This window comes from Anolis carolinensis, chromosome 2 (assembly GCF_035594765.1).
Source record: "Anolis carolinensis isolate JA03-04 chromosome 2, rAnoCar3.1.pri, whole genome shotgun sequence".
Lineage (NCBI taxonomy): Eukaryota > Metazoa > Chordata > Lepidosauria > Squamata > Dactyloidae > Anolis > Anolis carolinensis.
Window position 1 is genome coordinate 276754218 of NC_085842.1, and position 144179 is coordinate 276898396.

The following is a 144179-nucleotide window of genomic DNA, read 5'->3' on the forward strand; positions in this document are numbered from 1 at the left end:
TATGAGTCTACGCTGCCATATAATCTATTTCAAAGCAAATAATCTGGATTTTACATGGCAGTATAGAAGGGGCCTCAGAAACCCTTTGACTGAGGTGGTGCCTGGCTGAAAAGACAGATACTGGGGTTGCATTCATTTGTAGCTACTGTAAACATGAATCCACAAAGTTACGACATCATAGGTTCAGTCTTCAAATCATGTAAATATTAAACAGGATGCCAGCCTATGTTTCCCTAACTCATGCCAGAAGAGACTAATAATCAAGCAAGGGTTCCTTCATTTAAAAAAATTAACTCCAGCTCTAGGGATGCCAAAGAGAAGACGCTTAGCAGCTTTACCAATAGTTCCCTTACTCATAGACTTAGATCCTACATCAAATTACACACAGCACACGGAATCACGTATTCTTGCACTACACAGGCCCAGTACTGGGTGGCAATGTGGTGTGACTAAATGTACATCCAGATGTGGATGCACATCAATGTGTGGGTGCATCTGCATGAGTACCTCTTTGCACATCACAACTGCATGCATGATGGCACAGCATGCACAACTCCAGCACAATTCAAAGCGCTGGTTATGACTCTGTATAGCTTAGACCTAGATTATCTGAAGCTCTATATATCTTAGATCTAGATTATCCAAAGGCCTGTGTCTCCTCGTATACTCAAGTCCTACATTCTTCAAGGAAAGTCTTTCTTTTCACCTGACTACGCTTACTGGCTTGTTTTTTAAATACATGATATATATTTAATGAAAGCCAGTGTGATGTAGTGATTTGCGTGCTAGAATAGGACTTTGAAGACCATGGTTTGACTCCCCACTTTGCCAAAGAAACCTATTGGGTGACCTTAGGCAAGTCACACTCTCTCAGCCTCAGAAGAAGGCAAAGGAACACCTCACCCCAAACAGTTCTTGGCAAGGAAATTTGTGGGTTGCCACAAATTAAAAAAAGGTCTTGAAGGCACATAAAAACAAACCTCGTGTTATTTTAGCTGTTTATTGCAAACTGGTCCCATATTGGAAGAAAGTCGAGATACAGATAAAATAAATAATATGAATTGCATGTTCTCCAACTAAACTGAATGGGGGTGTTCCACACTGGAAAAAATGACCAACTGCTTCAATAGGGAATATAACCATCTGTAAGAAACCAAAAGGATTCCAGCCTTAAAGAGGATCTTTGATTTATATTCTGCTTTAAGACACAAAATGTCTTGGCTTGGCATATTCTCCCCAGTTCTTTCACATACTCAAGACCACTGTGATTACAATAGTTAACAGTTTCACAAAAAAAAAACTTTTGGAGGAAGTTCAAAGCACTTTGAAGTACTTCCACATATGGCTTTTATCATGTCATTGCTCTTCCTCATTCATTGGATTTTATGGAGAGACTCAGATGTCATCATCCTGAACCCATAACCCTCCTTTTGTATTCTCTTCCATGTTTTCATCACAGCAGAAAACTTTCTACCCTCCAAAATTTCACAGATGGCATCTTGGATACATAGAAGTGAACACCATCAGAGTACGGTCAGGACAAAAGAGGGCAAATGATTTGTGAAGACGAACACACAAAGCGACTGTGTTAAGTAGAAATACGTTATAATACATATACTGCACTTGAGAAAGCCTAGGGAAGAAACGGCCAAATCATTCTGTATATTTGTGTGTCCACAAACTGCAATAAGCATAGTAAAAGTACGCATGTTAATGAAGTAGATGTGATCCTGGGCACGCAAAAAAAAAAAAAAAAAAAAGGAAAACATGCACATCTGAATGGAAACAACCAGGTCAGCTAAACCTTCCTTAAGTAGATAAAAAAATATTTGGAACCCTTAGAGATAACTTTAAAGCTTCCCACAACATGTGTTCAGGGGTGATTTTTCTTTTACCATACTACATTTGATAAATGCTTTTAATTTATTAATAATAATAATAATAATAGTAATAATATGTTTGTTTCTTTCTTATTGTAAACCTGGTTTTATAGGTTACTGTTATTTATATGTATGTTGACTTGTCTTTTATACTATTGTGAGCCACTTTGGATCCCGTTTAGGAGAAAAGTGGGATACAAATAAAGATTTATTATTACCTTATTACATGTTTCTTAAGATTTCAATTTTAATGAATACACACACACACACACACACACACACATGTTGGGAGCAGTTGGTGAAGCAGACTAATCTGCTTTATATATTTTTTTGTTCATACATGGTCATTTAGGATGCATTTACACCAGGCATGGGCAAACTTCAGGTCTCCGGGTATTTTGGACTTCAACTCCCATAACTGTGATCCCAGAAATGATGATGATGATGATGATGATGATGATGATGATGATGCATAGAACAGCTATGATGGAAACACAAAACATTATCATGTTTAAAAACATATCACTGAATACCAAAGTCAGAATCATCCAAAGCTGGGCAGTAAAGAAAGCTGACAGGATTAAAATAATTTCATTTGAAATGTGGTGCCAGAGGAGAGATCTCCAGATACCATTGACTGCCAAAAAGACAAAAAGGCCCTTGAGCAAATGAAGCCAGAATTCTCACCAAGGTGATTAAACGGAGGCTGTTATATTTTGGAGATGAGATGACGTGATTGATTAGAAAGGATCATGCAATAGAAAGAAATAGAAGAAAGAGGAAGACTGCACTACAGGTGCATTGATTCACTCAAGAAAGCGACTGTCGTGTTTGCAAGACCAGAGCCGGCCCTAGGTATTTTTCAAGTGTAGGCGAACAGAATTTTGGTGCCCCCCCCCAAACCAATCACTGAAAAATAAAAGTGTTGGATAAGTGAAAATGTTTGGTAATTAGGAGGGATTAAGGAAAATCCTATTAAACATCAAATTACATTAAGATTTTACAAATTAAGCACTAAAACATCATGTTTTACAACAAATCAACAGAAAAAGCAGTTCAATACCTTGCGGAGGCAGGCCGCAGGAGACAGGAGTTGCCTCGATGGCGCCCCCAACAAGATGGCACCACAGGCAACTGCCTCGTTGGCCTGGTGGTTGAACCGCCTCTGTGCAAGACCTGAGCCTGGCAGCTGATGACAACAGCTTCCTTTGTCAAATGATCACCCTGAGTTAAAATCAACTTGATAACAAAACAAAAAAAAAAGTCCTACTCATTGGGGCAGAGGAGCCCCCGGTGGCACAGTGGATTAAACCCTTGTGTTGGCAGGACTGGGTTGCTGACCTAAAGGTTGCCGGTTCAAATCCAACCCAGGAAGAACACAGATGAGCTCCCTCTATCAGCTCCAGCTCCATGCGGAGAAGCCTCCCACAAGGACAGTAAAAACATAAAGACATCCGGGCATCCCCTGAGCAACATCCTTGCAGATGGTCAATTCTCTCACACCAGAAACGACTTGAAGCTTCTCAAGTCGCTCCTGACATGGAAAAAAAACCTCATTGGGGCTTATGTCTGAGTACAAATGCATGGTTAATGCATTGCTTGGGGACAAAGAATTTCAAATTAAAAATGTATTCTACATCATTTATCACATTTTAGAAAAATCAAAAGGAAAATTGAAATCCAGGTAAATAAGGAGAGGAATCTGTGTGTTTAGGGATGCATCTACACTGTAGAATTAATGCAGTTTGACACCACTTCACCTTGTGTCTGGGGGGGAGAGAGTGGCGGGGAGCTAAGACAAAAGCTGGTTTATAGTTCTGGGGTTATTTCAATTCTAATTAGCAAAGAGGGGATTTTTTTCCATGCAAGGCCCCTATTTGCTAACCAAATAAAACCTAATTCTGCTCACACAGCACTTCCAGAAGTAAAAAAAAAAAAAAAAAAAACCACCATATTTGCTCCCTAATCCTCTCTGCCAGAACAGTAATGCAAGCTGCCCCCTGCCGGGCTGATTGAATGCCTAATAAAGAGAAGCTTTTGGTAATTCTGTAAAAAGAAAGAAAACATAGTGACTGACACAAACTCCAGGACTTTTGAAAACAAATGAAAAATCCAGGAATGCAAAAGAGTAACCCAGGCCATCTCAGCTGATCCGTGGCTATTATACAAAGTATGGAAATTGTTCAAAAGAAAAACAAGATGGAACCGCTGCCTGGTTCTTTCCATCTGCCATCCATCAGAAAACAAAAGAGCTGTAAAAACATTATTTGAGCTTATGCAAATTGTTGTCATAATGAAGAACAAAATTTCAAGTTGTTAATCAAAATATACCCTTTGGTTCCCTGGCTCTTTTCACAGCGATGTTTACTTTGGATGGGAACAGAGGTCTCATAAGTGAAGCGGGGAAATTCCCTTTCTCCAAGAGTTAATAAAGAATCCCACACCCCAAAGGTACTTAGAATGGCATCCCTCTATCATCGCCCCCCATCCGTTAGATATGCGTCATATCTTCCCTTAGGTTTTGCAAGATTCCCCTCTATTGAAATTCCTGGGTCCCTGAGGACATCCAATTACGTCAGAATGAATAATTCCTTTGACCAGAAAATGCTAACTTCCAAGGCAGTTGTTGCACAAATGCTGTGAAAAGCAAATGTTCCACTGATGAAAAATATTTATGGTTGGTGGAGGTGGGAAAGCAAATTTGTTTTCCAAATGGGCAGATAGATATAGGTTCCCATTCCTGATTTTGATACTATGGAATGACATGCCATAAGAGAGCTGACAGATAAATGAGCAGTCAGAATTCAATACAAAATTGGAGACCTATTTCTTCTGGGAGGCCTTTCCAGTCAATTTTAAACTGTGAATTATAACTTTACATTGTTATGTGGATTTTAATATAGTAGAGTCTCACTTATGCAACATAAATGGGCCGGCAGAATGTTGGATAAGCGAATATGTTGGATAATAAGGAGGGATTAAGGAAAAGCCTATTAAACATCAAATTAGGTTATGATTTTACAAATTAAGCACCAAAACAACATGTTATACAACAAATTTGATAGAAAAAGTAGTTCAATATGCAGTAATGCTATGTAGTAATTACTGTATTTACTAATTTAGCACCAAAATATCACGATGTGTTGAAAACATTGACTACAAAAATGTGTTGGATAATCCAGAACGTTGGATAAGTGAGTGTTGGATAAGTGAGACTCTACTGTACATGCATTTTAATAGCATTATGGTTGGTTGCATGCTGCAAGTGTACACTGCTTGAATATCAAGCAAAACATGGGTGCTAGAAATAATATTGTACTAAAGCTGACTGGCACAACCTGGAGATCACAACCAGATCTAGTAAAGACATCTGCCCTTGCGTTTTGCTACTCTGCTGCTGAGTATGCATGCCCAGTGTGGAATATATCTCACCACATTAAAACAGTGGATGTGGCTCTTAATGAGACATGCCACATTATCACAGGATGTCTACGCCACACACCGCTGAAGAAATTATACCACTTATACAGTATTGCATCGCCCAACATTCGAAGTAGCAGCCTGTAATGAAAGGACCAAGGCATTGACATCTCCGGCCCATCCTCTGTTCGGATATCAGCCAGCAAGCAAATTCCTTAAATCAAGAAATAGCTTCCTAAGACCTACAGAGATACTCGCAGGAACATCTCAGCAAGCAAGAGTCCCAAAGTGGCAGGCTAGACCCCGGAACTTCAATCAGTGGCTGATACCAGATGAGATACTACCTCCTGGGCACACAGAAGACTAGGTGACTTGGAAGGCGCTGAACAGGCTGCGCTCTGGCACCATGAGATGCAAGAGCCAACCTTAAGAAATGAGATAAAAGTGGTATCTACAACATGCAAGTGAAGAGAAGAGCAAACCACAGACCCCTTGCTATAATGCAGTCTGAATCCTACCACATGCTCAATGGAGGACCTTCTCATTGCGACACCAGAGGCACTCCAAGTGGCCAGCTTCTGGTCAAAGGACATTTAGTATAATGCCAAGTTTAACATTGTGTTTTTAAATACATTATAACTGTACTTTCAATTTGCTTCTGACATGATCAATAAATAAATAGTATTATATTTTATCTGTGTGTTTTAACCATATTGTATTCTGCCTTGAGCTATGAGGAGAGAGGTGAGTAACACATTATTTTATTGTATGACACAGCAAACAAGATAGATATGCTGGATTCCGTATCACAAAATCACAAGTCGAACACTTCCCAAGTGTCTAGGACTGTGTGATGTATTTTCAGATGATGCGTGCAGATCCCAGTAGGGTGGCCTTTTGCAGTTGGCAGATCGAAATTTTGTCAATGTCTATTGTTTTCAAATGCCGGCTGAGATTTTTTGGCACGGTACCCAATGTGCCAATCACCACCGGGACCACCTGCACTGGTTCCTGCCAGAGTCTTTGAAGTTGAGGTCCTGAGTTTTTCCTGTTGTTTTTCATCAATGCAACTGTCACCTAGGATGGCGACATCAATGATCCAAACCTTTTTCTTTTCCACAACTGTGATGTCTGGTGAGTAACACATTATTACATATTATTATATATACAATGCCAGAAAACCGTACAGTAACACATTATTATTATTATTATTATTATTATTCTTATTATTATTATTATTATTATTATTATTATTATCAACACAACAACGTTGTATGGCACAGCAAACAAGATAGATATGCTGGATTTCGTTTCGCAAAACCACAAGTCGAACACTTCCCAAGTGTCTAGGACTGTGTGATGTATTTTCTGATGATGTGTGCAGATCCCAGTAGGGTGGCCTTTTGCAGTTGGCAGATGGTGATTTTGTCAATGTCTATTGTTTCCAAATGCCGGCTGAGATCTTTTGGCACGGCACCCAGTGTACCCATCACCACCGGGACCACCTGGACTGGTTTCTGCCAGAGTCTTTGAAGTTCAATCTTGAGGTCCTGATAGCGGCTGAGTTTTTCCTGTTGTTTTTCATCTATGCGACTGTCACCTGGGATGGCAACATCAATGATCCAAACCTTGTTCTTTTCCACAACTGTGATGTCTGGTGTGTTGTGTTCCAGAACTTTGTCAGTCTGGATTCGGAAGTCCCACAGTATCTTTGCGTGCTCATTTTCCAATACTTTTGCAGGTTTGTGATCCCACCAGTTCTTTGCTGCTGGCAGGTGGTACTTGAGGCATAAATTCCAATGAATCATTTGGGCCACATAGTTGTGCCTCTGTTTGTAGTCTGTCTGTGCGATTTTCTTACAGCAGCTGAGGATATGATCAATGGTTTCGTTGGTTTCCTTGCACAGTCTGCATTTTGGGTCATCAGCTGATTTTTCAATCTTGGCCTTAATTGCATTTGTTCTGATGGCTTGCTCCTGGGCTGCAAGGATCAGGCCTTCTGTCTCCTTCTTCAGGGTCCCATTCATGAGCCAGAGCCAGGTCTTCTCCTTATCAGCTTTTCCTTCAATTTTGTCAAGGAACTTTCCATGCAGTGTTTTGTTGTGCCAGCTGTCAGCTCTAGTTTGTAGTGCGGTTTTCTTGTACTGGTTTTTTGTCTGCTGTGTTTTGAGGAGTTTCTGATTTTTGACTTCAATCAAAGCAGGTTCTTCACTTTGCTTGACATATTCTGCCAGGGCATGTTCTTCTTCTTTGACTGCTTGTTTTACTTGTAAGAGTCCTCTGCCCCCTGATCTTCTAGGCAGATATAGCCGGTCAACATCACTGCGAGGGTGCAGTGAATGGTGAATGGTCATGAGTTTTCTTGTTTTTCTGTCCAAATTGTCCAGTTCCACCTGTGTCCAATTTATAATGTCAGCAGTATATCTTATGACAGGTATGGCCCAGGTGTTTATGGCCTTGATGGTGTTGCCTCCATTGAGCTTGCTTTTGAGAATTTTTCTGACCCTTTGTGTGTATTCTTTGCTGACCACAGTTTTCACATGTTCATGCTTGATGTTGTCCAGCTGTAATATGCCTAGATATTTATAGGCCTCTGGCTGGTGACACTTTATTGTTTGGCCATTGGGCATATTTATGCCCTCACTTTCAATGATTTTTCCCTTCTTCAATGCCACTGTCGAACATTTGTCCAATTATTATTATTATTATTATTATTATTATTATTATTATTATTATTATTGTTACTATTATCCATTATCAGAAAGAAAGGAATCTATTCAAACCATTTTTAACTCACTATAACTGATCAAAGGTATCCTATATGACCATTGCGTATCATGTAGCACCATAATGATGCTTTTACATAGTGAATTGTGGTCTGACCCTCCCAAATGCTATTTCTAATGCAGTATGCCATGGTGACCCAATGGGTTAAACCCTTGTGCCAGCTAGACTGCTGACCTGAAGGTTGGGTTGCTGACCTGAAGGTTGCCAGTTCGAAGAATACTTCCTCTTTAAGGGCAGGGACTGTGTTGTTATGTGATGTACAAATGAGATGATGATTCATGGGTGAAGGCTAGGCTTTGACTAACATTGTGTCCTCAGATGTGGCAAGAGCTGTTTTCCTCAGAAGTCCATTCTTAGTAGTTGTCAATGTTGTGAGCGTGGTGGTGCAATGGGTTAAACCCTTGTGTTGGCTGAACTGCTGACCTGAACGTTGGTGGTTGGAATCTGTGAGACTGGGTGAGCTCCCATCTGTCAGCTCTAGCTTGCATGGACATGAGAGAAGGTTCCCAGCAGGATGATAACACATCCGGGCGTCCCCTGGGCAACATCTCTGTAGACGGCCAATTTTCTCACACCAGAAGCGACTTGCAGTATGTGCTCAAGTCGCTTCTGATACGATAAAAAAAAAAATCCAGTACGCCTCTGAATTTTTTAAAAGAACAGAGTTGGAAATAAATGTTGCAGCTGTTGGAAATTACTAGCAGATAGTCCAGGATAACAAAAATGTCATTTGATTTCTTTAAAAAATGAATAAAACAAAAACTAGAACTTCAAATATTGTAACTTCCAGCAATATTTGCACCATCTGTTTTCTTGTTCAATCTCCTGTTTTTGAAACTTGCTGCCAGAAATGGAGCAATAAGATAGAGCAGAGCAACTAAAGCATGTGGATTTCTACAGTCTCTTTCAAAATAGGCACAGATTTTTTTAAAATTTGATAAATGACCAGAGACACCACTATATCTTAATCTATGGCTTTTTCGAGTGCTTTACTTCTACATCCATATTTCCTTTTTAAAAAATGAAACCTGATGCAAACATTCATGGGAGCAGATGCAATCCTCTTTTCTTGTTTTTCTCTTGGTGGTGCTTCTGGCTCACAATTCACTATCTCCAGCTTTTCTGCTTTACTTATCTTTCCAGGGATGTATAAAGAGAAGAAATGAATGGTTGGCCCCCGATGGGAGCTGGAAGTAGCGAGTATATCATTCAGAGTTTTGCTAGGAGTTCTTCAATATTGTGTAGCATTCACACAGCCTCCCTAAACCATATAAAATGAGCAAATAAACTGCACAAGATGAAACAGGACTTTATTTTCCACAATAGCCCTTGAGGAGTGTAATATTGCCTTGGGTGTTTTTAATTTTCTTCATTGTGGTAAGAGCTTTGGTTGCAGTATGTTATGAGAAAACTGCATTCCCATGAGCAGACGGTGATCTAGCAGGATGCCAAAAGCCTTGTTTTGATACTGACTCATAGATGGAGAGAACCACAGTTTTAGCAAAACATCCTGCATCTGGGATTTCTTGCCCAATTTCTTCTACAGGAGTCATTTCTACACTGATATACTTAGGTAATTTTAGAACATAGACATCATCGTTTTACCAGGAAATAACTCTTTAGATGGCACAGTACGCTCTGTCATTGATGTCGAAAGGTGGAAGGCAGCCTTGGAGTTACTGTGGAGCTTCTGCTCATTTGATGGAGGTAAACTCTGGAGTTCAGTCCTCAGGTCATGCCAGAAGTACACCAAAAGATAGAATGGCCCAGAATTTGGGGGGGGGGAAATCCCTTTTGTACTCCATCTTCCAGAATCCCAACCCAAGCTATGCTCTAAAACAGGCCTACACAATGTGTGGCCCACCAAGAGAAATTATTATTATTATTATTATTATTATTATTATTATTATTAATTCATTTATTTCCTGCTTTTTTCCCCATGGATGGGATTCAAAGTGGCGTACAACATATAAAATTCATACAAATACATCTGACCACAATACATTATTTATTTATTTATTTATTTCCATCATTTCTATCCTGCCCTTCTCACCTGAAGGAACTCAGGGCGGCTCATAATCAGTTAAAACATCATATCCCGATATAAAAACCCAATTAACATATCAAATAAAACAATTTAAAACTTACAGCAAGCACCATTTAAAGATATCCATAACATCCGGCCACTGAAGTTATTTGTCAAATATTATCAAAATATTTATCAGACTGGCAGTGCCTATTATCATTTGTTTGGGAAGTTCTGGCTACACAGAAAGGTTTTAATTTGCGAACGAAAGGCCAGTAAGGAGGGGGCCAATGGTGCCTCGTTAGGGAGGGAGTTCCAGAGTCGCGGGGCCACCACCAAAAGCCCTCTCTTTCCTACAAAACATGCCTGCAATGGTGGTGGGACTGAGAGAAGGGCTTCTCCTGAAGATTTCAGGGCTTCAAGTGGTTGTTAGGAGGAGATACGGTCCATCAAGTAAGCTGGGCCCGAACTGTATAGGACTTTGTAGGCAAAAGCCAGCACCTTGAATTGCGCCCGGAAACAAACGGGAAGCCAGTGTAGCTGCTTCAGGAGCTGAGTAGTTCTTTCTCTATATCCCACTCCCATAAGCAGTCTAGCAACTGACCTTTGAAGCAGTTGAAGTTTCTGAACGCTCTTCTGGGGCAGCCCCTCATAGAGTGTGTTACAGTAATCTAGTCTGGATGTGACTAAGGCATATACTACCATGGCCAGATCAGGCTTTTCAAGGTATGGGTGCAGCTGGCACAAGGGTTTTAACTGTGCGAAGGCCCTCCTGGCCACCACCAGCACCTGGGCCGCCGGGGTCAGAGCTGAGCCCAGGAAGACCCCCAGACTGCGAACCTGTGCCTTCAGGGGGAGCGTGACCCTATCCACCACAGGTTGCAACCCAATAGCTACAGCTGACCAGGAGTACTTCCATCTTCTCTGGATTCAATTTAAACCTGTTCAACCACATCCAGTCCATCACAGCTGATAGGCGCCGTTTCAAGGTCAGGACAGCCTTGATCTGCTAATACATAGAGGACCACAATAATATGCCTCCTTGCCTATAACCATCACCTTGGAACTGTGGAGAACACGGGCACTTGGCAAGTCAAGATATACAGGTGCCGATGATTTGTACTTTTCTCAAAGGCGCAGAGGTTATACAAATATTAATGAAGGCCATAAGAAAAGCCCTGCTAGAATAAACCAACGGGCTATGTAGTCCGATTGTCTATGGAAAATCTATCAACAGGATGTACATTCACATTATCAAATTCTTGCTTATGTTCCCAGTGACTGCTATTCAGAGACGAAGTAGGTGCATCGATACTACATGGTGATAACATTGGATATCACTTTAATTGCTATTAGCTTTACCCTACATAACCTGGGACTATGTCATTTGGTGACATACTTAGACTTCTGTAGTGCATTCCCCTGAAGTATGACATCTAAATGCCTCGCAGAATTACAGATCCCAGAAGTCCATTGTATAAAGGCATAGAAATTAAATTAGTATCAAAATGCTATACTATGTGGTGGGGACGCCATAACCTTAAGTAGTCTTTATCATCCATGAATCTATAGGAAAGTAGTTCTCAACCTGTAGGTCCCCAGATGTTTTGGCCTTCAACTCCCAGAAATCCAAACAGCTGGTAAACTGACTAGGACTTCTGGGAGTTGTAGGCACAAACACCTGGGGACCCACAGGTTGAGACCCACTGCTATAGGGAATGTTACAAGGAAGACCCTTGTCACATCATTCACCCTGGCTATAGATCCATTTCCAGACACAAGTGCAGATCTTGATCTGTAACGCCCAATACAGTCTTCATCCAGACCAGGGGTCCCCAAACTAAGGCCCGGGGGCCGGATGCGGCCCTCCAAGGTCATTTACCTGGCCCCCGCCCTCATTTATAATATAATATAATATTTTTATATCCGTTTTAATAATATAATATATTGTATATACATATGATACTGATAATAATATTATTATTTTATACAATATAATACTAATAAAAATACCATATAATATTAATTATATGTTATATATTACATATAATATTACAGTATAGTGATATAGTTCAATATAGTAATATATAATGCTAATAGTGTGCTATGCTAATAATATAATCTATTGTATGTACATACAGCTGCTCTGAGTCCCCTTCGGGTGATTAGGGTGGGATATAAATGTGGTAAATAAATGTAGTAAATGAATAAATAAATAATTTTGGACTTAAGCTCGCCCAAAGTCTGAAATGACTTGAAGACAGACAACAACAACAATCCTAATTAACCTGACTATCTCATTGGCCAGAAGCAGGCCCACACTTCCTATTGAAATCCTGATAGGTTTATGTTGGTTAAAATTATTTTCATTTTTAAATATTGTATTGTTCTTTCATTGTTATTGTCGTTGTTTTGCACTGCAAATAAGATATGTGCAGTGTCATAGGAATTTGTTTGGGTTTTTTTCCCAAATGATAATTCGGCCCCTCAACAGTCTGAAGGATTGTGGACCGGCCCTTTGCTTTAAAAGTTTGAGGACCCCTGATCCAGACTATCTGAAAGACAGTATCTTTGCTTGAAAAGCTATATACTCTTTCACACACACACATACATAGTTAAACTAAACTATAGTTAAAACACCATATTAAACACTTCACTAAAACACTAAGCTGAAACGATGCCAAACTATTACTCCAAACACTAAATAGAATGAAAATATGATATGACTCTGATCCTCCATTCCACGCTCTATTGAAAAACAAAAAACAAAAGAATATATTGTTCTACCATTACAAATTCAGCCAAACAGACTTATTAAGGTTACTAATAATTATTACATTCTTAGGATTCTTGTTGTCCAAAATCCATAATGGTTTCCAGTCTTACAAAAAATCTTTAATTGGTCTATCTATTGAAAGAGAATTTAGCAATTTGGACTTATTCAGCAAACGTGACTATTCTTCTGCCTTCAGTGAGGACTGGAAGCCTCTTCTGAAGAATACTTCCCCTTTAAGGGCAGGGACTGTGTTGTTATGTGACGTACAAATGAGATGATGATTCATGGGTGAAGGCTAGGCTTTAACTAACATTGTGTCCTCAGATGTGGCAAGAGCTCTTTTCCTCAGAAGTACAGTCTTAGTAGTTCGCAATGTTGTGAGCAAGGCCCTTGTGCTGGCTGAACTGCTGACCTGAAGGTTGTGTTGCTGACCTGAAGGTTGGCGATTGGAATCCATGAGACGGGGTGAGCTCCCATCTGTCAGCTCTAACTTGCGGGGACATGAGAGAAGCCTCCCAGCAGGATGGTAACACATCCAAGTGTCCCTTGGGCCACTTCTCTGTAGACGGCCAATTCTCTCACACCAGAAGTGAGTTGCTTCTGACACAATTTTTTAAATGTTGTCAGTGATAGTCCCAAAATGAAATGTATAGGTTAATGAGTGTTCCTGTGCAAAACATGTTTCCACCCTAAACAGCATCTGGAACATATCAGTAAGATATTGCAAGTACAGTATGTGCTGGGTTCTGACATGTTCTAGAGCAGAGGTGGGCAAAGTACAGCTCATGATATATAGCCTCCAGGGCCAGTTTTGTGACTCTCATGCCTCCCAGTGGTCAAAAATATTTTTTCTTGCCAATCCCCTCCACATTTTTTAAAATATATATTTGCTTGAAAATGCCCACTGGCTTTACTGTATACCCTTCCCAATAGAGAGCCAGTAGGATGTAGTGATTTGAGTGTTGGATTGTGACACCTAGAGATCATGGCTCTGCCATGGAAACGCCCTGGATGACATTGGGCAAGTCACCTTCTCTCAGAACGTCATCCCATGTAGTATTTTCTCTGTTTCTCTTTGTGGCTTAAACAGAGTCCCATGGAGGCCATCACATGTCACAAGGCCACTTCTGGTGGTTGTCCATGGGACTCCATTGCAGCATCCCAGGGAAATGGAGGAAAGACTCAATTTCCAGGAGTTGGGTGTTACCTGACTCCCAACTACAGAAGCTGGAGAGAAGCTGGACGGAAGTGGGAAAAGGACGTGAGATGGCTACCTTCCCTGAAGATGGAAAGACATAGTAGGGAACTAAAGAAGACGGGTCCCTCCCCTTTCCCCCCATTTTCATGTGATTAGGTCCTCAGACAAGGGCAAAGACATACCTCCTCTACACAAATCTTGCTAAAAAGATCCTGTGGTAGGGTTGCTTTAAGCCCACCGTAAATCAGAAGCAATTGAAAGCACACAACAACAACATTTCCCAGGAATTATTATTTGTTGTTATCAATGGCTGGCATTTGTTGGGGACTTAAGTTGACATAAGTAGCCTTACGTCTGTCAGGAGTGCTTGGATTGTGTTTTCCAGCATGGCAGGAGTTTGAACTGGATAGTCCTTGTGATCTCTTCCAACTCTATGATTCTATATATAAATAGCTGCAGAACATTCATATTTACAATGGGGCTGCCATGATGGTAGCATATAATGGTGCCGATTGCACATGGGCACCTACTAGAGTGACTGATGCCCATCATCCACCAAGCCGTATTGATGCCCCTTACTCATTGGGGCTCCCTTTCTGGAGCCCTCTTATGTATCTGTGCAAGTCACTAACAGATTTTACACATAATTGACTGCAGTGTAAAATCCTGGTCATTAATCCCTCCTTCTCCTCTGAGGAAGGTGCGTGCAGTGTGAAGGAGAAGGAGAGAAAGGCCTTTCCCTCCTTCTCCTTCATGCCACATGTGCCTTCCTCGGTGATGACGGCTCCCTCCTTCTAGGTCTTACTTTTGGGGGATGTCTTATATTTGGCAATTCAGCAAAACCTCTATTAGGTCTTATTTTCAGGGGATTTCTTAATTTCTGGGAAACACGGTAGCTGTGAATATACATATACTGTAGTCTCTAGGGCTAACGCTACACTATGGTTTGACTGCCTTAAAAGCTTTGGCTTAATGCCATGGAATCATGGAAGTTGTCATTTCACAACGTTTTTCACTTCTCTGCCAAAGAGTGCTGGTGCTTCACAACTTCCAGGAATCCATAACATTGAGTCATGGCAGTTAAAGTGGTGTCAAACTGCAGTAATTTTGCAATGTAGGTGCACCTCAAATCTCAATACCATATTCTCGAGATTCTGAAAACAGGGGACAAACTAATGGGTGGTTGTCCTCACTGTATGCTGCTTGTAAACTAAGGGCCTTATCATACGATTTCTTTATGCAGCATTATGCCATTTGAAATCAGTTCCAGTTAGTATCATAAAAGTAGCTGATTACTGACGCTCTCTATCACACCCTTCTCATATTTGTGTTTTAAGAGCCTGTCTTCATTAATGACATCATTACTGGCTCCTGTATGTCATCTCTCACCTTGTCATGGGTTCCTCTAATGATTTCTTAAAATGTAGCCATAATGACAGCATGACAGTAAAATGTGTTACAATGTTATGACAATATAACAGCAAACCAAAAAATCCAAGGAAGGTGTTAAGAAGAGTTTAAATACACTAGGCTAGTAATCTTCTCCACCTAAGCATCAGAAGTGGTTAGGGGGTTCTCAGCCATTGATTTTCTACTGAATCCTTTAGGACAGATAACCTGGAGACACTCACGCAACACCCACTAATAGATAATTCCTAGAAAACACTATGGATATGGCTACGAAATAACCACATCCAAACTGGTTACAGAATTATTGTGTGAAAGGGGGAGGTTATTAACAAATTAGTTCCAGTGTAGAGGGGATACATTTTCTATAAAATTACAATGCAGCAGTATCTGGGGAGTAACAGTGTTGCATGATAAGACTGAGGGCTCTTCCACACATACCTAAAACCCGCATAGAAACAGGTTAAAGTAATCTGCTTTGGCACAGTTTCTAGTCCCCACCTCCTCCCACAATTCCAGGAGTTCCCTCCTGGGGTGAATACATGCTATCTCAATTGAAATGCTGGGCCTGTGGAGATTGATTCCCAGGACATGTCACACATTCCCGAGGATCAGTCTCCACAGCCGTTCCCCATCTTTGGGCTCCTGGAGTCCAAAGGTGCAGGAGGGTCCCCAACTCCTCCCCACCAGCCCCCAATTTACCTCCTAAAACTTACTGAAAAGGTCCCTGGCCACCATGGAGCCTCTACTTGTGTCCTCGTGGCATGAGACAATAATGTCTGAGGAGATGGGGGGGGGGGGGCGAGGAGAAAAATCCCTCCCCCGCCCATCTCCTCAGGTGTCATTTTGTCACGCCACAAGGATGCAGGGAGAGGCTCTATAGTAGCCAGGAACATTTCAGCAAGTTTTAGGGGGTAAATCAGGGGCTGATGGGGAGGGAATGGGTGCCCCCCCCCCCCACACACACACCTTTAGACTCCAGTAGGCCAAAGGTGTGGAAAGCTGTGGAGACTGACCCTCGGGAAACATATAACGCATCCCAGGAGTCAGACTCCACATGCCCAGCACCTCCTTAGACCTGGATCTTTCATAAAGATCTGGATCTAATGAAGTAGTTAATTAATGTGGAATAAACCAGGGAAACCTTGTTTTACTCCTCATAAATTCACTTTTACCGGAGACATCGTTTAGACCCCTCCAGTAAAACCGAGACAGGTCCCGCATTTTGGGCCTGTTTACTGTATATGGGTCCTGAGGAAAAAAGGGGGGACCAATGCACCACTGTGGCAGTATACCCCTCGATGGATTGTCACCTTGACATGGTGAGGGGGCTTGCGTGTTCCAATGAACCTGCGGGCACAACCACAGGAGTCACACACTCCCAGGAGTGGCCACAGGGGAGGATCCAGACCAAGAACAGTCCGAAGACCCAAAGACTTCAATGGCGGAGCAGGCGGAGGATAACACGGTACATGTTACAACGGCTGTGAAGGCGGAAGAAGGCTGCAACAGACTGAGAAGCCACTCTCGTTGTGTTAATCACACCACTGCTGGGACCTCAATCTGTGAAGACTGTGTGTTGACCGTGCACCAACCTCTACACATTAAAAAAATCACGCACAGGCATCTTCCAAGAAATTGGAGGACCACCATCCTCGAACTACGAGGGATCGCCTAATGTGTGAAATGTGGCAGTATAATAGCCTAGTTAACACCCTGAGGCTTTGGCCAGAATTGCAGATAGAATCTTTGATTTCATCCATCAAGATACAGGGTGTGTATTGATCAGAATCTACACTCCAGCCTCCTGACCAGAACTCAGGAAATCCAAGTTCTAGTCTCCACTGAGACAAATAACTCATGGTCAATTATTCTCTTTCAGCCTCTGGTCTACCTCACTTTAATGTTGTTGTCATGGTAAAAGATAGGAAAGCCATGTTCAGCTCCCTTGAGGAAAGGTGGGTGCAAATATAAGTAATCGAACAGTGAAAAGAAGTTGGGCACACATTCATACCCAAAGTAGTCTTTCATTAAAGGAGCCTTCCTGCGAAAGACTTGGGAGATTTGTTTTAAAATTTAACTTTCAAAAACTAAGGACTGGGATGGAAAAGGGACAAAATGTTGATTAAGCTCTTCACCAACGCAGAGCAATCAGAGTTATAAAGTACTCATAGCAGTGTGGCAATCTGGATTTAAAAGGCACACCCATGTTTGCTGTGTTGCCAACATTCTAAATCAATCTAGATCAACATGGGTATTCTGTTTTATTTCCATTCACCCAACCCCTTTTAGTGTGCTTGGGAGAAGAGAAAAACCAAATAAATCTTCATTTACATTTCCTTGCTTCACTTCTTGCCAGCCACTCACCCACCTTCATAGAAAAAGTAAGTGATGCTGTTTATCACTGTAGCCATGCAAAAGAAATCTGACTCAGCTGTTTAACCAGAAGGTGTTTGAAGCCAAAATTGCTCAACCGAGCCAGGAGGACAAGTGCTTCTTTGTAAGTGATATACCCAGGTGCACCCATGCGTAACAGCGGTGATAAACCCTTTTGTTTTATGGAAGAGAAGAAAGGAGAGTGTCCATGTGCTTTCATGACTGGCTGGCTACCAATTAAAAATATACCTGCAAGATTCAGGTGTGGTCCTATTCCTTCCAGATATTTTTTATTGTGTCAAAAGCAACTTGCAAGTCACTTCTGATGTGCGAGAATTGGCTGACTACATAGACGTTTCCCAGGGGACACCAGATGTGTTACTGGAAGACCTCTCTCATGTCCCGCAAGCTAAAGATGATAGACGGAAGCTCACTCCGTCTCGTGGATTCGAACGGGCAACCTTCTATTCAGCAATCCAACCTTCAGGTCAGCGGTTTGCAAGGGTTTAACCCATTGCACCACCATGGCTCCAGATGTTATTAACACATCCATTTACAAGTCATAGAATCATAGAATCATAGAATGATAGAATAGTAAAGTTGGAAGAGAACTCATGGGCCATCCAGTCCAACCCCCTGCCAAGTACAGTAGAATCATAGAATCATAGAATCATAGAATAGTAGAGTTGGAAGAGACCTCAAGGGCCATCTAGTCCAACCCCCCGCTAAGAAGCAGGAAATCGCATTCAAAGCACCCCCGACAGATGGCCATCCAGCCTCTGCTTAAAAGCCTCCATAGAAGGAGCCTCCACCACGGCCCGGGGGAGAGAGTTCCACTGCCGAACAGCCCTCACAGTGAGGAAGTTCTTCCTGATGTTCAGGTGGAATCTCCTTTCCTGTAGTTTGAAGCCATTGTTCCGTGTCCTAGTCTGCAGGGCAGCAGAAAATAAGCTTGCTCCCTCCTCCCTATGACTTCCCCTCACATATTTGTACATGGCTATCATGTCTCCTCTCAGCCTTCTCTTCTGCAGGCTAAACATGCCCAGCTCTTTAAGCCTCTCCTCATAGGGCTTGTTCTCCAGACCCTTAATCATTTTAGTTGCCCTCCTCTGGACGCTTTCCAGCTTGTCAGCATCTCCCTTCATCTGCGGTGCCCAAAACTGGACACAGTATTCCAGGTGTGGTCTGACCAAGGCAGAATAGAGGGGGAGCATGACTTCCCTGGATCTAGACGTTATTCCCCTATTGATGCAGGCCAAAATCCCATTGGCTTTTTTAGCTGCCGCATCACATTGTAGGCTCATGTTTAACTTGTTGTCCACGAGGACTCCAAGATCTTTTTCGCACACACTGCTGTCAAGCCAGGCGTCCCCCATTCTGTATCTTTGATTTCCATTTTTTCTGCCGAAGTGAAGTATCTTGCATTTGTCCCTGTTGAACTTCATTTTGTTAGTTTCGGCCCATCTCTCTAGTCTGTCAAGATCGTTTTGAATTCTGCTCCTGTCTTCTGGAGTGTTAGCTATCCCTCCGAGTTTGGTGTCATCTGCAAACTTGATGATCGTGCTTTCTAACCCTTCGTCTAAGTCGTTAATAAAGATGTTGAACAGAACCGGGCCCAGGACGGAGCCCTGCGGCACTCCACTTGTCACTTCTTTCCATGATGAAGACGACGCATTGGTGAGCACCCTTTGGGTTCGTTCGCTTAGCCAATTACAGATCCACCTAACCGTAGTTTTGTCTAGCCCACATTTTACTAGTTTGTTTGCCAGAAGGTCGTGGGGGACTTTGTCGAAGGCCTTACTGAAATCTAGATATGCTACATCCACGGCATTCCCTGTATCGACCCAACTCGTAACTCTATCGAAAAAAGAGATCAGATTAGTCTGGCATGACTTGTTTTTGGTAAATCCGTGTTGACTATTAGCAATGACCGCATTTGTTTCTAAGTGTTTGCAGACCACTTCCTTAATGATCTTTTCCAGAATCTTGCCTGGTATTGATGTGAGGCTGACCGGACGGTAATTGTTTGGGTCGTTCTTTTTTCCCTTCTTGAAGATAGGGACCACATTCGCCCTCCTCCAATCTGCTGGGACTTCTCCTGTTCTCCAAGAACTCTCGAAGATGATTGCCAGTGGTTCTGAAATAACTTCCGCTAGTTCCTTCAATACTCTTGGATGTAGCTGATCTGGCCCTGGGGACTTGAATTCGTTTAGAGTGGCCAAGTGTTCCTGGACAACTTGTTTCCCTATTTGGGGTTGGATTTCCCCCAATCCTTCGTCCATTCCATGTTGCTGAGGTTGAAGATGGCTTTCTTTTTGTGAGAAGACCGAGGCAAAGAAGGCATTAAGCAGTTCTGCCTTTTCCCTATCCCCTGTCACCATCACCCCATCTACTCCTTGCAGTGGCCCTATCGCCTCCTTTTTCTTCCTTTTTCTACCAACATAAGCAAAAAAACCTTTTTTGTTGTTTTTTATGTCCCTGGCAAGCCTGAGCTCATTTTGCGCTTTAGCCTTGCGAACCTTTTCCCTACAGGAGTTGGCTATACGTTTGAATTCTTCTTTGGTGATTTCTCCCCTTTTCCACTTCTTGTGCATGTCACTTTTGAGCTTTAGCTCAGTTAGAAGTTCTTTGGACATCCATTCTGGCTTCTTTGCACTTGTCTTATTTTTCTTCTTTGTTGGCACTGTTTGCATTTGCGCCTTGAGTATTTCACTTTTGAAAAACTCCCATCCATCCTTAACTCCCTTGTTTTTTAATATCGGCGTCCATGGAATGCCGCTCAGTAATTCCTTCATTTTTTGGAAGTCAGCTCTCTTAAAGTCCAGAATGCGTGTTTGACTTGTCTTAGTTTCAGCATTCCTTTGTATTGCAAACTGCAGGAGCACATGGTCACTTGCCCCTAAGGATCCAACCACTTCAACTGTATTGATCAGGTCTTCCACATTTGTTAAGATTAGATCAAGAGTTGCTGATCCCCTTGTTGCCTCTTCTACCTTCTGGACCATAAAATTATCTGCAAGGCAAGTGAGGAATTTGTTGGACTTTGTACTCTTGGCTGAGTTTGTTTTCCAGCAGATATCGGGATAATTGAAATCGCCCATGACTACTATATCTCTTCTTTGTGCCTGTTTGGTCAGCTGTTGACAGAAGGCTTCATCAAGTCCTAGAGTCTCACTTATCCAAGCCCCGCTTATCCAAGCTTCTGGATAATCCAAGCCATTTTTGTAGTCAATGTTTCCAATATATCATGATATTTTGGTGCTAAATTTGTAAATACAATAATTACAACATAACATTACTGCGTATTGAACTACTTTTTCTGTCAATTTTGTTGTATAACATGATGTTTTGGCGCTTGATTTGTAAAATCATAGCCTAATTTGATGTTTAATAGGCTTTTCTTTAATCCCTCCTTATTATCCAAGATATTCGCTTATCCAAACTTCTGCCGGCCCGTTTAGCTTGGATAAGTGAGACTCTACTGTAGCAGGAAATCGCATTCAAAGCACCCTTGACAGATGGCCATCCAGCCTCTGCTTTAAAGCCTCCAAAGAAGGAGCCCCCACCACACTCCGGGGGAGAGAGTTCCACTGCCGAGCAGCCCTCACAGTGAGGAAGTTCTTCCTGATGTTCAGGTGGAATCTCCTTTCCTGTAGTTTGAAGCCATTGTTCCGTGTCCTAGTCTGCAGGGCAGCAGAAGACAAGCTTGTTCCCTCCTCCCTATGACTTCCCTTCATGTATTAGTACATGGCTATCATGTCTCCTCTCAGCCTTCTCTTCTGCAGGCTAAACATGCCCAGTTCTTTAAGCCGTTCGTCATAGGGCTTGTTCTCCAGACACTTGATCATTTTAGTCACTCTGATAGAAAAGTGCATTCTGCAAAATGCCAATGGCTCTTTTAAATTGGAATTTGGCAAACAGCATAATTTCAGGAGGTTAACTACAAACTACTGCAGCTTGAAAGAACAGAGTAGAGATTATTTAAGTTGCTATTTACCACCACCCCTCAAAAAAAAGTCTGCTGATCTGTAGACTTTGGCAAGGGGAGGATGACAAGGGAAATGGCTGCTACTCTAATCCCACCCCGCTAAAATGTGTCCTGGTCCATAGGCTTGGGAGAAGGGGGTTGGCAAGCTCTTTGCTACTTCCTTGAAGCCGTGGGAAGAGAGGAAACAGCTAAGGGCTTGCCAACATCCCCACCAATATCTACACAGTGGCAAACTTCAAGAGCCCTTTGCTGTCTCCCACCTCTTTCTGAGGCTTTAGGGAGAGCAGGGAAGCAGCAAAGGGCTTTGGGGAGAGGGAGGAAACAGCAAAAGGCTTACCAGCCATGACTTGAAGTTTGCCACTGTGTAGGCTTTGGTGGGGCTGTTGGCAAGTCCTTTACTGTCTCCCCCTCTCCCCAAATACCATGGAGAAAGCAGGAATACAGTGATAGACCTGCCAATGACCCCCAAAGCCTACATACCTGGAGGCTTCTGAGGAGCAGCAACCCTGCAAATAATCAAATTTACGAATGCTGAACCCATGAACTGTACTACTGAATTGGAAGTTGGGATTGATGGAAATTCTACATCTGCATAATGATGTCTCACATCCAGAATATGCATGCTTAGACTTCAGTGTATTTACATCTACAGCAGTGGTTCTTAGTCTGTGGGTCCCCATATGTTTTGGCCTTCAACTCCCAGAAATCCTAACAGCTGGTAAACTGACTGGGATTTCTGGGAGTTGGAGGCCAAAACACCTGGGGACCCACAGGTTGAGAACCACTGATCTACAGGAATACCACATCTAATGTTTTATCTTACTAAAGCAAGAAACCATGTTCTTAGATTAGCATTCAAAATGCAATATAAAAATGGTTATTTAATGCACACCTTAACAGCTGTATCAACCAGCAGAAAGGAATGTTGCGCGTTTTCTAGGCCCTTCAAATTTCACAGGGACCATCATACAAATGTTGTTTTAGCACATGGCACAGTGCACTGATCAGATATGAAAAATAAAAGCCAACTAGACATGAATGCAGATACACACATCACTATCAAGCTGAAGATTAGGTTTGATAAAAAAATATATTTAGATAGATAGATAGATATTTCTCTTAATTTTGAATAAGTTTGTGAAAGTAGCATATCTGGTTTCAGGGAGATGTTCTTTTCTTTCTGGCACTTGAGCAACTTCAGTTTTTCATTAGGCCACATTGTTAAAAGTTCCGAAAAAATTGCAATAATAGAGGCAACAAATTTGCAGTGTTATCAATATCTCTGGAATAAACTGACAAAATGAGGCGTTTGTCTGATTTTCCCAGTATGATGAATAAAGCTGCTGGAGAAAAGACTGGAAGATCAATTTACTGAAGAAATTGTTTGGCCCATCATCTTATCTTGGACACAACTCCCATCATGCTTGACAGATCACATGATCCCATCTGTTTGAAACCAAAGGTATACATTTATGATGAATACAATATTAGATCTGACAACATCTGGAAGATCACAAGTGGCCATTTTTAAATCAAACACATCAGATCGATTGGTTAGGGGAAACAGGCATGTAAACAATTCATTCTTTCTTGTGGTTGTGTACCTGCAAGTCATTTCTGACTTATGTCAACCCTATCACAAGGTTTTATTCACAAAAATTTGTTCAGAGAGGGTTTCCCTTTTCCTCCAAAGCTGAGAGAATGTGATTTGATCAAAATCACTCAGCGTTCTTCCATGGCTGAGCGGGGATTTGAACCCTGGTTTCCGGAGACCAATACTCAAACCACTGTGTTTAGAATTGCGACATTTATTGTATTAAGTAGAGACTTCATTCTTATTTGGTACAATAAAGGTAAATATAAACGTATTTACTGAAGAGTAATCTTATTGTGTTTTTGTTATGTGTTTTCCTCAAGCCTACCCCAGCCAACCAACAAGGGAAATCTTTGCAAGCTGCTGATGTTCTTCAGCATCTTTGCACTTATTCAAGACCAACTCTGCTAATATAGAGCATTCAGCAACCCCTTCAGGGTCTCATGGCAAAACAGCAACTTGTTAGGGCTGGGCTTTAGCATAGAAGGTTAAACCACCAGCTGCAGTAAATCCTGTCAGTCGAAAGGTTGACAAGTTCGAAGCCTGGTCCAGGGTGAGCTCCTAGATTTTGGCCCAGCTTCCACCTACCTAGCGGTTCAAAAGCAAAATGTGAATAGATAAATATGTACCACTTAAAACAGGGAGGTATTTTAAGGCACCCATAAGGAAGTGACAGAAAAATGCCTGTGATTTAATCAAAGGAGGAAGATTATGAACAAAGCTTTTTGGCAGGGAGCTGGAGCAACAGCACACACACACACCCCGGTGGCCAGAACCAAGCACAAGTCTTCAAAATGCCAAAGATGGGGAAAGCTTATATAGACCTTTATCTATGTACAATTGTCTGTCTTGTCAGTGTATAAAAACAGAATTGAATGTTTGCTGTATATGTATGTTCTGTGATCCGCCCTGAGTCTCCTTCAGGGTGAGAAGGACGGAATATAAATACTTTAAATAAATAAATAGTTATTTATATTTGTTTTGTTATTGTTTTTTGTTTTTTTGCAAATATGCGATAATTTACTGTTTTGTTATGTAACATTTCATTAATAAACTGTTTACCCACAAAAAAAAAAAAGAATCTTAGGTCAGCTACTTAGATAAAGAGCCCTGGTAAACGAACATCTCATAGCTGTGCTTTAGCACAGCTGGTAAATCACCAACAGTAATAAGATTTACCAACCGAAAGGTGACCAGTTCGAATCCCGGTCAGGGTGAGCACGCGACTGTCAAGCCCAGCTCACTGTTTACCTAAGCAGTTTGAAAACAGCTTAGAGCTGTAAATAGAGAAATTAGGTACTGCTAATTTAGTGGGGGCGGTATTTTGCAACACCATAAAAGAAAAAGACCAGAAATGCTGATGACCGAAAGGAAGGAGGAAGTCTTCGTAATAGAGAATGGAGCAAGAGCACACCCATGACTGAATCTGAGCACAACCTCCAAGGTACCGATGCTGGACCTCGACACAACATACCTCCTTTCTGTCTATTCTGTCTGTCCTGTCTGTCTGTCCAAATAGCATTGAATGTTTGCTGTGTATGTGCACTGTGATCTGCCCTGAATCCCCTTGGGGAGATAGAACGGAATATAAATAAATAAATAAATAAATAAATAAATAAATATTATTATTAGCTACCTGATCCCAGATTATCTGCTTTGAACTGGATTATATGAGTCTACACTACCAGATAATCTGGGATACTCAGAAAATCTCAGATCAGATCCTGGGGTATAGGGCAGTGTAGATCCAGCAAAGTACAGTGAGAACAAACTGTTAAGCCAGTGGTTTTCAGCTGTGGGTCCCCAGGTGTTTTGGCCTACAACTCCCAGAAATCCCAGCCAGTTTACCAACTGTTGGGATTTTTGGGAGTTGAAGGCCAAAACATCTGGGGACCCACAAGTTGAGAACCACTGTTAAGCCCATGTAGATGAGCCCTAAATTGCACAGAATCAATGACAGTTATAGCTGGATCTCTATAACTGAGCTGTTATTTATAAATTACCATGATGACAGAATTTACAAGTTTTGAAAGCCATTATATTTCTAGGCGCGAAGATCACTGCAGATGCAGACTGCAGCCAGGAAATCAGAAGATGTCTACTTCTTGGGAGAAGAGCAATGGCCAACCTCTATAAAATAGTGAAGAGCAGAGACATCACACTGGCAACGAAGGTCCGCATAGTCAAAGCAATGGTATTCCCCATAGTAACCTATGGCTGCGAGAGCTGGACCATGAGGAAGGCTGAGCGAAGGAAGATAGACGTTTTTGAACTTTAGTGCTGGAGGAAAATCCCGAGAGTGCCTTGGACCACAAGAAGATCCAACCAGTCCATCCTCCAAGAAATAATGCCCGGCTGCTCACTGGAGGGAAGGATATTAGAGGCAAAGCTGAAGTATTTTGGCCAAATCATGAGAAGACAGGAAAGCTTGGAAAAGATTATGATGCTGGGGAAAATGGAAGGAAAAAGGAAGAGAGTCCGATCAAGGGCAAGATGGATGGATGGTTTCCTTGAAGTGACTGGCTTGACCTTGAAGGAACTGGGGGCGGTGACAGCCGACAGGAAGCTCTGGCGAGGGCTGGTCCATGAGGTCACGAAGCGTTGAAAACGACTGAATGAATAAACAACATAATGTATTTCCTATGTGAAACTGTGGTCAAAATATTTACCCCGCCTTGATTAAAATTTGGAATGCCTGCTTAAGGTCTCCCAATGAATCTCAAATATGTGTGCAAGCAGCCCCAGTTTCCATTATTTAAACAAAATTTAAATGTTTTAGTGATACAATGCTTCCACCTACTGGATAGATTGTATAATGCCTGCATGCTGTTATGTAACACAAAATTGGAAAATACCTTGTTGCACAAATTCACCTGATAGCCATAAGGCCAATTTCCAGATTCTATGATTTTGTTATTCCATAAAGATCATCAAGAGGATTCTAACTACTGTTTGGCAGGTTTCTCTTTGAAACTAATTAGTTGTCATTTCAAAGGCCCCAAAATGTAATTGGGTTACAGCATAGCATTACTCTTTAGCTGTTTTAAAAAATAATTTTGATTAGGTTTTCTACATATCATTAAAAACACAATAAAAATATGAAAGTGAGAAAAAGAGAGAGAGAGAAAACTACAACTACTTTGTGGTCTTCCAATCCACAGCCTTGCCATCCAATACGAGGAAAAAATCAATTTCCCTTAGTACATTTTTTTAACTGTTATCCAGCTTCCCTATATTATAATACTCTTTATGTTTGTGCTTGTATTATTAAAGTTTTTTTCCTCTTTTTTGATATAATCCAAAAAAGATTGCCAGTTGATGCTTCTCTTCAATAATCTTTGTTGTTTTGCTAGTAAATACGTTAGTCTGTCCATATTCCTTGTTTCCATTACTTTAATCAGCCAGTGATCTATGTCAGGAATTTCTTCTTGTCTCCAATTTTTTGCATATGTGACCAGATAATTGAATAATAGCATTAAAATCTAATTTCATGTCAGTTATTCCCAAAAGGAAGTGTTCTCAATTCATCTAAAATTTGATATTTAGGATTTTCTGGGTTATGTCATGGATTTCCTTCCAAAACAATTTCGCCTTTTCACATGGCCACATGTGGAAAAAGGACACCTCCTGATTTATACATTTCCAGCAAGTTTTTAATGTTTTAATTTAAATTATTTTTCTTTCAAAAGCGCTAAATGCCACACATGGTTACAGTGTGCCAGAGAACATTCTCCCATGTTGACCTCATCTCAACACACAAAAAGCACAAAGCAACACTACAAGGCATTGCACAAGCCAGCATTTGAACCCTGTGATATTCCTCCACCACCATCTTTGGCATCTTGGAGACTTGTGCTTGGTTCCAGCCACAGTGGGATGCTGTCACTCCATCTCCCTGCCAAAGAGCTTTCTTCGTAAACATCTTCCTTTGGATCGAATCGCTGGCATTTTCCTGGCATTGCCTTAATACCTCCTCGCTTTTAAGTGATCCCTATTTATCTCCTCGCATTTTGCTTTTGAATGGCTAGGTAGGTGGAAACTAGGCTAAAAGTCAGGAGGAGCTCACCTTGAAAAAAAACAAGAACGAATTCCTACACATACTGCACATGTTTGATTTGTAGTGCAAAAAATGAAAGAAAAATACAATATTTAAAATGAAGAACAATTTTAACTAACATAAACTTACCATTATTTCAATAGGAAGTGTGGACTTGTTTTTGGCTGATGATATAGACAAGTTAATTAGAATTTTTGTTTTTGTTGTGTGCCTTCAAGTCATTTCAAACATAAGGCAACCCTAAGTCTAAAGTTTAGAGCGGGGGCTAGGTAAATGACCTTGGAGGGCCACATCCGGCCTTCAGACCTCAGTTTGGGGATTCCTGGAATAGTGGTTTGAATGTTGGATGAAGACTCCAGGAAACCTGAACTTGAAGGCCTACTCAGCTACAGAAAACCACTTGGTGACTTTTGACAAATTACATTCTCTTAGTCTGACGAAGACAGTGGAAAAACACTTCTTAATACATCTTGCCTAGAAGACCCTGGAAAGGGGTTACCATAAATCTGGGTCACCTTAAAGACACATTATAACATACCAGCAAGTCAGCAACAGGATACCATAATAATAATAATGTACTTGTCTTTACAGTATTTATATTCCGCTCTATCTCCCCGAGGGACTCAGAATGGATTACAGGTACATATATGGCAAACATTCAATGCCGTTATACAATTGACAAAGACAGACAGTACATAAACAGAGGCATGGCTTCCCTCTTTTCATCTCAGGCATCTGGCTATACTCAACTCAACCATGGGGAGGTGCTGTTGTTTCATTTTCCACACCGAGGAGCCTGTTGTCCATGGACGCCTTTCCTGGTTGGATTTTTGCCAGCATATTTTTTCAGGGTACCTTTTACCTCCCCACCAAAGAGGTACTTATTTGTCTACTTATATTGTTGTTTTCGAACTGCTAGGTGAGCAGAAACTGGGCTAGTCCAGCCCTACCATCTATTTCCCAGAACCCTAAGATGCTAGACAGTTTCCATTTCCCAGAAATGAACTGAGCTCTTCCTGTCTCAACTGTTCCGTATTCCGTATTTTTTCTGTGGCTGACATTTCAAAGCCAGCATTTAACATAATTCATTTTATATTGTAGAAATTATAATTTTGCTGCTTCTGCCCTTCATTAATAATATCTGTAATTAGCAAAGTTTGGTGGTGAATATTAGAAAAAGAGGGGAATGTCAGATCCAAAGAAAGCATGTACTTCTACTTTAGTAACAAATAGATTTATTAGAAAAAAATAATTTATTGGAAAAAAGTCTGTTCTGATTCATTAGCCGAAAGACTGTACAATGCTTTATGCATTCATAGGACCTTAGTTCTAAGTAAATGAATTAAGGATTGCACTAAATTCCTTCTAAAATACATAAATAAATGGTGAGATCTGCCATTTCCATCTTCAAATTATATATATTATGCATTCAGCCAGGAGAGGTTGCTATAGCTACAATACAGATGTTTACCTACTGTTACCCCAGCAGTGAGACAGAGCAGCAGAGTTATTTATAGCTGCTGTAATTCCTCATGGGATGTCAGTCACTGAAAATATAGGAAGCTCAAGTTGCACCATTGATAGATTGACATCTTAATTTATAGTCTCTGCTCATGGAGATCTTCCACCCTTCCTACTCAGTCCACATTATTGATTCCTCCAAAATGAGGTAAGGTGACATGGCTAGGTGTGTCCAAAAGGAAGGGATTGTTTTTGTACTTATCCTGGTCCAGCTGAACATTAAAAACAACACCACGATCTTATTGTAATACAGGTTCTATATTCACTTAAAATGTTCTTGAAATCATAATCACTAGGATATTCATTTGATGTCATAAGCCTTCAACATCTCCTAAACAGTGGTGGGTGTTGTTTTGTTTTATTCTGTTTGCTAGATACCCAAGTCACCTCTTTGTGCTGTCATCTCTCCCACTGCAGGAAGCTTACAAACTAATTAGCAAAGCAGTTGATCACTATCAGAACTTGAGAAAGCTACCCACCCACCCCACTTTTAAACACAACTCCCAGAATGTTCTAGTCATAATCCTAGATGGGAAATTCTGTGAGCTGTATTCCAGAAAGGGGGGACTTTCTGGTACACTGTGGGATGTTCACTGGCAAAACACCTCTGAATAAACCTTGCCTAGAAAGCCCTGGGATGGGATCACCATAAATCAGGGTCAACTTGAAAACACAGAATAACACACCAGCATGTCAACTGATCATAGAGTAAAGCAGGTCTCCATCCCTGCTAGCAGAAAACAAATCTATGAGTGGAAATAAATAATAGTAGTAGTAGTAGCAGCAGCATTAGTAATATATAATATAATAATAATACTTTATTTGCAGCCCACCTTATCTTCCCGAGGGGACTCAGGATGACTTCCAACATAATAAAGGCAAACATTCAATGCCTACATAAAACAGAAGTAAAAATATAAACAAGAAACAATAAAATATATTACAAGAACTAAAACAAGTAATTTAAGTAATAACAATTATATAATCAACATTTAAACCATTAAAGGCCAGGTAAGATAGCATATCAAATCTGTTTCCTATTCCTATATAATAAATGGGGTTTACGTAACAACAACAACAACAACAACAATAAATTTATTACTTATTTCTTCCTGTGGTTCAAGGAGGGGTACAAAAGCAATAAAACAAGATAAAATACTATTAAAACACATAAAACAAGATATGTTGAGTTAAAATACAAGTTAAAATCTACTGATGAAATGCAGATTAAAATTCACAGCTTAAAATTGACTTGATAGGCCTTTCGGAAGAGATGGGTCTTCAATTGCATTTTAAATTTTGACAGCTGATTTAGGTCATTCCACAGCCTTGAGACGACTGATGAAAAAGTCCTCTGGGTGATGGCTGCCAGTTGGGCTCTGGCTGGTTGAAGTAGATGCCCCCAGAAGACCTAAGTGTCCTAAGGGGCAGCATGAATGGGAGAAGGCGATCCTGTAGGTAACCTGGACTCACTCTTACAAGCCTTTGATAGTTGCAAGGACCTTCAATTTACCTGTCAACTTGAGGTCAAATTTAAATTATGGTTGAGGAGAGTCCTGCCTGGTGAGCATTTACACTAACATCCAAAGTTTCAGATTAAAGAACGCACTCATCAACAGTGAAGACAGCCCACAGAGGTTTAATTACAATATGGCCAGAAAGGACGCATATAAGGCAAGCGCCAAAAATAAAAGCATAAAAATACAGGGATATACAGTATATCTCATACATGTTTAATTGCTATTCAGACTTCCCAACCCCCTTCGCTGGTTGGCCAGAAAGAATAGGGAGAAGGGCAGCCAGGGACTGGTCAGAGTGAAGAACCAGTCAGCTGCTGAGCCACTCCCCTGGGAGGGCACAATCTGAAAGACACAAAGCAAAGAAATGTTGATGGCTTTTGATGGGCTCCAGTATCTAGTTCAATGCCAAACAAAGGTATAAAACAGGGATACTAATCTTGGGTACTCAAAGGCTTGGCTGTCAACAAAAGAGGTTTGATACATGTAGACAGACAAACATGTTTGAGTTTGGTCGGATATCACCTATCTCTACATATATATGTGGACAATGGGTCTGGCCAATTGCTTTGACTTGGAAAAAGAGCCCAAGGAGTTTGTCCACCCTTCCTATCTCTCTGCAGGGAGGTGACGTTTCTCTGGATCTATCTGGTTATATTTTGATAAAGAAGTTTATACACTGTATAAATCTAGGAAATAGATGTAGTATACAGACAAATAAAAGCTATATGGAAAGTCATGAAGAATAAGTACAAATATGATAGTTGTTGCCGGTTCAGTCTTGATCTCCTATAATCAAGCTTTAGATGTCAAATAAGGAAATTCAAGGCGTGCACATAAACATCCTGCTGAGTTGAGCACACACAAACAATGCCTTCTTGGTGGTCACCTTTGTTTAAGGATTAACCCAACCCTGAGAATCCAGGAAATTCCTCTGTGAGGTAAAGGGAGGGTGATGACCCTATGGCTGACTATGGCAGAAACCATATTTTAACACACACACACACACACACACACACACACATATATGGATAGGGAATAAACAATAAAGATATAATATGAGCAAAAGCTGATAAAATGTAGACAGAGGCAGTAAGAAAGGATATATTCTATTAAAAATTGAGGATAATTTGCTTTGCAAGAGACTCCCTACTGCAGATCTGGTCTGTACATGTGTGTGTGTGTGTGTGTGTGTGTGTGTGTGTGTGTGTGTGTGTGTGTTTGTGTGTATATATATATGATAAATGAGAGAAATCTATTGCTTCTAGTCCATCACGGTGGTCACGGAAACCTCACAGAAAAGGAAAAATAAATTATTTCATCTTATTTGGCTTAGGTGTCCTTGGTGAACTATAAATCTCAGGGGCGGAGGGTGCATTGTTTGACGACAAACTCAACATTTTTAAACAGAACTTCCATAACCATCTGTTAACAGTTGAACTGGATGGCCCTTGTGGTCTCTTCCAGCATGATTCTATGAATTCCACAAGGTTTTTTTAAGGAAAGATTACTCAGGGGAGATTTGCCATTGTTCTTCCTCTGAAATATAGTTTACAGCACCCGGTCATTCTTGGTAAATATCCAATACAAGTCCTAGCTAGGCCTGACCCAGCCAAGCTTCCAAGATCGGACAATATCTGATGCTTTTAGGATATTTAGGCTCTCGAGCTATTAGAGGCAGAAATTGGTGGCCCCACCCAGACATGTAGCCGGGGGGGGGGGGGGCTTGAGGGTCTTCAGCCCCCCCCCCCGAAATTCTCGGTCCATGAGAAGGCCTTCCATTTATTATTTAAACTGTTATGTTTATTCATATCATGATTTGATCACCATGCTCAATATATCCCATATACATGGGGGTATTGGAATAACGATATGAAAGTTTTGCTAGGGTAGATCCTCTGCCCACCCAGACACAGCCTCCCCCCCCCCCCCCCGCCCGAATCAAAATCCTGGCTACGGGCCCACCTATGGTGTTCTGGTGGTACTTAAGAGCAATACAAACATGATGATAACCTAGAGATGGTTCTTGATCTGCTAGATCCAAATGAATTATTGACTGCCTGGAGAGATAGTGTGGTATACTAATTCCAGCATGGGACTATAATTCTAGAGACAGGTTCAAATCCCCACTTGGACATGGAAACCCACTGAGTGACCTTGGGCAAGTCACACTTGGGCAAGCCTCAGGGGAAGGCAAAGGCAATGCCCTCTCCCCATACAAATCTTGCCAAGAAAGTCCGCTGATAGATTTACCTTAAGGCTGCCATAAGTTGGAAACAACTTGAAGGCAAACAACAAAAGATCCAAGGTCCCCCTTTTCCTCCAGCACGCCCCCAAATTGGAGATGGAAAATAAGCTGCGCTCAAAGCCAGTGTCTTTGAAAGGTGTCTCCAGAATGAACAAGGCCAGCTGAAGGGAGGCTGTGGTTTCTATGATAAGACACTTGTAATGGCTACTGTTCTGTTTCCAGCACAGCCTGTAAGTAACATGTTGCTTTTAATCAGTTGTTTTGGCTACTAGTTACCTTTTGCAAGCATTACCCGGAATAAGTGTTACTTCTGCTGTTTCTTTGCAAGTTGTGGTACAGCTAGTGAGAAGGAAGCGGGGGGAAGGAAGGAAGGAAGGAAGGAAGGAAGGAAGAGGAAGGAAGGAAGAGGAAGGAAGGAAGAGGAAGGAAGGAAGGAAGGAAGGAAGGAAGGAAGGAAGGAAGGAAGGAAGGAAGGAAGGAAGGAAGGAAGGAAATGGAGACATATTGGTAAAAATACCAAGTCTATAGCACCTTTTCCAGCCTCAGTCTGCAGTGAATTTCATCATCCGGCCAAATTGTCAGGGTTTATAGAGACGCCTCAACTAATTAGCCACTTTGTTTTACTTAGGTGTCTTATCCCCCAGGTACATACATAAGAACAATTTTGCACCATTTAATTAGTCAAATCAGCACATGATACATAAGCCAAGGAGGTGGAGAGCAGCCAAGTAGCCAGTGAGTGGATGGAGGCCAAGCATATGCATAGTGGGGGGCATCTTTCCGCATTCCAAGGCCATGAATTCTCAATTAAATCTAGCTTTGAAATGTATTTAGCAAAATAGTCCTTAGAGAAGCTTTAATCCTTTAGGTCTTTAAGGGGAATTGTGGCACACAAGCCTATCTCATGTCGTTGTTAGCTGCCTTGAGACCCTATGGGGAGAAAGGTAGGATAAACATTAAGATAACAACAATTCCTCCATAAATAAAGGTCTTCTGCAATATTTCCCCTATTATTCTGCATATTATCTGCATCTTTATTTTTTAGCTGCCTGGAGACCTGTTTTTACTAGAAAGAGTGACAATAAAGGTGCAATAGGGGTTGTTGTTTTTTAATCAAGCAAAGTCTGAACATATGGTGATGTTGTTAATTTTCTATTTCTATTAACATTATTTATATCCTGCCTTTTCTTCAAGGTGATTTACACATTTAACCTACTGAAAAACTGGAATCGGACATACTATAAAACTGGAAGCCTGGGAGAAGGACTAGAATGAAAGAATAAGATATACCTACTCGAGTGACCTCAAGGAGAACTAGTACAAAATCTTCTATCAATGGTACATGACGCCACAAAAATTGGCAAAGTGTTATCAAAATATTCCAAACAAATGTTGGAAATGCAAAGAACAAACAGGGATGTTTTTCCACATGTAGTGGGTTGCAAATATCACCCTACCTATGAAACATTTACGCAGAACACATCATGCGACGTGCGGGGCTTGACGAATCCAAAGCTGGAGTTAAAATTTCTGGAAGAAACATTAACAAACTTAGGTATGCAGATGATACCACTCTGATGGCTGAAAGTGAGGAGGAGCTGAGGAGCCTTATCACCAAGGTGAAAGAAGAAAGTGCAAAAGCTGGGTTGCAGTTAAACATCAAGAAAACCAAGATCGTGGCAACCAGACCAATTGACAACTGGCAAATAGAAGGAGAAAGCGTGGAGGCAGTGACAGACTTTATATTTCTAGGTGCGAAGATCACTGCAGATGCAGACTGCAGCCAGGAAATCAGAAGACATTTACTTCTTGGGAGGAGAGCAATGGCCAACCTCAATAAAATACTGAAAAGCAGAGACATCACACTGGCAACGAAGGTCCGCATAGTGAAAGCAATGGTATTCCCCATAGTAACCTATGGCTGCGAGAGCTGGACCATGAGGAAGGCTGAGCGAAGGAAGATAGATGTTTTTGAACTTTGGTGCTGGAGGAAAATCCCGAGAGTGCCTTGGACCACAAGAAGATCCAACCAGTCCATCCTCTAGGAAATAATGCCCGACTGCTCACTGGAGGGAAGGATACTAGAGGCAAAGATGAAGTATTTTGGCCACATCATGAGAAGACAGGAAAGCTTGGAAAAGATCATGATGCTGGGGAAAATGGAAGGAAAAAGGAAGAGGGGCCGACCAAGGGCAAGATGGATGATGGTATCCTTGAAGTGACTGGCTTGACCTTGAAGGAACTGGGGGTGGTGATGGCCAACAGGGAGCTCTGGCGTGGACTGGTCCATGAGGTCACGAAGAGTCAAAAACGACTGAACGAGTAAAGAAGAAGAAGAAGAGTGTAAATTAGAACCACCACATATTAGCCTTTATTTTTTGTATCAGAAGCAAAACTGGGGGTACAGCTGTAATGTATTTAGAAACCAAAGTTAAAAACTTGGCATTATACTAAATGTCCTTTGCCCTGAATCTGGCCACTTGGAGTGTCTCTGGTGTCACTCCATTGTGCATGTGGCAGGGTTCAGACTGCATTGTAGTAAGTGGTCTGTGGATTGCTCTTCTCCACACTCGCATGTTGCGGACTCCACTTTGCAGCCCCATTTCTGGTGACTGGCTCTGCACCTCATGGTGCCAGAGCGCAGTCTGTTCAGTGCCTTCCATGTCGCCCAGCCTTCTGTGTGCCCAGGGGGAAGTCTCTCATCTGGTCTCAGCCATGGATTGAGGTTCCGAGTTTTAGCCTGCCACTTTTGGCCTCTCGCTTTCTGAGTTGTTCAGGCAAGTATCTCTGTAGATCTTAGAAAGCTATTTCTTGATTTAAAGCATTGATGTGCTGGCTGATACCTAACAGGGGGTGGGCCGGAGATGTCACTACCTTGGTCTTTTCATGGTTGGCTGCTACTTCCCAGCGGATATCAGGTAGTGCAATACCGGCTAAAAAATATAATTTCTCCAGTGGTGTGGGGCGTAGACATCCTGTGATAATGTGGCATGTCCCATTAAGAGCCACATCCACTGTTTTAACGTGGTGAGATCTATTCCACACTGGGCATGCGGACTCAGCAGCAGAGTAGCAAAGCACAAGTGTAGATGTCTTCACTATATCTGGTTGCAGCATCATATATTAGTAATGGAAAGTTAGTGGTAACCTTCTTTCTACCAGTTTCCTCATAAATGTTCTTCCTGGTGGGTAAAGAAAAAAAAGAAAATTTCGTTTTAATTTAATTTTTTAAGTCCTTATGGGACTAAAGAAATCTTGCATTTGCACAAATGTGTTCAGTCTCCACTTACTTTGAATTAAGGAAAAAAATGAAGCTTGGCAATGCATTATATAGTAAATGTAGCACCCAGTTTAGCCTTGAGAGCATGGCATTTGCAATTCATTAACTTGGCCTTGGGCCCAAGAGGAAATGTTGAGTCACAGACATGACATCAAGTTGGGCCACAAAAAGTTTTCTTCCTCTTTACACAGGTGAAAAGCAATGAGTATTTGTGCTGGCACAAGAAAATCTCTTTCCTTGTTTATCTGTTTTGCTTCAAGCATTTCTATCCTGATTATTCAGTTATTAAAGAACTCCAAATGGATTGCAAAGCAGAAATACGTAATTAGCAATGTAAAAGACATGAAGTACAGGAAAATGGATAAAACAGCAGCCCTGTATTCAAAATGGAACCCAAGGCAGCTGCCATCATAAATGAAAAAGAGGCACATGACTTAAACCCTAATTAAAAGTAATTAAATAAACTACTATATTAAAACATCACTACTTTAAAATAGTAAAAAATAAAAACATGATAATAAATAGAAAGACACTCCCCCGCTTTCTCATTAAAGGCTTTTCTGCAGATTCCAGAACATGGTGGATGGCCATCTATCAAGAGTGCTTTGTTGTGTTCCTGCATGGCAGGGGTTGGATTAGATGGTCCTGGTGGTTTCCTCCAACTCTATAATTCTGTTCTGGAATTCCACTTTGTCACCAAATGTGTAGTTATGGAAGTGCCAGGATAGTTAAATACCTTTAAGTGAGAATCTCACTGGGTGACCATGGACTATTCAGTCTCCCAGCTTGACAGTGAGAGAAAAATGAGTGAGAATGAATCACTGATGTGCTCTTTGAAGGAAGGATGGGAGACACACAAACATTTACACACAGAGACACAGAAATTGATGTTTGCTATGATTCGGGAATATAGCCCAGTGCATAATATTTTCATACCTGTAGGCCAGTGGTTCCCAACCTGTGGTCTGTGGACCACCAGTGGTCCCCAAGAGCTAAAATATGTTACATGGCCTCGCCATTACTGCACCCTTGCAACGATAACAACTGGTCTCACAAAACCCTTTTATAGTGCCGAGACAATGGGGATGTTGGAAGGGGAGAGGCCGACTACCCACGAAAAGCATGATACATGCCTCCTGACTGCTGCTTCTCCTCCTCCCACCCTCCCCATGTGGCACCTGGAAGCAGGGGCACCTTGGTGTCTAAGTTTTTAGGCCTGTTTCTGGGGCTATTTGGGGTGCTGATTCAGAAAATTGCACTGGATAGACCACATCAGCTCTAGATTATTAAATATGGTTTTCTGTGGGCGAGCAGATAATTACAGTAGAGTCTCACTTATCCAACACTCATTTATCCAACATTCTGGATTATCCAATGCATTTTTGTAGTCAATTTTTTCAATGCTTTGTGATATTTTGGTGCTAAATCCATAAATACAGTAATTACTACATAGCATTAATGTGTAATGAACTACTTTTTCTGTCAAATTTGTTGTATAACATGATGTTTTGGTGCTTAATTTGTAAAGTCATAACCTATTTTGATGTTTAATAGGCTTTTTCTTAATCTCTCCTTATTATCCAACATATTCGCTTATCCAATGTTCTGCCGGCCCGTTTATGTTGGAATAAGTGAAACTCTCCTGTACTACTGGATGGCAGATATTCTGTATCAGAAATTAGAGCTGATGTGGTCTATCCAGTGCAATTTTCTGAATCAGCACCCCAAATAACCAAACTGAATCTAAAGTTGACCAAAAGCTGATTTGTAACCTTTTTGGCACAAATGTTGAAGAGTGGTCCCTGGTCAAAGTGGTCCCTAGTCAAAAAAAGGCTGGGAACCACTCCTGTAGGCAAACCTTGTTCATTTAGGGAACCACAACTATTGTTGCTTTGTGCCTTCAAGTCCTTTCTGACTTATGGGGACCCTAAAATGACCCTATCTCAGGGATTTCTGGGCAAGATTTGTCCAGGGATGGGTTGCCTTTGCCTTCCTCTGGGGGTTCTCATTCCAAAGTATATATACTACATGTTGCCATCCCTGCTGTTTAGCCAGATTTCACCTGCAGTCAAGCTATATTACCTGGTGCTCATCTGATCTGTCATCTGGCCTGGATTATAAACTTGGATTATTTTTTTAAGAACAAGTCTCTAGCCCTTGTGACAGCCACTGGATGCAAGCCTTTGGGTGTGTTCAGCTAATTGATACCTCAGCCAGAATTGACAGAGGTGCCAGTTGCTGCCATCAAAGAGATCTCTACTGATAATACATTTTCAAGCCACAGAACAATCCACCAGTAGAAGAACATGAACAATGTAACTGTTGTTAGCCCCCCGCCCCCCTTGAGCCTGGCATTTTCTCAAAAATCAAGAAAAGGCAAACATTATTTCATGCCCAGAAAAAAGAGAAAAGGGTTTGGTAGGTTTCTGTCCCATCATATGGCGTTTAACATCCCAGAGCCACACCTTCCAATTAGAGGGAAGGAAAAAGAGACAAGGGAAATATAAGGGTGTTGGCAGTCCTCAAAACAACTTCACTTTGAGAAGGAAGCTCACTCCTCCCCTTCACCCTCCCTTTTTTCCCCCTCCCTTAATATATACTTTTCAGTCAGCTCTGGCTTTTACTAGCAGATTTTACATGTTCATCCTGTTGCTTTCTCCGTTGGACTGGGGTGCAGGCATCTTATTCAGCCTTTGTAAAAGAGTAACTTTCCAAAACTGAAACAGGGCATATCCTTCATAATAAGGGACACCTGACAAATCTATTTGGGGCTACTACTAGTGGTTTCTTCCTGAGCCAGTAGGATTGCTTAACCTTAGGTAAAGGTTAGGTAAAGGTTTTTCCCTGACATTAAGCCCAGTCGTGTCCGACTCTGTGGGTTGGTACTAAGCAGAAGAGCCAGTGTTGTCCGTAGACACCTCCAAGATCATGTGGCAGCATGACTGCATGGAATGCCATTACCTTCCTGCCAGAGTGGTCTACTCACATTTGCATGTTTTCGAACTGCTAGGTTGGCAGAATCTGGGGCTAACAGCGGGCACTCACTCCACTCCTCGGATTTGAACCTGCAACCTTTCGATCCGCAAGTTCAGCAGCTCAGCGGTTTAACACACTGCGCCACCATGTTAACCTTAATATTCCACAAAAGGTTACTAGGGGTTCCTCAGATCATAGCTGGAATCATCATCACCATCATCATCATCATCATCTCAGCTGTATATTAGTTTTATGCAAGGGATTGCAATTTTTGAGAAATATTACACCTGAAAAAAATTATTTTGGGAGGAAATATATATTAATCACACTTATATCATGACATAAGAATGATAAGAAACAACTGCAACTGTTTTTCAGTGAAGTGACTAGAGATACTAAGATTTTATGCATATTGACAGGATCTGAAAAACATTTCAGCAAGGTAGCACTCACACAGAACTATAGGTGTTCTACGATGGGGCAGGAGCAAATATGGCACTTTCCCCATGTTTCTTGTTAGTAGGAAGCTGCATGAGAAATTGATTCTGTATGTGTGTGTCATTTTGAAATGTACAAGACCAGGACAAAAATAAAGTATTCAAATAAATTGGGTCAATGTCATTGGTAGGGTTATCAATCAGAATTAGCAAAAACTGGTGTTTTTCAAAAAGCAATTTTTATTTAACTTGATAATTTCAAAAATGTTTTTCATGGCTGATATGATGGCATGTACAGGACAATGTCACCAGTTTGCACTGAGGCCAATAAATGATAGTCAGCCCCTTCCAAGAGTTCATGTGTAGCATGTTTCCATCTTTCATAACATTACCTGTTGTGTTTTTTCCTGCTTTGAAGTTTAAATAAATCTTTCATGTTTTTGCATTTGAAAAATTGCCTCAGATAATTTCTACTCACACCCTGTTGGCTTTGGGTTAAAAAAGAGATTAACATTTTCAAGTTCTTAGAAAGAATAAAGAAAACTTGATTGAAGGGCACACCTCCAGATGACTATGTCTGGTGTATAATGCACTTGGGTATCTCATTATTGCGGAGCACAAACCTCTCAAAAACAAAGTGTAACTTGGCAACAGAAAGTTTGCTTCATAATACTATTTAAAACCCAATTACATTCAGTTTAATTCCTCCTGAGAGCTGAGTCTGCAGGCATCAAAATGTTGATGAACGATGAGTAGGCGATAGCAAATCTTTGCATATGCAATCTCTGTGGGTTAATTTTTTGCCAGAGCACATGATTTGATTCATCTCCTATATAATCTGCTATTAATTTAAAGTGATGCAAGTCATTATCTAAAGTGTTGGCCAAGGAGAACACATGAGCATGATTGGTATGTAAGGATAGTTCCAATCTAGACAATGAAATGAAACATGAAATATCTACATTGGTGATAGCAATGTATGTTGCTTGACACATTTCACTTTAAGTCACATAGGTAAAGGTAAAGGTTTTCCTCTGATATTAAGTCTAGTTGTGTCCAGCTCTGGGGGGTGGTGCTCATCTCCATTTCTAAGCCGAAGAGTTGCCGTTGTCTGTACACACCTCCAAGGTCATGTGGCCAGCATGACTGCATGGAATGCTGGTCCCTTCCTGCCAGAGTGGTGCCTATTGATCTACTCACAATTGCAAGTTTTCAAACTGCTAGGTTGGCAGAAACTGGGGCTAACAGTGGGAGCTCACCCCGCTCCCCGGATTTGAACCACTGATCTTTCGGTCATCAAGTTCAGCAGCTCAGCAGTTTAACCCACTGTGTCACCGGGGGTGACAGCAATTTAGATATTTAATTACTATTCCCAGGAGGTCAATAAATTGGCCACCTGCTGCCCAGCTATGCCCTTGGATGTTTTTGATAGCCCCCTTCATTCTGAATTTTACAATGTGCATCAGCGTATTTTGTGTCTACAGTGCACTTTGCATTCTGTGGAGCTAATTTAAAAATGTGATGTGGTTCACATTGTGCCCATGCTGCAGTGCATCCAGAGGTTTATTTTGTGATTACCCCAAATGTAATGCTTTATGTTCTTTAGCCTCCTTAATGAGTGATGCAGCATACTTCAGTGGCATGTGTCGCATAGCTGACGCATTATATGGTTGATTTAGATGAGCCCTTAGTAAGGCTGGCCCTAATTGTAGGCTAGGTGGGGCAACTACTTTGGGCACCATGAATGGGAGCTCTTCAGGTTGTTCCTTCTATCTCTCGCTCACTCCCTGATATTAGTCTGTTGGAGAGCAGAGTGTGTGCGCCGAAAACAGCCTGCTGCCTTCAGTATCAGTGAAGGATGCTAACCCTTAATAAATAATGAAACAAGATTCAACTATCAGTCCAATTGGTTCTAGACCTGCCAAGTAAGGACACCATCATCCTTTGATCCAGGCAGCATATTGTTTGGAGTCTTCCCCTTGATTCAAAGTGAGGCCTATCTACACTGCCATATAAAAACTAGATTATCTTCTTTGAATTAGATTATATAGCAGTGTAGACTTATATAATGCAGTTCAAAGTCTTAGGACCCTTCTACACTGCCATATAAAATCCAGGTTATCTGCTTTGAACTGGATTATATGTCAGTGTAGATTTATATAATTCAGTTCAAAGCAGATAATGTGGATTATCTGCTTTGATAATATGGATTATATGGCAGTGAAGAAGTGGCCTAAATTACTTTGCCTGGGAATGAATGGAACATCATAAGTGAATACATTGGAGCCTCCGATGGCCTAGGGGATAAAAGCCTCGTGACTTGAAGGTTGGGTTGCTGACCTGAAGGCTGCCAGGTTCGAATCCCAGCCGGGGAGAGCGCAGATGAGCTTCCTCTATCAGCTCCAGCTCCATGCGGGGACATGAGAGAAGCCTCCCACAAGGGTGCTAAAACATCAAAACATCCGGGCGTCCCCTGCGCAACGTCCTTGAAGACAGCCAATTCTCTCACTCCAGAAGCAACTCCGGTTGCTCCTGACACACACAAAAAAAGTGAATACATTGACATGAAAAGAGAACTTGTAGGACCTTCAAGACTAACTGAAAGAACAAAGTTGGTAACAAAACCATTTGCATCCAAGGAAGTAGATTTGATCTGTCGTATTTTCTCAATTAGCTTCTAAGGTACTATAAGACCTCTTTGCATTTTGATATCAAATGGTAGGCTATGAAGTGAATCCAGATTCTGAAGACACATAACACGTCCAAATTTCCCCCTGTAAAATGCTGATTCCAAAAGAACTATCCAAATGCTGAGTTTCTCCAAACTCTTGATGCCAAGTAGAAGAATTTACAATATCAGATAATCCACAATATCTGCTTTGAACTCAATTATCTGAGTCCACGTTGCCATATAATCCAGCTCAAAGCAGTTAATGTGGGATTTTATACAGCTGTGTGGAAGGGGCCTATAATTTGCATTACCAGCTCTGTGTTGGCATACTGGCGTTAAAATGACATCAAAGGGTGGGAATCACCTCCTAAAATGGTGAAATTGCTAAAACAATCACTTAAAATAAAATTGCAGACCTGCAAGAAGATTATGAGTAGAAGAACCATGAATTGCCAAATTAGGACAGTTGTATGAATAAATAGAGCTGCTATATCAGTGCTCATCCTAGTATGGTTCTGCTATCTGCAACTGCAGTGGAATAGTAGATTCATTCAATAAAGTCATTCTTGGGTCTCCATTGCTGAGCAGGAATAGAACCCTGTTCCCCAGAGTTGTAGTCCAATGTTCAAACCACTAAACCATACTGGCTCTCAACTAATCAGTCGAAATCTGACCAATGTTACTGCCGTTTGCCAGTGTCAACTAGATTGCCAAGCACTGCTATGGGAATGCTAGCAATAAATCCAGCAATAAATCCAGCAAATCACATCCAACAATATAGCATATTCATCATTACACAGCATTTTGAAAACGATTTCATAATATGCTCACAAGTCAGTGACCATGCTTTGAATATTAGTCATGCGGGAGTGTGAACAATACTTCATTGATCCCAATATCCGTTTATGACTGTAGCTGGTCAGGCATTGTATAGCTTAGTGCTGTGAAATAAAATCATATCTTCCTATTATACATCCACAAGCATTTTCAACTGATGTGAACGAATATGCATTTGTTTCACATAGTATGTGTTGTTATTTAATACAGTTATTCATAGATTTATCTAAATTTGAAAAACATGAGCAGTATGAAAATTGTATTTTCTCTTTGTTTAAAATCTGGCACCAGTTGGACTTGGTACATGAAGGAGGACATAGTAAAAGACTCAATTGTTAGATGGGCTCAAAGCATAGGCCAAGAGATTAAAATAGACCAATGGGAAAAGACATGATAGAGAAGAAATACACCGCATGCCAAAACCTAAAGGAAAATGTCTATAAAATGCATCTACGTTGGTCTCTCCTTCCAGAGAGATTAGCTACGATGTATAACTGCACCGACAATGTCGAAAAGAAAAAGGCACATTTTATCACATGTGATGGACATCCAAAGAAATAAACAACTACTGGAAACAGATTCATGTATACCTTGAAAAGATGCTACATACGAACTTCGAAATGCCACCACAAATATACCTTTTGAACATGCCTGATGAAGAACTAGAAAAGAAATTAGGAAAAAATAATTTACCTGACAGTGGCAGCTTGAACAATATATGCTAGATATTAGAAAACCACAGATACCTTCCTTAGAAGAGTGGGAAAAATACATTATAGATTTGCTAATAATGGACAAAATAACTGTACTCTTAAGAGGAGAACAACTAGAAAACTTTGTTAATTAATGGCAACCAGTGATTCAATGTCTTAATAATAAAAGCAAACTAAAAAGGCACATAGGTGATCCTATAAAGGTATTAATTTAGAATCTAGGATGCTTTTATTTGTACTCATGAAACACTGACAGCTAGGAAATATTATACTATATTCAACAAACACTTATAAATTTACATCTATTTTAATTAATTAATTAATAAGCAAATAAATATCTGGCACCAGTTGATAGCACTACCCAGGCACTAGTTCTAGTAGTAGCAGAATTATTTGTTTGAATTAGAGCTCTCAGAATTCTCTCCCAAGCAATTTGGGGAGTTGAAGAAAAAGCTATTTTTTACCCGTCACAGCTAATCACCATTTCACGTTAAATTAGCTTACATAATTTTTTTCAGTAACTAAATAGATAAGCTCTTGTACGTTGTATTAAACTACATGTGATTCTGGTTTAGTCAGGCAAGGAAAATCACAGATACATTTAAATCTGAATTTACTATACAGTATGACCCCCATATTCATAGGCCCAACAACAACAACAAACTTTATTTATATCCCGCCCCATCTCCCCTTGGGGACTCAGAGCACCTTACAACTTAAAAAGGCAAATATTCAGTGCCATACAATACAATAAATTATAATACAAATAAATAGTATAAAACATTCAATCATATAAAGCAATAACATAAAATACCAATAAAACACATTAAACTGAATCAATAAGAACAGACTTAAAAGCCATTTCCATAGACCATTCAATAGACCAAAACCATAGGGCCAGGCTTTAGCACAGCAGGTTAAACCACCAACTGCAGTAAAAATCTTGTCAGCCAAAAGGTTGACAGTTCAAAACCTGGGTCAGAGTGAGTTCCTGACCTTTAACCCAGATTCTGCCTACCTAGCAGTTTGAAAGCAAAATGTGAGTAGATAAATAAGTACCACTTAAAAGCGAAGAGGTATTTTAAAGCACCCATAAGGAAATGCCAGAAAAATGCCGACAATTCGATCAAGGAGGAAGTTTACGAACACAACTCTTCGGCAGGGAGATGGAGCGACATCACACACACACACACACCTCGCCCATGACCGGAACCGAGCACGTTTCCAAAATGCTGAAGATAGGAAAAGCCTATATATATCTCTATGTACAATTGTCTGTCTTATTTGTATTGAATATAAATACTGTAAATAAATAAATAAATAAATAAATAATACCTGAGGTTTCATTTACCTATGCCTGATGAAATATGTCCTCTCTAGGTATTTTCCAGGTCCCCCAGGTGATTAAATATAGTTTGCTATTACCTGCAGTTTTACGGATCCATGTGAAATCCTGGAACATATCCCATTCCCCCGGGATAGAGGGATTATATTGTATTGCAACAAGGATCGCTTTCTATGTTTCATCGATTATTCAAAGGTAAATTTCTATTACTTGTAAACCCATCATAGGCAATGAAATTGTCCATTCCTGGTGAGGAAATAAGATAAAGAAAAGCCTTCCAATTGAGATATTAAAAATGAGACTCCAAATGACCTAGGTATTCCACAGCATGTATAATGAGTATACACAACATATGGTTTTACCACATTGGGGTCAGATTTTAATATTCACTGGGATTTTCATCCAACCTGTTTTACCATTGTTTACAAGTGTTTATAAACCCATGTGTGCTAATCTGAACTCTTTGGCCAAGATCATACTAGAGTGTTAAATGAGCATAAATCTGGACCAGTGTATTTCTGTTAAACTCCTACCGTTGTCAGCAGTTTGATGGTGTTGCAGTGTAGCCACACAACCAGGTGGGGAGCAGATCACCTCCTAGGAAGTTACACAGCTGTGGGAGAAAACAGAAGCCCCCCTCTTGATCTTTTACCTGGAAAACCAAAGATTCTCCACCTCACTCCCAAAGATATATATCTGATTATCGGGAACATATACATTTTGGTTGGATCTACACTGCCAAAAAAATGCAGTGTGAACTGCATTATATGGTGAGTATAGATCCATATAATGCAGTTCAATGCAGTTCAAACATATTTTATGGGTCTGTGTCAGGCATGGGCAAACTTAGGCCCTAAGGCTGTTAGGAATTGTGGGAGTTGAAGTCCAGAACACCTGGAGGGCCTAAGTTTGCCTATGCCTGGTCTATGCTGATCTAATCTATGTAATTGCAAAGGTTATCTCTAACCATGAGTCTTATTTGCCATATTTTCAGGAATCAGAGATGATGAAGCTGGTGAAGCACAACCCAAACTCAATGAGCCATGCAGTGATTAGACAGACCACTTTTTTATTGCTGTCCAAGCCTACTGAGTTTATTTTGTTTCTTAGAGGGGTTTACATTTTATCTTTCCATTCAATTCTTCAAATAGCTGTGCACGCTCCTATAAAAATGTCTATTGTACAAATAATGTTAGGCAAGACTATACATGGTAGAATTGCTCCCATCAAGCCTCTCCTATAATAATTAACAAGGCAAACACACACACTGTGCAACAAGCCCTGTTGTATAAGGCACTAACCTCTAGGGAAGGAATGACTTCACATCCTGTGCAGAAGTACAGATATGGGTATGTATTGTGTTCAGTGTCCTTCTTGCTTTAAAAAGCCAGGGAAGGGGGGAGGACTCCTCCTCCGGGGTGTTGGCTTTAGAGGAGGAGTGCAGTTCGTAGCTCATAAAAGCTAGAGCTCAAGTACAGTTGCTGTAACAACAGCTGCACTCTCTGCCTTCTTGCTGTGATCTTTGGTGTTCCTGGAAACAGCTGAACTGTCTGCTTGCGACCAAGAAGCCGGACACTGTGCACAATGGCCCAGCAATTTGTGATGAGCAGGCTTGCACCTAACAAAGTGGTGATATTTGGGAAGACAGGCTGTCCTTACTGTTACAAAGCTGTCGAGCTTCTGGAAGCACTTCACCTGAAGCCTGGGCATTTGGAATATATTGATCTCTCAAGCCGAAGTGATACGCCTGACATTCAGGACTATCTCCTGCGAGCTACAGGCGCTAGAACAGTAAGTTTGCTCTCAATGACTTAATTATTGGACACAGGGAGGGGGGGGGGGGGAGGGAAAAGATCAGGTTTTTGCTCTCTGGTTGCTGTTGTAATTTGTTGCTTTCTCTCCCAAATAACCTAATAGGAGAAGGCATATACTGTGTAGCACTTTGAACTAGTTGGTTTCTCTTTCACTATAGGAACAACAATTAACTGGAAAGTCTTGTGACACCTTAAAAGCTGTAAAGATTTATTACGTATACATTTTTGTGGGTGCTTTCCCACGCATCTAATGTCGGGTACTTGAGCCATTTTACCATCTTGCTTAACTCTTTCCCATTGCAACTATTGGGATTTAATGGGTCGGATTTCACTTTAGTTCTTCTTGATAAAATTTAATTAAGCATGTGCTGATGTCACATGGGATGGATAAGTTGTATCTCCATTTCTAGTTATGGTATATGGTTTCCAAAATCAACCTTACAATCTTTACAACCTTCCTTTTTTGCCTTTGGAAGGATATAGTGAACCCTTCTCCATTATATTGAGTGCCGACACTGTTTATGGTCTTTTGGATCCTGTCTACTGTGCACAGTAAAGATAAGCGAAATACTTCTGTTCCTCTTAAATGCTCCAAATCTTGCATCTGTGAACAGGTTTAGGTGTTTAATAGAACACATCAAAAGAAAGTTGCACTTTCCAAAGGACAAGTGGCAACTGACACTGTCATGTATATCACCACCCTCTGTTACAACCTGAGTCTGTTCTCATGTTGTAGCAGAGAATGCAGATAGTCTGTCTCTCTATTCCAATATTCTAGACATGAACTCCACTGGTTTCATATTGTAATTTGCTCATGATGACCAAGGTGCCTAGAGGAGAGCACTTACAGGAATGGAAAGTAAACCATAAAACAGTGGAACAATATGTATCCATCCTGATGTTTATTAGCCCTGGTAGGTTGCCAGGTCTTTTTACTGGCTCTATTCCTAACTCTGATGGATGCCTGACATCAAAAATCTATTAGACAATTATCTCTTTCCCATTCCAACCATTAGAGAAGTAGACTGGGCATTTGTTTACTAAATTATTGCATGTAAAAAGCACAGAACAAATAGAAATGGATGCACTGGAAGTTTTCCTTTTTTGAGCCACATTGGAATGAACAGATTGTATGTATGCTCACCAATATACTTTGTGACACACTGTGCTTGTATTGTGGGACACTGTATCAAAATATACTGCAACTTAGCACTGATGGAACCAGACCTCGTGTAATATCTTAGAATTATGCTTCAAAATGGGATGCTATGAGAGGGGTTTAACGCTATGTAATCAGTGAAAAAACAGATTTTGGAGCTAATTGCTCAAACCTACACAAGCATAAGGAAGCCCAAAGTGCAGAATATTCATTTTCTATTTTAAACAGATGTAATGATGGGAATACTTCCAAAGAGAAAAGCAAAAGCACAGGGAAGGAACTTCCTTCTCCATTGTTATGCAAATCCAGATGGTGGATCTTGAAACCTATAACACAGTGACCTCAGTGGATTAGCTATTTCTAGGCAGGGTAAAGCAAGTCTGTGAAAATTCAGTCTTATTCTAGGATTTTTAATCCCACACAGAAAATGTGTTCAAAATACCCATCAGGGCAGGTGTTGGTATGTGTTAGCTATGGATAGTGGAACATGGAGTCCAACACTTCTGGACAGCCCAAAATCCAAAAGGTTTTTTTTTTTATCGTGTCAGAAGCGACTTTAGTTGCTTCTGGTGTGAGAGAATTGGCCTTCTACAGAAACGTTGCTCAGGGGATGCCTGGGAGGCTTTTCTCATGTCCCCGCAAGCTAGAGCTGACAGATGGTAGCTCACTCAGTCTTGCGGATTTGAACCAGCAACCTTCAGTTCAGCAGTCCAGCTGGCACAAGGGTTTAACCAAAATATGGTAAATTGCTACTATACCCCTCTACCCTACCTTCATGTTTCCTGTTGTTCTAATTGTCCTGCCTTGTTTTTCACTCTTCCAAGGATACTGTATTTCTAAAGTGTGTTTCTGTACTGAGAAATACCAATAACTTGTCCTTCCTTTCAGGTACCTCGTATCTTTATTGGAGATACCTGTATTGGTGGTTTTTCAGACCTAGAGGCTCTGAATAAATCTGGAGAACTTGAGACCCTGTTAAAGAAAATTGGAGCCTTGTGAAGGTGAGAAAATAAGGTCACTTGCCATCTGATCTCAGAACGAAGGAATATAGATGCAGCTCTCAATAGAATTAATGTGTGCAAAAGGATTTTCATGTGTAAGCATAAGCATTATTCAAAGTGGTGCCAACCCAACTTTCCATATGCAACCTACATGTAGGTGGTTGCTTGCACAAGGAGTTTAACACATGGAGCTCCACCCATGAAACTGCATTCGAACCTATACATTTGCTCATAGGCATCTGTTGTAAATGAACAATAAACAGAAATTCTGTAAATATTTTTTTCTATAAAGTATGAAGTATGCAGAGACACCTAGCAAAGAAAACATAGATACTAGCAACTATTGTTTGCTTACATATTCTTAAACTACAACTAAATTTCCAACAGTGTAATGTAAGTGCTGCTTGGGGTTTGGAAGGTTTGAGGGGAGAGGGGCTCACGTTCAGTTCCTGGAAATGTTTCTGTAGCCTTACCTTCTTATCTTTTACTTTCAGAGCAGAGATGCCTGTAGCCTGGGGCTATCTCATGCCACAACACAGGACTTTGGAACACAGACCTGCAGTTGCCTACCTCCTGTTTTCCTCATTAGATGTGTTGTTTAATGCACATTTCAAAACAGAGCGGTAGCGGTGGTGGGTGCTAAAATGTATTAAAATATTATTGTAAAACTTTTATACATGTCAGTATTCCTGCTAGTAAGCAGAATGATCAAACCTGACTTAACAGAATAAAATGCTCATGCTAACAGAAAGTTTGTTTTTCATTGCACTGAATCATTTGAGTGTACTTCATTTCCATGCCCTCACTCTTGGGCAGGTCCAGGTGTCATTTTGCTCTGTTTTCTTCATGCAAATAAAGCTTCATTGGTTCCTTCCAGCTGTTCCCTAGGTGCCTCATTTTAAGAACAATATAGACAGCTTGGGGAGGATTCAAATAAGGATGATAAGAGGTATGGTGAACTAAACAATATAAAGAAGAGTTGAGGGAGTTGGCTGTGTTCAACCGGGTGATGAGAAGATTGCAGGGTGGCATTACTGCATTTTTTTAATATCTGAAGGACTGTCACAGAGAGGAGAGTGTAGGCTTCTTTACTGACCAGGTCTAAAGGTTTTAAGTTACAGAAATGTAGTTTTTGATTGAACATTAGAATGAACTGTTTGATTATAACCATGGTTTGCAAATGGAACTAATCGCCTATAAATGTGGTGGGGTCTCTTTCTCTGGATCTTCAGAAAAGGTTGGATAGCTATCTGATAGGGATTCTTCAGCTGGAATTCCTGCACTGAGCCGGGGACTATGGGATCCTTTCCAAATCTATGGAGCTTGAATGTCTTCTGGACATATGAAACCTATATGATACCACTCATCATGAGCTGCGGCTTAATCCCGTTCCCTCCTTTCTTATCCTAATAGCTCTATACTGTGTCGGGCAACTGTTCCTCCAAAATCATTTTTTTGGTTCATCATCTGGTCAACAAAGATTAAGTAGTAATAATGTTCAATCACTTAGCAGCAATTTCTAAAATAATGAGCGATGTCCTGCCAGCTTCTACACTGTCATATAATGCAGTTAGTGTAGATCCATATAAAACAGTTCAATTCAGTAAAACTGTAATATATTAGTTTATACTGCTCACATAACGCAGTTACAAACTGCAGCATATGCCAGTGTAGATGGAGCCTCAAACATCCCACTCTTCTGCTTACCACTCCAGCTTAGAAACCTGTACAAAGTTTTCAATTGTTCTCGATGGAGCAAGGCTACACTTCCATTAAATGTATAATTGGGTATAACATTAACTGCTAGATCATAAAATAATGTACAACTACTTTGATTTCTGCTTGAAGCTACTGAATGCTTTATAGGTAGTGATCTTATAATCTTTGAACTGAATTCAGGGCTACCTTTCTTGGCAACATGTCAAAACCTGAGTCATGGTTTCTATCTTATGAAGTGTGCTGTATGAACTCTGTTGTCAAATGAGGTATTAAAACAGGAATGAATGAAAACAGATAGAACATTTCTATCCACAACTGCAAGCAATAATGGTACTTCGCTATCACTGTGACACCTGTAAGGAAATTATGAAATAATGGTTAGAGTCCAGGTTGAAAGCCTACCTGAATGATACCTGAATGATACCTTGAGGCAATTATTATCTTACTTAAACATCCTCATAGGGTTGTTCAAGTTAAAATATGGGGAAGGAAGAAGACTGTAGTGGACATACACACATCTTTTGGGATTGTATTCAGAGGTACTTTGGGTTACACCTGCATATCTACTTTTTTGGATCTTGCAGACAGATATCTCTTTTTTTTCTGCACAAGGCCCCCATTCTGGAGCACAGCAACAGCTGAAGGATAACGAACTTAGTTTTGTCTTCCTGCCTACAATTAGCTATGCGGAAAGCAAAGCCAATTGCCTTATGAACAAATTTTGCATAGAAAACCCTGTGCTAGGTTCTGTAAGTCAGAAATATCTTGAAAGCAGACAACAGCAACAATATGCCTGAGCTTGTTTCCCACTGCTTTTGAGCACCAAGGAAGAAAGAGCAGCAGCCTGACTGGAAGAAGAGTAAGAAAGAACTCACTTTGCAAGCTATGACTGCCAGCTGTCTTATAATTATTGGCTGCTTCTAACTCAGGGTAAGTGTTAGATGTTTGAAATTTCAGTTGCCCTTCAGGTTTCATAATAAATTGAACATTTCAGATTCCTAGTTTTGGTCATGGGGGAAGGTTCAAAGAATACATAAAAGCATCAGGATTTTTTAAAAAATTCTAGCAACAATAAATGTTGGGGAGCCAAGAATAAACGTATTTTAATTTCTTAGGTGACATTAAGCACCACTGTGTGGGGGATACGTTCATTTTCCCCCTTTGGAATAAAAGGTTGGTACAGCATTTTCAGCATAGATTTGGACAGATTTGTCTGAATGTGAATTATTATATGGAATGTGTATTCTCATATGGCAACAAAAGCAGAAACAAAAAATATGTGTGACATCAGAGAAAGGAGCAGAGGAAAGTCCTTCCATAATGCCACTTCTACAAATCAAATCTATTTGCCTGTTTGTCTGTACTTTCTTTCTACTTTGCCTTCAGGCCAATCACATTTATTTCAGTAGACTCCAAAAAGACACCCTACCTTATCCTACTGGTTAGACATATTACTTTCCCATATGTTTGTCTACACAAAAAAACATACATCACTATTGACCTTTTGTGCATACCTTTGAGTACTAGGAAGCATTCATAACTGTCAGGCTTGGAAAGTTTCCCACACCTTGATGGTAATCAGGCTGTTAAGCTCTGCAAACTTCAGGGCGACCTGACTTTCCCACCTATGAATGCTAATGAACTTTGGGGATTTTTCCCCAGAGAAAAGGTCAGGTCACTATTTTCTGAATGCTGTTAGGTATGGTAATAATTACAGGTCTCATGTTGCAGTTTTCAGACACAGTGTAATTTTAGGGTTCTTATATTGTAAGAGAACGTGTTGGTTCTGCAACAGTGCCACAGGGGAAAGGGCAGTATTCGCTGTATCTGTAGATTTGACCCCAAGGATTTTTAATGCTATTAAGATTTCCCCATCCTAGGAACTAAATAAATTGTTCAGAAGTTATCTGTAGTGTTACAAATTTCATTCATGAGAATTCATCCATACTTCATTCAGTTCTTTGATTAATCATAAACCATAGGTAATGCTTGCAGAGCTTTGTCAAAACTTACAATTTTGCATGCTACAGTTCAACAGAAAATGAAAATTTTTGTGAGAACAGAGCAACATTGTATCCTTTAAAAATAACTTGTTAAATCAGGACCTGTACATTAGAGTGCTTCAGGTAAGGACGCTGAGGCGTGTAAATGAGTGACAGATAGAATTTATCATGTGTCATTATGTATGTATGTATGGATGGATTACCCCGGTGGCACAGTGAGTTAAACCATTGAGCTGCTGAACTTGCTGATCAAAAGGTTGGTGATTTGAATCCAGGGAGCTGTTAGCCCCAGCTTCTGCAAACCTAGTAGTTTGAAAACATGCAAATGTGAGTAGATCAATAGGTACCGCTCCAGCAGGAAGGTAATGGCGCTCCATGCAATCATGCCGGCCACATGACCTTGGAGGTACCTATGGAAAACGCTGGTTCTTCAGCTTAGAAATTGAGATGAGCATCAACCCCCAGATTCGGACACAACTAGATTTAATGTCGGAGGAAAACCTCTACCCTTACCTATTGTGCATGTAGCCCAATGAGGAGAAAATCATACACAAATGAATCCATGAGTATAAAACTTTTGGCCCTTCAAATTTTTCGGCCTAATATTACCATCAGACGTATCCAGCTTTGCCACTGGCAAGGGATTATGGGACTTGTAGTCTAAACTTGTACATGGCTATCAAGGCTGAGAGGAGACATGATAGCCATGTACAAATACGTGAAGGGAAGTCATAGGGAGGAGGGAGCAAGCTTGTTTTCTGCTGTCCTGCAGACTAGGACACGGAACAATGGCTTCAAACTACAGGAAAGGAGATTCCACCTGAACATCAGGAAGAACTTCCTCACTGTGAGAGCTGTTCGACAGTGGAACTCTCTCCCCGGGGCCGTGGTAGAGGCTCCTTCTTTGGAGGCTTTTAAGCAGAGGCTGGATGGCCATCTGTCGGGGGTGCTTTGAATGCGATTTCCTGCTTCTTAGCAGGGGGTTGGACTGGATGGCCCATGAGGTCTCTTCCAACTCTACTATTCTATGATTCTATGATTCTATGATTCTATGATTCTATGAAACTACTGAAGAAACAAAGGTTGTTCATTTCCATTCTAAGCATATTATGTATGTTGTCATTTTGGTTTTCAGACATGATACAAATTCCATGAACTGTATAATGTAGTTTAATTAATAAATAGGCGTAGGAAATGAACACTTAAGAAAAAAACGTTTTATTGTGTTTTTAATGTGGTGTTAAATAATACATTTAAAATTTTGTGAATGAAAAGCACCTTCTAACTTCAGAAATTATTTTTACATTTTCAACACATGCCATAATAAAATATCTCTTTTACCCAAAACATCTTTCTCTGTGTGACAGTTCTGTAACAAAGAATCTTATGAGGATCCTAGAATTGTCTCTCTATAATCGTCATACTGGTTTGAAATTAGCACGTAGTGATAACGTCATTTAAGAAATTATAACAGTCTTGTTATTTGAAATGATTCTCTTATAAAAATAGACTTTTAAAATAATCCCTTCAATATGTGAACTCTGCCAGCTTACTAATAACTATATTACTGGAAAAGCCGAAGTTATTGTAGGTTTTCTTTCAAATGAACTACATATGTATCTTCTCAGAAGTAAACACAATTGAACTTGTTAGGTTTATTTAAAGATAGATGGGCAGAGAATGGCTGTATTAATTGGCCAAGAAACTTCAGAAGAGAAACTTTAGGAATGTTATACCATGACTCCATACCTGTGGAAGGAATAGCAGCAATTAACAATCTGAGAGGGGATTATAATACAGGGAAATTGTGAGCTCTGTGCCACTTTTATGGCTCACTTGGTAGATCAAGCTGTGCAAGGATTTCTCAGGCTATTACTAATAATAAACATAAAAATTGATAATGTGTATGTCAGTATCTCGTGGGTTTTCCCATACTCAAGCTAAAAAAGAATTTAAAGTTTTACAAATGTATGTACCTAATGCACATTATACCAAACTACATGGGAATCAAACACTATAAACAAATGCTCCATGTGTGGTTTCCACTCCTTAAAACCCCCACTAATTTATCTCAGATCTAGGAGATGGTGAATATTATTATTTTTGATTCCTGCCATCTGCAGGAACATTAGTGGTTCTGCTTATTTCCATCATTTTATAGATAATCACTGTTGTACAAGCAGTACTTTACCACAAGAGGCCATAAAACCTAGACTGAAGTATAAAACTTAGGTTAGAGTATAAAAATTCAGAGTGCAATATGTATATGCCAATAGCCAACATCATCATGTGGCCACCCACTTCCAATATTCTAGAACCAGTTCTGATTTCAAAACCTCTTTACTTAAGAAGACTATTCCTAGGTTTAAATAGCAAAATCACTAGAATAAATTATTTAACCTATTTTGTGGCTTAATGTGGCTATAGTATGCAAAATCTATCTAGCACATGCAGGAAACGAGTGCAAGTTAGGAATTACCAACTATTTTTGAGTTTGCATACTTGGCAAGCAAGTAAACACTGCAATGAAAGGGAAAGTTTCATGCGCACCCTACTGATGTACCAAGAATGTATTTTAATTTTACAATTAAAGAAACAACTTGTGATTGATTCTATTTTGTATATTTGCATATTAGTTACAGTACGTCAAACAAAAATACCAAAAAATGCTTTTTAAAGCATATACTGGCAATCCCATTAATGAGGATGTAAGAGCTTCATAAATGAATCAGAAGTTTAAAAAAATACAAAGCACTATTTACATGAATTATGTGGGTTATACAGAAGCCAAGCTTGGTGTATTGCATTGTCCCAAAGTATGTGATGCATGCCAAGATTTTCCTGGTTGAAAGGTCTCTGTTTGTTCAGGGATCTTGTGAAACAAGCCAATGGTACACATACAAAGCCTCACAAGGCAATGAGGGGCACCTTCATCTTCCTAAGAGGGCATCTAATACGTTTGCTTCCTAAACAGTCCAGTCACACTGTTTCAATGCAGTCTGACTGGTTCAGTGTGACATGAAATGAACTGATAAGCGGCAGGAATGTCCTGCTGGTGAGCAGGTTCTCTGGGAATAGTAGTAGTGTCATAGATGAAAGGGAGAATGGGATGACAGAAGGCATTGAGCAGTGTGTTTAGGCTCCTCTGAATCTTCAAGTTTTGGATCCGCAGTGGCCAGAGCAGAAAAGTCTTTCAGGATCCTACCTTCTCCTACCCAGCACTTCAAAATATAAACCACAAGTCCTCTGGGATTTTAGCTTTGTTGGCACACAGGCTGCTTGCAGGTTTCTAGTGAGAATACTTGCAAGGACAGACTCATGTTCTTGGAGAAGTTCGAGACATAAGGTACTCTTTTGAAAATGAAGCACTGGATCACTTATCATAATTATTTATTATTTTCCATAGAAAAGAAGACACCCAGGCATGGATCATACTCCAATCTGCCCAGGAAAGGCAGTGTTCACATGACCCACAATGCCACTTTTTATTGGTGATACTCTGGCTCTTCAGTTATTTTTCCCTGCCACTCCTCTAGACAAGCGTTTCTCATTCCACAGACTTCTTTGGGTTTTGCTAGAGCTTGTCTTTTGTGGCTTGAGAACCTTTTAAATTATCCTAATTTAGATTTTTTTAAAAATCCTTTAAATCTTACTAAATTCTGCCTTTGTAAAAGATGTTATTCCTAACTCTCTTACCTTTCTTTCAAGGACCAAAACAATAACCACAAGGCCTTTTTTGGTTCCTTCCCACAGACAGAGAAGCCTGCCTTCACAGATGTAATTTTAGAACATTTTCCATAAAGGAATTTATGTGGAAAATGTTAAAAGTTAATTGGTTATTTACTTTGAAAGTACTAACCTAGACTTCTAGCCAAGTTTAATTTTTGGCCCTCTACTTAAATAATTTAGAAAACAACTTTGTAGAAAAACATTACAATGGGAACAGAAAAATGCAAAACAGCCTATTCTGCAATTGTCTCTTGCTTTCTACAACATGATCAGCAATAAATTATTGGTGCTATTTCAGTTAGACATCTCAATGAAGTTAAACATCAGTTATTTTTATGTATTTTTACACTACTACACAGGTTTAATGCAGCTACTGGGGGCAGCTACACTTGTGAATTTCTCAAATAGAAATGCACTACTAACAACTTTTACAGAATTCTCAAAAGGCTCGAAGGTAATTACAGAAACCCATCTGGAAAAGGGGTAGGTTTTCTTCAAATCTTAGCACTCCAGGCTCCAAATCAGAGATGATCTACTCACTGGCTAAGACTGTTGCTGTCCAAACTCTGGAAGGCCACAGACCATATTCATCTAAAAAATACCTGAAATAGCATAGCATGAGAAAAAAAAGTCTCTTTCTCTCTATATATTAAAAAAATAAAATCAGACCCAGCTGCACAACAGAGCCACTTCCTGGTTAAATGGTGATGCTGTCCTACAAACAGTTTTCACATGCTGCTAAAAAGCACAGTAGTTATGCATTACCAAGTGCAATATTTTATATATATATATATCATTTCACTGGAATTCAGACAAGGATTTGCTCTCCATCTTGTGAAGTTGTAAGATTCCTGACATGATTACTGCCCTGTGACTCTCCTCTTTGTAAATAAAGAAGGGTCCTTTTTCAGTTTACATTACTAGACAGTGGCATTTCCGAGAATGAATGTAGTTCCTGTATTCTGCAAGTTGTTTCAGGTACATACTAGATGGCCATCTATGCATCTCAACAAAATTGCGTTCTTCCACTGAAAGAAAAAAGGTGAAGTTTAGTGTCTTGTCATGACAAAAGAACTATAGATGAAAAACTATCTGTCTGATTTTACCTTGTGCTAGATATAACTGGCAATTCATTTCAAACATCTTTAACTTGGGCTGGAACAGGATAGAAAGTTATCAAAATTGGGTTAAAATGATATGGAAATACACAGCTTTAAAACAAGGCCGGGAATCATGTGTCTTCCTGGATGATTTTAGTCTATAAATCCCAAGAATCTTGGGGATGATAAACACTACCACTTGCCCGGGGATGCTGGGGGTTTATCATCTATATATATAAAAGGGTAATGAAATTTCGGCCTAGGACAAAACAACAAAACTACACATCCCAGAAACAATAAACTTGGCAGCACAACCCCTCATCCATGCCTCTACGTTCATACAACAAAAAGAAAAGAAAAATAAAGTCCTAATTAGAGGGAGAAGAATAATTGTTTTTATCCAATTGCTGCCAGTTAGAAGGCTAAGCTCTGCCCACTAGGTCTCCTAGCAACCCACTCAGCCCAGGGGACAGGCAGAGTTAGGCCTCACTTAGGCCTCTTCCCCACTGCCTATAAAATACAGATTATCAGATTTTAACTGGATTACAGTATATGGCAGTGTAGACTCCAGGCCCTTCCACACAACTATATAATCCATTTATAATCTTATATTATCTGCTTTGAGTTGGATTATCTTGAGTCCACACTGCCATATAATCCACTTCAGTGTGCATTTTATACAGCTGTGTAGAAGGGGCCTCATATAATCCAGTTCTAAGCAGATAATATAAGATTATAAATATAATATGTAATAATTACTGTGATATAATGATACAGAACAATATAATCTCTAAAATCAGGACAGTAAATAAAGAACAACACTCTGAAAGCATAAGCCACAGCAACACGTGGCCGGGCAAAGCTAGTAGAATAATAAAATAATAGTGTTGGAAGAGACCTCATGGGCCATCCAGTCCAACCCCCTGCAAAGAAGCAGGAAATCTCATTCAAGGCACCCCTGACAGATGGCCATCCAGCCTCTGCTTAAAAGCCTCCAAAGAAGGAGCCTCCACCACGGCCCGGGGGAGAGAGTTCCACTGCCGAACAGCCCTCACAGTGAGGAAGTTCTTCCTGATGTTCAGGTGGAATCTCCTTTCCTGTTGTTTGAAGCCACTCTTCGGCGTCCTAGTCTCCAGGGCAGCAGAAAACAAGCTTGCTTCCTCCTCCCTATGACTTCCCCTCAAATATTTATACATGCCTATCATGTCTCCTCTCAGCCTTCTCTTCTACAGCCTAAATATGCCCAGCTCTTTAAGCCGCTCCTCATAGGGCTTGTTCTCCAGACCCTTGATCATTTTAGTTGCCCTCCTCTGGACACATTCCAGTGTATCAACATCTCCTTTCAATTGCGGGGCCCAGAATTGGACACAGTATTCCAGGTGTGGTCTGACCAAGGCAGAATAGAGGGGGAGCATGACTTCCCAGATCTAGACACTACACTCCTATTGATGCAGGCCAAAATCCCATTGGCTTTTTTTACCGCCGCATCACATTGTTGGCTCATGTTTAACTTGTTGTCCATAAGGACTCCAAGGTCTTTTCCACATGTACTGTTGTCGAGCCCGGCATTCCCCATTCTGTATCTTTGCATTCCATTTTTTCTGCCTAAGTGGAGTATTTTGCATTTCTCCCTGTTGAACTTCATTTTGTTAGTTTCGTCCCATCTCTAATCTTTTCAGATCATTTTGAATCCTCTCCTGTCTTCTGGAGTATTGGCTCTCCCTCCCAATTTGGTTTCATCTGCAAACTTGATGATCATGCCTTCTAACCCTTCGTCGAAGTCATTAATAAAGATGTTGAACACAACCGGGCCCAGGATGGAACCCTGCGGCAATTCACTTGTGGCTTCTTTCCATTATGAAGAAGAAGCATTGGTGAACACCCTTTGGGTTCGTTTGCTTAACCAATTACAGATCCACCTAACTGTAGTTTTGTCTAGCCCACATTTTACTAGTTTGTTTGCCAGAAGGTCATGGGGGACCTTGTCAAAGGCCTTACTGAAATCCAAGTACACTACATCCATGACTTCCCTGTATCGACCCAGCTTGTAACTCTGTCGAAAAAAGGGATCAGATTAGTCTTGACATGACTTGCTTTTGATAAATCCGTGTTGACTATTAGCAATGACCGCATTTGTTTCCAAGTGTTTGCAGACCACTTCCTTAACGATCTTTTCCTGAATCTTGCCTGATAGCGACGTGAAGCTGACCGGATGGTAATTATTTGGGTCATCCTTTTTTTCCCTTCTTGAAGATAGGAACCACATTTGCCCTCCTCCAATCTGCTGGGACTTCTCCCTTTTTCCAAGAACTCTCAAAGATGATTGCCAATGGTTCTGAAATAACTTCTGCTAGTTCCTTCAGTACTCTTGGATGTAGTTGATCTGGCTCTCTAAATTCATTTAGAGAGGCCAGGTATTGCTGAACGATTTGTTTCCCTATTTGGGGTTGGATTTCCCCTAATCCTTCATCCACTCCATGTTGCTGAGGTTGAGGATGGCTTTCTTTTTGTGAGAAGACTGAGGCAAAGAAGGCATTAAGTAGCTCTGCCTTTCCCCTATCCCCTGTCACCATCACCCCATCGTCTCTTCGCAATGTGAGCCTACTCTCTATCCCAGCCTACAACTTCCAGAAATCCCAGCTGGGTTTATCAGCTGGTAGGATTTCTGAGAGTTGAAGTTCAAAAATATCTGGGGACCCCAGTTTGAGAACCACTACTCTATCCTAAATGTTAATATCAAATTCAATGCCAAATGCTCACTTCATTTTGGGATGATCACCTGAATAATATGAAGCTCAAGCCAAAAATGCCATCATTCTTGCTATGGAAGGGGGTGAGGTCTGTTCTTGCAAGTTATGCCTCAACTATTATTTTCAGATTTATTTTAATTCTTTTCACCCTCCAGTGCTATTCTGGGCTTGTGGTTTCACTAATCTCTGAAATATGTCTATGCCCATTTGAAACTTGTTGGAACCTGCCCTTTGAGAACTTCTGGGACATTTGTGTGTTTACCTTAGGAACCCATGAAATTATCTAGTACTGTCTGTGCCTAGCATATTTTGTCACTGCAAGCTTTAGAAAGCAGCAGATTGCAGCTAGTTTGGTGTTTACTTAAAAGCCTAACATTCTGCTAAAGTAAATGCACATTATTGTACTCTTATTTTGATATTGAGAGGTCCAACTACAAATCTCTTTTTTGTTTGCTTTGGAAAAAAATTGGTAAATTACCTGAAAGATCTTCAAAATCAGGTTTTTGACTGAAGATTAGGTAATTAGAAGCAATAAAATGGAGAAGCCAGTTGGAAAGGCAATCAGAATTATGAAACTGCAAGAGAGAAAGAGAAATAGAGGGAGGATCACCAATATTATATTGAAAAAACTTTAGCTTGAAAAAAAAAGTATATACATTCTTTAATTTCTAATCCCCATATATATGTTCAAAAGGGATTTAATATCGTCTTTATAATGCAATTTCAAGACCCACAGGGTAAAGTAACAATCAATCTATGTCTGTCTGCAGTGCAAAAAAGTTTAGATATAGTAAACCAAAGAAGCAGGAAAAACAATACAAGAGAAAGTACTTATGTTTTTACTTTAGAAAAAATGTCACTCTATAGGTAGGATTCAAGATTGTGACTACTGGAATCATTGTATTTATTTATTTATCGTGTCAGAAGCGAATTGAGAATACAGTTATAATGTATAGAAAAACCACAAACAAACTTTAAAAATTGGCATTACACTAAATTTCCTTTGACCAGAAGCTGGCCACTTATTCCTGTGAGTATCTCTGTAGACCAGCGGTTCCCAATCTGTGGGTCCCCAGGTTTTTTGTCCTACAACTCCAGAAATCCCAGCCAGTTTACAAGCTGTTAGGATTTCTAGGAGTTGAAGGCCAAAACATCTGGGGGCCCACAGGTTGAGAACCACTGCTATAGATCTTAGGAAGCTATTTCTTGATTTAAGGCATTGGCTTGCTGGCTGAAACCCAAACAAAGGATGGGCTGGAGATGTCACTGCCTTTGTCCTTTCATTACAGGCTGCTATTTCCCAATGGATGTCTAATGGTGTAATAATGGCTGAACAGTATAATTTCTCCAGTGATGTAAGAAGTAGACATCCTGTGATAATGTGGCATGTCTCATTGAGAGCCACATCCACTGTTTTAACATGGTGAGATGTATTCCACACTGGGCATGTGTATTCAGCAGCAGAGTAACAAAGCGCAAGGGCAGATTTCTTCACTATATCTGGTTGTGATCCCCAGGTTGTGCCCGTCAGCTTTTGTATGATATTATTTCTAGCACCCACCTTTTGCTTGATATTCAAGCAGTGCTTCTTATATGTCAGAACATGGTCCAGAGTAACGTATAAGAAGCACTGCATGAATATCAAGCAAAAACTGAGTGCTAGAAATCATATCACATGAAAGCTGACTGGCACAACCTGTGGATCACAACCAGGTATAGTGAAGACATCATGGCTCAAATGTAAGAATAATCCTTCCCCTACCCACCTGCTGGGCCCGGGCTGTGGCGCAGGCTGGAGAGCAACATGAACAGGCTGGAGAGCAAGCGCAACCAGCTGCAATGAATCACTGTGACCAGGAGGTCATGAGTTCGAGGCCCGCTCGGAGCCTATGTTTGTCTTGTCTTTGTTCTATGTTAAAAGGCATTGAATGTTTGCCTATATGTGTAATGTGATCCGCCCTGAGTCCCCTTCGGGGTGAGAAGGGCGAAATATAAATGCTGTAAATAAATAAATAAATAAATAAATAAAAATAACATACACAGAGACATATCTTACAGTTTCTATTTGACACATGATGACAATTGATGTTGGTGTCAAATGGCAGCATGACCAAGACACAGAAATCAGTTTGGGGCTATGTATGAAGGACTGCAGGATTATGTAGGTGGAAGCAGATTTGCTTCTAAATCACTATCCTAGAATAGCAGCAATCAGCGAGGGATAGAATACTGTATCTATTTGTTTTTTTCCCCATGTAACTGAAGGTTGTTATTTAATAAAGTGCTGCATGAAAAGAACAAAACCAAATCTCTGTTCTGTGGCACTGGATATACCAGTCTTCTGCCAGATTCTGGGTGAAGGTTGCTATGTATTTCAGCACAGAGATCAAAGAAACAGTAACCCTCTGAGGTATCTGCTCTCCAGACACATTATTAGTAAGGAGGACACTTGCTAGTCTCAATATATGTTTTTCTTCAATGATAATACAGAACAGATACTAACAGGAGGAAGAAGCGTACAGATACACAGAGAATCTATTGTTGTGAAAGAAGTCAATTCACAAAACAATTTTGGAAGTGAAGAACCATCACAATATAACAAAACAAAATAATCTTGGGAAGAGAACTTTATCAGAAGAACATGGGATATGTTAATATTGATAGGGTTATAATCTCTGCCCCAGATAGGACTGTCAGCTTGTGAAGTATCTGTACAGGCAGCCATCTGTTTGATGATGTCATTTGCTGCTGCTGCTGCATATAAATCTATATCATAGGAAACTTCATCATTTGAGTATTCAATTCCTTAAAAGGAAAGACTAGGCCAGTCAGTGCTTCTTCCAACCTCACCCCCAGATATTCTCCAAAAAGAATTTCATAAGTGGTCAGTTATTAATAAAAGTCAATCTGCATATATTTGATACATTTGTAACCAACCAGCAGTACATACCTTAGCTTTTCGAAGTAAGCTAACAACACTCAGGCTTGTTGACGCTAATTCCCGACTGGGCATGCTCTGTAGCTGTGTGATAATGTAAAGCTCACAGATGTGCTGGAGCCTTGACACCTGGTACATCTCTGCACAAATCAAAAGGGACATCGCTTGCAGGATGCTGCCTGGTAAAAAAATATCAAATGTGGGTTAGATTAGGGCATATGGACTAGCAAGGTAATCGGCACAGTTACATACCTTTAAACTGTACTGGCCTATCTTTTGCATTCATATAGGTCAGCAGTCATTTTTAACTAACTCTTTCTACAAATATAAACTTCTTGATCTCTTGAGAAAATTCCTGAGATTTGATAGTTTTTGAAAAGTCACTTTTTAGATTACAATGCCAAGAATCCTCCAGATCGCATAACATTTTGAATCATAATCCAAAAAAGTAATTTTTCCAAAGTCTATGTGAAACAGGTAATAGCCTACATGTTTCTAAAGAGTAAATGCATAGCTATTCAACCAAAAACATACAAATATAAAGCAGCAGCTTCACTTTTAAGTTAATCATCAATCACAAAACATAAGTGAAGTTTATCTAAGGAAGCTCAATATATAGTCTATGCTAGACCAAAAGTGCATGAATTCCAGCAAATGTAATCCCTATGGAATCTGCAGAACAAAAAAACAGATAGTGTCTCAGGCTCTTGAGAGTTTTCCTTCCTCTTTGTGAAACATGCTGCAGATTTTTGTACACACAAAAAGGTCTTATTGTTCACTGTAGAGAGACTGAAACACTAAAGGTTCTTCTTTTTCTTATTGCTAACTGGAAATGTGATAGATAGATTGGAGCATAGCTATAGAATACTTTATTGGCTTCTTCCTCATAGAAAGAAGAAAACAAAGAAAACAACAGTGCATGTGGAGAAAATAAAAGGAGAGACATGGAAGAAGTGGTTTCTTTCAAAGTTGTGATGACTCATGGGCCATGTAGTCCCGTTCCTAGTGCTGTTGTGACAGATGAAGAGGAAAACTTGGGTTTTCCACCATTTCAGCCAGAAAGGGAACTTTCCCAGCCAGAATTGGAGCCCTTGCACCTGCAGGAGGTTTGTCTTCCAGAAATCTGCCAAACAAGCCCTGAGAATAAATCTCCCCCATTTTCTCGCCGTAATTATTATCAACAACAAAAAGGAGTTCAGCAGGCTAATCGCAGAAGCCTGAGAATCGCAGCAAAGCATTCAGATGATTAAGCCTGCTTTCATGAGAAATTTTAGGGAGTCATACATCTGGGCACAGAGATTGACTTTCGTTTCTGATTCCCCAGAGAAGTGTTCTTTGGTGGGAAAACGGGACCCTATTTAGGTTCCTTGCGCTTTAGGAATCTTGCGGAGTCAATTCGTCAGCTACTGGAGTAGTGTGTGTGGACAGCGCTACTCCCACTTCCAAGCCTCGTTCCTGTTTCCAAGCCTCGTTCCTGTTTCCAAGCCTCCGCTCCCAGCCTTGTTTACTCCCTGGATCTTGCCTTGCTTCCCGGACCTTGCCAAATAATTACCACGGATCTTGTTCTTGCTCCTCGTTTCTTGTTGCCTTGTTTCAAGCCTTGTGTTCCAAGAATCAAGTTACTTCCTAGCCTTGCTCAAGTTTCATGGACTAAAGGACCTTGTCATCTCCCCTCACTTTGCTCGGCAAAGTGAGTGTTTCGGTTATTGGATTACAACTTTGGACCTTAATATTTCATATTGGACATTGTTTCTTTGGACTAATTTTGACCTTCCCTGAAAGGTCTACTTCTGAACTATTTCCTACACTTGCTTTTATTAACTTTATATATTCCCTTAATAAAGATATTAGATAGATTCTGGCCTCTGTGTATGGTTATTGGTGCTCTGCAGCCTGGGTCGTGACAGTTTGACTCCGCCACCCTAAGCACCAATTAACCTAGGCCAGAATGTCTACCGGAGCCGGACCGGGGGCCCAGCCACTCAGCTACACCATCGACAAGGACGAAGTGGACCGTATCCGTGATAAGCTCAACGCGCAGGATGGTGAAATAAGGGGTTTGAAGGAGCGCGGAATCCGTCTCCCGGCCATGGTGTTGCCAACCAAGTTTTCTGGAGAAGCTTCTAAGGTTCATGTTTTCCGTCGCCAATGCCAGGCTTATCTAGAGGCCCGTGCTGCCGAGTTTCCCCAAGAAGACATCAAGGTGGCGTGGATTTACAGTCTCCTAGACGGGCCAGCGGCCAACTGGGCGACGGCACTGTTCGACCAAGTTTCCCCACATCTAAGATCAGCGCAACACTTCTTGGACCACCTTAAGGCGACCTGGGGGATCGAGGACAATTTGGAGGCAGCTGGCCACAAACTCCGGTGCCTCTCCCAAGGGGACAGACCCTTGTCCCAGTACATAGCCGAGTTCCGAGTGCTGGCCCATAACACCGGATGGAACGATGTAGCCCTCAGAGGACAATTTCGGGAGGGTCTCAACATCGAGATGCTGGAGGAAATCTCCAAGGTGGATCCTCCACACTCTCTTGAAGCACTCATTGATCAATGTTTACGAGCTGAAGTCATGCTCGCCAACAGAAGGCAATGGATCCGAGGCCAGAGCGGTAGGACCGGAGCGAAACCTCCCGCTCCCACCGGCGTCCAGCCGCGTCCAGTGTGGAGACCCCCGCCACCAGCCCCATACCCCAGAGGAAGCGAGGAGGTGCAGATGCAGTTGGGCAATGTGCGTCCCAGATTAGATGCCGCTGAGAAGGCCCGCCGCCAACGCCTAAATCTCTGTTGGTACTGCGGAAACGGGGGCCACTTTGCCAGAGAGTGTCCAGCCAAAGGGAAGCCCGCCGCTCCTGGCGGCGGCGTCCTCCACGGAGACGAAGACGTCTGAGGCGGCTGGCGCACAGCCGGCGGGGGAAGCCAGCGACCGGGCGTAGAGAGGCTCGCCAACCCGGTCAAAAACCCCACTCAAGAGCCGCCAACCGGGGTCCTATTTCTCCTAGTGGTCACCTTGTGGTCAGTGAAAAAAGGACCCGTCATGGTCCATGCCATGATAGACTCAGGAGCCACAAACAATTTCATTGATAGAGAGTATGCCGACTCTCTGGGATTACAATATCATGACTTCAAGAACGCCCGTGTGGTGCAAGCCATCGATGGCCGCCCCCTCAAGACAGGTCCAGTAAGCCAGTGGTCGGAACCCACCAGAATGTGGATAAGGGAACACATGGAAGAGATTTCCTTCTTTGTTACCGAGGTTCCCCACTTCCCTGTGATTTTGGGAATTCCATGGCTGACACTCCACGACCCAAGCATCTCCTGGTCCAACAGAGAACTGCAGTTTGCTTCAAAATATTGCCAAAACCATTGCCTTGTAGCCAAGGTCTGTCATGCCACAGACGCTGAACCCATCATCACCTTGCCCAAGAAGTACTCGGAATATTGGGATGTATTCAATGAAAAGGAAGCCGAGAGACTACCCCCACATAGACCTTATGACTGTGCCATTGACTTGGTGGAGGGGGCCCCAATCCCGCGAGGACACCTCTACTCCCTGACTGAACCAGAGCAAGAAGCTCTCAGGGAGTTCTTAGAGACAAACCTCCGCAAGGGGTTTATCAGACCCTCTCAATCCCCAGCCGCTTCCCCAGTGATGTTTGTGAAAAAGAAGTCAGGGGACCTACGCTTGGTGGTGGACTATAGAGCATTGAACAATATCACTAAGCGAAACCGGTATCCCCTGCCTTTGATCTCGGACCTCTTAGACCGGCTTCGAGGGGCTAAGGTTTACACCAAACTGGATCTTCGAGGAGCTTATAATCTAGTTCGCATCAGGGAAGGGGACGAGTGGAAGACTGCCTTCCAGACTAAATTCGGTTTATTCGAAACCCTGGTCATGAATTTCGGTTTATGTGGAGCTCCCGCAACGTTTCAACATTTTGTCAACGATATCTTTCAGGATTATCTAGACCGGTTCTTGATTATCTACCTGGACGATTTTTTGGTGTTTTCTAGATCACAATCAGAACATGAGAACCACGTCAGAATGGTGTTACAACGATTGCGGGATCATGGACTTTATGCCAAGCTGGAAAAATGCGCTTTTGATCTACAAGAGGTAGATTTCCTGGGATATCGTGTCTCGCCACTAGGGCTCACCATGGACCCGGCAAAGGTTGCAGCAGTATTGGAATGGCGGGCGCCAACCAACAAGAAAGAGGTGCAACGCTTCTTGGGGTTCGCGAACTACTACCGCAAGTTCATTCCAGACTTTGCCCGCTGGTCTGATCCAATCACCAGCTGCATCCGAGGGAAACAGCCTTTCCGCTGGACAGAGCAAGCTGAGAAAGGATTCCAACAACTAAAAAAATTATTCACGTCACAGCCAATCCTTCAGCACCCAGATCCTGAAACCCCTTTTGTCGTACAGGCAGACGCCTCCGATGTGGCAATTGGAGCGGTACTCTTGCAACCAGTGGGAGAACATCTTCACCCTTGTGCCTTTTACTCTCGTCAACTGACCGCCCCAGAGAGAAACTACACTATTTGGGAAAAGGAACTTTTGGCCATAAAGGCAGCCTTTGAAACTTGGAGACATTGGTTAGAAGGGGCCAAATTTCCCATTGAGGTCCACACTGATCATCGGAATCTAGAACATCTAAGAACTGCCCGCAAACTAAATCAGAGACAACAACGCTGGGCTTTATTCTTTGAGCGTTTTGACTTCCAAATTCATTATGTAACCCCAGCCCAGACCAAGCAGGCAGATGCTCTGTCACGAAAACCGGAATATGCTGCAGGGCGCAAAGAGACCTTTGAGTCCCAATTGCTGCAGCCCGAGAACTTTGCCACGCTCACAGTGGGAAACACCAAATCCACTCCAATTGAATCTACTCCCTCTACTCCAGGGCCCCTTTGTGCTCAGGAAATCAGGGCCAGTCAACAAGCAGATGCCTGGGCTCAGGACCAACTTCGCCAAGGACTACATTTTCCCTTCTCGCTTAAGGATGGTTTACTTTGCTATAGAAATCATGTCTACATCCCCCCGGGGCCGGGCAGGGAAAGGGCACTTCGTCTGTGTCACGACTGCAAGCCAGCAGGGCATTTCGGACTATTTAAAACCATGCATTTGATCCTAAGAGATTTCTGGTGGCCCAAGATCCGCAAGGATGTGGAAAAATATGTCAATTCCTGCCCAGTATGCCAGCGCTCCAAGACAAGACGGGAGAAACCCTCAGGGCTTCTGCATCCCCTTCCTACTCCATCTCGCCCATGGGAAATAATCTCGGCGGATTTTATCACTGACCTACCACCTTCCTGTGGATTCACCACGATCCTAGTGGTGGTGGACCTTTTTACCAAGCTCGCCCATTTCATTCCCTGCGATGGCCTTCCCACGGCCAAAGAGACTGCAGATTTATTCCTTCAGCATGTTTTCAGATTGCATGGTTTGCCCAAAAGTTTGGTCACAGACCGTGGGTCTCAATTCACCTCTCGTTTCTGGAAAGCACTACAAAAACTATTGGGCATAGACTCTCGTTTATCTTCGGCTCACCATCCCCAAACGGATGGGCAAACTGAGCGCACCAATGCCACTCTGGAACAATACCTTCGCTGTTATGTAAACTACCAGCAGGACAATTGGGCTTCCCTATTACCGCTGTCGGAGTTTGCCTATAACAATGGTGTCCAGGCTTCAACTAAAGAAACCCCGTTCTTTGCAAACTACGGCTTCCATCCACGTTTCTTTCCTTCTATTGTTGAAACCTCAGAAGTTCCCGCAGCAGAAGACTGGCTGCAGGAACTCACAGCGGTGCAACAACTTTTGCTCCAGCAACTAGACCAAGCCAAGGAGGACTATAAACGCCACGCTGACAAACATCGCCAGCCGGGCCCCGAAATCAAGGTAGGAGACCGGGTTCTTCTGTCCACTCGCTTTTTGCCCTCCCATCGCCCTTGCCGGAAGTTAGATGCCCGTTTCATTGGTCCCTATCCGGTGGTGGCGCAACTTAACCCCGTGACTTTCAAACTCCAACTCCCGCGCTCTATGCGCATTCATCCAGTGTTCCATCGCTCCCTGCTCCTTCCGGCGGATGGTGTGCGCCCTGATGCAGACCGGCCGCCCCCCCCTCCTGTTTTGGTGGATGGGGAGGAGGAGTTCGAGGTTCAGGACATTTTGGATTCTCGCTTTCACCGCCGCCGCCTGCAATATCTCATTGACTGGGTGGGTTTTGGGCCCGAGGAACGCTCATGGGAAGACGCTTCCACAGTCCATGCCCCCGATTTAACCCGCCGCTTCCATCAGACCTACCCCACCAAGCCGCGGCCTCGCGCCTCGGGGAGAGAGCCCTATTTTGAGAGGGGGCTTGAGGAGGGGGATAGTGTGATGACTCATGGGCCATGTAGTCCCGTTCCTAGTGCTGTTGTGACAGATGAAGAGGAAAACTTGGGTTTTCCACCATTTCAGCCAGAAAGGGAACTTTCCCAGCCAGAATTGGAGCCCTTGCACCTGCAGGAGGTTTGTCTTCCAGAAATCTGCCAAACAAGCCCTGAGTCAAAATCTCCCCCATTTTCTCGCCGTAATTATTATCAACAACAAAAAGGAGTTCAGCAGGCTAATCGCAGAAGCCTGAGAATCGCAGCAAAGCATTCAGATGATTAAGCCTGCTTTCATGAGAAATTTTAGGGAGTCATACATCTGGGCACAGAGATTGACTTTCGTTTCTGATTCCCCAGAGAAGTGTTCTTTGGTGGGAAAACGGGACCCTATTTAGGTTCCTTGCGCTTTAGGAATCTTGCGGAGTCAATTCGTCAGCTACTGGAGTAGTGTGTGTGGACAGCGCTACTCCCGCTTCCAAGCCTCGTTCCTGTTTCCAAGCCTCGTTCCTGTTTCCAAGCCTCCGCTCCCAGCCTTGTTTACTCCCCGGATCTTGCCTTGCTTCCCGGACCTTGCCAAATAATTACCACGGATCTTGTTCTTGCTCCTCGTTTCTTGTTGCCTTGTTTCAAGCCTTGTGTTCCAAGAATCAAGTTACTTCCTAGCCTTGCTCAAGTTTCATGGACTAAAGGACCTTGTCATCTCCCCTCACTTTGCTCGGCAAAGTGAGTGTTTCGGTTATTGGATTACAACTTTGGACCTTAATATTTCATATTGGACATTGTTTCTTTGGACTAATTTTGACCTTCCCTGAAAGGTCTACTTCTGAACTATTTCCTACACTTGCTTTTATTAACTTTATATATTCCCTTAATAAAGATATTAGATAGATTCTGGCCTCTGTGTATGGTTATTGGTGCTCTGCAGCCTGGGTCGTGACAAAAGTGCAGTTTCTTTTCCGTCTTTAAGGATTTATTCATAATCTCATGGATTACAACTTTAGTCTACAATAGTTATTAAATCGCATGTACTTAAGTGGATTTAAAGATCAGGGCCTAAAACATGCACATTTATATTTCTTTTATATTTAGCAAGAAGCCAAAAAAAATTAAAATAACATTTGGTTTGTAGGTTTGTTTTTTGCCAAATCAAAGTAGCCACATATTATTCAGCTAAAGTGGTAATGGACGGAGCCATTCTCTTATCAGGCAGTACTTCAAGACACTGGTGAAAGATGGGCAGATTAGAATAGTACAACAGTAGCTTCCAACTGACCCAAAGTGCCCTAAGTGAACAGTACTGATTTGCCTGCACTCGGCTACTTCTATGTCTGTCACCACATTGAAGGCTGTCAATAAGGGAATGTGGTACTCTTAACTTCAGTAACTGCTAAATGGGCAGTTTGTAATCTTATGCCACTCCTTTTCACAAACAGGTCAGATCTGATATTCCTGTTTGTATTTCTTAATCCTGGAAGGTTAATCTTCAAACAAAAGAAGATCCAATCAGATCTATCACCATCTATTCCCAGCCATACCTTCCATTCAGCTATCCCATCACCATCCCTGGCCCACTGATAAGCTATTTATGTAGTGTACAGTTTTAAATGATGATTTCAGCATACTGTGAGTGAACATGGGTTGAACAGAAGATAAATTTGAAGATAAAAAATATGTTCGTATATGCTTACCTGGACAGCAGGAGTCAGTATACAGATACTCTAAAAAAGACAGGAAAGTGTCTTTGGCAATTCCATAAACTGGAACCAGAAAACTATTTGATTCTATGTAGTTACCATTAAACATAGCTGCCATTACCTCACAGCGAGCCACCAGGACTGCTCTGTGAGCTGGCACTGTGGCACCTGCAAGAAAGGAGAAAAGGCGACACATAGAAAACAATGTCCTTAGTATCAACATTTTCACGCTTCAAAATATTTAAGTGAAAAAGTTTGGTTACCAAAATTCTGGAAACCCAATTTTAAGAGAAAAGTACCATCTTATTTACAGCAGAACCTCCATTTAATGGAATCTAGAGCCACAGTACCTTCAATATACCTAAGGCTATTATCTTGCTGCTATCTCAAGCACATTTGCTATGGAATTACCTTTTGGTAAACATATTTAAAATTGCTCTGAATATTGTCTCAAAACTGAATAACAAAGGGTATAACACCTATAAAGAAGTTTGCAGTAGGATGTTGTACGAATCCTTTATGTCTTTTTGTTGTTGTTAATTGCTGTCAAGTTGACTATGACTTATGACAAACTTACAAATAGATATCCTCCAAGCCATCTTGTTTATCAATGGCCATACTCAGAAGCTCCACACTCCTTGACTGAATACCCAACTGTAATGAGACCTTTCTACTGCCTACTGTCAAGGAAGCATTACAGTCTTTACTGGTGATTAATATCTTCTCATGATATAGCCAAAGTTAGTCTCAGTTTAACCATCTTGGCTTTTAGGGAGAATCCAGGTTTGGTTTGCTCAAGGACTGATTTGTCTTTTGGAGAATGGGAAATATGATGGCATGAACAAACTTAAATGATATATAAATGTTCATATATATCTCTTTACATTTCAGGATCTTATCTTTTGATGTATTGGCTGCAGTCGCCATCCTAATTAATGAATGAGCCAAAGTATGGAAAATCTTGAACTATTTCAATAGCTTCAGCCTCTACTTTGAAATTATACAAGCCATCTTACAGTAATTGTTGTTTTCTTAATGTTCAATTGTAAACCTGCTCTTGTACCTTCTTCCTTGACATTCTTCAGTAATCATCCCAAGCCTGTCCTATTTTCTGCGAGTAGAATGGTGTCATCTATATGTCCTAAATTGTTGATGTTCCTTCCTCCAAATTTCACACCTCCCTCCTCCAAGTCCTATTTTGTGTATATTTTTGGTACACAAGTTAAAAAGAAAGAGTGATATGATGCAGCCTTGCATGACCCCCTTGCCAATGGGAAATGACTCCATTTTCCCTATTCTGAATCTTGTCCCTAAAATGCTCTGGTTCTCAAGTTTGTGTCCCCTGACAAAAAAACTGAAGTCAATTCACTAAATTAAATTGCAGTTTATATTCAGTTTTGTGCCATGTTCCCACGTTAGGTCTATGTCCAAAACCCGCTGAAATTATAAAATATTAATTTATTATCACTGTGTTCTGTTTAGAACAGAAAGCTGCATTCCTGTTAGTATTAATTTATTCTTCTGTGGCATTTCCTTTCGAGACAGGCAATGAGATCTATTGTTCCCTTGACTGCCAACATGAAATGTCTGAAGGGCAGCCCTTAAAGCTATAGTGTATTTTATTATCCTTCAAAAGTCCATTTGTTTTCTCCACATATTAAAGACTACTTCCAGAAAAGAATCCCCTTCTACATTTGTGCCAGATTCACAAAGATTCAGACTTAGCTTAGGGATTTTCAAAGCTGAAAGCAAAATAATTAAACAACTCTTTAATCCTGTGCAAGCAGGAGTTTAAAATTTATAGAAATGTTTGTCACTCCCCCATCTTTATAAACTGGATAGAAGATGTTAAGGGATGCAATCATTCATATACTCTACTTAAATCTTAATGTAATCACTGAAATAAATAAATAAATAAATACTAAATAAGTACTAAATAAAGCTTCTTTGCTAACAAAACAATCTATCAAATGAGGTTTTTTCATATTATACTTGATACAATCTTCCCTCTACGTTTGTGGGCGCCGGAGGACACAAAGTTAGAAAAACAATACCTATCACTTGTGTGTGTGTGGGGGGGGGGGGGGGGGGAGAGAATGGGGTGCTATTGTTTCTGACAGGGTTATCTGTCATGGTCCCAGGGGGAAGAGCTGGAGGAGGAGCAGTGCCTACCCACCACTTCAATTACCATGCAGACTCCTTTTATTCTTCCTATGTGCTGCCAATGAAAGGAGCTACTGGGGGGGGGGGGGGGACAGAAACATCCAGAATGAAAAAAGATCCAGGATCTGCAGAGTAAGAAACATCAAAGGCATGCGGGGCTGGCCCTTTCTTCCTGCATGCCGTGAATGTCTGTTTCACCCAAAGGAAGGGAGGTACCGGATGAAACAGAAACACGTTATATGCCCAGATTCTGAACAGTCCCCCACTTACCTCCAGGTGACAGGGCAGCTATGTGAATGCTCACATGGCAGCCACAATTTTGGGAGGCGGGGCAGTGATACGATAATCATGAATAATCAAAACTGTGAGAGTAAAACCCATGAATTGGGGGGGGGGGGGCAACTGCATTGCATTTCCCCCTCTAACAGAACATAAACAGAATAATTAAAGGAAAGACACACTTCCTTGTTTTCTCTTAGCAGATTTTATATTTTAGAAAGCAGCAGCTAATTTCCATTTCTACGACAATGGAGTCGTAGAAAAAGTATCACAAGGCAGTTCATCATCATTTCATATTATCAAACATAAAAAGTAAGTAAGAAAGCAAAACACAAAAGATGGATATGATACCTTGGATTTTGAACATGACATCAGCTAATACAGTTGTATTAAAGAAATGCCTGAGGGAGCTGTTACATAACTGTAAAGGTCTTTTTGATAAATACGATCTGCAATTCCGTGAGCTGTTAACCTGAAAAATGAAAAATGTTATGAATGCCAATTCTTTTTATCTTTGTTACTACTTTTACAGAAAAATGCATAGGCAAATCACTGCCCTGTCAATTTCTTTGACATGTTCACTTCTGATCTGCAAAATTTATAATCATTTGCAAGATCTATTCTTTCAATTTCATCTCTGCTATCATAAATCATGATCGTATAATGTTTCTTCCACTAAAGAACATTAGATGAATTTATATGTGAATGGGATATCCTTAAGGCTAAACAAGGCTTGTTGAAATGAACAGGAACTGTGTAAGAGCATATTTCCAGCAAAAAAGTTTCAATAAATTGTTGGGTTAAATCTTTCTTGTCTTTTGCTTTTGTCCTTAACTCAGTGATTGAGATATCTGCCTCCATTGCCTCATGACAGAGTTTGTTTTTGTTCCAAAGTTCATAAAATAGAAAAAAGAATTCTTCACTCTGTTAACTTTAAACAGAGGTTGGATGGCCATTTTTCAGGAATGACTTAGTTAGATATTCTGTATGGCAGATTGTTGGACTAGATGGCTCTTGCAGTCCAACTCTATGATTCTTAATAGAGAGACCCTGTTAAGAAAGAACTCAATTTACATATAAGTTTTTTCTTAGTGGTTTGTGTGTTGGGCTATAACTTTGGAGACTGGAGTACAAATCCCTGTTTGGCCATTAAATCCATAGGATGATCTTGGGGAAATTATACTCTTTCAGCCTCAGAGGAAAGCAATGGAAAACCTGTGAACAAATCTTGCTAAGAAAACCCCATTCATTGGTTTGCCTTAGGGTAGTCATTCTTGGGAAAGGCTTGAAGGGACACAACAACAATACAATACAGTACAATACTATAACCTACCTTTCCTGGGACTTTCAAAATACATTTTACTCTTTCAAGGACAAGCTCAACACTCTCAGGATCTTTCAGTTTCTTTTTTATATGTTCTTCCAATAATTCCCACTGGAAAGCACCTATGAGGATGAGATATATTATATATTAAAAGCAGATAACCTATGTTAAATGTATGGTGGCTAAGAGTCATAGAAGAGACCACCAGGGCCATCCCTGCCATCAAGGTATTCCTGACAGATGACCAAATACTGTTACCAATATCTGTTGCACAAGTATCTTTTCTAGGGGTTTTACTTTTCTTGCAAGGAAATCATCATCAAAGCTCTGAGAAATGCATCAATACCAAATCTATTGTGATTGTGACTTAATTGAGAAATATGGATGTGTGAACTTACTGGTACTTATACACTTATGTCATAACTGATACCAAGCATTCCTTATCTGAAATTTTGAAATCCAAAATACGAAATACAGTAGAGTCTCACTTATCCAAGCCTCGCTTATCCAAGCCTCTGGATTATCCAAGCCATTTTTGAGGTCAATGTTTTCAATATATTGTGATATTTTGGTGCTAAATTTGTAAATACAGTAATTACAACATAACATTACTGCGTATTGAACTACTTTTTCTGTCAAATTTGTTGTATAACATGATGTTTTGGTGCTTCATTTGTAAAATCATAACCTAATTTGATGTTTAATAGGCTTTTCCTTAATCCCTCCTTCTTATCCAAGATATTTGCTTATCCAAGCTTCTGCCGGCCCGTTTAACTTGGATAAGTGAGACTCTACTGTACTCAGAAACCCAAAATTCCAACATGGGTGGCTGAGATAGTGATATCCTTGGTTTCTGGTGGTTTAGTCTATACTAATTTTGTTTCATGTACAAAATTATTATAACACTGTATAATGTGAATATAAATTTCATGTATAGAGTGGGGTCTCACCTCCAAGATATCTCATATATACATATATACAAATACAGGTATTGCAAAGAAATCTGAAATCCAAAATGCTTCTGGTCCCAAATACTTTGGATAAGGAATAGTCAATCTGTATTTTTCTCACTCAAATTTATGCCATTTTGCAATCTTTAAAAATCCAATGGAAATAGGACGGAACAAAACACTAATTTAGGAAAGTATCAGGAAAGCGTAACTTGGCTAGTAGAGTGCTTCTGTTACTTAACCTCGGAACAGCATCATTATTCTTTCCTAACTTGGTTAGAGATGATACATTTATTTGCCCTTGTAAAGATTCACAATCCAGCCCATTTATATTCTCAACATCAAGACTTCAATGTTAAACGGTCTTAATAAAAAAATTGAATACAACAAATATAGCGGCATATGATATACAACTAGATACAGAGCTCAACATACACAGAACTCCTGGAAGCTATGAGCTTTGGTATACCAAATGGACAAGTAAGTAGAACTCTCCTTAGATTACTAAGTGTTGGAGTCCTTACAAGTGCAAGAGCACTCTGGGGCCTATAGAGCAGCATAATAGGGTACAATCCACCAGGCACTGCTATTGTAATACTCCCGTTGCTATTATTATTTTCATTCCAAATTAACTTCCTGAAATTGGTTAGAGGATTGCTCTATAAATGCCGTTGGGTTTCAGCCTTCAGCATTTTTCATTATTCATTATGGTGGCCTAAGCTGATGGCAGTTGTCATACAAGCAACATCTGGAGGGCAATAGTTTGCTGCTCCACAGCATTTAGCCCAATCTCTTTCACGATGCCATCCTGTGCCAACGAGGCTTAGTACGCAATTCTAGTAAAAATTGAAAGTAAATAAACAAATACATCCCTTTTGCAGGAAGTTAGTTCTTTCCTAGTAAAAGACAAAAGCAGGTGGAACCATTCTGACAAGATACCTGAATAAATGAAGTGCAGAATGTCTGACAAACAAGAACAGAAGAAAGAGTCTTTAACAATGACTCTTACTGGTGAATTGCATGATGAGCCATGATTTAAAATGGGAAACAAAGCTTCCTGGTTTGCTGCAAAAAGGGTCTGAGTAGTCCTAATGATAGAAGAATCCTGAATGTCAGCAGGGCTCTTCACATTAAAGAGTAGCATGAAGACATGGCTAATAGAGCATAAAACAATCCTGTGAGCTTCTGCTACCTCCTTCAAGTCTTCAGAGTAAAATATCACATCCACACACTGGCAGCAAAACAGCAAGTTATGCAAATCGGAATCGTAATGTGAGGCTTCACCTTTTAAAATTGGCATTTTTTCTACAAAAAAGGCAGAGGAAAGATATTAGAAAAGCAATCATGAATAAACCTAATATTAGGTACAGTTAATAGCACATTTTTATTTCCACAGCTTAGAACACATAAGAGCATGCTGCTGATGTTTTGAATCCAATTGCTGCTATTGAATGAAGAAGGGTTCCTATCCAAATATTTTCAGGTTAATTTTATGCCACATTTTCACTTTCAGGTACACTTTTTCCTAGACAAGGTAAAGCACCATCTCACTGGTCAGCCTACTAAAACTATTTTACTACATTCATTCACAAAGAAAGCATTACATGATTAGCTTTCATGTAACCAATTCTGCGGTGGCGTAACGGGTTAAATCCTTCTCCTGCTGCACTGCTGACATGAAGGTTGGCAGTTCGAATCCACGGGTTGGGGTGAGCTCCCACTGTTAGCCCTAGCTTTTGCCAACCTAGCAGTTCGAAAAAATGCAAATGTGAATATATCAATAGGTACTGCTTCGGTGGGAATAGGCAAAAGACGTTCCATGCAGTCATGCTGGCAAAACAACAAGGAGGTGTCTATAGACACAGGCTCTTCGGCTTGGAAATGGAAAAAGAGCATCTCCCCCAGAGCCAGAGATGAGCACCGCCTCCAGAGTTGGAAATGAAAAGAGAAGCCTTTGCCTTTGTCTGTGTATTTGTGTCTCATTGTATGTCATTGTAATCAAGGCATTGAATGTTTGTCTGTGTCTGTTTATATACTGTAATCTGCTCTGAGTTCCATCGGGGAGAAGGGCAGAATATAAATAAAGTGTTGTTATTATTATTATTATTACTATTATTACTACTACTACTACTACTACTAGAATAATGACTAAATTGAACTCAATATGCAACAGCTGTAGTTTTTCAATAATTGTTTCTGCTTAATTTTCATTGAAAACTATTTATAATTTAAACCAGATTTTATTTTGTAGAAACCAAAACCATCTGATCACAAATCTAAATGTATCACTGGTTTGGCCTTCTCAGTCAAGAGTTCATAACAATAGTCTGAAGACAATACAGAATATCGGAATACAGAATACCCTTTTAATCAAACCCCTCCTATACTGTCATTAAATGCATTATTATAAATTAAATGCAACAGCAATGGTAACTATGTAATTTAAGTAATATGATTTTAAATGATCTGATTCATATTCCAAGTGGAAGAAACTAGAATCCATTATACCTGGCTGATCAAGTTGAGGTGGTTTGACTCCCGGGCATTTATGGCTTTTTTTCCTTTTCTTCATTTTTTCAGATGACTTCTGATTCAAGCTTTGTATCATATAATATTCAAGCTAAAATGAAGAAATATATGTCTTATTGGAAACAATAACCTAACATGTTTACTAAACAGTTGTCCCACCACTATTCAACTACAGTTAATTCCTCGATTTTATAAAGCCATAAAATTACAGTGGCCCCTTAGAATCTGCTGGGATTTGGTTTCAAGATCCCACTTGGATATCAAAATATGTAGATTCTCAAATCCCATTACATAAAATGGCATAGTGAAAGGGTATCCCGTATATAAAATGGCAAAACCAAGGTTTTCTTTTTTGAAATTGAATCAAAACAGAACAAAAATATTTCAAAGCAGCAGATGATGGGATTGTGGATGCAAAATCTGTGAATACATTCATTACATTTGTGGATAACCTTTCTTCTGTCACAGAACAAAAGCAGCTTAAAATAACGATAAAACAGAATACAACAATAAAAAAGAAAACAACCCAATCTGGTATGATGCAAGTCGGAAATAGGATTTTTACAGAACTCTTCCTTTCACTTACAGAGACCCAATCACAACGAACACAAAAATAATTAGCCAAAAAAGACAAATCATTTCATTCACAGGGAACTCATTATTAAATAATATTTTACAGAAAGGTGTCTTTCTGGTCTGTCATTCATGTGGAGCATTCACTCATGAGGGTTGAGCTTTCACATTGTATAAATAAAATATGGCAATGAAATTTGCAACCCTATTGCAATCCACATACAGGCTGCTGAAACCCCACAGAAACCTATTGAAAGAAGCTAACCTAAGAGTACAGTACAGTACTGAATAACTACAGGTGGCAATATATGTGGATTTTGCATCAACTGATTCAACCATCCACGGCTTGGATTTTTTTTAATCCAGAAAGCAAACCTTGATTTTGCCATTTGATATAAAGGACATCATTTTACTATGCCATGACATATATTGAGACTTGAGCCAAAATCCATGGATGCTGCAGTGTATCTTCACTTGTTGAGTGTGGTTTCAGCTATACGCAAAGAGTTGGAAGACCTAGCTAAGCCTGGAAAAGTGTTTTCTCTAGACCTTCAGCACAATTACATGAAGGATTCACCAGAAGATGACCTCAGATCATGCTGGAGGGCCAGAAATAACACTTCTCTAAGCATCATTAGATCCTCAGTTTGATTTTATGGTTTGGTAAGCAGCCCATAGTATTTCAGATAAAGAAAATAGAGCTACAGATTATACATAAAAATCCTATCAAACGAAGTGTTCTGGAACAAAGCTTTTTTATAGTAGACTCAGCAAAAGTGCCAGTTACAAAATTTATTTTCTTTTACACACATAATTGTCCTCATACCGGTAGCAACTCTGTGGAAGAACTGAAATTGAAATAATATAATCTGAACAAAGTTTACCCAATGAGCAGGTACCTAACTCTGGGTCACCCTTGTCCATAACAACTGACTGAATTAAAATCTGCATTTAGATGGTTTTTAGTCTTAACATTTAAAATTATGAGATTATGTTTATACTTACCACTCCTCCAAAATATTTCCCTATATAAAAATCATTGAGACTGTGCAGTTCCAAATAAGTAGCTCCTAGTTCTTTAGCAAGCTGGATCCCTTCAGAAGCCGTAACACAGCTCCCTCTGTCTGAGATACACAAAGGACAAGTGCAGGGAACTTCTGAGAAGACAAATTATTCATACAAATTACTTTTAATTACATTGGCTCATCAATGGCTTCTAAGTCCTAGCAAATATTTAATCATGAATTAAACAAGAGAAGATTTCAAAACATTTGCAATGCAGTTATTTACATATCTACTTGGAAGAAAGCTCCAACTTTGAATGGTGTATCCTCTCAACTAAGTGTGTTTAGGATTGGAATAGCTGTTATGTTGCCGAACCAAGGTTAAGAATTATACCGCTATTCTAATTTGATGTGAAATACAGTAGAGTCTCACTTATCCAACATAAACGGGCTGGCAGAACATTGGATAAGTAAATATGTTGGATAATAAGGAGAGATTAAGAAAAAGACTATTAAACATCAAAATAGGTTATGATTTTACAAATTAAGCACCAAAATATCATGTTATACAATAAATTTGACAGAAAAAGTAGTTCATTACACATTAATGCTATGTAGTAATTACTGTATTTACAAATTTAGCATCAAAATATCATGATATATTGAAAACATTGACTACAAAAATGCATTGGATAATCCAGAACGTTGGATAAGTGTGTGTTGGATAAGTGAGACTCTACTGTATTAGAAATATTTTTCTTTAATGTCACCAATTTTAGGATTTATTCAATTATTTAGGCTTTATGTAACGATGAACAATTGAGGCTGCATTAAAGTTTCCTGTTGATATAAAAAATGAATAACAACATGACCATGATGGCGCTACAGAAAAAAAAAATCTTAATGGAAGAAAATAATGTCACTCATTTCTCATTTGATTCTCCATGGTGGAAGTAATTTTTCATTGCTCTGTGGTAGTTTTCTTTTTAAAAACTAGAAAATGGTAAGATAACCTAGCAATAAGCAACAAATATGGGCTTTTCTTCAAACTGTATAAATAAACAGTTACAGAGACACTATACTTTGATTTATTTTAATAATGTATCCTAAAGATTCTGATTCCATTTATTGATCAGGAGTTCAACAGGATCATTGCTGATGCCAGCCATAGTACCCTCCAATACCTGGAATCTCAAGAGCATCCATTAACCCTCGAGGGTGGACCATTTTATTAGGTTCTCCACCCCTCCAGGAGTAGGTTGTAGCTGTGATACTAGCCCTATATATTACTAATAATGTATCCTAAAGTAACATAAGACAACTGAGAAGCACAGCTTCCCTCACATGGAGGAGTGACATGTATTCTGCAATGGCAGGGCAGAAGATGAAACTGGGCTGCCTAGTGCAAGTACAAATACTTTTCTGACTACAAGAAATCTTTTAATCCAAGTTTAAGTTAGAAAGGTATCACTAGTATCTACAAGTACCAACATGTTTAAATTATTTCCTCAGATTCTGTTTCTATCCAGATACAGTTAGTTTACTTCTTAGAAAATATACGTCTTTTCATTCTTCGGTTTATTAAAACTGTTAAATGAAGATATTGATATTGCAGTTTATAATTGTAATTAAAAGTCAACATTTCAAGTTATATTTGTATTTCAAGTTATATTTGTAGGTTGCATCACTTTACAACAACATTTGCTTTCCTTTTTGATCAGCATAACATTGTAAAACACTCGTCAATGAGGCACCCATCCAGCAACTCTGTGAATGGGATTACACTGGATCAATTTCAATTGGTGAGTAGTATTGATGTGGACAAGCTGCTGGGGCAGCTAAGGAGGACAACCTGTTTTCTTGATCCCTGTCCCTCTTGGCTGGTCGTCCAAGGAGGAGATGCAATTTGATCTCAACTACAACAAATTATAAATGTATCTCTCAGGGAGAGGGATTTTCCATCCTGTTTAAAAGAAGCAATAGTTAGACCCCTGCTGGAAAAGTCCTCTCTGGATCCCTTGGGCTGTAATAATTACAGATCAATCTCTAACTTTCCTTTTTTTGGTCAAAATGATTGAGAAGAACAATCTAATGGCTTTAACCAAGACTCCTGGGCAGAACAACTAGCAAGGTTTCTTTGCTCCTGTGGATTACAAATTATTTCATCAGACCAGAATAGGGATGCCGAAAAAAGGACAGTAATCCAAAGAATCCTAGATATTGAAGTCCAAAAAGACATAGCCACCCTGTCTAATACAGGATCTCTGAAGTGGTTAGGGCGCTTTAAACGTAATTTCCAGAGGGCATTGTACCTAAAAGCAGATATGCCAAGACACCTAAGAATCACTTTCACTAGGGCAAGATTTGAACAAATGGAGTCCATGGAGAGACACGGCAGATTCAATCATATCCCGTATGAAGAAAGATTATGTATTTGTGGCAGCCCTGAAGTTGAAAATTTGAACCACATTTTGCACAACTGTAACCTATATAAAAAAGAAAGGAAACAATACTTATGGCCTTTTATTGGTAATAAAACAAGCTGGGTTATTGAAGCCAAAACTTCATTTTTGTTGGCCGGTTATAACCCCACCCTGACAACAAAAGTGGCCCTGTATTTGTTTAAAGCTTCTAAAAGGAGATCAGAGTACATAGATCAGATTGGGGTGCAGTGTAGGGGAGACGAGGATAGTTGATGCATAGATCTTTAGCTAAACTACATTGGCACCAAGCAGGCAGACACCTGTACATCTGTATTTTATTTTAAGTAACCAGAAGTATGTTGTATGTTGTTTTTGTATTGTCTGTCCTTGATAAGGCCAACTGGCTAATCAATAAATTGTTGTTGTTGTTGTTGTTGATTGAGAAGGCAGTTGCCTTCCAACTCCAAATGACACACATTTCCTTAACCCATTTCAAACCGGCTTCAGAGCAGGATATGTAGTTGAGACTGCTATGGTCACCTTAGAGGATGATCTCTATCTTAAAACTGACAAGGGATATGGGTCTCTGTTGGTGCTTCTAGACCTCTCAGAGGTTTTTCATCTATCAACCATGGTACGCGGGGGGGGGGGGGGGGATTGGAGGGGATTGGAAGCTGCAGTGGTTTCAGGCAGGTTCCAGATGGTGGTGCTTGGGGACAGCTGTTCCACAAAAAGGAGCTGTTATCTGAAATCCCATAAAGTTCCATTATATCCCCAATGCTTTTTAATATTTACATGAAACTGCTGGGAGAGATCATCTGGAGGCATGGGGTGGGGTATTATCAGTATGTATTCATGCCTTCAAAAACAGTCTCAGCTAAGGATAGTGGCTGTGCCCCTTCCTAGATTTGGAGGACCCAAAGATGGTAGTGCATGCACTGGTAACCTCAAGGTTGGATTCCTCAATGCACTTTACATTGGGCTACCTTTGTACCTCCAGTTGATTCAAAATACATCAGCCAGATTGGTTACAGATACATCCAGGAGTGAATGTATTACACCTATCCTAAAGTCTTTCCACTGGCTGCCAATTAGTTCCCGGGCAAAGCACAGTGTCAGATTTGACCTTTAAAGCCCTACATGGTTTGGGTTCAGTTAACCTACAGGATCGCTTTCTCCCATACAAACCACCCCAAACACTGAGGTCCCCTATGGGATGCCTACTCCAGCCTGCCAGAAGCCGACTAACAACCGTCACCCAGAAGACCTTTTCATCAGCTGCCCCAAGACTATGGAATGACCTGCTGGAAGAGCTCTGACAGTTAATGAGCTGTCGCAATTTAAAAACCATCTAAAAGACCTATCTATTCCGGCAGGGAAGGGGATGGCAATAAATGTTTTCATCATTTATTGGTCAAATGTTGTTCATACAGAAAACAAAGCTGTAGAGTATCAATAAAAAACATTTAAGTATATAAATTGTAATGGTCTAAATCCAATTGTTAGATGCCCACTATATCAATGACGATGTGGCATGTCTATGTAGGATGGCCCCATATCCACAGAGGATATGTTCTGGAACGTCATGTTGATATGCAAAACTACTGATAACAGTGAATCCTACTGAAATCACACATGGAACACAATACCATAGAGTTGTGCTGGAGATCTTAGAAAATGCCTAGAGATGACATATTTTGTTGGACATGAAAAAATGATAACACAGTTACAAGTCCTGTCGATATGGGGGTCATATGGGACTTATGCAAGCTCTGTTTATTTAACTGGTACACACCTGTTGGGACTAAAATTGTATTCAGACTTGTTATCATTATTATTGTGCAATTACAGTAGAGTCTCACTTATCCAACATAAATGGGCCGGCAGAATGTTGGATAAGCGAATATGTTGGATAATAAGGAGGCATTAAGGAAAAGCCTATTAAACATCAAATTAGGTTATGATTTTACAAATTAAGCACCAAAACATTGTATTAGACAACAAATTTGGCAGAAAAAGTAGTTCAATATGCAGTAATGCTATGTAGTAATTACTGTATTTATGAACTTAGCACCAAAATATCACGATATATTGAAAACATTGACTACAAAAATGCGTTGGATAATCCAGAATGTTGGATAAGCGAGTGTTGGATAAGTGAGACTCTACAGTAGTTGATTATTCAAGGACTTTGAAAAGCAAAGCTTCTCCTCCTTTCCCACTGACTTTACTCTGAGATGAATCTTAGAAAATATCAAATTGCATATAAGCACATAATGATTTTTAAACCAAAAAAGGTTGCTACCTTGGTATAGTTACACTCAGCCTTTATATTCAATCTAGCATATATACCCAGTGTTTCTGGATGTGGGAGGGGCTATTGCCCTCCTGTTTTTATTCTTACTTTTTATTTATTTATTTCCTTCCCTCCACTCATACCCTTCCCTCTTTCTTTCTCATATCTTTCCTTGTGGCTCCTTCCTCCCTTCCCCTCAGACACGTCACCTTTTTCCCAGTGACATCACAGAGAGCAACAGCCAATCCTTCACACAGCAACAGCCAATTGAGTAACTTCACAAACTTTGTGGTACAGACAGACATACACACATATAGTTCTTTGACTTTTCCACAGAGAGATAAATAGACAGATAGATAGATCGATTGTTCCAAATAATATTTCCTTGCAGATTACCTACAAATGAATGACAATCACTTCTATCTGTATATGTCACTGAGCCATCCTGCACAAAGCACTAAGATCATTATCTGTGGGTAATTTACACAAACTACATTAGCTATGGATAATTTTCAAGGTCTGCTATAAATGTGCAGCATGACAACTTTATACTGTCCATGTTAGTGTCCCCCAAACTATTCAGGTAAAGGAATTCCAATATTTTTATAACGTTGGACTACTGATGACTCACTGCATCAGTAGTTCTCAACCTTTGATCCTCTAGATGTTTTGAACTTCAATACCAAGAAGTCCCAAACAGCATGGTTATTGGTCAAGAATTCTGGGAGTTGAATAATAATAATAAAACTTTATTTATACCCCACCACCATCTCCCCGTGGGGACTCAGGGTGGCTTACATGAGGCAAAGGCCCAAACAGCATAAGGACAAAATAAACAATAAACATAACATAATTTGAAGTTACAGCTGGGGCACCAATGTTAGACAACCATTATTTTCTAAGGCATGCAAGAGTCCTGTCAGTAGATTGGAAGAGAAAGCATGATTGTCATTCTTTTCCTTCTGGTTTTGCTTTTACAAAATCTTGATGCACTACTGGCAGTGAATGGAAATATTTAGGCTTTTCTGACACATACCCTCTCTGGTTGGGGAGCCTGCTGCAGGACTTGGTAAGTTCTGTAAACTTCAAATGTAGAGCTTCCCTCTCTATCTGCACTATGATCCCATCTGATATTACAAAAGGAATAGCTACAGATCTGAGACAGGCTAGCTCTTTCTATACAAAAACAGTCTACATTCCATATTGGACTAAGTGAGAATAATTACACCCCTTAAAATATATATGATTAATTTCATAGTTCATTTATATTATAATCTTCGAATGGTGCAAACTAGAACACGATAAAAGCTGACAAAATGCATTTAAAAAGTGAACTAGATAGCTTGGTAATGACAGAATCATATAAAGCACTAAAAAAACTTAAAAGAAACCAGTGCTTATTCTTAAATAAAGCATGGATCTAGCAAGGTTTCCCATTTCCTTCATCTACTATTCAGTTCAGCTGCATCAGAACACACATGAACAGAGTGAATATGAAAGAACTTCCATTTGTCTCCAATATGAAAATTATCTGTAAAGTATAAAAGTCCCATAAAAATGCATGTGTCAAGAGACTGCATTACAGCAGCTATGTTATATAACTTTTCATGTAGCTGCAGTGTATATAGCACCCCAGTGAAACAATGCATGGTAATGCAGGGTGCCCCAAAAGTCACCATACATAGGTTTATTGGAAAATTGTAGATAAATCTGCCTTTATTTACATTTGACCCATGTAGGCAACTTTTGGAACACCCTGCGGAATAATGGATATAGAACAAAGGAACTTTGGGGCAAACAATTCTGACTGAGAAAACATAGATTGCACTGTTATTGTTACTTTTCAGTATGTGTATTAGCTTACATCACACAAAAGGAGTGGGGGGATGGAAACTATTGAAAGGGGTAATTTAACATCCCAAAGTATATCACATTTCACACACAAAAAATGGCTGGATTCATTAATCAATTTTAATAAGAATCATGCACAGCTCATAAATTCCTAAACAATGTGATAGCAACAAGGACACTTGTATGCCAATAGAAAACTGAACCTGAAACATTCAATCTGAACTTACAAGTACCTATCCATTAAAAAGTCATTGGAAAAAGTCACTTCTTGGGCCTCCGTAAAAGTCAGCAATTTAACTTTGCTCCTTGCATTAAGGCTTCACAATCAGTGGGGTAATTATTCTACGTCTGACTTGACTAGATAATTTAACTGCTCCCAATGCAGAGACATAATAGCATTATCTCTTCTAAGAGAAAGCATTACTAGGGCTGTGACTCACACAATAACATTAGGTGCAAGCTCCTTGGAGTATATTTTATTCTTAAGATTGACTGATATTCTAAAAGTAAACCTTTCAAGACTACACATGAAGTGTTTCTATTACACATCTGAAAAACAATGGCACAGTTGCTAGTTATACAGCTGGCTTTTGCTTGCGTACAAATCAGGAGAGTGACATTGGCAAGATCTTCACACACATTAGAGAGGTTTAGAAATCAAATGTGACTAACCATTGTTTATCAACTGAGAACAAATCGAAACAAATATGCAGGGGAATCACATGTGTTCCTTCATGACTCAGAACAGCATTTTCACCTAACAACAAATCTGTAGACCACAGACAGTGATTTGCCCGAGGTTATCTAATGAGGTTCAAAGCTAAAAGGGATTAAACGTGGGTCCCTATATCCAAGCCTATCACACTAACCATTGATTTATCAGTAAGACAAGGGCTCTTTAAACTTCCTTTATATGAATATGGATAACATACTGTTTTAATAACTCAGCTCTTCGGTAGACTTTATGCATAGGCTCCTACAGAAATTGTGATCAGCCCTGGCAACTAGTTATTGAAAGATTGCCCCAACTGTTCAGTATCCACTCAAGGAAAAAAAAACCAACTCTTGAACAGCTGGGGCAATGTTTGATGGGCAATTCAGTCTATAATATCACACAAGCTGCACATTTTGGTAAGGACTAAAGTATATAAGCATTGGGAATACAGAGTCCATGGCTGTAAATGTGATAGAATATTGCTTGGGGTTGGAGGGGCTCTGGGCCCATCTACACAGGTCACATATGTGGGAATAATCTAGACTGGCCCCAGGGGGCAGGTATACCACCTATCTTCATCCTGATGTGGCAGAAGGAGGAACTCCTTACTACTGAGTTGGACTGAATTCTGCTTCGCTGGATGGCCACCCTTACCTTTGTCATAATTTATCAAGTTCTGTGGACACTGCAGCAATGACAACAACAACAACAAAAAAGTGCCATCCCCTTCCCTGCACACAATGGTGCACATGAAAACCCAAATAGTGGTACTGGCCCATGTCAACAGTTGGGCTGGTTCAAAGTGTTGGACTGCTCCAGAGTTTCCGGGTAGACCTAGAGCATTCCCTGACTTTCCCTCATATGGGATACGCCCACTTAACCCATCTTACCCAGCATCACAGGCTGGAAGCCCCTGAACATTATTTGGATACCAAAGAGCAACTTTTGGCTTCCTTTGGGAATTGCAGTCTGTGTAGATGGGTTCTCTGTGTGTTCTTGAAGTCATATTAAAGTAGGTAACTATGTCCTAAGAGAGTTAAATCATTTAATCCCTTTCACATAAAAAGTTTAGGTTGTTCTGTGCTTTCACTTATGGTAAACCCATTCTAGAGGTTTCTTGGCTATGCTTATTCAGCACAGATTAACCAATACCTTCCTCTTGGGCTGAGAGTGTGACTTATCCAAGATCACCCAGTAGGTTTCCAAGGCAGAGTGAGGGATCAAACCCTGGCTTCCCAAAGCCCTACTCCATTACCCAACTACAACAGCACACTGGGTGCCAGCGCACAAACAAAGCCACACAGCAAATTATGTTAGCACTTTTAACATGTCATGTGCAAATTATGATCTTGAATCAGTTTAGTCTTGGCTGATGTTTAAAAACATATTTGATAATACATACATCATACAAATTATTATTTTATTGCACTGTGATTATTTTCTTAGCAGTGGTTATTTTATTGCACTGTGATTATTTTCCTCTGTTCAGATTTATATGGGCTGATATTACTATTACTCAGCACTGTCACACATAATTGAATTCTTCTAACTGTACTTGCAGAATCCAGACAGAACTATAGTTGCTCACACAGAGTACCCTACTTCATAAATTAATACTTGATATTTTGTTTGTTGTGGTGATAAATACATCTTTGCTTCATGCATCTGCCTCCATACAAATTTTTGCTGGTAAGTAATATCAATAGCACTTTAAGATTTCAAGTCTAAACATAGTTATCAGCAAATCAGCATCACTGAACACAGTAATACATCCATATAAATATCCATAGGGTTGCACACTAAAACTGTAGTTGGATTGAATATACAGTAGTTCCAAATAAAAGTCAGAGCTGTAATTTTAAAACTATGGTAACTGAATTGGCAAATTTGTACTGATTAATTAAAAGCTCTTATCAGTGCAAGTATACAGACCATCCTGATGTGGAAGTGCAAACAGGTATTTTTGTTCTAAATGGAGCTACCCAACAGTCGAAATGTGTTCTCACTCAACATTAAATGACACTTTGTAAAAACTAGCTCTGTAGATATGTCACTGTTATTATGATTGGAGTAACAGTATCATTCTTTTTCACCATGACTTCCCAACACGTAGCCTTATACCGATATTTTAGCTGTTTATAACATGATCTCTAGCACATACCGTTTTGCCTTGCACCAACAGCAGAAATTATGACTGGAACTGAACAGTGGTTTAGAGCTTTTTTAATCAGTGGTGCATAAATCTCCTTTACTTCTTGGAATGAAGACTTGTCATTTACAGAGTATTTAATCACAATGATATCTGCTTCTCCAATAAGGTTCCGAGATGTGTACCAGTCACTTTCAAAAATATCCTAAACAAAACAAAAAGATGGAGCTAAATTCCATTTTCAGTGGATAAGAGCAGACTGAAAAAAATAATCCCTCAAACAGAGACAGAAGTATAAGGCAAGTTCTCTATTATAGTGAACTGAAAAATTATTAAAACAAAAACGAAGATTTCTCTCACAATATCAATCTTTTTTGTTAAATAAACATCAAACAATATAAACGCCCAGAATTGTTAGTATGTAAAACATCTTTTAAACTTCACCTTCAGCTATTTTGTCACCAATGTTGTACAGATGGGGGAATATAATACATTCACACAGTATCTAAATGAAGCATCATTGGGAATTTAACAGGCAAATACAAGTTTGAATCCAGCTTTCTCAACTTTGGGACCAACATTCAAGCTGTGGTAGTTCTGAATTCTTTTGACAGCTGCAATTATTGAGATATTATGTATAAGAAAATATATATAGCAAAATTGCTTTTCATTTGAGCTTAGTGAGAGCAAGAGCAGTAATTTGGTACGCATAGTACTAATATAAATTCAAAACCTAAGTACTTTGCTTTTTAAAATTCTCCCTTTTCTACAGCGTAATGGAAATGTGCGATTTAATGTAATTTTTTGCACTAACTACTTCTCTTAAGCATAACTTCTCCTGGTGCTAATAGCAATCATTATTTTTTTAACTCTTCTGTTACAAAGATCTGTAAACACTTGCAATCAAAACTAAAAAAAAAAGGTTGGAATCCTGATCAATGAAACATTTTATTGAAATATATTATGTCCCAACTTTCATTTAGCATTTGATGAACAAACTGTTAACCATAATATTCTAGAAGAGCACTCGATGTATTTTTCTCTGTAACAACAGATTAACATTCTAGCTCACCCTGCCTACACTTTTCTATCATAGTAGAATGAACTTTCCAGAATTGTCTTTGCTAGCACTGTGTTATTTTTTAAGTGTTTATTACTATGCTTGAGGGATGACAATCATTTCTCTATTCTTAATATGCAGAGGCAACCTAAGAGTCTACAACAGCTTCTGTGTTTTTGCTTTCCAGTGGCATTCCGGAAATATCACTGCTAGAGGATGAAAGCTCAGTCCAACATCCTAGTATTACATAACATACAGTTATTATCAGCTGATGAAAGGTTTTCATAGTCTATTAGGAATCGACTGCTCTGCTCTCTTTCTTCAATTTGTGAAATACCAATTCAAGGGACTGCAGAAATAGCAAAATTTGAAATTAGATCCTAGAAGTCTAAGCATTATCAGACAAAAATTAGAATAAGATAACTTTAGAAATTTCAGAAATATAGGAAATAGTATTGGATTGGATGAAAGAAAATGTGAGTTTAAGGGTCCATATGAAGAAAGTATATGAACTAAAGAAACAGGATCCAGGCCAGAAATGAGTAAAACATATATTTTTTTAAAATATATATTTGGTAAAGATTTTAATCCACAGGCAGATATCTGTACATTATTTGTATCTCCATTCTTAATGACAGCCAACAGCTTATTTTGTTGGCATAAATGATGAAGACAGGTGCATCCAGGCATCATTTCCTCTACTCCAGACATTCACACATGAGGGCATGTTCTTATTTAGCCAAAACAGCAGCATCCACGTACAAGAGAGAAAGAACTAGAGTCTGCAGTATGAAAATATCTCACTCAGAAGTAATCCAAGGAGGGCTGAGCATGCTGAGTTGCCATGAAATGCTAACTGGGAGGAGCAGAAAACAAGGTGCATTAAAGAACAGAACACCCATAAAGCGAACAGGGCTGAAGGAACTGTTAAGAGCTGAACAAGAATATTTTTTTACACTTTTTGCCTTTACTTCTGATGATAGTATTAGACTAAGAAACAAACCTGGCAATTACTTTTAAAATAAGCTCTTCTCATCCTGAGTGTTTGAAGTTATTAATACTGATCTTGCACAACAACAAACATCCCACTTCCTAAGCACATAGTATTTTTGTTCCACCTGTGCTGATATTTTAAAAACTGCTCAGTCACTACAGTCAATAATACTGGATGGGATGAAAGAGAAAAGTGAGTACAAGGGACCATATGAAGAAAGCATATGAACTGAAGAAGAAGGATCCAGGACAGAGATGAGTGAAAGTGAAGTGAAAGTATCTGGAACCCACAAATAACATACTGCAAAAGCACCTTAATTCCAAAGAAAACCGATTATCTAGAGCCGCTTTAAGTCAAATTAGTTGACTTCACTAGATTTCAGAGCTATTTGAAATTTGGAGAAGAATATCAAGTTTCTAACACAAAATACTTCTGATAGTATTATACTAAGAAATAAACCTGGCAATACCTTTTAAAAGAAGCCCTTGTCACCTTGAGTGCTTTGGTTCCACCTGTGCTGATATTTTAAAAACTGCTCAGTTTTACAGTCATTACAGACAATGACTGAACTAAAAGTATCTGGAGCCCATAAATAATATACTGCAAAAGTACCTTAATTCCAAAGAAAACCCATTATCTAGAGCTACTTTTAGTCAAATTAGTTGACTTCACTAGATTTCAGAGCTATCTGAAATCTAGTGAAGAATATTAAGTTTCTAACACAAAATAAAAAGCAGGAGTTGGTTGTCGTGACAACTGATTGAACCAGCCAGAAAATTCAGGGTCAACTGGATCAACAATACTGACCAACGATGGTCTCTGTCTGTTTTAAGACAGACATTTGCTTAGTTAGCCACCAACCACATTAAGATATGGGTTTATGATTCCTCAGCACAAACTAACATCCTTCAATGCACTTCAACCACTTGTCTGCAGCCTTGATCCAAAAAATTACAAAGGAATAAACCAGTGACCTGTTTTTTTCCAAAAAAAAAATGTTTATACATTTCCATGCATGGCATTGGCAATTCAATCAATTCCATATTCACAATTGTGGGTACATATTTGAGAAATGATTTCAGGTACAGATTTACTCATAAAGAATAAATCTGAAAAACAGATCTAGAGCATTTGTCCTCAGACAATTCTATAATGAAATCTGTGAGTTCTTCACAATCACCCAGATTATATGATGCACAGAACAAAACTTGGTTCAAGACAATGTCACTTTTGCGCATGGCAGACACATGCTGGGGATCAAAGTGACTTTTCCCATCTTGTGCACCAGTTCCCAGACAATTGCATTTTCTGAATTAAGATTTCAATATCGAATTGCTAGGAGAATATAATTTTGCCTCTCACAACAAATGTAATTATAGTACTGTCACACAAGAATAGTTGCACTATTGGGCTTGTAGCAAATTAAATCCCTTGTCACTTTACATATATCTTTATATGTAGTTAGAAAGTCCAACCATTTCAGTCACATTTTTCTTCCCTCATCCTCCATATACTATACTGTATCTATACTGTACAACATCCTCCTGGTATGTGTTCAAAAAGATATGTTTCGTCAACACAATTAGCCCATAACTCTCCCATTTCATAGAAGTCTAATAGACACTGAAACTTTAATTTAGCACTTCAAATTAAGACTCAGAGTCTGAGGGCATTATTTTTCAGATGACAGATACCAATTTACAACACATCTTAAAATCAAAGTCAATTCCAAGAACCTCACAACCTCTGAGGATGCCTGCCACAGATGTGGCGAAACATCAGGAGAGAATACTTCTGGAACATGGCCATACAGCCCAGAAAACATACAACAACCCTGCAATTCCAAGAATAAAAATATCTCACCCACTTGAATGAGACTGCCAATGCCATCTCCAATCACTGATGGGCTTCTACAGAACCACAACCTTCAACCTTTTCAGATCTGGGATCTACATCTAAACTTTAACTATGTATATTTGTCATTCTCCTCATCTTTCTCTCTACTCCATTCCCTTTGTTTTCATTACACACAAAAATATCCTCCCACCAGTTGTGGTGATGATAGTCGTGAAGCTCAAGTGTAAATGAAAACATCTATAAGTGAAGATGTTATTGAACATCTGTATGTCATAGAACATCTACAAGTAGAAATGTTGCACACAAAAATGGGGGAGGAGACATTAAAAACAGATCTGTAAATCAGTTACCGTACTCAAACAATTATAACTTATCCAATTTCGCCAATTTTAACTAGGTCCTGCTGACTAACAGGAATACTAGTAGCAGACATTTTAGTTTATGAGCAAAAAGAAATAACACAGTGTATAAGCTTTACAAAACTTTGGCATCGTGCAAATGTCAATAATATTCCAAAATGAGTTTAACATATCTTTTAACATTGTTAAACTAGCTATACTTTCAGTTTTACATAAACAAAATGATAAGTCAGTAGTCTACATGTTCTTATCATCTATAAAATATTGTTTTTATATAACAGTGCCTGGAATCATGCATCTTATTGGACTGCAACATCTTCACCACTGAATTTGCTGGTAGATGCAGTCAAATATCATCTGGAGGATCACATGATTCCCACCCCGGCATGAAAGAACAACAAATGATGGCTGGTTTCTCTTGAATATTCCACAGTATTCCAAGAAATTGCTTATTTACTTGATTGAGCAAGTTTACAAAACACATAATAACAATTTCTACTCTTCTACCATGTAAGTATTGCAACAAGCTTACCCTGAACAAGATGTTGATTTGATTAACGCTACAATCCTAAACATATTTACAAAGCAGTAAGTCCCATGAGATTTACTACTGAGTAATATGTTTACGATTGGTCTCTTAGCTTCCTACTACAGGTTCTTACCCAAAGAGGACAGTCATGTACCACCAATCTGACATTTCCAAACACACAGGCTTGATATTCAGTGAATGCAGGATTTCTAACGTAGTTGGCAGAGTTTAGCAACAAACTGCTGTCGGTCTCTGAAACCAGAGCACTCCTCCCAAGATAGGTCCAGATCAGACTTCTCTGCTGATCATCCTCAGGAAAGCCACCTCTTTCATTTCCAAAGGCTACAATGCGAACAGACCTATAAATAAAGAATTGAAAAGAATAAATCCTCTGGAATCAAACATGTATTGTGACAAAATTAATACAAGAAGGGAAGAGGAAGAACAAATTATCATTTCAAGCCACAATAAAACCATTGTCTTCAAAGCAGACCTCCCCCCAGATCTGAATTCCTTGAAGAGTAAATAATGGCCCACATACATGGTCTTAAATCCCAAAGCAGGAGAAGAAGGTGGCTAGGGATCCTGCAAAAGCTGCTTGCATTATAAATCCAAAGCCTCTTGGGTTTATTCTTCCTCCATTTCCTGAAGCTGTTTCATTTGTCCACTTGGAGACACAGTGGCTTGGGAGGGGGGCTTTGCCGTCAATGCCCAGTCCAGCAATCCTGTTCTCTGCAAGTCAAAACAAGGTTCAGTTCTGTGACAACAGCCTGCTGCTGCTGCTGCTGCTGCTACTGGTGAAGGTGAAATCAGCACATCTACTCAGCAGCTCCTGGCTTCGGGCTCAGCCATTGCCTCGTGACGTCAGTAAACCCTACCAACAAAGGGTATTAACACCCGCAAAGGGAAGAGAGACTCGGCATTTCTGCAGAGCCAACACAATACGTTCAGATCAGCAGAGAGAAAAACAAAATGTGGCTGTGGGAATAGCAGCATCCCACAAACCGAAGGAGCCTACGTGGTACACTGCTGCTAGTGTGGAAAAGATACAAAAATACATGAGCTCACTGCCAGCCAATCCACTTCCAGTCATTCCCAGAGGAAGGGAGCCAAGCAGTCCTAACTGGCAGGGCAAAGATGTCAACATTGTAGAAAGAAGTGTCCCCAATTTGAAATATTGCCTTTCAGGCCTTGATTTGCGCAATAAATCTGCTGCTTTCCAAAGAGCTTGTAAAAATACTTTGGAGCCCACATCCGGCTCTTTTATCTTTAACAGGAAGATTTAGGCAGCTCTTACATTTGGTTGTAAATTAAAATGTGGCATACATTTTTAAAAATGTTAAATGGTCTACATAGTAAACACATTTCTTCTGTTAGAATTTTTTCACTTAAAAGTATTTTTTTTTAAAAAAATAGAAAAGAAAAAAAATAACAGTTTCTGCTTCTGAGGTCACAAATATAAATCAAAAAGAACAAATTCCTGCAAAGCAAGGAAATATTTAAAGATGATGTATGCTATAAAAAAGTGATTCTTAACCTGGGGTCCCCAGATGTTGTTGGCCTACAGCTCCCAGAAATACCAGCCAATTTACCAGCTGTTAGGATTTCTGGGAGTTGAAGACCAAAAACATCTGGGGATCCCACATATTGATCTACTCACATTTGCATGTTTTCAAACTGCTAGGTTGGCAGAAGCTGGGGCTAACAGCAGGAGCTCACCCCACTCCCCAAATTTGAACTGCCGACCTTTCAGTCAGCAAGTTCAGCAGCTCAGCGGTTTAACCCACAGTGCCACCATGGCATGTATGCTATAAAAACTGATAAATAGGGACACACAATATAGAAAGAAAAGTGCTGGCCTACATTTTTTTTAAAAATCTTAAAACATGTACAATGTAAAATTATTTTAGATCGCGTATGAAGTACTGTAATTGTTTTCAAAAAATAAATACAACATTCATTTGGATTGCACTCTTACGCATGCTTACGTGGGAGTAATGAGCACAGACTTTAACAAGATACTTTTAAGCAGATTCCTCCAAATCACTGTTAAAAGTTGCTAAACCAGAAAAACCTCAATTTGGAGGCTACTGTAGAGAAACATGAGCGTCATCTTCTTTACTACTGCATGACTGTATGTGCCTTCAAGTTGTCTGTCAACTTATGATGACCCCATAAATATAATTGGCAAGAAATACTCAAGAGGTAGTTTTGCCAGTTCCTTTCTCTAAAATGTAGCCTAAAGCAGCTGATATTCATTCCCATCAAAGTACAAACCAGGACTTGTTTAGATTTCAAGATCAGATGGGATCTGGTGCCTTGGGGTATTTAGAACCCTCTTTACTACATGATCATATTCTGATATAAGAAAAAAAGAGGAAAGAAATATTGATAAGAAATATTTTTGTTCATGCTTGGAGCAAGTCATATTGTCACCTTAAAATAAATACAGCTTGCCTGATGCTGGAAATATGGATTCTATAGTATCTACAGAAACATTAGGGAAAGGATGGTGTGGGAGAGATCTGATAGTGCATATAAAAGATGCTATTCAAGACACTAATGGAAATGGGAAAATGTCTTCAAAAATATTTTAGGCTGCAATCCTATCTGGGATTTAGTCATTAAATTCCATTTAATTCATTGGGACTTACTTCTGAGTAGACATGATTGGAGCCCCCGCTGGTGCAATGGGTTAAACCGCTGAGCTGCTGAACTTGTGGCCCGAAAGGTCAGTGGTTCGAATTTGAGGAGCGGGCTGAGCTCCCGCTGTTAGCCTAAGCTTCTGCCAACCTAGCAGTTCGAAAACATGCAAATGTGAGTAGATCAATAGGTACCGCTCCGGCGGGAAGGTAATGGAGCTCCATTCAGTCATGCCAGCCACATGACCATGGAGGTGTCTATGCACAACGCTGGCTATTTGGCTTAGAAATGGAGATGAGCACCAACCCCTAGAGTTGGACACTACTAGACTCAATATCAGGGGAAACCCTTTATCTAGACATGATTAGAATTTCATTGTTTTGAAAATAATCTGTCAAGAAAAAAAATATATTAAATGTACCATATGTATATTTCTAAAAAATAAACACAGTATCTCAAAAAAAATCATAATCACCACCACCAACCTTACTGAATTTAAGTCTGTTTTTCTGTGTGATACAGAGAATCAGAGGGAAATACTTCACTTCTATGACTGAATATCATGTAACAAGTTATGCACTATTTCTATTCCTGTAAGCTTTCTATTGGATCCAAGGCCTAGCAAAGCACAAGTGAAATCAATCTCTGAGTGCATATCATGTATCATTTTCTATCATACAACTACCTGAACTCTGCAGTGCATTACAATTGTGAATATTCATGAATCTACCAACTAAAAAGAATCATATTAAGAAGTAGCTATTCCATTTTAGAAGAACTTATTTTACATTGTCATTTTTTACTTATGGTGACTCGAAGGGCACCCTATTTTCCTGGCAAAATTTGTTCATAGGCATTTGCCTTCTTCTGAGGCTTGAGAGAATGGTTTGCCCAAGGTAACCCAAAGATTTTCTATGACTGAGCGGGGATTTGAACCCTGGTCTCCAGAGTCAATTACCTTTCTCTTTTTAATTGGTGGAAGACTCAAACCAGACTATCAAAGATTGGTCGTCAGTGGATTTGAAATGCTAATAGACTGTGGAGGAAAACAATCAGAAAACTGAAGGAGACAGCAATGGAAGAAGGCAACATTTTGTTGAAGGCCACACTGTATATTTGATTTTTAAAAAGCAGCAAATGTTTCCAATCATGGCAAGCAAAGGGGAAAATCAATGGGATAGTTACAGCTGCTTCCTAGGCTCTGGCCAGGACTTGGACATTGGGAACTCTCCACTATTGTAGGCATTTGAGGTGCAAGTAGAAATACTGTGAATATCTCGAGGCCACCCAAAGCATAATGACACACACACACAAAGTACTGGCAGGGTTTGTGGTGCCCACCCTCACACATGCGTTCTTTCACACATTCACTCATTCAGGCTAGCAGGAAAGGGAATGGCATAGGATGGGGAGAGGTGTAGGAAGGCAGGCAGTGAATGGGTATCCAAAGTGGACAAGGGAAGTGCCACTTCCATAAAATGATCTACCACAGCCCCTTCCTGCTGCCACTGCCGTTCCACCACCCCATTCCACTCTCTCCGTCTGACTTGGGAACCTGGATATCACTCATCCTCCCTCCTTGTGCTTCTCATCCCTTTCCCTTCCTGACCATGCAAGCAAATGAATGCATGAGTGCCTGCCCTCCCTCCACTGGCTCCCACTTCCCCTTCTTTCTCACCTGTTTGCTCGCTCACAGAAGTGAGGGGATTAATGAGGGGCCTCTTAAATGCTCAATTTGTCTTCGTACTCCCCTGTCCCAATCATGTCTCCTGCCTGCCTTCCAGTGCAAGTAAATATATGAGAGATTACGTGTGTGGCCGGGCATGGGCACCCCACCAGTTTGATTCCCCCCCCCCAATCATTGAAGATTTTGACTGCTGAACACAACTCAAGATGGATATCAGTCTTATCCAAGTCACTATTAAAAATGGTGTAGGCTAATAGTGGAGGCAGCAGCAAATAATAACAAAATAATAATTAGATCTATAAAGATTACACTTGCAAATGCGGGGTGATGATGTTACAGATACAGAGGTTCACACACTGTTGATAGGAAAACTGGACAAATTACTTCAAAGGTGGATTGGAAATTTCATGGATGAAATCATCAAAAAATATTTCATCCAGAATCCATTTCTGTGGAATATGAGTAGGAAGGTATTAATGCACTCATGTCATGCTTTTGGGGGTCATGTATACAATTCATTGACCTCTATGTGAGCAGAAAGATGATCTACGTGGACTTTTGGTCTTATAATATTTCCTCTTATATTCATATTTTGGACGTTAAAAGAAGGCTGAAAGAACAAATGGACACAGCTCCATCATGCCTAGGTTCAGCAGCAGAGGAAAGGTCTCCTGGATTTATGTGTCCTATATTATTAGATTACAAGCCTGAGGGCAGAGAACCGACAAATTAACAATTGTACACTGCTCATATAAAGTACCATATACACCGACAGTGCTATATAAATAAATAAATTATAGCCATACTTGATTTAAACATGTCTGTTGTCAGTTTGTTATGGATGCTTGTGCAAGATGTATTTCTATATATCATGACTTTGTAAGCTTATACATTGGCCATACACCTTCTCACCTTTTGAGGTAGACTTATAATGGTATTACACTGAGAATAATTTCAGAAGCCAAAAATCAATATGCTTTTATCGGACTCTGACAAAAATTACTCAGCTTTCTTTCAGACAAAGAATTATTGCATATAATGCATCCTGGCTATCAGATTCAAATCCTAGCTTGTTCGCAAACCTTGTGCAATTCTAATTACAACCTTTCAGATGAGCCTATCTCACAAGAATTTTGTGAAGACAAAGACATGGGGTTTGTTTAATGCTTTTTGCTTGAGGGGATGAATAAACTCCCAGTAAAATATATATTTTTGAGTAAAACATAATGCCTCACAGGAATCAATGAATTCATTGGCATTTTAGGATTTCTCACACAGGCAGAAAAGGTATAAATTATTGAGGTGTAAGTTCTACTGAATTCAGTTATAGTTAATTCTGAATACACATACTTAAAGAGCCAATGTGGTGTAGCAATCTGAGCATTGGACTATGGCTCTGGAAATCAGGGTTCAAATCACCTTGAGCAAGTTACACTCTCACCCACAGAGGAAGGAAAAGGCAAACTCCCTCAGAATAAATCTTGCCAGGAAAATAACTGAATTAATATTAAATAAATATGGTTGCCTTATAGTTACCATGTCACAGACAACTTGAAGGCACTCAATAACAAGAGACAAGCTTAAAACTGCACTGTTAATGTATATCAGGAGTGAAAATCATCAATCCTGAAAATGCTGTTGGGTGGCAATGCCTAGCATTTGCCACCATTGGCTAGGTCAGCTAGGATTATTAAGAGTTGTAATCCAGTGACTTCTGGAAAACAGCACAATTCTCAGTCCTTCTGTAAATGCATTATTATTTTACAGTCAAACTCACAAGGTAAGCAACTAGAAGTTAACGCCTAGCTGTGTCATCAGCCACCATGATTCTAGAAGCATCTGCCATAAAAGTAGAAGCCTTTGCCAATTTATTAATGCCCTGTCTGAGTTTAGTCTCCTCCATACAGAGCAGTAGAAGTAAATCCTTGGTCCATCTAATCTCAGTTATGGTAGATGTGGAAGCAGCTGATGGCATGAGTACTCGCCTCCTGTGACTCATGCAAAAAGACTCAAATCTTTTATCCTTTGGATTTTAAGGAGTATTATCACCATTTTACGGAAGAAAAAAGTCCGAGACCAATTGAACCGCAAAGACATCAATAAGGGTTAGTCTCACTTTTTCTATATCATAAGCTGGAAGCCCTCTAGCCATCCCAAGATGAGACCACACTCCTTTCATAAGTTCTGCAATCCCTTCAGAAAAAGGTGCAGTGGATGTTCCTGCTTAGCCTTAGCCCTAACTTGTGGAACCCCTTCAGCATTCCCAATAGATACCTGATTGATAGAAACAAGGACTTTTCTACCTACTTAAAAAGGAAAGGAAAATGCCCTGCTTCAAAGAAACATGTTCAGAAAAAGAAACCTCTTCATCTTAGGATAGCTCTCCATCCTTGCTATTTGAAATCTCTGGAAAGACAGAAGTCTCAGTGTCTACCACAGAAGTCATTGAAGACAATGAGACTTTACAAGAGGGAGAAACCCCAGCTCCTGAAAAAAGTAGAGGATTCTGAAGATTGCTGCTTTCTGGCCTGCTTTAAATGGTTCTGGCCACTAGAGGACCTGTGACCAATGAAAGCTCTCTACCAGACGTGTTGTTTTCTTGGGTGGCTTCTGGAGCTGATGCCACTTCTGGCCTATTCCCCAAGTCCCAGGTGTTCATTTCTGGAGAAAGGGAATGTCCCTTAATAAGAAGGAGTGGGAAGGAAGCAGGGATGCCAGTAGCACTCACTTTTTTAAATTGAAGTCACATTCCACAGCCTCTCGTGCTCAGGCCTGCCAACCATGAAGTCGTATTCACCAGGCTTCTCATGTGATCTGCCTCCGTGGCTTGAACAATTGCAGGATCCAATTTCCCTATAAGAGTAGTTTGATCTGCTCTTTAAGAATACCCCCTAAGACACCTGCCCCATTGCACAGTCAATCTCTGACTCATGGAATTTTGGAACTGCATTCATAATCCATCATAACTTACTGAGGCTAGTCTTTCCAATTATGGTGGAAGGAAAAGTGTTCCAAAGAAAGAAATCTTCCAAGAATGGAACAAATGACCCAAGGTCTTCCCCTTAAATAGCCAGAAAAAGATGAACAGCCAAAGCACTGAAGTAGGATGGAACTGAGAAAGGGGGCTGGCTCTCCTACTTCAGATATAATAATATTTGACATTAAATTCCTTGTATGAGGAACATAGGAGTAGCAACCTCCAACATATGCCTCACAACCTCTGAGGATACCTGCTATAGATGTGGGCAAAACATCAGAAGAGAATGCTTCTGGAACATGGCCATACAGCCCAGAAAACTCACAGCAACCCATAAAGATTACTTCCCTATGCTGCAGGAAAATGGCAATTGCCTTGGTGAAAATGTTTGTGTTTCAAGTCTCCTTTGCCAACTTATGACAACTCCGTAGATTTCATAGAGTTTTGTTGGGCAAGGAAAACTCAGAGGTGGCTTTGCCAACTCTGTCCTCTGAAATATAGTCTACACCGTCTCGTATTCATTGGCTGTCTCCCATTCAATACTATCCAAGGTTGACCCTGTTTAGCTTCCAAGATCAGATGGGATCTGATGCCTTTAAAGTATTTAGGCCATCCTTTGTGAAAGACTACTGCTTAATTCAGTCAGAATAATAAATGTCACCAAGAAATAACAGGTAACAGAGTAAAATACAACAAAATACAAAATCCACAAACAGTGATACTGTATCTTTATTGGGACAACTCCAAAGAATGAAATACATTCTGCAAGCTTTTGAAATTTCTTCACCAGGCAAAAAGGTTAAAAATCATATGGAAGAACAATGCTGTTAATGGTAAAGTCCCAGGTCTACATTATATCTAAGATGTTATTAATTAAGATGATATTGATGCCAAAATTTGGAGTTTTTCTAAGTCCTATGGAAAACAAGGGATGCCTGATAAGCTTTGCTAACTGCGGATGGCACGAATCAAGAACCAAGAATCTCACCAGGTTGAATGCAAATGACAGAGACTTTATTCAATTTGTGCAAAAGGGACACTTGTACAGAACGGATACTTAAAGGATACAAGTGTAAAAGCATAAGTTACACATGTACACATAAGTTGCCATTCACTGACATTGTTCCGTTTTGAAACTCCCTCCCTTTTCCCTGACTGGCTGGTTCTGAGACGCCATTTGGCATCCTCCAAGTCTTTGACTGGCAGGAAGGTGGGCCCAAGCCGGCACTTGCCCTGATTGGAGGTGGTGGCGGGGGCGTAGCTGGGGATCTCCTCTCAGCTGGGCAGGGAGGACCCAAGGCCACCTGGGTTGCTGGCGTTGGAATATGCAAAACAAAGAGAAGTCCAAAAGCTTTTCTGACAGGATTATACCAGAGCCCATTTGGAGAACACAATGGGAGTTGCTGTCTTAGATATCTTTCCATGCCAGGAGACAAGGAAAGAATCTCAGAGATGATATTTGTTGATAGGATCGTAATCACAGTTTTGTCCTGGACTGTCTCACGGATAGCCAAGACCCTTGGAAGGGAACTGCTGGCCAGCTGGCAGCTGGATCCCTACTGGGATCCAGGAAGGTCCTTTGTCCCACATATTATGTCTCATCTCTGGTTCCCACACAGGGAGCAGAAGAAACATCTGGAATTGATCAAGAAAGGTTACTAGAGTTCATAGGTTCATGCACATTTGCCTTCATTTTATAGAGTATAATAATAATAAAAATAGATAAAAATATAAAAGCGAGTTCATGTGGTGCTTGGTATAGACTCATAGAGGGAGAAGAAGGGGCTGAAGAGTGAGGGTCTTGCCATGGCTGAGTTTGAGAGGGGAAAGATCATTTGCTATATTTGATTATATTTTATCTCCTCCACTTGTACGCACATTCGCAGAATAATACAAAAAATAAAATATGAAGTGATGCATAGTAGCAGAGGCTTGGGTAACGGAGGTGTTTTAGATATATTGTAGCCATCCAGCTTGCTTCTTGGCTGGGAGAGAGATCAGCTGGGTGATTTCCATCGAGGCTGTAGACACCCAATGGAGCGGACTGGCTCGAGACAAACAGCCGAACTAGAGCCGTGTGTCCATGTACGGGGGCTTGGGAACTATGGAGTGTGGGCTGCTGCTGGTCTTTCGGAGGCTTAAGGGAGGTCATGGGGATGGAGGCCATTTCCAATTAATCTGGCCTTCCATCCTTGGGAAACTACAATTCCCACAGATCAAACTTTGTCTTCTTTTGGGGTTGGGGTCTTTGATAATGGTATTGTTTGATTTCAATGCAGACAGTGGATATTTTCCTTATTGGCCATGTGAGAACTAGAGACAAAGAGCAATAAAAGATAGGTAATATAATTTCAATTCCATTAAGCAACAGAAAATTAAGTTCTCTTGAGAGCCAAATGCTTGTGGTTGGCGTGTGTGTGTGTGTGTGTTTTGTTTTGTTTTTTTGCTGTATAGACAAATATGGCTACCCAAAGATATTTCCCTCCTTCCTGGCTTTCAAGATAGAGGATTGTTATTTTCTCTTAATCTTTAAGCCACTTGCTGGGAAAATAAAGCACAGGAACACTGCCTGACCTATTTTACCCTGCCCTGTCTTCATTTCGTGATGCATAAAATGCTTCAGGGTAAAAGTGAGCTTAGCAATGACCCACTTTTTGTTTACCATTAGGAGAAACTGAAAACGAACAATCGTTTCGTCCTTCAAAATATGGGGAATAGTTTGTTAGTGCTTAGGTTCCCCGAGTACATGAATAAAAGACCCTAAAGCAAACTGGATGAATTCTAAATATAAGTCTGACGTCCTGAAAACAAATGATGCACACACAAAACACCTGACAGGCTTTAAATGTTAATGTTTGTACCTGCGGGGCTTGACATGGCTTCTTACTTTTAAATTATTGATCATGTTTCAACCTTATTTGTTGTTGTTACTCCAGCACCAATCTAAAGTCTAATTATGTGTCACCTGCTTTCAGTAAAGACGGAGTGGCAGCTACATATCCAATTAGCTAACAAATGGAAATGCAGGTTGAGTCTCCCTTAGTGGAAATGCTGGAGACCAGATTTCTAAATACTTGTATTTGTATATATGTACATAATGAGGCATCTCTTAGATAGGACCCAAGTACAACATACATACATACATACATACATACATATATATATATATATATATCTCACATACACACATACACAGTGTGTGTGTGTGTGATATATAATAACTTTATTTTTATACCCCGCCTCTATCTCCCCAAAGGGGACTCAGGGCGGCTTACATGGGGCCAAGCCTGAATAAAAACAATAGCAATATAAAACACAACAATAGACAAGAGACATGCACAATTATAAAAATTTAAACATAAAAACAAATAAAAACAAATGACAAAAACTAATAAAACATGGATTAAAACAGAGAGGTTGTAAAAGTAGACTGGGTGCACCATATAAATATTGTAAACACGTGGTGACTGATAAAAGTGCTGCAAATTCTTGGAAGTGCAAATTGGGATGGAAGAAGACTCTGTGTCTATATCAAGTTGGCAAAGGTAAAAAGTGTAAAAAGGTAAAATATGTCTCCTGAAGGTAATTTATATCTTAACCCATGGGGATTGCTTGATGCTGGATAAATGTAATTTCTAGTTGCTTGAGAGGCTAACTTAAAAGGCAAACTTAACTGGTCTGTTTTATTGTTTAATTGTAGAATAACAGCCTTCCTATTTAAATAATTATTTCATTTTTTCTGGTTGCTTGAGAGTTCCGGTTGCTTAACTGAGGGCCCTTCCACACAGTCATATAACCCAGAATATCATGCTATGTTATTCCATAATTTCTGCTTTGAACTGGGCCGCTTATGCGGCTGAGGAGAAAAAGGGCCTGAGGCCAGGAATTGTGGGAGTTGTAGTCCAAAAAACCTGTAGGGCCGAAGTTTGCTCATGCCTGGCCTAGTTCAACCAAGGAAAAGCAGAGCCTCGGTGGCCTCTGGGGAGCGCCCAAGCCAGGCCTCTCGGTAACCATGGCGACCGCCCGCGCGACCCCGCCTCGTGCCCCCCGGTTGCCATGGCGACCTCCCCTGCCCTTCATTCCGCGGAGGCGCGTTGCTCGGCTGGCTCGTCCCTTCGGGGCTCTTCCACAGGGAGAAGGTTAAGTGCCGTGCCATGCCCCGAGCGAGGCCCCCGTGGGCCTTGCTGCATAGCCGGCGGTACTGGAGGACGGTGGGGCAGCCGGAGGGCATCGTATCGGAGCAGGACACCGACCACCACTTCGTCCACCGCAGCACCATCCCCACCATGCACTTCCAGCCCTCCTTGCCCAGGTCTTTCCTCCTTCCGTTCCTCTCAGGCCCGGCATCTGCACACTTCCGCCCTCCCTCCTAGTGTTTAAGCGGATGAGGGGGGAAAGGAAAGGGCCTTAGGAATTGTGGGAGTTGAAGTCCAAAACACCTGAAAGGAGGGCCCAAGTTTGGCCAGGCCTGGCTGGAGTAGTAACACAATGTACACAAACATTGATATATGCTCAAAGTTGTTCATCATATTGTGTAAAATTGTCTGTGGCAGGCATGCAAATGTGAGTACATCAATATGTACTGCTGCGGCAGGAAGGTAACGATACTCCATGCAGTCATGTCAGCCACATGACCTTGGAGACGTCTAGGGACAATGCCAGGTCTTCGGCTTAGAAATGGAGATGAGCACCAACCCCCAATGTCGGACAGACTAGACTTAATGTCAGGGGGAAAACCTTTGCCTAAGATGTCTTTCATTAGCCTTGGTAATTTAGGTAAAGGTAAAGGTTTTCCCCTGACGATAAGTCCAGTCGTGACCAACTCTAGAGGTTGGTGCTCATCTCCATTTCTAAGCCGAAGAGCCGGCGTTGTCCATAGACACCTCCAAGGTCATGTGGCCAGCATGACTGCACAGAGCGCCGTTACCTTCCCGTTACCATTACCTATTGATCTACTCACATTTGCATGTTTTCGAACTGCTAGGTTGGCAGGAGCTGGGGCTAACAGCAGGCGCTCATTCCGCTCCTGGGATTTGAACCTGGCACCTTTTGGTCTGCAAGTTCAGCAGCTCAGCGCTTTAACACACTGTGCCACCATAAATATTTATTTATTTACTTATATCCCTATAGTCTGCTTTTGCAGAAGTCCATGCCCAGCCCTCTATTCTGATCATGCCCACCGTATTCCTGCTTAGGTTGTTGAGGTTGGTTTGATACACTTTTAAGGCTGTTTTGGAGTATCTGGTGGTGGAATGGGTTAAACTCTTGTGCCAGCATTCAGCGGTTTGAATCCGGGGAGAGTGAGTGGGCTCCCTCTGTCAGCTCCAGCTCCCTATGCGGGAACATGAGAGAAGCCTCCCACAAGAATGGTAAAACATCAAACATTCAGGCATCCCCTGGGCAATATCCTTGCAGATGGCCAATTCTCTCACACCAAAAGCGACTTGCAGTTTCTCAAGTTGCTACTGACACGAAAAAAATGATGTTTTTATACCCTTCTGTTTTTAATTGTTTAATTGGACATTTACGCAAGCAAGAAAGACAATAAGACAGTTGAACACAGATAAACACATTCACATTATAACCATTTCATATTTAACAGATTTTTAAATTTTAGGGTTTAAAAGATTAAAAACATTTAAAAGTCAAATCCATACTCCACTTCTTGTCCATTTGTGCAAAGTATTTCAAGTATCTTCCTTTCTATATGCCTGTGTGCACAGAAAAGTCTTCAGTTGTTTTTTAAAGGACAGTATTGAGGAAGTCATTTTGATCTCACTAGGGAGAGAGTTCCAGAGACGGGAGGCAGCTGCAGAAATTATATCAAACGGGGAAATGTCATCCTGTTCTTCTCAGACAATTTAAATTACTACTACAAATTTGTGTATGCACAGATTTTTGGGAGACTTATTAGTTGCATTTGAGAACTGAAATAGAAGCCTCATTTCTAATGTGTTAATGTTAATTTCTAATCATCAATTTTTAGACTGCCCATTCCAAAACTGGAGGATACAATCAGGAGATACTTGGCTGCCCAGAGACCACTGTTGAATGATGAACAGTACAGGTATACGAAATTATTATATACAATCATTATATATACTGATTATATACAATATGGCAACCACACAACCTTCCACCTGCTCTCAAATATGACTGTCATTTTCCTTGTCCACTTTATGCTTGGAAGAAGAGCTGTAGCTCAGTGACAGAGTATATGCTTTACATTCAGAAAGTCCCAGTTTCAGCCCATCTTGATTGGCCCAAAGAGAAGGCCTAATAAATTAATTACCAGTCAGTGCAAATAAAATTGTGCTTGTGCAGTAACTGCAAAATCTATCTTCTTGAGGGGTACTTGGCTCATCCCACCAATGAGAGTGACTTAACTGACTTGAAATTGATGTACATATGCACCTTGAGTTCAAAAATGTTTTTATGTTTGGCTCAAGATAGCTTTGTTTCATTATAAACTAATCTACTGAAATATTACTGCACAGTTGTTCTTAATTTTATAGGGTTTAAATATCATTTATGCAGTAGATCCTGTCTGATCTCGGAATCTAAGCAGGATCAGCCCTGATTAGTTCTTGGATGAGAAACTGTCAGGGAATACCAGGGGGTAGGCTATATTTTAGAGGATGGAACTGGTCAAACCACCTCTGAATCTAAGATCTGACTACCACTTGTCTAAGAAAACTCTTTTCTAAAACATAAAAAAAAAATCATTCAGGCATGCTTTGGGCAATATCCTTGCAGACGGCCAATTCTCTCACACCAGAAGTGACTTGCAGTTTCTCAAGTTGCTCCTGACACACAAAAAAAACAACAGTTGACTGAAGGTATATGCGTGTACACATGCATACACACAGAGATATTAATTTAGGATTTTGTAAGGACATTCAGTAACTATATAGTATAATTAAAACTATACTATATTATAATTAAACCTATACAAAGTTCAGTAATAATATGATGAATTCATTTTAAACTTGCAGAAATACTGAAAAGTTGGCCCAAGAATTTGCAAATGGAGAGGGCGAATTCATACATCGCGATCTTCTTGAGCATGATAAAAATAATAAGCATACAAGTTATATATCAGGTTTGTTTATTTAATTTTCTTGTGACTTGAAAAATGCTGTTGGTATTTTCTTACTATCATTCAGGTTTACACCAAGTCAGTCTTAGGTCTATTTTGCACCGTGTTGCATTTACTGGTTGTTTTTATACAACAGTGTACATTTTGTTTGTAGTGAGCTGGTCATGTAAGGTCTCTGTCCTATACAGAGAATATGACCATTCATTGTGAGTTCCAATACTTTCTTTCTCTACCCCAAACTTTAAAAAGCCAATTTCTGATATATGAGGCAGTAACTTGCCCCCGCAAAGTTGCCTGTAGTCGTCTTCCTAATTATAAAAGTCAACTGAGAGGAACTGTTCTTTTTCCTAGCAGCTTGCAGATAAGTGGAAGGTAAAAGAAGGAGAGAGTGTTGTTAAAGAGAGAAGGAGAGAAAACAGATTGCAGAAAAATAGAAAAAGGATGGATCTACTTTTAATATTTTTTGTCCATTGCGAGTTATTTTAAAGGGTGTATACTTACTGTGCCCCTGGTGGCATAGTGCGGTAAAACGCTGAGCTGCTGAACTTGCGGACCAAAAGATGCCAGGTTCAAATCCCGGGAGCAGAATGAGCGCCTGCTGTTAGCCCCAGCTTTTGCCAACCTAGCAGTTCGAAAACATGCAAATGTGAGTAGATCAATAGGTACCGCTCCGGCGGGAAGGTAACGGCGCTCCATGCAGTCATGCTGGCCACATTACCTTGGAGGTGTCTACGGACAATGCCGGCTCTTCGGCTTAGATATTGAGATGAGCACCAACCCCCAGAGTTGGTCATGACTGGACTTAACGTCAGGGGAAAACCTTTTAACCAACCTATACTTACTGTTGCTCTAAGCAATGTCAAAATGGACATTTGAGTGTTTTTCTTGAAACTTTCTGTTTACTCACTCTCCTAGCTCACCTTATCCTCAGTACATTAAAGCGTTTAATCCAGTATTATTTAGAAATTTAACGTGGCTAGGCCAATACCTGACCGAGATATTGTTTGGAAATCTCAGTTACTCTAGGTTCCTTGAAGAAAGGTTGAAATGCAAATAAAATAAGTAAAGAAACGACAGATAAGAAATTAAGTTTATTTAAAGTATTTAAAAACTTCATATTAGTTACTGTGTTACAGGCAAAATGCCAATGTAGCTAATCCATGTATTGAGAGTTTACAGCACATCCCAAAACACAATGCAAAAGCTCAATTACCATTTCCCCCACACATTCCTAGAACATCCAGTTAATTACCTAGCACTGAGTCAGCAGTATGTGAAACAAAAGGTATTTTGAGAAGCAAAATGTACTTTTCCAAGTAGTTTCAGGTAAAGTAAAACTGCAAAAGACCTGCTAGGATATGACATGTGTGAGTCCATCAAATACACAAGAGGAAGCAGGGCTTGGCTTAGCCTTCTGATGTAGTTCTGATTTAAAATGGCTCTGTAGTGTAATAGTTCTCTTGATGTAGGGGTTGCTCATTTTATAGTTTTCAGTTTAAGACCATGTAGGACTTAACTATGCAAAAGTTATTAAACAATTTTCATCTGAAATTAAAACAAACTATTGTGCATAAACTAAAAACAGTGCTTTTTTCAATGAAAAACACGAATAAGGGAGGCGATTATTTTAAAAAATGAAGAAACCTCACAACTATTGTATGCTGGACATAACAAGATCAAATTTAATGCTTAAGGGACTGTTAGATACTTTTGTTTCTTTATTTTTGAGCCCCCTCCTCCAACACGATAATATTTCTGTAGGAATACTTGCCCTATTTTGTACTTATGTGAGTATGGTATAAACAAAAACAAGATTCAAAATGAGAGTTAGGTTTTTTATAACTGAATGTATATTACCAAGTTTCAGAGCCTCATCGCACAAGCCTCCTTTTCCATTACAATTGCACTGTATATAAAGACACTATTTAAGCAGGATTACTTTCTTTATATAACACTTTCAGAACCATTGCAGTATCCTTTTGCACTAAAACCTTGCTGCACACACTGTTATTTCCCACATTACATTATCCCTGCCCCTTTTCATTGTTTTGCACTTATGCACATGTAGATGCCCCGCCTGAAATATAAGACACTATGGCATTGTAAGGTTATAGTGTTGTAAAACTGCCATTATCCCTAACTTTAATCTGATTTCAGCAAAAGAATAAAGCACAAACACTCATCCATCTGCCTCACACCCTTGTCTCAAGGGCTTCAACCAAGTCTCAGAGGAAAGGGCTGGGAACTGAGCAGTGCAACCTGAGAGCCACTGTCACTGTTCAGATCACTATATTCCCCCACTAAGTATGCCCCCTAGATCATCCCTGATCATCAAAAATCAGAGTAAAAGTATAATTCAACGTTCACACAGGAAATCATAGTACAACATAAGGTGAAAATAGGGTCCTTAATAGATTTTTCAGTTAGAATTTTTTAAAAATTATCTCCCACAAGACAGCTGAAGAACAACATCAATCCAGTAAGCTGCAACCAAAAGTACTACTATCCTCATTAGTTCTGCTTTAACCTGTGTCATGCAATAAGGCTCTTAGGCCCCTTCCACACAGCTGGAAAAAAAAATCCCACATCATCTGCTTTGAACTGGAATACATGGTAGTGTGGATTCAGATAACCCGGGATCCTCCTACATACCCCTATATCCCAGAATAGCAAGGCAGAAAATCCCACATTATCTGCGTGTGGACTCAGATAACCCAGTTCAAAGCAGATATTGTGGGATTTTCTGCCTTGATATTCTGTGTTATATGGTTGTGTTGAAGGGCCTTTAGTCCCATTTATATAAGGATTGCAAATTGACAATGGTGTATCAAGAACACCTCATAACATCTAATTTTCTACCGTCTATAGAGACCAACAAGCAGAAGGTATATATTCCAAAATGTTCATGTTGATTAATTTACCATCTGTGTTGCAATATAATAACAGATATGTTGTGAATAAAATTATTACTAATATGAAGTTATTTTAGCCTGATCATCCATGAGAAACCCTGGTACATCCAGTATAGGAGAATTGGAAGACTGATCAGAGTATAAAAAATAAGATCAAGATAATTTTTGAAGACTTATTTAAGATTTAACTCTTATAACATCCTCTTTGGTTTGCTTTTTCACGATGTGTGCAAAATGTAAAATTATGCAATATGATTTATTATGTCAAAGAACTACATGTGTACTTTATTAACTGAATTATTTTTTGTCTTTGTAGCTCCCTGGTTTGATATGTATCTCTCTGCAAGAGAACCAATTACTTTGAATTACAACCCTTTTATTACTCTAAATCCTGATCCAAAATCAGAATACAACACTCAAGTAGTAAGAGCAACAAATCTGATTGTTTCATCCTTAAAGTTTCTTAACTCTCTGAAGAATAACTATTTGAGACCAGATATATATTATGTAAACCGCAGATGGGGTCAAAGCAAGGTTTTCAAAAACTTTATCCGTATTCTTCCACCTACTTTATCCTGGTATGGAGCATACATGGTGAATGCTTATCCTCTAGACATGGTACAGTATAAGTCACTGTTCAACAGTACCAGAATTCCTAATTTAAACAAAGATACATTGTTCACAGATGAATTTGCAAGACATTTATTGGTGATGAGAAATGGTCACTTTTATATTGTTGAGGTACTGGATCCTTTTGGTAACATTCTACACCCATCTGAAATCCAGGCTCACCTAATACAAATAATACATGATGCTGACCGGTTGCCTGGGTTTGAACTTTCATACCTCACAACTGAAGAAAGAAACACCTGGGCAACACTTCGGCAGCAACTTGTTCAGACAGGTAATGAAGAAAATCTAAAGAAAATTGACAGTGCGGTCTTTTGCCTTTGTTTAGATAGCACTTCTCCTGAAAATGAAACTGAACTTGCACATTGTTTTCTTCATGGAAATGGTTTCAATCGCTGGTTTGACAAATCCATTAGTCTGATTGTCACTACTGACGGCATGGCGGGGGTAAATTTTGAACACTCTTGGGGAGATGGCATTGCAGTTCTACGTTTCATTAATGAAGTATATAGAGACAGCACAGAGCACCCAGCTCTTGTACCAGAATCAAGTCCTGCCCTTTTCGTTTCATCATACGACAAGCTGGAATTCAATCTAAATCGGACAGTAATGTCTGCTATAAATGCTGCACGTACAAAGTTTGCTGAAAAAACGAAACAATTGTCTATTAGGTCATTTAGGTTTGAAAGGTTTGGAAAACAGTTTGCAGTGAATCAGAACTTGAGCCCAGATGCCGTGTTTCAACTAGCATGTCAGATGGCTGTCTATCGTCAATATGGAAAACTACGTCCTTCCTATGAAGCATGCAGTACTGCAGCTTTCAAACATGGGCGCACAGAGACAATTCGGCCAACATCTGTATACACACAGAAGTGTACAGCTGCATTTGTTGATGAACGAGGAAAACATAGCATCGAAGATATGAGAAACATGATTGATGAATGTTCAAGGTACCATAAGCGTTTGCAGCTGGAAGCTACATTAGGTTAGGTCTTTTCACCCTTTTGGAAATACATAAAATTTGTTCTAAGACTTATGATAGTATTTCTAGAATCGATCCTTGTATAAGGTTTTCATTGAAATGTGATGTGATATTTTAGCTTTGCAAAAACTGAAAAAAATAAGCTTCTGTTATTTGATATGTCATACAGAAATGGCGAGTGTCTTAAGAATTTTCCTGTGGAGATAATAATAATATTCATTCTCGCTTTTCCTAATTTAGCCAAAGCTTTCTGAGGAGTAGAAAACATTGAAATATATATGTATTCATTTTTTGTTTATCACCTGTGCTCCAAGTTGCTCAAGGGATAATAGTTCCATTTTATGAGAGGTAAGTCAGGCAGTAAAGATTTATACTCAAAACTAAGTTCTTGTGATTTCATGGGGGTAACTCCCAGGTAAGTATATATAAAGATGCAACCGTAGGCTGGATCTACACTTCCCTATATCCCAGGATCTGATCCCAAATTATCTGCTTTGAACTGGATTATAGGAGTCTACACTGCCAGACTCCAGTAAGGAACCCCAGTGGCGAAGTGTGTTAAAACACTGAGCTGCTGAACTTGCAGACCGAAAGGTCCCAGGTTCAAACCCCGGGAGCGGCGTGAGCAGCCGCTGTTAGCTCCAGCTTCTGCCAGCCTAGCAGTTTGAAAATATGCCAATGTGAGTAGATCAATAGGTACTGCTCCGGCGGGAAGGTAACGGCGCTCCATGCAGTCATGCCGGCCACATGACCTTGGAGGTGTCTATGGCTCTTCGGCTTAGAAATGGAGATGAGCACCAACCCCCAGAGTCAAACATGACTGGACTTAACATCAGGGGAAACTTTTACCCTTTTTTACACTGCCAGATAATCTGGGATAAATAGACAATCCAGGATCAGATCCTGGGATATAAGGCAGTGTAGATCAAGCCTTAGTGAATGAGGCAAGATTTCTCAGTGAGCTTCCTTGTTAGATGGCATTTTGACGTTTGTTTCTCCAAAACCAGTTCACCAGTAACCATTACTGTAGTCATACCATATCATCTAGAGTACTAATATGTTTATATTAATTCTCTAACTTCCAGTGGTTCTAGATTTAAGTAGTATCTTTCCTAATAACAGCAGATGTTATTCTAGGCTTTGTGGAACTACCGTATTTCTTCCATTATAAAACACCAATTGTAAGATGCACCCTAATTTCAGTACCACCACCAACAACAAAAATACAAAAGATATACCTGCGATTCTAAAATGCATCCCATTTTAGAGGTGTTTATATAGGAATAAAGTGTGTCTCAGAACTGAAATACAGTATGTTTGCCTACTGTAAAGACAATTCACTGTTAGTTTTAGCATCCATTGGCAACAGTTGCGGGTAAACACAGTAGGAATATGATAAATATCAGGATTAAGAAAACCCTCTCAAACTATTTCAATGTTCATATCAATTTCTTAAGCCACATGATTTCAGTAGGATTTTTTCCAGCCAAGTGGATATAAGATTGCAGAATGAAATCGGATATCCCTCATATGTTGAATTATTGCTTAAGCTAGAGATGGGCAACCTGACAGATCCACAGCCCACTAAAAACCAGTTTATTTCAGGTTTTCAAAGATGGATGTTTTTATATTAAATAAAACAGGACCTTGCAACCTATTAAAAAGCTTTTTAGGAACAGCAGCTCACCCTCTTTTTTGGCCACAGAAGGATTGGTCTAGAGATTCTGCAGGTATTGAGGGCCATGTTTTTTCCATTCCTGACTAAAAAAGCCAGTTACTCAAATTATGCTTAATCTTGTACTTCACATATCTAATTAGAATGGAAAGAAGGCATTGATCAGATATATATTATATTTTAAAATCACTCTCACCCACATGTATAAAGCAGTCGTATTTAAATGTGATACATTCTAAACATCTAGCTTCAATGATTTGTCACATTCAGCGATAAATGTAGAATTTTTACATCACATCAGGAACAGGGTAATGCATTTATGTAGCTCATAAATTGCTCTTCAATAGAATGTTTAAGCATTAAGCAGTTTGACATTTAGCATTGCTTTCTGTTTCAATCCCAGAAAATGCTTTTAATTGTATTTAATTAGTTTAAATATTTACCAGTCTAGATTCTGAAATAATGAGGGAGTTTGATATGAAAGTAGCAAATATAAAAGAATCTGAGAAACATGCTTTTAAAAACAAGCTTTAAACACAGCAAAGAGATTCATGCAATCTTGTAACATTCATATTTTGTCTTGAAAAACTACTCTTTTTTCATAGCTTTTGGGCTATTAGAAATCATGAGATATGGCATAAAAGATCAGAGAGGTACAGTAAACTTTATGTTAAGCACTTTGAGATTTAATTGATTTCACTATGGGCTTTAGACATATCCATGACATTGCCATTGAAATCAAAGAATCTTCAAAGTACTTAGCCTTGGAAAGACAATGCCTGAGATTCTTATTGTTATACAAAAAGCCCATGGTGAATTCTGTTTTTAAAATAAGATTACACCATTTTATGTACTCAGTGGTATTCAATTCATTTGTCCTCTTTTTTTTAAATCCAGGCCAAGGATTTGATCGCCATTTATTTGCCTTGAAGTACCTTGTCCAGCGCAGAGGTGGACGTATTCCTGATATTTATAATGACCCAGCTTATAAAAATATAAACCATATTATTGTTTCCACAAGTACACTAAGTAGTGCAGCAGTTCATTATGGTGGGTTTGGACCTGTGGTACCTGATGGTTTCGGTGTGGGATATAATGTGTTTGACAATTGGATAGGATGTATTATATCTAGCTATTTAGGGGAAGACTTAGAAAAGCTTTTGAAATGCCTTGATCATACGTTAACTGATATATTTGATGTCTTAGAAGGAAGAAGACTTAGGCGATAGTAAGCATTGCTATTTTGAACAAAATAATGTTTCAAAATCAACCAGAATATTTAAATAATGTATAACTGCTATGAAATGTACAAATGTTAGAAATTTAACTAATACTATAAAACTGTTAAAAGCAAATATTCATAGTAGATCTGTGTCAGTGATAATATTCCTATACTTGAGTGTCTTGTTAATTATATATTATTTTTCCTTGATTATATAATAAATGTGAATGGCAAGATCTTTTATTGATTTCATTTATTCTCTAGGCTCTTCATTATGACAGAAATTTGAAGAGTATACAGGCAGTCCCCAAGTTACGAACAAGATAGGTTTTGTGTGTTTGCTATTAAACTGAATTTGTATGTAAGCCAGAACAGGTATCTTTTTAAGTGTAACTCCAGCCAAAAATATACCTATTTAGCTTTGGATAGCATAGGGTAGGGTTAGCACCCCTGTAGTGCTTGTTTTGCTGTCTGTGCCCCTATTCAGATTTCACCTCACTTTCTGTCCCTGTGAAAATTGGATTTTGAAAAATTTGGCTTGTTGTGGAAACAAGGATTGGCGATAAAGCTTCAGTGGAAACACCTTTTCCCCATGATTACTCACAGGAGTGAATTTCCCTTCCTAGGAGTAGATTTCTCACTTCCTATTGTCTCATCCCCATTCTTAAATATGAGTTATTTCTAAGTTGAATGCTTGTAACTCGGGGACTGCCTGTACAAACTTTGGGAAAATAATGGTTTTCATTGGGGGAGTGTCTTTTGTGCCACAAGTATAGTGTGAAAGTGGTGTCAGCGAGCTTCCTCCCCTCTTTCCCCACATTTGCACACAAGTATTATCAGGTACAGGAAGGTTGAACAACAAGCATGGATAGAATAGGAAATCCATTACAAAAGAGTATTTTTCTTGAACCTTTCAAGCTATATTGTTTTGCTCAGACAAATAGAATGCCTTTAAATGGAACAGAAGCCAAATGGTATCTGGCCTATGTTCTATAAAGCAGGTATATAGACAGTTCCAACACGATTCTTTAAAGTTCAGCACCATTACCAAGGACTTTGGATTCAAAAATCTGTAAATATACTTAGAGATGGCAATCAATACTGTACCTTGGATTTCTTTCTGTCTGACTTACTATAGTGCTATTTACAGATGAGAAAGAAGGCACATGAATGGGACAAGCAAACTTGTTATATTACCCCCAAGAAAACAATTTGTTGACTTGTGCACTGACAAGCTAAAAAAAATGCAAAATTATGTCACAGTACATTATGTTTTGATTAATACAAATCCCTTCGAGATTAGAGCAAGAGACAGTTTGTCTTGTATCATCGAAAAACCAATACATATCAACAAACTGTTCCATAAGACCCATTTGTTTATAAAAGACAATTTTAAAACAAAACTAAAATGATCACAAACTTATGTTCCTTATTATCAAAAATGCCATCTAAAACTACTATTTTGCCCCCTCTATTAAGCCAATATCTTGGTAAAAGCTAAAAACAGCAATGATTATATTATTAGCTTACATATCTGAAATAACATTCTGTATCGAACAGTTGAGAAAACCAGGCCTTCCAGATATTACTGAACTGCAGCTCCACACATTGCTCAGCATTAGTGAAGGCTGATAGGAAGTATCATTCAACTATACCTGGAGGGACACACTGCCCATCCGTGGTATGGAAATTCACTGAAACTATTATACTCCAGGAGCTACTAACACCCAGTCTCCTAGCAGAAAGACCCACCAATTCCAATACCTTCCCTAAATTTCCATTATCAGATGGTCAACACGTATAAGCCATTGTTTTTGTATGGTACCCCGTATTGGATGACACAAATGAATTGTTGAAATGGTAGCCACTAGAAGACAATCAAAGGAGCAGCACCACCCCAAGAGGAATCCATGGCTGTAAGACGGAGGTCACTATGTCTAGGACACCCTCAAATCTAAATTCCCCCCATGAGCACAATTTAAAATTGCATTTCCTCAAAATTTGAGAAACAGATTTATTGAAGAGCAACTGGGAATTCGTTTCTAAGTTTGTATTTCCTCTATTTAAACTTTTTAGATAACAGCTGTGGTATCCACTGAAGAAAGGCCATTAATATAAATCTAGAATACATTAATAACTAAAGCAAACCAACAGGGATTGTGAAGCTCACCATAGAAAAGTAGTTTTCATTAGAAAACAGCCAGCAGTAAATAGAATAAAGCACTCATGTCCTAAAATCAGCTCAGTAAGTATGTGAGGAACAAATAAGAAATACACTTTAAAAGGAACTGATTAACCTGCTAGCAGTGGGAACTAGCCAGTTTAAAGTTCAGAGATCACAGGTTAGAACTGTAAGAAAGTAAACAACACAATAAGTTGCTGAACCATCAGAAAAAGTGGACCAATATGATGTTCCTCTAACAAATTCTTATTACCCGTGGAAAGCAATTTTAAAAAAAATTCAGTTTTTTAGAAGATTAGAAACAGTATTTTGGTTATTGTGAGTAAGGGTGTGTTTTCTGTAGCATCCCCTTAATCAGTGATTCTCTACTGTGGGTCGCCTGTTGTTTTGGCCTACAACTCCCAGAAATCCCAGCCACTTTACCAGCTGTTAGGATTTCTGGGAATTGAAGACCAAAACATCTGGGGACCCAAAGGTTGAGAACTATTGCTGAGATAAAATTGGACTACTAGGACTCCTACATAGTTGATCACCACCACACCTCAGAATGATAAATCAAAAGCAAGCTAATGGATTCAGCACACACAAAAATATTTAAGATACTATTAGCTAAGCCCCCATCTACACTGCTGTATAATTCAGTTTTGGAATGCAGATTAACCTTATTGAACTGAATTATATGGCAGTATAGTCTCAGAAAATCCAAAGCAGTTTATCTGCATTCTGAAACTGGATTCTATGGCAGTGTAGATCCAGCTTTAATTTCTAGGTGTAATTAAACAGTACAGTCTGTATTAAGATCATTTAAATGGAATGATGCTATGTTGGTAATTTAGGAATGCATTGTGCTTATAAGAGTACATAGTGAAGACTAATGGAAAGATAATGTTCTTCCGTCCACTTGGCTGTGCTCTCAGTAAAGCAAGCTACTGATCATTCTGGAGGAAGGAGAGTAATAAATGTAAAGGCCTTTCCATCACATTGGAAAACTTGTGTGAAATTTTAAAGCTGCTTGCCACTTACAACAAGGAACACCATGTACCAGTTTTCTATTATTATTGCCCAAGCTCTGCTTTGCAGCTGAAGCACAATTCAGGAACAATTTGCATACTAACAGTCCACTCTACAAGTCAAGTTAGCCAAAATACTTGGATTTAAGCCAAAGTTACACCCATTTAGCTTTAAAAGGACACAGCTTGTTCAAACTTTGGAACTTTAATTAAAATACATTCAGATTTTCGAGACTGTGCCAACAGAAAACTGCCAAATTTGCTTTCAACAAAAAGCATCTGATCCAGAATCCTGAAATTGGGGGTAGTAGTGTCTGTCTCAAGGTCACCATTTGTAGAACTTGCTTTTGCATGTGAGAAATGTTAACAAATAACACTATGAAATCCCTTTTGTTCCTAGACCTTAAGGGGAGGCGGTATGAGGAAAGCCCAAAAGGATTTAGAAATGCTTTTTCATTATGCTTTCTGGCAAGGTAATTTACAAAACAGGTTTTATCAGATACAGTTTAAAAGTCCCAAGAGGCATCCAGGGTAGAGTAAAAACATATTGTAATACATGGACTATAACATAAAAGAGCAAGAGCTTTCATTTATTGTCCAACTCCAGAAATAACAAAACATTTCATGAAATTATTTATTTATTTACATCATTTATATGCCGCCTTCCTCCCCTAGGGGACCCAAAGCAATTTACAACTTAATATATGGACAATGAATATAGTGTTAAAAATGATAAACCCATAGCATTTAAAACATCGCAAGTAAAAACAGATTAAAACATCGCAAGTAAAGACAGATTAAAACATCATAAGTAAAAACAGTTAAAATCACACAATCCAAAAGCGTCAATCCAAGGTCAATCCAAGGTCAGTTCTCCATTGCACGTATGGTTCAATGTCTCATTGCTGTTGAGTAAAGGCTTGGTCCCACACCAGGTTCTTAGTTTCTTCCTAAAGACCATGAGAGAGGGCGCAGATCTGATGTCACTGGGAAGGGAGTTCCACAGGCCGGGGGCCACCACTGAGAAAGCCCTCTCTCTCGTCCCTGCCAATCGCACCTGCGAAGGAGGCGGGACCGAGAGTAGGGCCTCCCCAGATGATCTTAGATTCCAGGTGGGCTCGTAAGGGGAGATACATTTGGACAGATCAGGGCAATTTTAGTATTACCTGTTTAATTTGTTTTTTGGTACTCAGCAAAACTAAACAGGTGGGGGGAGGAGAGCAATGCTTTGGGAGCAGCTGGGGTAGTAGGTCTAACCCAGACCACACAGCACAACCTCAACATTAAATTAACTAGGCTTAATCCTATTGAGATGAAGCACACATCTAACTAAGCAGAACTGAGTCCACTGTGGGTTTAACATGATTTTCAGTCATAACACAGGCAGTATGACAACTGTTGTTTTTAGCAGCTGCATAAGGAGTGCCCAGTCTATCACATCATTTGTTATTTGTGATTTGTGTCTTCATGTTGTTTTCAACTCATAGCAATCCTAAACTTTTTGTGTGTGTGTCAGGAGCAACTTGAGAAACTGCAAGTCGCTTCTGATGTGAGAGAATTGGCCGTCTGCAAGGACATTGCCCAGGGGATGCCCGGATGTTTTGATGTTTTTATCATCCTTGTGGGAGACTTCTCTCATGTCCCCACATGGAGCTGGAGCTGATAGAGAGAGCTCATCCATGCTCTCCCTGGGTGCGATTCGAACCTGGCAGCTTTCAGATCAACAACCCAACCTTCAAGTCACAAGGCTTTAATCCACTACGCCACCAGGGGCTCCTAATCCTTAACTGCACCTATCACACAGCTTGCTTGGCAAGATCTGTTCAAACAAGGTTTACTATTGCCTTCCACTGAAGCTGAGAGAGTGTGACTTGACCAAGGTCAGCCAATGGGTTTCTGTGGCTGAGCAGGAATTTTCCTAATAAAAACAACTCACAAGGTATATTTTGTTTATAATTTTCCATAGGATTTTTTTATTTTATAAAAGTAGAGAGGAAATGTGCAATTGTTAACTTAGATATACAGTATAGGAATCTAGGGATAGGATTTGTATGGAATGAAGACAATATCACACTTTCTCAGGTTGCTAATGATGAATATTTTTAAATATGACCAAATGGATAGCCATTCCCATCTGTCAAAGGAAGGCCAGGGTTCACTACAGGCTGTCCCTACCATGAGACGGAGGAGTGCCTTCCCGGGCAGGAGCTCTTGTGGGCAGAACTGTGTCTTCTGCTCCTTGCCCATAAAGTCTCTTTCAATGGCTGGTACATTTGCTTTTAAATGTGGGATGGGGAAAGAGCTGCATCATATTGGTCTCAGGGATAAAACATTATACACAACCACTGATAAAATACAATCTTCAGGAGCAGAATACCAACACATGAATTCCATAAATCAAAAAACTGAGGGCAAACAAAGCACATGATTTATCTCTGAATTTATTTAAATGAAACTCCTACACATAATATCCAATTGTTGTTCTATTCTGCATTTTATAACCAAAGAGAATATGGATTCGAGCATCTCTATTGTTCTGAACAGAATGCTGAAAAAACTAAAATGCTGTATACCTCAGGAACAAGCCTACCTTCTGCTATTAAGCTTTTATTAACTCAAGGTTTTCAGCTAGCCTCTTGATGGCTATAAATTTTAGCGATACTACTGAACTTGTGGTTCTTTCCTAATAGCACAGAAAGAAAATCTCATAAATTACCGGTATGTCTTTTAATTTTCTGCAGTGATATATTTCAGAATCCTGCCTCTTAGAGCTATAATGATTGGAGGGGAGGCAATTTTCTTGCGCACACTTACACACTGGGGTCAAGCAAGGCATAATGCCTCAGAGAGCACATTGTGTCCTCATAAAGGTTTCCTGCCTTGAGGGTGGAGATATGAGTGTGTATGGGATACTGCCATTTGTGGCCTGAAAGGCCAGTTTAATTAGGAAACGCTATATACTCATTTAAGGAGTGGAAGGGAGGAACGTACAAAATGACTCTCAGGCCAATTGGATGGATCTGTGGGGAGATGGTGAGAAAGTTTGCTGGACAAGGTATGACTCCATGACATCTTAGATTCCAAGGATATTGCTTTGCCTTTTGTACACCTTCACATTCATTCTTACACACACACACACACACACAACATGCACACAAACACATATATACTACCCCTTTGCTGTTTCTGCACAAGACAGCAGGTTAAAGTGAGAAAACAAGAATTCTCCATGCCTTTAAGGGGAGCTGATCTACCTTTATCTCCACTGGGACAAAAGTGTATGTCAAAAAAAACCCTGCCTCTAAAACTCAAGGCTAGAATCAGGCATACATCTGTCAACTTAAAATACAGAGAGCTGCTAGAAAGCTGCTTATTTTTCCCTTCCCCAAATCCTGGCATTTCAGGAAGAAAAATTACTACCCTTTTTAAAACTATTCATGAACAAGAATTATGGATAGGAGTAGAAATATTATTAGATGTATAAACAAGTGTTAAATTTGTTTTGATTGTTATGTTCAATATGTTTCCCTCATGGTCAAAATATTTATGACTTTAATCTGGAAGTGCTGTAATTTGTTTTTGCCTCATAAAGGTCCTGTGATAAAGATCAAGATACAAATATTTCAATAAATCCTAAAGGCAGAAGTCAGGATATAATATCGTTTGAAATGGACATAACTATACCAGATTTTGAAGTGTTATTTTTTAACTATAACTTTCAGAATTCCTTAATTACAGGGAGGATTTTGGAAGAAATAGTACAAAAAAGAAATAACTTTCTGAAGCTCTGGTTAGCCCTGAAAACCAAAGGTATTCATAGATAGAGCCTGGCAAAATCTGGATACAATGGGACTTTCATTTTCAAATAGTGGCTAAAATGAACATGGTTTACTATTCCCACAAATCACTTACTGGATAATTCATGTCCTTTCACCTTTTCTAAACATATCAGTAATCATTTGACAGGAAGTGTAATTTAGAAGATTGTATATATTCATTTAACCATGATTTTTTAATTCAGCCGAGATGATACAGAGAGCCTTCTTGGAAATCATTGATGAGATTAGGGATGAATTTCCAAACTTACTGAGACTAACAAGTTCAAACCAGGTAAAGTTTCTGAACCATTTTATTTCTTTGTTTGCTGTATTTATGAAATGGCCTGTAAAAATTGTTGCATTTTTCATTTAATTAAAATTTCTGCTATAGGCTAGATTACAGAGGAAGAAACTGGCAAACAATTTCTGAGTACAGTCACATTTGTGGTTTTGACTTTTGTAGATTTGATTATTCAAGGATTTAATTTTAAAATGTTCTCTCTAGTCACCCTGGAGGATCTAGAGATGATGTGTGGTTAACTTCCTCTAATACTGCTGGATGGATGACCTAGAACAATGATGGCAAACCTTTTAGAGACCAAGTGCCCAAACCGGGAAGCGGCTCTTGGGGGGGGGGGGTGAGTGGAGGGGGGGAAGGCCGGGAGGTTGACAAGCAAGCAAGCGGGGTGGCAAACAGGTGAGCAAGGGGGTAGTGGATGGGATGGCGAGTGAGCTGGTATCTTGTTCAATATTAACGATCTTGTAAAATGGATTTATGACATCAGAACCACCATTTATGGTTGTTGCACGTTGCCCCTCCAATCTACCTTTTCAGCGGTTCAGTTCTTCCCACCAAAAGGATTTCCAAGGACATTGTTTTGCTATCCAGTCCCTTAGAAAACCTTCTTTTAGAGACGGAGCCTATGCTACTGAAATAGTAGGTTTTTAGAGTAACACTGAAAGACAGTGCTACCAAATATTCTAGCAGCAAACACTGAACTTGACTGGGGGAAAAGACCTAGTCAAAAGGAAACAATGCATATTCATTTTACAAATCAGGAACACTCTAGATAAGAGATAGAATCAATATAATACAAAGCCAGTCATGGTAGATGTGGAGTCCACACCTTTTGCTTGCTGTTATTGAAATAACAAGATTCCGAATCCCTTGAAGAGCTACTGCAGATCACCAAGAGACCTATCAACACATCCAACTCTATGCCCCCCCCATCTTAATGCATCCAGGTGCCTTTTTCTGTTCTAACACCTCCCATAGTAACTTGACTCTTTTGTTGTTCTTTTGTGTTTCAGCAAAGAGATCGAACTGTGAAGGAATCTGGGACAGTTATGGGAAGGGTATTCTCTTCACCTCATGGAGTCATAATTAGGAATGGACTAACTAAAATTTCTCGGTCTTCAAAATCTATTGCTACATTCATACAGCCACAACTTGCAAAAAAATTGGCAGAGCTGAATATGCTAACACGTCGTCTCCTGAATACACTAAATGGTCCCAAGAAACCTCTATTAAGAGTGAAGGTAGGGAAGAAACTGGGTTGTTTTATCTCTCATATTTTCTATGTGCTCTTTTGTATAAAAGCCTTGAGGATATTGAGTTGGATCCAGTTCATCATAAGTCATTATTAAATTGAGTTCTATTTATTTCAAAGTGTGACTAAGTCTGGGTGCAACCCTACATTTCAACAACCAAGCCTTCCTTTTCTCTCTTAGTTGGGTCTAGTTTTTCCAGATAAGGAACATGCCAGGCCCCAAAATTACAAGTCCAAAATCTAAAATTGGCCTCTGCTCATGTTTCTAAGCATGATACATTAAACAGCAACCATTATTCCCCAGAGCACAAAACATAAACAATAAATATCAAATCTAGCAAATGTGAAAATATTTATCCAATTGGAAATTATGTTGTCTGAACTTCTACTCTAAAAAGGAAGGAAAAGGTGTTGCTCTGCTTTTAATGCCTTCAAAAGCTCTGCTTTTTAAAGGATATAGGACTTGTAGTCCAACCAAATCAATTCCCTTTGTACAGTAAATGGGCAACAAGTTGCTGCTCTAAATAACCTAAGATAAAAGAGGACCAAGAATACAAATGTATGTAATTTTCAAGACACCACTCTTGTCCTGAGATTTCTCCACCTTCCCTTGAAAATTGGAGAAGAGGGTCTGAGTCCTCATATCTGGGTTTAAATGGTAGTCATTCATGAATATGACTGATAGCATTCTGTTTCTTGTAGTTTCAGTTCCGTCTACTTCTCTAAGCAGAATGCATACCAATAACTGTATTTATTGATTCAATACATCTTCGCTATATTTCTTGCTATGTAGGAGAGAAAGTAAGAAATGTAATTGTAGGCAGATGTATGATGCCTTGGAGACTGCTGTATTAGCTATTGAAAGCAGATGCTCTAGATTTAGGCCTTTTCAGTACGGTCAAAGCAATAAATGGTAACCCAAAGAACAGAAGCTATGAAGTTAGAAGTGGGAATTCCAAAATATACATCTATCTAATTAGTGGGGATGGGAAACCAATAGCTCGCTCAGGGGCAGAGTCCTTGCTTTGCATAGAAAATGTTGTAGGTTCAATCTGCAGCCTCTCCAAATGGGGCAGTTTTGAAAAATGTAAATAACAGTAGCAATAGCTCTGTACGTATAACTGTTATATATCATCCCTTGCAGTAATCCTAAGGAGCATCCTTCATCTGAAGCTAAAATTGAATTTGGGTGGGAGACTTCCAAGCCAAACACTGTTTTCAAGCTACATAAGAGGAAAAGAATACATTCTCTCTCCTTTATCTGCCATAGTCCTGATAATTATCAGAAGTTCCTTCTTCATTTGATGCTACTTGCATTTTTTTTTTAAAACCCTGCATACTAGATGCAAAGATATGTTTACCATTATGTGCTATCTGGGTTTTGGTGCATAGGCTGACAGTGGGAAACTTACAGCCTAATTGTATGAAAAGCAGAAAGCATGGGAAAAGATGCCTTTGCAAATGATCATTACAAATATATATTAAGCTGAGGAGCGGGAAACTGGAAGAGAGATCCCTCCACAAGCCATCAGCTCTAGCTTTGCTGTACCCACTGATGAACTTTCCCCATGGACCTTTATTGGAGAGTTTCCTGATATAAGTAATTACATCATGATGTAATTCCCTGATGTAAGCAATTACTGGACCAAGGGCAAGTATTCCCCTACATCATTACCAGAGTCTGCTACAGCAAAAGACAAAGCTTACAACATCTTGAAGATCAACATTTTGATGGCATAGGCTTTGAGGGTTAAAGATGATTTCCACAAATGCATTCCTTGATCACCTTATGCCTATTTATCAATGGAAAAAACAATCCCACTGAGTACTTCCAAGTCAACAGGGTTGCAATTTTATGTTTTGTTGAAATAATTGGGAATGAATTTAGAAACCTGCCTAATGTGTTAACTTTGGAAATCTACCTAAAATGCTACCAAATCCATCCAAAGTTAAGCAGTTTCTCCCACCAATTTCAATGACAAAGATATGTTCATATTTTTTTAATCAATGGAATTTAATAGGCTCATTACTAAATTGCAATGTGACCAATGAGTGTCTTGCTTGATTCTTCTCTCTTTACAGAATAGTACTTTGTTCTTTTATGATATCATTTCCTACCCAGCAAAGACTGCACTCACTAGTGTAATGTGTGTTTCTTATGCCACATTAATTTTTCTGGTAAGTTAATCAATACTGTTATTCTCAACCTGCTTTTCTTATGTTCACCAAATAGAATGTTATTCTTAGCTGGCATATGTATGACTACTTAATTGCTTTTAGGGCTTTTATTAAACACATTTTAATCTCATTTATTAATGAGACTGATGGTTACAGTTGTGTCTTGCTCTTTAAAATGCCGCATTGAAATGAAAAGGATGGCTAACATAGTACATCATAAAATGTCCTGGATCTAGACCATATGCTGCGAATCCTATGTCATGGTTCAGTTGGATATATACATACACACACACACACACACACACACATACATACATACACACAGGTTGAGTAACCCTTATCCAGAACTGAAATATTCTAGATTCCCAAATCATCCCCATAGGTGACTGAGATCAGGACCATAGCCAGGGAAAAAAATTGTGTGTGTGTGGGGGGGGGGGGGGTGAAACTTTTTTTTAGTGAATCATGAAGAGTAGTTCCATAATGCAAAATAATTTGGAAATCAGGCTCCATTGATAACCTTCAGTGGACACTCAAGACAGATAAACTTCAGTGGACACTCATGGGTATTTGGTTAATCAGTTAAAATTTATGGGTAAACCAGGTTTTTTTAAAACTTGAAAAATTTCAGGGGGTGTGTGTGAAACCCCTAACCTGCTCCCCTTAGCTATAGCCCTGATTGAGATGGTGACATCATTGCTTTTTGATGGTTAAGTGTATACAACCTTTATATTATTTTTAAAATATTGTGCATAAAATTACCTGAAGGCTATGTACATAGAATGTATATGAAACCTAAATGAATGTTGTGTTTAGACTTGGGTCCCATCTCATTATGTGCAAGTAAGGATTCCAAAATCCAAAGGAAAATCCAAAATACAAAACACTTCTGCTCCTAAATATTTCACATAAAAGAGACTTAACCGGTACTTTAATTTTCATACTGTTCATCTAATTGATGGCTGCCATTAACATTTAGAGCACTTATATATAGCATAAGAAGTAGAAGGAAAAACATGGTAAGATAGGAAATGGAAGACAAATGCATCCTGAAGGTCACCACCCTCTGCCATAACATTATGTGGTAGAAATAGGAAGTTTCATCAGGAAGCATTCCTCATACATGGATTGTTTATGGGAGTGGTTCAGTTCATGTCAGATGGCTGAAAGACCAAACCCTTTCAAATGCCAAAAGAAAAGTATGTTTGTCTGAATCTATCCCACTAAGAGCTGTGATAATTTGCAATTAAAGCTAGAACTAGTAATAGATCACAAAGGGTGCATTAACACTATAGAATTACTTTAGTTTTACACCACTTTAATTGCTATGACTCAATGTTATAAAATCCCGAGATTTGTAATTTGTTGAGGCACCAGAACTATTTGTCAGAAAAGGCTAAATACCTCTTAATGCTACAACTCCCGTCATTCCATAGCATTAAGCAATGGTAGTTAAGGTGGTGTCAAACTGCAACTATTCTATAATGTAGACGTACCCAAAGTATACCTCTTATGTTAGCCAGAAACAGAGTATTTATTTTAAAAAATGCATTTCTTTAAACATATGTATTTTATCATTGCAGGCAATCTCCATTAATAAAATACTGGGAAAAATAAAAAGCCTTGTTGAAACACAAAAACCTTCCCGGAGAAACAGCAGTGATAATGTTGATGCGGATGGATTTCCTAGAGGCAATGAAACAGCAAGTGTCCCCATACAGCAAGAATCTTCAGACTTTATTATGAAAGCACCAAAAAATGGAGAGAGCATCAAAACACTGCTTTCATCTATGGATCAAGAAAATTAACTGTAATACTCCCTTGGAGTGTGCATATTTATGTGACCTTTCTTCTTATGCACAGTGTTTTATTAAATACATGCATGCGAAAACATAGCTAAATATTGTTTAGAAAATAAGGGGAGAGTCCTAAATATGATATATATAATATTTGGTTGGAAATACACTTACAAAATGTATCTGTTCTGACTTCCATACAAATTCAACTTAGAATCATAGAATCATAGAGTTGGAAGAGACCTTGTGGGCCATCCAGTCCAACCCCCTGCCAAGAAGCAGGAAAATTGCATTCAAAGCGCCCCTAACAGATGGCCATCCAGCCTCTGTTTCAAAGCCTCAACCACACTCCAGGGCAGAGAGTTCCACTGCTGAACTGCTCTCACAGTGAGGAACTTCTTCCTAATTTTCAGGTGGAATCTCCTTTCCTGTAGTTTGAAGCCATTGTTCCATGTCCTAGTCTCCAGGGCAGCAGAAAACAAGCTTGCTCCCTCCTCCCAATGACTTACCGTCACATATTTATACATGGCCATCATGTTTCCTCTTAGCTTTCTCTTCTGCAGGCTAAAGATGTCCAGCTTTTTAAGCCACTCCTCATAGGGCTTGTTCTCCAGATCTTAAAGAACAAAGCTACAGAATTTATCTTGTTCATAACTTGTGGACTGTTTTGGTTGCATCTCATACTGAAAAAATTGCTGTTTCAGATATATTGGTTAACATATGCCCTATCTATACTGGCATATGATGCACTGAACTGTATTACATGGTCAGTTTAGACTCATATAATGCAGTTTAACTGCCTTGTACTGCAAATATGTCTACACTGACCATATAATTCAGTTTGAAACTGTATTATATGGCAGTGTAGATGGGGCCATAGCATCTTTTAAAGAAAGGGCTATCTAAACCAGATAATTGCTGGAAATATAACATCATAGAATTCTTTAAGACTCATTTTGGGTGTACGTGGATCAACATTTAAATTTTTTAAGATCTAGAGATATGGATGTTATTTTTGAATTACCTACTATGGAAACTAACAAAGGCCCAAAGGAAATTGATTTTACATGCCCTTTTGACTACTAAAAGATGGAGACTTCGATATTGAAAAAATAACCTACCTCCACCTGTGAGCCAATGAAATAATTTAAAAAGAAAATGAATTTAAAAAGAATGATACTTACAAATGAAACTTACAATTGGATATTTGGTTAGCTTGTAAGAATCATCACTAATGTTGTTTATCCTCTTCTTGGTTTTTTTCCCCCTGCTTTTTATACTGGAATATCATCCTTGTATACTTCTAGGATGCATTTTATTTTATTTTATTTTATTTTAAAAAACTAATGTTGAAAGATTTCTCATTTCCGTTTAGCAAATGCAAAGTTTATATATACACAAGCAATCCTCAGTCTGAAAAGAAAGCTTAGTGTGTGAATATTCATGACCTATTGGAAAGAAACAATGACACGTTTCATGTAATGGATTTTTAAAAAACATGTTGACTCTGAAAACACTGAAAAGTAGTAGAACAGTGAAACCCAGTTTAACTGTAGGATGTTTTAATTTTTAAAAAAATAGTCCAACATATATGTACAAAAAGAAAACTTTTCTGTAAAGTTTAACAAAATCCACCCATTTCTGTCAGATCAAGAAAAAAAGCAGAATTAGAAGACAAAGAATAATATTTGAAGAAGCTGCTGATCATCATCACAAGGTCATTTTGGATTTGTAGTAGGATATGCTTCATGTATTTCTTTCCTAAATAAACTTAAAGGCTATTCTGGGTGGCTCTGCCAAGGAAATTCACAGTTTTACAGTCTTTTTTTAAAATCTTCGCTCACTCTTTTGGATACATATATTATTTGACTAGGTTGTGTCACAGACTTGACTTAAAAGCAAAACTGGGATACTCTTGAATGCAGTTGCAGAATATATAAGGTCAAAGAGATGTCATGAAACAAAGGGCAGTGTAAATGTCTGGGTCAATTTGGGTGTTTTTTTCCTGGAATAGAATTGCATTTGTCTATCAGCTAGCCACATACGATGTATAAAGGGCATATGGTTCTTAAAAGCCCCTCCTACACAACAGCGGGTGCCAAGCTTATGCAAAGCTACTGTGTAAAAGGGTCTTTGTTGCCTGTGAACTCTTTCCTGTACACAGATTCTGACTAATAAAAGAAAAGGGCTCTGTTCACAGGCTGAAAAGAAGGATAGATTTTCTTATTTAGCAGTAATGCACGACCCGATTAAATGTTACAGGGCCCATGTGGTCACTGCTGCAAACTTCTGTGTAATGTGACAATGTAAATGTTAGAATCATAGAGCTGGAAGAGACTACAGGGGACATCCAGGCCAATCCCTTGTCATGCAGGAGAATACAATCCAAGCACTACTGACAGATGAACATCCAGCCTCTGCTTAAAAACCCTCAGAGAAGGACGCTCAACCATACTCTGAGGCAGCATATTCCACTGTTAAACCAGTTCTTATCATCAGGAATTCTTCCTAATGTTTGTGGGGAATCTCTTTTGTTGTTATTTGAATCCATTGCTCTGTGTCCTGGTGTCTAGGGCAGCAGAAAACAAGCTTGCCCTCTCCTCAATGTGAAGTCCTTTCCAATATTGAAACATGTCACCTCTTAACCTTCTCTTTCCAGGCTAAACATATCCAGCTCTCCGAGCTGCTCCTCATAGGGTTCAAAGCTCTTTGTAATAGAGACATTGGTCTACCATCCCACAGCAACCAAATACTGCAGTAGTGGCACCATTTATGGACCAATGGTTGACAAAGTAATAACTGTGTTACAGTATATTCAGAGAACGGAGGAAATAATGCCCAATTGAAGGGCAACAACTCTACAGCTCTTCTGTTGAGTTTTATCACCCTTCTTTAAAAGTTTTACAAACCTTAACAGCAGTCCCAATCTCCCTGCAGCTTCAGGAGAAAACATTGTAGGGGAATGGTGATTGGCCACTATTGGTGGCCTCCTGGAGTAGAAATTTGGGGATTTTGCCACAACCGGCTCCACAACTGAATCTAACCTCATACAGAATTCAAATCTGTAAGTCTCTGTCTTGTCCAGTTTTAATCGGTTTGAAAAAATGTTTGAGGAGGGCACTTTTAGTACAGTACAATCTATAGCAGATGCTAGCAATGCAAATTTGACCTCCAGACTTCCTCAAGCAGTCTACAATATATATGAAAGCAGAAACAAAACAGGTCGGCTAAGAGTTAAAATACTTATACCTCTCACAGCAATGTGGATGCTTGGAATCCATTCATAAATGGATAATTTTTCCCATTTATTTAAGGCAAGCATAAGCATGTGAAAAATTGAAGTGTGTCAAAACATTGTGCATCACATGGGAAAGACAAAACAGCAGGTTAGCAGGACACATATGTCAAAAAAGAAAAAGGGATAAGTGATATCCTTTATTGAACCCTTCCCTTCCATCCTTTGGTAAGGTACTCCACTTCTTTCCAGAATTCACTCTCTAGATCACTCATTAGTTTACTGCATCACCCACACATTCACACTTCACCACACACACCAACACATTCACACTTCTTGAATATTTATTACTACAGTATTCAGTCACGATACATGCAGATTTCACACATCTTATTTTTCAAGAGCGATAGAGCAATTCTCTAAGGAGAGACAAAGTCTTCCCAATTATAAAAAAATAGGATACCATTATAATGCAAAAATAGCGTCTGAAATTACACTAACACTTTAACACCGCAATACTTTCTAAAAGCTTTTTTTAAAGATTCAGAGAGTAGCATTTGAACATGAAAGTTTAAAGCTTTAATTGTATCAATGTTAAAAAATTCAACATTTTGCATACTTTCTACATACATACTCTACTGATCTTTTCTTCACAAAGACATCAATATATCTTTGTTTTCTCACTTTTGAAAGAGGCTGGGGGTTTGTTTATAATCTTATTGATTTGATATCGTATCAGCATCTAAACATTATGTCCCTTTACATGATTAATATAATTTATTAAGGTCATTTTATTTTAACACAACTTATTAAGAAGCACAGAATGTATCATTTTTTCACAGGATAATTTATCCTCTTATTAAACTTGTCTGCATAGTAATCAGAATCTTTACGGCAGTCTAAATCTGAAAGAGTTACATAAACATTTCCACCCTCAACAGCAACACTATGAGTCCTTTGCTTTACTCCTTTTGATCGCCATTTTGGAGATGAAGACGGCTCTCTCGGGTTTACTGCTTGATACAGTCCTTCACCAGTAGCCAAAGTTATTTTGTACTTGTGCCAGGGACAAACAATGCAAGGCTGTCCATTGAAATCCTATATGTATACATTGAGAGGGAGGAGAGAAAGAAGAAAAGAAATTACTATCACAAAAAATAACTGGTTTATGGGGGCATATACTAGTGGAATTCCATACAGCCTTTTCCTCCTCTACTATTTCTATTTACAAATGGACCCGTGTCTCTAGTAATTAATTTATCAATTAAATGGATAACTGATTAATAATTGCCTCAAACTTACATTGTACAAATTGGTAGGCATCAATTGAAACTAAAAAAAAAGTGCCAAGGAGCAGAAGATATTCAGATCTGTTACTGCTGTGGAAGAATAGCTAAAGTGATGATGGATGTTTAGTTAATCTACATGTAGTTCAGCCTTTTCTTCATATATTGGTTATGGAAACAATATTTGTCTTCCTAGCTACCATTCCATTGTGTGATTCTGTCAGCCCTACACATCGGTTGTGATCAAGGGCACACGACTGTCACAAAAGCGGAAAGCTACAAATAAACAAATTAGTATTTTTTTTTCCTGAGAGAATACTCTCTACGAATTTATAGGTCTTCTGATGTGACTCTATGGTCAACTTCCACTGGAAGAGTCTCCTAAAAATATATTCTCTTTAAAAATGTCTATGTTCTCCAGCATTGACAATAGTTGACCATAGGGCAACTGGAGGATCTATTTTAACAAATCCATGAATAATCAAATCCACAAAAGTCAAAAAATGAATGAAAAATAAGGATGTTATCCCACACTGCCCCACCCCCTTTCTAGATAACTTTGAAAACAGAGAGATAATAATATATGATGGAGCCATTCCCACAATGCAGGATGACCTCCTATCTGTGCCCATCATAAATAGTTAGGAAAATGTTTAAGAAGTCCTTGAAAATGGAGGGGGGAGAGAGATGATCAGAGATCAGCTTCTTTGCTCAGGAATCAGTATAGAACTGGAAGAAACTGCCAAAATACATGGGATGGGAGCTGTCAATTTTATCCATGTTGAATCGCTTTAGTGACGTGGAATAAGAGAATTCCTGAGGACGGTCCCCTACCAAGCATTGACATTTCTCTTCCAAAACCCTGCTTCATGAGACTGGCGTGGTAATTTATTTAATTAATTTAATCAATCAAAATACTGAAATTTCAAGTTTCTGACTTCTGCAATGGAAAGTACTGAGATTGGGAGTGGTATCTCTTCAAGATGAGTGCCTGGGGTCTACTCCTGAGCAGCAGGATTGGAGAGGAATGTCCAGTATCCCCACAGTTTTTTTCCAATTTTTTAAAGGAGTGGGCAGGAACAGCACTCACTTGTGTGATAATCTGAAAAATTATGATTTTAGGAGAAAAAGCAAGAAAGAACAATGTGTAATAAGGATTGACGAACAGAATGATGTGCTTTGTAACGCGACAGGACTAAATGCTACAGTAATATGACGATCCTCCTACCCACATGGGATAATGTCTTAAGTGAAAAAATTCAGGAAACGTTAGCGGTGGTGTCATGATGGCATTTGATAAAAAGCCATTTAAATACATTAGTATTTCACAGGACATTAGTATGCAAGATGACTGCAACAGTAAGGGTTTAAACCTTAGCTGCTTTCTGTTGCCTGTATCCCCTAATTTACCACACCTTTGGGCAACGGAAGTTAAAGTGGGGACTGATCTGGATCAGAGGAGCAGGGAAATATTAAAGCTCCAACTCTCTTAGGGCTCTGATTCACAAGGGACCCATGCTTTGAATTTTCAGTAAAAATGAGATAGCCAAATCGCAATTACAGCAGGTCAACAACATCTTTGTCTGGAAGTAACCATGTGATGTTGCTCCTTTCTTGCCAGGCCTGGAAAGCATGTCTTTTGGTAAAGGTAAAGGTTTTCCCTTGACATTAAGTCTAGTCATGTCTGACTCTGGGGGTTGGTGCTCATCTCCATTTCTAAGCTGAACAGCCGGCATTGTCTGTAAACACCTCCAAGGTCATGTGGCCAGCATGACTGCATCCAGCACTGTTACCATCCTGCTGGAGCAGTACCTATTGATCAACATACATTTGCATGTTTTCTGCTAGGTTGGCAGAAGCTGGGGATAACAGCCGAAGTTCACCCCACTCCCCAGATTTGAACTGATGACCTTTCAGTCAGCAAGTTCGGCAGCTCAGCGGTTTAACCACTACACCACCGGGGGCTCCATGTCTTTTATAAACACAAATAATCAATTTTCTCTTTTTGTAAAAGAAACAACTTTCAACAGCTACAGAAGAGGAATGATACAATGTGATAACTATCCCACTATAGTTGTGTGACCCACCTTCCTCTTGTGACAAGATGCAAAGACAAAACAGCCAGCTAGTTATTTAATATTTAGGATTCAACTTTATAAAATGCATTAAATGACCATGCAGTAACCTGTTTCATTATATTTTTACATAAATAGTACTCTTGGTTTATCTGAAGGTTTTGGATGTCACTCAAGTGAGACTGTACTGTGCTTACATACCTCTATTTCTCCAAGATGTAAAGGACCTCCTGCATCTAATAAAAGAAAGAAAACAATGGAATTACAATGGTCATGATGGCATTGGCAGTAGTAGAGGCAGAACAATTCTCAATTCACATGACTAAGGAATGCAAGTGGGAGAGTACTGCTGATTTCATTATGAGTTTTCACTTGGAAACAGCTGGCTGTGGGAACAGAATACTGCACCAGATGCAGTCTTTAGTCCAACCCAGAAGGGCTGTTCTTATGTTCTTATTCAGTTTTGCTAAACCTAACATGGTTTCACAAATATCCAAACATATATTCTGCAAAAAAAAAAATCTTACGATAACAACGGCAGTCCATAGCATAAAACATTCCAGCATGACAGAAAATAACAACTTCTCTGCCATGGACAGTAACCATCATTTTTCGTTGTTTTTTCAGATCATCTTCTGTACCGACACAAACTGGGCTGCTAGTCTTCTCTGTAGATGTTTTGACTGAGCTGTCTTCATTCATTCTGCAAATAAGGGATGAAATGTGCTACATTAATAATAAAGAGGACATGCAAAAATAGACACAAGAAAACCATTCCACACTGAAGTGGTTATTTATAGCTGACCTGCAGAATTGGCCAGCCATGCAGAGTGATCCATGAGAAATTCATTATACAGTACCTTTTGTTCCTGATGCCTGACTGGGCCTACAGAAATGTGGGAAGGAAGGAAGGTTGTACTTGTCCTTGTCCTTGTTCTTTATTTATTGTTTACTTAAAACAAATCTAGAATACAACTATTGGGGAAAATCTACCATCCATCCAGGTTTTTTTTAAAAAAGGTTTATTTCAATAGTCAAGGCAAGGGCTAGTACTATGACCTCATCAGAGGGGGGACGAATGGGTGACATGTTCCACTATGCCGGCCCTTTAAGCACGGGGCCCAACTGCTCCCATTACACAATGCAAAACTACTTCCAGTGGGGCTCCGTGTTTAAAGGGACAGCAAAGTGGAGCATATCGCCACCACAGCAACATGGGAGGCTTCCCGTGTTCCGCCATGAACAGTGTGGGAAACCCTGACGGTTGACACTTCCCCCCGTGTGACGCTCAGCTGGGTGAGTCGGGTGATGTGGGGCATGGGGCAATGGGTCCCCAATGCCCCTCAACATGCACGGCCAGAATCCCCACAATACATGGCAATTCCAGTTGTCTTTATGATGAGGTCCCTAGAGTCTGTTTTGGTCCTTTCCCTCCAGCTTTCATCTCTGCCCCAATACAGTGGGACCTCTACTTAAGAGCATCCCAAATTAAGAGTGTTTTGAGTTAAGAGCTGTCACTCAGCCCAGGTTTCACTTTGACATAAGAGTAGCCTTTTGATTAAAGAGCTAGTGCCAGAGGGGAGGAAGCACTAGCGCCAGAGGGAGCACTAGCGCATAAATACAAGGCTTTAGGGCTTCAAGGGAGCAGCCTTCGTGGTTCATGCTCCATCTCTCCGGTTTGAGAAATTGCTTTGTTCTTGTCCACTTTGGGAGATTGCTGTCCACTTTGTTCTTGTCCGCTTTGAGGAACTTTGGCTTAGTTGATTTTGTGTGGTTTTTATTCCTGGCATGTTTGACTTCATAGAGCAAGAGAGGGAGGAGAATGGAATGAGCACAGTATGAAGAAAATGATGTTTCTGCCTCTTCACTTTGTGCTTCCTTGCCACAACTTTGTGCTTCTACCATTTAAAGCAGGTCTTTCTTTTTTGATGTTCCATGTGAATGTGCAGGTTTTGCTTTGCTGTTACATTGGCCAACATACATTTAGTTGCCTCAAATCTGCTTCCTCGCCACAACTTTGTGCTTCTACCATTTTAAAGCTTATCTTTTTTTATTATTGTTCCATGTGAATGTGCATTTATACATTATTTGTTATTTATAAAGGGCATTTTCTAATTTAAAAACACGTAACAAAAATGGGGGGGGGGGTTTAGAGCCAGAATATATTAATAGTACTGCAGTGGGAAAGTCCACTGTGAGAAAAGAACTTTTTAATTTAAAAGCTCCGTCACAGAAAAATTAAACTCTTAATTCAAGGCATCACTGTACAGTGCAGTCAGGAAGTGCCCGATCTGTACATCATGTGGAAAGGAAAACCCAACAGCCATCACTTTGGAGTTGGTGCAATCCTTGTTTATTCCAGCCCATCCACTGTGTGAAAAAGCCTGCTAAGTTCAAGTTCTTGGCAATGTTTGTTCCTTCTTTATTTGTTCAAGCCAATCTGTTTCTTGTCTGGGTTCCAATTGCTTGACAGTGATCTGCTGCTTTCATTAGAGCTGTCTAGCAAATGGGTGTTATTCAGAAATTATGCCTATTGCAAAGAAAATATACCCACCCACAAACAACTGGTCTTTAACCTAACTAGTGATAAATATAGAGACCACATTCTAAGTGTGTTTACTATTCATTTCAAGGGAGAGGCATTTCAAGCTGCTACTTATGTCAAGTCTTGTCTTTGGTTGTTGTTGGCTGCACTGACTTTCAACAGATATTTGGGGCTTTAGACAAAGGTCCTTTCCGAGCCAATTATAACTTAAGGCCTACATGTTTGGTGACCTCAATACTTTGACAGTAGTCTAAGAAAATTCAACAAATGCTACATTCAGCAAAGGACAAGATGGATCCCCTCACCTCTGCAGGAGTCTACTGTATACCATGCAGCTGTGGACAAGTCTACATAGGGACCACCAACGCAGCAACAACAGCAGTGCCCAAATACAAATCAAGGAACATGAAAGGCACTGCAGACTACTTCAACCAGAGAAGTCAGCCATCACCTCCCAACAAAGGATTCCCCCAGGCAGGAAACAGCCAGGCTTTGAAACTGCTAGGCTTTTCAATGCTAATCAAGCTTGCCTATTGCAACATTCACACTTGCTTCAAACAGACAAGAGTTTTCTCCCACCCTGATTCCCTGCTTGCTTAGTTTCCAGAAGACTTCACAGTGTTTGAGGATTCCTGCCATAGATGCAGCAGAAACATCAGGAGAGAATGCTTCTGGAACATGGCTATACAGCCCGGAAAACTCACAGCAACCTTATAAATAAAAGATTTGCTATGAATAAACTTAATGATACACTCTAAGCTTGGCATAGGCAGCTCTCTAATGCATCCCTTGGAAAGCTCATTCTGCACCACACACATTACAGGAAGATGTATTGTGTGCTTTCCAAGATATGCAATCATTCTGAGGACCTCCAGTGACACTTTTGGCACAGTAAGATGTGCCTTATAGAATTCTCAGCAACAACCAAGGACTATGCCTATTATAATTTATTTTTAGTTACATTTATTATATCATAGCTTTCATTCAATGAACCCAGGGCACTATATAGGTAAAGCTAACAGTTTCCCATTGACAATAAGCCTAGTCATGTCCAGCTCTGCAGGATGGTGCTCATCTCCATTTCTAAGCTGAAGAGCCAGCGTTGTTCGTAGATGCCTCCAAGATCATGTGGCCAGCATGATTGAATGGAACACTGTTACCTTCCCGCCAGAGCAGTACCTATTGATCTACTCACATTTGCGTGTTTTTGAACTGCTAGGTTGGCAGAAGCTGGGGCTAACAGTGGGAGCTCAGCCCGCTCCCCGGATTCAAACCTCCAACCTTTTGGTCAGCAAGTTCAGTAGCTCAGCAGTTTAACTGCTGTGCCACCGGGGGGCCCAGGGTATACGTAACAAAATTCTTCTCAAAGTAGTTCTAATCTTATCAAAGCTGGGTGCTATATGCTATTGACCTAATCCTTTTTCACAGAAATGCAAAGTCATCCTAACCTAATGAATTAACTTCATTGTTTAATATATTATAACAGAAAAATTAATAAAACATTTGAAAACACTCAAGAATTTCACCATCACTGATCTGAATAAGGGCAGTTTTTTTTTTATAATTGCATGGTGTATAACTTAGGAGAAGGGGCTGATCATAGATTCAACCATAATTGAGATGTGAGTAAAAAATCTCTTTACAGATAATGAATGAAAAAGGTTTTCCATAGCAAAGAAAGGCCAGAATACTCCCTCTTGTGTATATCCACTCGCTTGTCTGGGGAGTCAACAAATGTGTGGTAATAAGCAGGGACTTACAAAAAATGCCCAAATAACCAGACAACATCTTTCTTCTATACATAGAACTGACAGCAACTCCCACCCTGCTGCCACCCCAATTTGTAAGCGTCGACCAAGAAAAGGGGAAGAAAAACCACTGCTTCCAAATGGAAAGAGAATGAAATCACAATTACTGTACTTTCTGAAATGTTCAGGCATGAAGCAGTTCATTCCTGCTATTCAGTCTATTTCACTTTTCCCTATTAAAATAATTCATTTAAAAACCTATCTATGTCGTGCAAAGCATGTTCTGTGAAAGACACCCATTATAATGCCCCTTCAAATAAGAATTCACTCCCCAAATATCTGGCATCACAGAAAAGTGAGAAGCCCAAAATCAATTTTCTCTCCTGGAATGTTTCTATTTGCTGTGATCACATACCCTTGATAGTTTTGCCTAGTAAACTGCATTTCTAAATGTTCAACTTCAGGTTTAAATGACTGTAATGGTAGAACATTTGGAACTCAAAAAATGTTTCTTATTGAGAGACAATGCCCTTTTTTGCTCATTGCACCATTAGACCCTTAAATTTGCCCATTCGTGGGTATGAATATGGCAATTTATAATGTTAACCCGGGCAGCTTTCTTCCAAATCTACAGCACAAGATAATTGGCAATGTGATGCAGCATGAATAAGTTTCAGGATTTAAACTTTAAATGTTAAAAATGGATCCATGGTTGAGCTCCTAAACACATATGGTTTATCATAGAAGGGTGGTGCCAAAAGGAGCACATGGGGAATATATTGAACCAAGTGGTTCTTTCAATAGCAGCAGTAATAAAAGGTGTTAAATATAAAGTGAAAGAGTTTTGCATATGCATATTTTGACAACTCAGTCTAACTATGACAAAGTATGCTTGGACCTCTCACCTTTGTATCATTTATTAATGGGGAGATGTAAAGGATGCACTGCAGAAGGCATGCAGAGCAAAGTGAAATGGTGAGACAAGCAAAACTTTAGCTACAGTAGCAGCTCTTAAAAAGCCTTATTAATTTCCACTGTATCATACTGGGTTTTGTAATTAACAACAGAGATTAGTAGTACAGTGCAAAGAATGTAAGTTACAATGGGAAAACAGGTCTTGTGTTCTAGTTCAGGGGAAAACCAAGGATATAAATAATGTGAGAGATTAATTAATTAGCTGAAAAGTAATGTATACTTTTCTAAATGAATAAAGTGACCATGTAAGAGACTGAGTAGCATTGCAGTCCTATATGTATCATTTCAGATGTAAGTCCCATTAAGTTCAATAGGATTACAACCTACTTCATTTTACTGACAGATCAACCATCTGAACTAGCCTTTTCTTTTAGGACATATTCCTTCCATTTCACTGTCGCAAATAAATGCCAATGAATTCAATGAAGAATACCATCAAACAACTTGTACAGCACACAAAAAAGAACTAATACATATAATCAGAAGAAAGGTCTTAATGGGTTGCTGTGAGTTTTCCAGGCTGTATGGTCATGTTCCAGAAGCATTCTCTCCTGACGTTTCGTCCATATCTATAGCAGGCATCCTCAGAGGTTGTGGGGTCATCACAACCTCTGAGGATGCCTAGCATAGATATGGGTGAAATGTCAGGAGAGAATGCTTCTGGAACATGGTCATACAGTCCAGAAAACTCTCAGCAACCCAATGATTCTGGACATGAAAACCTTCAACAACACAATGGTTTCAATATTTTGACAATGTAGCGTGTTGTGAATAAAATTACATATGCCATAATGTTCAGACAGAACAAGGTATTTACTGAAGCTATTTTCATACTTCTGTATTACAGATTACCAAAGGTCCCTTAGTGAAATACTGTTATTTCAGAGCTTTTTGAATAATAGTATATGTGAGATAAACCAGCAGATTCATACCTCCCAAGAAGATCACAACAGTAACCATTCAGGATGGCACAGCAACCGCAGAAGATCTTGGAATGTCCTAGCAATATAGACAATAAATAGTTTTTAAACCAGAAATGAAATTCCTAATCATCACATCTATTGCATATACAGTACACGGATACGTAATGTTCTTTAGTGAAGTCAGAACATTTTTGTAAAGCCTGCCCATGCTTAATAACGACAGTGGAGTCACATGGAAGATTTGACGAAGTCGAAGAAGATGCCTCCTGCCACAGCAGATAAGACATTGGGACATTTAACTGTATGCAACTGATAAAAGGGTCATCTTAAGTTCTACAGAGTTTTACTGTCACTTTCCTCCTCATCTCCACTTGTAAAAAAAAACAGAGTTCTCTGCATCACAGCACTAGAAGTATTAATTATGCCTCCACTTTAGCAACACAGGGACACAAGTGATTTGCCAATTTTGCATGAGTCAAATGTGAACCATAGCCTAACTCCTACATGAGCCAAACTATAATTCCTGTCATTACTCTTCAGGTTGTTCAGTCTTTGGAAAGGAGCCATGTAATTTAGCAAAGGCACACTGTATGCATTAACTTTTCACAAAAAAATAACAATATATACAATTTCACTAAAAGATTAACAGTAACAGATATGGAGATCCAAGATCCCTGTTATTGTAGAATCAGGCCCTTTCCACACTGCTGTATAAAATCCACACTGAAGTGGATTATTTGGCAATGTGGATTCAGATAATCCACTTCAAAGCAGCTATTGTGGATTGCCTGCCTTGATATTCTAGTTATATGGCTGTGTGGAAAGGCCCTAAGAGATTCCTCAGGGCTGAAGGTTGGGATGTATCCCTGAGGTCCCATCTACACTGCCATTATAAAGCAGATTGAACTGGATTATATGGCAGCGTGGACTCATATAATTTGCATTATTTGAGGTCCCTTCTATGATGCCATATAATCCAGATCACCAAAGCATTAAGTCTAGTCGTGTCTGACTCTGGGGGTTTGTGCTCATCTCCATTTCTAAGCAGAAGAGCCGGCGTTGTCCGTAGACACCTCCAAGGTCATGTGGCCAGCATTACAATCTTACTTACAAAGTTCCATGACTTAGGAGTATCCTGGGTTTACTTTCAACTGAGCAGTCAGTTGGGGATCGGACAAATTATTGGATTGCCCTCAGGCATATCACCTAAGGGAAGTTTAAGGATGTAGATTAGCACTCATAATCTCAGTTCCATTTCAATGTGTTATCTCTGTATTTATGTTTCATTGTAAGGTAGTATGTGTATAGAATATTTACTATTTATTGAATATCATTTTGTACCAAACGCAGCACCCAAATACGAATCAAGGAACATGAACATGAAAGGAATCAAGGAACATGAAAGGTACTGCAGACTAATCCAACCAGAGAAGTCAGCCATAGCAGAGCACTTGATGAACCAACCTGGACACGGCATATTATTTGAGAACACAGAAATGCTGGACCGCTCTAACAACCACCATGTCAGACTACACAGAGAAGCCATTGAAATCTACAAGCAACAACTGGACTCAGTATAATTCACCACTAGCCTTCCACTCATCCAAAACACACTGGATTGCCCAAAGAGGTCCATAACGGGAAACTACTACATCCAAATGGCCATTTCAAAATGGGCCACATCCACATTTTTGCTGCCAAGGCCAGCCGTGGAAAGTTTGCCAATCTACAGAAAAGCTATTAAGCTGCGTTTTCTTCCTCTGAGTCACCCATTATTTTGCCAAGCAAGATATTAGACGGGAACAAGCTGAGAGGTTTTCTGATAAGCAAGGAAAGAGCAGGTGGAAGTAAACATACTGCCACAGCATCCCAAGAAGCATTAGGTAGAGAATACATTGATACGGCAAGCAAGCGCAAGAGAAGCCAACCAGTGCTTCTTAGTTCACTTTTATGCAAACTAATGAAATTTTTACAAGGATTCTCCATGAACTTCTAAAGCCAAGGCTTATGAGGGAATGTTATGCAATAAGGGCAGGGGGCATCTACCATTGAATGCAGTTTCAAATCAATACTGAAGAAGCTGGTTTCACTATGCAGATGTTTACATAGGAAATTCTTGTTTGGCAGAGAAGGTTCAAGACCTTGTAAAACTACAACTACCATGATTCAATAGCATTGAGCCAGGACAGTTAAAATAGTGTCAAACAGCATTAATTCTGGGTTTCTGCGAGTTTTCCGGGCTGTATGGCCATGCTCCAGAAGCATTCTCTCCTGATGTTTTGCCCACATCTATGGCAGGCATCCTCAGAGGTCGTGAGATCTGTTAGAAACTAGGGAATTGGGGTTTACCACATATATCTGTGGAATTTCCAGGGTGAGAGAAAGAACTCTTGTCTGTTTGAGGCAAATGTGAATGTTGCAATTGGCCACCTTGATTAGCATCGAATGGCCTTACAGCTTGAAAGCCTGGCTGTTTCCTGCCTGGGGAAATAATAAAGAAAGAACAACACTCAGAAGACTGAAATTCCAGACAGGAAACAATCAGGGCCAGTTAACACCTCCCAACAAAGGATTCCCCCAGGCAGGAAGCAGCCAGGCTTTGAAGCTGCAATATTATTCAATGTTAATCAAGCTTGCCAA

General features: G+C 39.7%; 5 protein-coding genes and 2 long non-coding RNA genes across 9 annotated transcripts in view; 3 read left to right on the forward strand and 4 right to left on the reverse strand.

Moving 5' to 3' along the window:
- Nucleotides 1–34134: 34134 nt before the first annotated feature.
- On the reverse strand, nt 34135–46465 carry LOC134296701 (uncharacterized). Its single transcript, XR_010003525.1, has 3 exons — nt 46356–46465; nt 39062–45667; nt 34135–35977 (listed from the first exon to the last, which is right to left on the reverse strand). It is a non-coding gene; the product is annotated as an uncharacterized LOC134296701 (long non-coding RNA).
- A 23-nt stretch (nt 46466–46488) lies between these two features.
- On the forward strand, nt 46489–49902 carry glrx (glutaredoxin). Its single transcript, XM_003216372.4, has 3 exons — nt 46489–46845; nt 48916–49028; nt 49523–49902. Exons 1-2 carry the CDS (start codon nt 46639–46641, stop codon nt 49024–49026), a joined length of 318 nt encoding a protein of 105 aa, XP_003216420.1. The 5' UTR covers nt 46489–46638; the 3' UTR covers nt 49027–49028; nt 49523–49902.
- Nucleotides 49903–53952: 4050 nt separating this feature from the next.
- On the reverse strand, nt 53953–95430 carry rhobtb3 (Rho related BTB domain containing 3). The gene is made up of 12 exons (XM_008103065.3): nt 94933–95430; nt 94525–94750; nt 89605–89797; nt 80160–80311; nt 78561–78672; nt 76992–77357; nt 75112–75224; nt 74130–74250; nt 71331–71504; nt 63280–63446; nt 60808–60904; nt 53953–57507 (listed from the first exon to the last, which is right to left on the reverse strand). Coding segments are annotated over exons 1-12 (1839 nt in total). The 5' UTR covers nt 94935–95430; the 3' UTR covers nt 53953–57391.
- A 10250-nt stretch (nt 95431–105680) lies between these two features.
- On the forward strand, nt 105681–116454 carry LOC100564964 (carnitine O-palmitoyltransferase 2, mitochondrial). 2 transcript variants are annotated; one of them, XM_008103064.3, is made up of 5 exons: nt 105681–106010; nt 107685–107765; nt 108694–108800; nt 112026–113289; nt 115894–116038. In XM_008103064.3, exons 1-5 carry the CDS (start codon nt 105853–105855, stop codon nt 115904–115906), a joined length of 1623 nt encoding a protein of 540 aa, XP_008101271.2. In that variant the 5' UTR covers nt 105681–105852; the 3' UTR covers nt 115907–116038. The 2 variants fall into 2 exon arrangements, with proteins under 2 accessions (XP_008101271.2, XP_003216432.2); XM_003216384.4 differs by having other exon boundaries at nt 105683–106010; nt 112026–113324; nt 115894–116454.
- Nucleotides 107167–118808, reverse strand: LOC134296702 (uncharacterized). The gene is made up of 3 exons (XR_010003526.1): nt 118389–118808; nt 109299–109419; nt 107167–107507 (listed from the first exon to the last, which is right to left on the reverse strand). It is a non-coding gene; the product is annotated as an uncharacterized LOC134296702 (long non-coding RNA).
- A 3401-nt stretch (nt 118809–122209) lies between these two features.
- spata9 (spermatogenesis associated 9) lies at nt 122210–128851 on the forward strand. Of its 2 annotated transcripts, XM_062972249.1 has the most exons (5): nt 122214–122465; nt 123432–123520; nt 124540–124767; nt 126861–126956; nt 128540–128851. In XM_062972249.1, the coding sequence occupies exons 1-5, from the start codon at nt 122405–122407 to the stop codon at nt 128762–128764; spliced, it is 699 nt and encodes a 232-aa protein (XP_062828319.1). In that variant the 5' UTR covers nt 122214–122404; the 3' UTR covers nt 128765–128851. The 2 variants fall into 2 exon arrangements, with proteins under 2 accessions (XP_062828320.1, XP_062828319.1); XM_062972250.1 differs by lacking the exon at nt 126861–126956 and having other exon boundaries at nt 122210–122465.
- A 3692-nt stretch (nt 128852–132543) lies between these two features.
- The window catches only part of rfesd (Rieske Fe-S domain containing), a 12888-nt gene continuing 1252 nt past the window's right edge, over nt 132544–144179 (reverse strand). The window contains exons 2-5 of the mRNA XM_003216367.4: nt 141549–141615; nt 135876–136051; nt 135550–135584; nt 132544–133085 (exon numbers count right to left, since the gene is read on the reverse strand). Coding sequence (XP_003216415.2) covers nt 132816–133085; nt 135550–135584; nt 135876–136050 — 480 coding nt within the window. The 5' untranslated portion in view covers nt 136051; nt 141549–141615 and the 3' untranslated portion in view covers nt 132544–132815. The remainder of the gene's footprint in view (nt 133086–135549; nt 135585–135875; nt 136052–141548; nt 141616–144179) is intronic.

Excerpts from the sequence above, each read along its gene's own strand:
- glrx (XM_003216372.4), top strand. The coding sequence starts at position 46,639 with ATGGCCCAGCAATTTGTGATGAGCAGGCTTGCACCTAACAAAGTGGTG. Across the intron at positions 46,846-48,915 it reads GAGCTACAGGCGCTAGAACA|GTACCTCGTATCTTTATTGG; the intron begins GTAAGTTTGCTC and ends CCTTCCTTTCAG.
- rhobtb3 (XM_008103065.3), bottom strand. Across the intron at positions 78,673-80,159 it reads GGAAATATTTTGGAGGAGTG|CTTGAATATTATATGATACA; the intron begins GTAAGTATAAAC and ends TCTTCATTTTAG. Across the intron at positions 60,905-63,279 it reads GCTTACTTCGAAAAGCTAAG|TTTCATAATTCTGATTGCCT; the intron begins GTATGTACTGCT and ends TCTCTCTTGCAG.
- LOC100564964 (XM_003216384.4), top strand. The coding sequence starts at position 105,853 with ATGCCCCGAGCGAGGCCCCCGTGGGCCTTGCTGCATAGCCGGCGGTAC. Across the intron at positions 106,011-107,684 it reads TTCCAGCCCTCCTTGCCCAG|ACTGCCCATTCCAAAACTGG; the intron begins GTCTTTCCTCCT and ends ATCAATTTTTAG. Across the intron at positions 113,325-115,893 it reads GCAGCTGGAAGCTACATTAG|GCCAAGGATTTGATCGCCAT; the intron begins GTTAGGTCTTTT and ends TTTTAAATCCAG.
- spata9 (XM_062972249.1), top strand. The coding sequence starts at position 122,405 with ATGACTCTCAGGCCAATTGGATGGATCTGTGGGGAGATGGTGAGAAAG. Across the intron at positions 123,521-124,539 it reads GACTAACAAGTTCAAACCAG|CAAAGAGATCGAACTGTGAA; the intron begins GTAAAGTTTCTG and ends TTTGTGTTTCAG. Across the intron at positions 126,957-128,539 it reads ATGCCACATTAATTTTTCTG|GCAATCTCCATTAATAAAAT; the intron begins GTAAGTTAATCA and ends TTATCATTGCAG.